The sequence below is a fragment of the Musa acuminata genome, chromosome BXJ3-2 (genome assembly GCF_036884655.1).
Source record: "Musa acuminata AAA Group cultivar baxijiao chromosome BXJ3-2, Cavendish_Baxijiao_AAA, whole genome shotgun sequence".
Classification (NCBI taxonomy): Eukaryota; Viridiplantae; Streptophyta; class Magnoliopsida; order Zingiberales; family Musaceae; genus Musa; species Musa acuminata.
In genome coordinates, this window is record NC_088350.1 from 30,915,092 (window position 1) to 31,023,613 (window position 108,522).

General features: G+C 39.1%; 17 protein-coding genes, 1 long non-coding RNA gene and 2 other non-coding genes across 29 annotated transcripts; 11 read left to right on the forward strand and 9 right to left on the reverse strand.

Annotated features, from left to right (window-relative positions):
• Positions 1-562: 562 nt before the first annotated feature.
• On the reverse strand, positions 563-2,011 carry LOC135631598 (UDP-glycosyltransferase 73E1-like). The gene has a single exon (XM_065139337.1). The coding sequence runs from the start codon at positions 2,009-2,011 to the stop codon at positions 563-565; it is 1,449 nt and encodes a 482-aa protein (XP_064995409.1).
• Positions 2,012-4,080: 2,069 nt separating this feature from the next.
• Positions 4,081-5,556, reverse strand: LOC135631599 (UDP-glycosyltransferase 73C6-like). Its single transcript, XM_065139339.1, has one exon. The coding sequence runs from the start codon at positions 5,554-5,556 to the stop codon at positions 4,081-4,083; it is 1,476 nt and encodes a 491-aa protein (XP_064995411.1).
• Positions 5,557-6,810: 1,254 nt separating this feature from the next.
• Positions 6,811-18,420, reverse strand: LOC135631821 (uncharacterized). 2 transcript variants are annotated; one of them, XM_065139781.1, is made up of 13 exons: positions 18,167-18,420; positions 17,453-17,532; positions 16,786-17,054; positions 15,808-15,929; positions 15,622-15,735; positions 13,940-15,535; positions 12,133-12,291; positions 11,979-12,045; positions 11,828-11,908; positions 11,586-11,704; positions 7,897-7,973; positions 7,441-7,584; positions 6,811-7,350 (listed from the first exon to the last, which is right to left on the reverse strand). In XM_065139781.1, the coding sequence occupies exons 6-13, from the start codon at positions 14,266-14,268 to the stop codon at positions 7,109-7,111; spliced, it is 1,218 nt and encodes a 405-aa protein (XP_064995853.1). In that variant the 5' UTR covers positions 14,269-15,535; positions 15,622-15,735; positions 15,808-15,929; positions 16,786-17,054; positions 17,453-17,532; positions 18,167-18,420; the 3' UTR covers positions 6,811-7,108. The 2 variants fall into 2 exon arrangements, with proteins under 2 accessions (XP_064995853.1, XP_064995852.1); XM_065139780.1 differs by having other exon boundaries at positions 6,811-7,584.
• On the reverse strand, positions 15,446-18,373 carry LOC135631600 (eukaryotic translation initiation factor 3 subunit F-like). Its single transcript, XM_065139340.1, has 7 exons — positions 18,167-18,373; positions 17,453-17,532; positions 17,000-17,054; positions 16,786-16,954; positions 15,808-15,929; positions 15,622-15,735; positions 15,446-15,535 (listed from the first exon to the last, which is right to left on the reverse strand). Exons 1-7 carry the CDS (start codon positions 18,371-18,373, stop codon positions 15,446-15,448), a joined length of 837 nt encoding a protein of 278 aa, XP_064995412.1.
• Positions 18,421-18,937: 517 nt separating the features above from the next.
• LOC135583796 (14-3-3-like protein) lies at positions 18,938-22,659 on the forward strand. Of its 6 annotated transcripts, none has more exons than XM_065139785.1 (7): positions 19,019-19,096; positions 19,186-19,229; positions 19,493-19,928; positions 20,031-20,109; positions 20,642-20,764; positions 22,246-22,362; positions 22,447-22,659. In XM_065139785.1, the coding sequence occupies exons 3-7, from the start codon at positions 19,522-19,524 to the stop codon at positions 22,504-22,506; spliced, it is 786 nt and encodes a 261-aa protein (XP_064995857.1). In that variant the 5' UTR covers positions 19,019-19,096; positions 19,186-19,229; positions 19,493-19,521; the 3' UTR covers positions 22,507-22,659. The 6 variants fall into 6 exon arrangements, with proteins under 6 accessions (XP_064995854.1, XP_064995859.1, XP_064995857.1 ...); XM_065139784.1 differs by having other exon boundaries at positions 19,020-19,096; positions 19,186-19,237; XM_065139783.1 differs by having other exon boundaries at positions 19,021-19,096; positions 19,186-19,259.
• Positions 22,660-27,342: 4,683 nt separating this feature from the next.
• LOC103975409 (WUSCHEL-related homeobox 3-like) lies at positions 27,343-28,659 on the forward strand. Its single transcript, XM_009390366.3, has 2 exons — positions 27,343-27,687; positions 28,240-28,659. The coding sequence occupies exons 1-2, from the start codon at positions 27,376-27,378 to the stop codon at positions 28,513-28,515; spliced, it is 588 nt and encodes a 195-aa protein (XP_009388641.2). The 5' UTR covers positions 27,343-27,375; the 3' UTR covers positions 28,516-28,659.
• A 7,770-nt stretch (positions 28,660-36,429) lies between these two features.
• LOC103976234 (uncharacterized) lies at positions 36,430-38,020 on the reverse strand. The gene is made up of 3 exons (XM_009391446.3): positions 37,304-38,020; positions 37,046-37,192; positions 36,430-36,959 (listed from the first exon to the last, which is right to left on the reverse strand). Exons 1-3 carry the CDS (start codon positions 38,018-38,020, stop codon positions 36,645-36,647), a joined length of 1,179 nt encoding a protein of 392 aa, XP_009389721.3. The 3' UTR covers positions 36,430-36,644.
• On the forward strand, positions 37,899-39,545 carry LOC108952174 (uncharacterized). Its single transcript, XR_001976763.2, has 2 exons — positions 37,899-38,030; positions 39,452-39,545. It is a non-coding gene; the product is annotated as an uncharacterized LOC108952174 (long non-coding RNA).
• A 6,299-nt stretch (positions 39,546-45,844) lies between these two features.
• LOC103975408 (calcium-transporting ATPase 1, endoplasmic reticulum-type) lies at positions 45,845-52,136 on the forward strand. The gene is made up of 8 exons (XM_009390365.3): positions 45,845-47,436; positions 47,911-47,980; positions 48,085-48,206; positions 48,876-49,154; positions 49,254-49,631; positions 49,768-49,877; positions 50,544-50,772; positions 51,090-52,136. The coding sequence occupies exons 1-8, from the start codon at positions 46,009-46,011 to the stop codon at positions 51,666-51,668; spliced, it is 3,195 nt and encodes a 1,064-aa protein (XP_009388640.2). The 5' UTR covers positions 45,845-46,008; the 3' UTR covers positions 51,669-52,136.
• Positions 52,137-53,487: 1,351 nt separating this feature from the next.
• Positions 53,488-54,964, forward strand: LOC103975407 (probable membrane-associated kinase regulator 4). The gene has a single exon (XM_009390364.3). It carries the CDS (start codon positions 53,843-53,845, stop codon positions 54,800-54,802), a length of 960 nt encoding a protein of 319 aa, XP_009388639.2. The 5' UTR covers positions 53,488-53,842; the 3' UTR covers positions 54,803-54,964.
• A 1,666-nt stretch (positions 54,965-56,630) lies between these two features.
• Positions 56,631-59,405, forward strand: LOC135631246 (large ribosomal subunit protein uL29-like). The gene is made up of 4 exons (XM_065138757.1): positions 56,631-56,753; positions 56,844-56,979; positions 57,074-57,230; positions 59,185-59,405. The coding sequence occupies exons 1-4, from the start codon at positions 56,750-56,752 to the stop codon at positions 59,257-59,259; spliced, it is 372 nt and encodes a 123-aa protein (XP_064994829.1). The 5' UTR covers positions 56,631-56,749; the 3' UTR covers positions 59,260-59,405.
• A 989-nt stretch (positions 59,406-60,394) lies between these two features.
• Positions 60,395-61,551, reverse strand: LOC135631501 (protein SODIUM POTASSIUM ROOT DEFECTIVE 3-like). Its single transcript, XM_065139236.1, has 3 exons — positions 61,040-61,551; positions 60,850-60,925; positions 60,395-60,785 (listed from the first exon to the last, which is right to left on the reverse strand). The coding sequence occupies exons 1-3, from the start codon at positions 61,448-61,450 to the stop codon at positions 60,655-60,657; spliced, it is 618 nt and encodes a 205-aa protein (XP_064995308.1). The 5' UTR covers positions 61,451-61,551; the 3' UTR covers positions 60,395-60,654.
• Positions 61,552-64,846: 3,295 nt separating this feature from the next.
• LOC103975404 (ruvB-like protein 1) lies at positions 64,847-72,147 on the forward strand. 3 transcript variants are annotated; one of them, XM_009390361.3, is made up of 12 exons: positions 64,852-65,056; positions 65,309-65,497; positions 65,917-66,048; positions 66,207-66,356; positions 66,779-66,934; positions 68,745-68,879; positions 69,027-69,092; positions 69,172-69,278; positions 70,246-70,345; positions 70,445-70,536; positions 71,505-71,574; positions 71,678-72,147. In XM_009390361.3, exons 1-12 carry the CDS (start codon positions 64,976-64,978, stop codon positions 71,765-71,767), a joined length of 1,368 nt encoding a protein of 455 aa, XP_009388636.2. In that variant the 5' UTR covers positions 64,852-64,975; the 3' UTR covers positions 71,768-72,147. The 3 variants fall into 3 exon arrangements, with proteins under 3 accessions (XP_018676962.2, XP_009388636.2, XP_018676959.2); XM_018821417.2 differs by lacking the exons at positions 71,505-71,574; positions 71,678-72,147 and adding an exon at positions 70,804-71,150 and having other exon boundaries at positions 64,847-65,056; XM_018821414.2 differs by lacking the exons at positions 71,505-71,574; positions 71,678-72,147 and adding an exon at positions 70,804-71,155 and having other exon boundaries at positions 64,995-65,129.
• A 567-nt stretch (positions 72,148-72,714) lies between these two features.
• Positions 72,715-72,833, forward strand: LOC135632161 (U5 spliceosomal RNA). The gene has a single exon (XR_010494620.1). It is a non-coding gene; the product is annotated as a U5 spliceosomal RNA (small nuclear RNA).
• A 319-nt stretch (positions 72,834-73,152) lies between these two features.
• On the reverse strand, positions 73,153-79,177 carry LOC103975403 (uncharacterized). Its single transcript, XM_065138838.1, has 5 exons — positions 74,853-79,177; positions 74,476-74,774; positions 73,869-74,124; positions 73,695-73,800; positions 73,153-73,624 (listed from the first exon to the last, which is right to left on the reverse strand). Exons 3-5 carry the CDS (start codon positions 73,902-73,904, stop codon positions 73,476-73,478), a joined length of 291 nt encoding a protein of 96 aa, XP_064994910.1. The 5' UTR covers positions 73,905-74,124; positions 74,476-74,774; positions 74,853-79,177; the 3' UTR covers positions 73,153-73,475.
• Positions 79,178-79,297: 120 nt separating this feature from the next.
• LOC135632187 (U12 minor spliceosomal RNA) lies at positions 79,298-79,452 on the forward strand. Its single transcript, XR_010494641.1, has one exon. It is a non-coding gene; the product is annotated as a U12 minor spliceosomal RNA (small nuclear RNA).
• Positions 79,453-80,504: 1,052 nt separating this feature from the next.
• LOC135631741 (actin-101) lies at positions 80,505-85,008 on the forward strand. 2 transcript variants are annotated; one of them, XM_065139571.1, is made up of 5 exons: positions 80,505-80,629; positions 83,314-83,384; positions 83,464-83,857; positions 83,941-84,554; positions 84,638-85,008. In XM_065139571.1, the coding sequence occupies exons 2-5, from the start codon at positions 83,325-83,327 to the stop codon at positions 84,701-84,703; spliced, it is 1,134 nt and encodes a 377-aa protein (XP_064995643.1). In that variant the 5' UTR covers positions 80,505-80,629; positions 83,314-83,324; the 3' UTR covers positions 84,704-85,008. The 2 variants fall into 2 exon arrangements, with proteins under 2 accessions (XP_064995643.1, XP_064995644.1); XM_065139572.1 differs by having other exon boundaries at positions 83,941-84,559; positions 84,638-84,905.
• Positions 85,009-88,142: 3,134 nt separating this feature from the next.
• Positions 88,143-98,719, forward strand: LOC103975401 (sulfate transporter 4.1, chloroplastic). Its single transcript, XM_009390357.3, has 17 exons — positions 88,143-88,549; positions 88,803-88,851; positions 88,960-89,161; positions 89,419-89,587; positions 91,461-91,526; positions 91,633-91,740; positions 92,599-92,706; positions 92,801-92,866; positions 93,628-93,688; positions 93,818-93,945; positions 94,683-94,724; positions 95,771-95,887; positions 96,615-96,666; positions 97,231-97,369; positions 97,520-97,608; positions 98,038-98,114; positions 98,204-98,719. The coding sequence occupies exons 1-17, from the start codon at positions 88,241-88,243 to the stop codon at positions 98,474-98,476; spliced, it is 2,055 nt and encodes a 684-aa protein (XP_009388632.2). The 5' UTR covers positions 88,143-88,240; the 3' UTR covers positions 98,477-98,719.
• A 2,274-nt stretch (positions 98,720-100,993) lies between these two features.
• On the reverse strand, positions 100,994-102,764 carry LOC103976233 (pentatricopeptide repeat-containing protein At5g42450, mitochondrial). Its single transcript, XM_009391445.3, has one exon. The coding sequence runs from the start codon at positions 102,661-102,663 to the stop codon at positions 101,137-101,139; it is 1,527 nt and encodes a 508-aa protein (XP_009389720.2). The 5' UTR covers positions 102,664-102,764; the 3' UTR covers positions 100,994-101,136.
• Positions 102,765-103,146: 382 nt separating this feature from the next.
• Positions 103,147-106,937, reverse strand: LOC103975400 (uncharacterized). The gene is made up of 9 exons (XM_009390356.2): positions 106,808-106,937; positions 106,639-106,724; positions 106,483-106,530; positions 106,324-106,412; positions 106,035-106,088; positions 105,821-105,888; positions 103,781-103,830; positions 103,615-103,712; positions 103,147-103,542 (listed from the first exon to the last, which is right to left on the reverse strand). Exons 1-9 carry the CDS (start codon positions 106,864-106,866, stop codon positions 103,438-103,440), a joined length of 657 nt encoding a protein of 218 aa, XP_009388631.2. The 5' UTR covers positions 106,867-106,937; the 3' UTR covers positions 103,147-103,437.
• Between the last annotated feature and the right edge of the window lie 1,585 nt (positions 106,938-108,522).

The following is a 108,522-nucleotide window of genomic DNA, read 5'->3' on the forward strand; positions in this document are numbered from 1 at the left end:
CCCGTTCCTCCGAGCGACTCCTTTTCCCTACATCTTCATACCTGTTTTTCCTCGAACGATCGTGCGTGTGCTAACTGCCCTCAACGCAACCCCGCTAGGTCCCCCACATTTGAAATGAATAATGAGATAATTACTCGTTGAGCTCGTCATCCAATGTTGAAGATGAATAACATTATATGTGAGAAATATTTCAATAAATTGTAAACCTCATGCAGGTCAAAAACAAAGACTTTATCTGGTAATAGTGTTGATAAGATCGAGTTTTAGATAGTTTAGTTACATTAAGTGGTAGAGTTCTAATAATACTAAACTGAAGCTTAGATAGATGTGTGATAGAGAGTCGTGTATATAACTGGGATTAATAATATTAAATCAAATATATTTGATTGATTGGTGCATTTTTACATAAATGATAGATCTTATATTCGATTCCAAGGATAAATGTCAATGAAAATATCAGGTAAAATTTTTATTAATTTATTACAAATAAAATGTAGAAAATTATTACTCGGATAAAGAAAGTATCACATAATTTCTGGTTTCAGGAAGTTTACTGGAGCTCCTATGCATCGGAAGCCTCGTCTGCAAGCTCCAGAGCATGTCGGATCATGAACCTCAAGTCTTCGCACGACGAACCTCCTTCCATTGACTCCTTGGCCTTCGCCGCCAGCTCCTTGGCCCGCTTCCTCCTCTCTTCTGCTTCCGCTCCTTCCAGCAGCTCCGTGACCGCCTTCTCCACATCCTCCCGGGTGATCAGACCTTCCGCATCATCGGCCATATAAACGATGGACGTGTTGGCCTTGAGCGCCACCCCGATCCGTAAAATTTCTACCACCAGCTTCTCGTTGAGAAACTGGTCGAAGAAGTGCGCCCATGTTAACATCGGCACTCCCACCGACACCGCCTCCAGCGTCGAGTTCCACCCGCAGTGCGTCATGAATCCTCCCACGGAGGGGTGTGACAGGATCAGCACCTGCGGCGCCCACCCCCTCAGTATCAGGCCCTTCGTTCTCTCTTCGAACCCCTCGGACAGAAATCTGGCCACCTCCGGCCTCATCTCTTTCTCCCTGATCACCCAGACGAATGGCCTCTTCGACGCCTCCAGGCCGAGGCCTATCTCGATCAGATGAGAAGCGCTGTGGCTCGCGATGCTTCCGAAGTTAACGTAGATGACGGACGCCGTCTCCTTGGCGTCGAGCCAGTTCCTAATGTAGTTCTCGTCCACGTTCATCTTGTTCCCCCTCGTGAACTTGTCGCCGGTCTCCTTGTTGGAGAGGCAGACTGGTCCTATAGCCCAAACCTTCTTCCCGAGGTCCTTCTGGTAGCTATCGATGAAGGCGACCTCCAGTTCGCGAAAGCTGTTCATCACCAACCCATCGGCCGTGGATTCAGCCTCCGCCACCTCGTCGCGAAGCTTCTCAATTCCTGGATAGTCGAACAAACCCAAAGCTTGGCCTCTCACCACCTCCACCTCGTGAGGCAAGTCGGGCACGAGGAGGCGTTCGAATGCATCGGCTCCGGGCTTATGTTTTCCCACGTTACGAGTGCACAAGAGGAAGAAGCAGGAGGGCGCGTGGTACACATACCGAGGCACGCGGAGCTCGCGAGCGATCTCCCTTGTCCACGGGGTGCTTGCGTCGGAGATGATGCAGCTCGGCTTCGGGCACTGCTGACGGAGGTAGAGCAACAATGGTTCTCGCAGCAAGCTCAACCCCTCGTAGAAGTTTTTGTAGAGCTCCAACGACGGGACGTGGTCGTAGCACTCGCAGCCCTCCGGCAACCCAGCTTCGGCACAGGGGAACCGGAGCTCGATAAATCGAATCAGCAGGCCGGCCGCGTTTGCACGATCAATTACGGCCTTGAACCGGGCGGTGTTTTGGGGGGTGGTCATGACGCTGACGGCCACCCCTTGGAGCGCCAGAAGACGAGCCAGGTCGATCATGGGGATCATGTGGCCTTGGGCGAAGAGAGGAACCAAGACGAAGTGGGGTTTCCGGTTGCCGTAGCTCATGGCCGTTAGGTCGGTCATTTCGAGCAGGGAAGAGGAGGAGGCTCAGCTTGTGGTAGCCGCTACTCCAAGCTTGGAACTCGCACAGTCGATTCTGTAGTCGATCGACGGTGGGAGACAGCGCGAATAATCCTCCTCCTCATGAAGACCATGATTTATGCACGGACGAAGAGGTGAGATTGACTTGGAATCTGCCCTAAATAAAACCAAAGTTGCAAGGTCTTTATGATACGCTTACAAGCATTGCTAATCTTGTCCCGACGAGATTCTGCGACATGGATGCAATGCATCTGGAAATTCTGCGAGCAGCAATGACGAATACAATGTCCTGCTTGCTTCATGTATTGGACACAACAAGGTTGAAATGTTACCAGTCTGATTGCGTCAATCTATAATCTCGAAAGCAACGATGGAACGGTTCCTTACCAAGATGAGTTATCCTTATCATTTGCTGATCTAATAAAAGAATGAACATCTCAATACGAAATTGAGGATGTCAAGATTAACTCTTAATACGTAATAAATGATTTTGCTCGGGAGAAGAGCTTTGTTTTTTTTTTTTTTTCATAATCTTAAATTGAGGATGTTAAGAAAGAATTTATAGGCGGTAGATAGAGTCCAATCCTTTAAACTCATCTATTTTTTATTTTGATGAATGGGGGTGTTTCCTCCTCCACAGACTTTGACTTGAGTCTCATTCGAGAGTGGGATACTCTCGTGTTCTTAGAATTGGGCAACACCCCCCCCCCCCCCCCCCGCCCCCCCCAATGGGTGAGCGTCTCAAGAGCACCAAATGCATCCCTACGAAGATAAATGTTTGAAAATACTCAACACATCACCCCCCCCCCCCAATGGGTGAGTGTCTCAAAAGTACCTGATGTGCCCTTCTTGAGTGAGTATCTCAATGATAATCAACATGCCCCCTACGGGGGTGAACATCTAAAGGCGCTCACTTAAGGTGTGTAGATCAAGTGTCCATGACCCCTTGATGCTTGCTAGAGATATGTAGGTTGGGTGTCCCTAACCCCCTGGAGGCTTGCTCGAGGCATGGACCCCCTTTGGTGCTCACCTGAGGAGCATAAGTTAGGCATTCCCGTCTCCCTCAGAGAAACAATCAAAGGAATATAAGTTTGATATGTCAGATAGGCCTATTATCATACTTTGAAACTCTCTCAATGGATTTTCTAAAGCAAACCTTAGGAGGAGGGACAAATAATAGAAAAAATATTATGACCAAACAACCATCCAACATGTGGCTAGTGTGATAGCCTAGTCAATCACATAAATAAAGTTCGCCCCTTTTTCTGTTTTATTTGTATAAACAAAAGTCTAAGACAATAGTTGCATACTATCTCTTCTCACGTCAACATGGATAAGAAGAGATTCTATCCACATAGAATGTTCTAGGAAATATTCTCTCCTCTCCTACCCAATATAAAATGTTATTTTGTACTCGAAGAGAGAAGGAGCTATCGGATGTGCAAGAATATAAGAGCGAAGGTTGTGAGGACTAATCCTAATGGATCTCATGTCTTTCTACTCACACCTTCGAGATCACGATCTTTGTGGCCTACCATAGTTCTTCTCTATGGATACATGTGTCAATATGCTACCAAATATTTCCTCATATTTGATTAGTTAAGCATCAAATTTGAGTATCTATCACACACTAGATTATCAAATGCTCCAAGATTTTATGTTTCCATGATTTGTTGGAGCTAGCTGCTAGGTTTGAGCTTAGTGAAATGTTTTATGGTGGTGTCAAAGAAGGGCTCTTGGCGGAGAAAATTGCATGTTATGTTCTCCTGAGATTCAAAAGATGGCATGGCATGGCTATGGCTCCCTATGCCGGAATGATCACAACATAAAGATTCGTTGATGCACCGCCAAGGGATGGATGGATAGGAAAGATAGACTATTCATAGTAAGAAAAGATAAGTGATAGATTTCATATTCAAATTCAAATATAAATATCAATGAAGATACTAATGAAGTAAAGATTTAGTCCGTATGTTAGAGTCGACAGTGGCTGTATTCTAAGTATCACATAACTGCCGGTTTCAGGACGTTAATTAGGGCTCCTGTGCATCCGAAGCCTCGCCTGCACGCTCCAGAGCATGTCGGATCATGAGCGTCAAGTCTTCGCACGACGAACCTCCATTCATTGCCTTCTTGGCCTTCTCCGCTAGCTCCTTGGCCCTCTTCCGCCTCTCTTCTCCTTCCGCTCCTCCATCAAGCAGCTCCGTGACCGCCTTCTCTACATCCTCCCGGGTGATCAGACCTTCCGCATCATCGGCAACACGACGAATAAACATGTTGAACTTGAGCGCCACCCCGACACGTAGAACTTCGACCACTAGCCTCTCGTTGAGGAACTGATCGAAGAAGTGCGGCCATGTTATCATCGGCACTCCCACCGACACCGCCTCCAGCGTCGAGTTCCACCCGCAGTGCGTCATGAATCCTCCCACGGAGGGGTGTGACAGGATCAGCACCTGCGGCGCCCAACCCCTCAGTATCAAGCCCCTCGAGCTTGTTCTCTCTTCGAATCCCTCGGACAGTAACCTCGCCACCTCGGGCCACATCTCTTTCTCCTTGATCACCCAGATGAATGGCCTCTTCGACGCCTCCAGGCCGAGTCCTATCTCGATCAGATGAGAAGCGCTGTGGCTCACCATGGTTCCGAAGCTAACGTAGATGACGGATCCCGTCTCCTTGGCGTCGAGCCAGTTCCTAATGTAGTTCTCGTCCACGTTCATCTTGTTCCCTCTCGTGACCTTGTCGCCGGTCTCCTTGATGGAGAGGCAGACTGGTCCTATAGCCCAAACCTTCCTCCCGAGCGCCTTCTGGTAGCCATCGATGTAGGCGGCCTCAAGTTCGCGAAAGCTGTTTATCACAAACCCATCGGCCATGGATTCAGCCTCCGCCACCTCGGCGAAAAGTTTCTCCCATCCTGGCAATTCGAAGAACTTCAAACATTGGGCTCTCACCACCTCCAGCTTGTGAGGGAAGCCGGGCACGAGGAAGGGCTCGAATTCATCAGCTAAATGGCCACCGGACTTGTGCTTGCTCACGTTATGAGTGCACAAGAGGAAGAAGCAGGAGGGCCCGTGGAATACCAAGCGAGGCACGCGCAGCTCACGAGCGACCTCACTCGTCCACGGACAACATGCGTCGGAGATGATGCAGCTTGGCTTCGAGCACTGCTGACGGAGGTGGAGCAACAACGGTTCTCGCAGCATGCTCAACCCCGCAATGAAGGTTTTGGCGAGATCCCCAGACGGGAGGAGGTCGACGTTCTCGCAGCCCTCCGACAAACCAACTTCGGTACAGGGGAACTGGAACTCGATAAATCGAATCAGCAGGCCAGCCGCGTTTGCACGATCGATCATGGCCTTGAACCGGGCGGTGTTGCGGGGAGTGGTCACGACGCTGACGGCCACCCCTTGGAGCGCGAGAAGACGAGCCAGGTCGATCATGGGGATCATGTGGCCTTGGGCAAAGAGAGGAACCAAGACGAAGTGAGGTTTCCGGTTGCCGTAGCTCATGGCCGTTAGGTCGGTCATTTCGAGCAGGGAAGAGGAGGAGGCTCAGCTTGTGGCAGCCGCTGCGCCAAGCTTGGAACTCGCACTGTGGATTCTGGAGTCGATCAACGGTGGGAGACAGCGCGAACACTCCTCCTCCTCATGAAGACCATGATTTATGCACGGAAGAAGAGGTGAGATTGAATTGGAATCTGCCCAAAGTAAAACCAAAATTGCAAGGCATTTATGGTATGTACTCACAAGCACTGCTAGCCTTCTCCTAACAAGATTCAACAACGTGGATACAATGCATCCGAAAATTCGTCTCTCATCAATGACGAAAACAATGTGCGGCTTCATACGTTGGACACCACAAGGTTGGAAAGTCTTGAAAGATGCGATGGAACGGCTCCGAATAATGCTTGTATTCTCATCTTGTGCTCAAGAAACTGTAAATGATCTCGACGATGATATCACATTTAAGACCAGCGAGCAGGTGAGCAAAGAAGTAACATCGCCCCCAGACGATTTCGGTAATATTACGAGTTAATATTACGAATCTTTATTACGAGTTAATATTACTGAAATCGTTTGGGGTGATGTTCCTTCTCGTAATAAAGACATGAAGGCAAAATAGAACTTCATAAGTTTGTCTCTGGCTGCCTTTTGCCTATATTTTGGGTACATGCATCGGTAAATTTAGTGCCAAGGATGGTAATAAGATATGACGATGATGTAAATTGGATGCATGAAATGAGATATGGTCATATTAAAATTTAAGATCGTTTGAAGGAAATCATATTATCTTGATTTCAAACATATTTATCTTGACGAATAATTATTCTAAAATCGTCCTAAATTAGAAAGGAAAAAAAAACATTACAATTGATGTTAGAATCATATTCTCTTTTGGTTACGTGGAAGTAAAACCACATAGGAAGAAGGTATAATTTCCTGCTGCCCAGAGATCTTACTGCCTGTATTTGTTTGGCTAAGTTACTTGGGATGCTTACTAAGAGAATGAATCTTGACATCATAGTCTTTCGGCTGGCAAGCTTAAGGTTTCCCCATACTAATCAATCCTCTCCAGATTCTATATATTACAGGAGCCTTGTGAGCCTCGTGCACAGCTTAAAATGAGCGGGGACGTGAGCAATAGCCGAGTCTATTAGTGTGTTTGCTTGCAAGCATATGTACTGTGTTTCCCAGTGAAAATAGATGCAGATGGAAGAAGACGCCACAAATTAGGAGGAAATTTTTGCCACTAGCCATCTGAGATATCCACAATAACCAGTGATTTCGAAGGAGTCATCATACATCTTAACATCCATATATCCAGTTACACTGCATTCTGGGAGCACATCATCAGCCGGTTGGGAAGGGAACCAATCTCATCTTTGGATGCAGCTTTCATGGTATGCCAGTCTTTAGCATGTATTTCAAGGCTTCCTGTCAGATGATTGTTGCTCAAAATCAGATGTCTCTCTTGCTCATCTATAGCATGTTTATCTCTGTCATCTCTGCTGCAACCCATCTGAAAGGAGGTGGCATGATAGATAACCTCAGTTTGCGCATTTCAATCCTTAATACCACTCAGTAGCTTTTGCTTCTTCCTCCTCTCTGACCTTTTATTTACCAGAGGTTCTGAGTCATCTTCAGCTTCCTCATCTTCGAATAAGCCCAACCATTCAATTACAACTGTGCATTTGTTGTCACATCTTGTCAGCTTTCTTCTTTTTGGGCGAGTAGAAACATGCTTCTTGGAAACACATTTTTTTCTTCGTTTACGGCCTCCTGCTGCCACAGCGCACTGCATTTCTGGGTCGCGTTTCAACTGTTCAAAATTAATTTCCTTGCAAGAATCATCTCTAGAGGAAGAAGTATTCGCTGAACTTTGAGTTGCATCACCTGAAGGCAGCAAATACTTGGCTAAATTATTTTTTTGGCCATTGTGCTTATCCTTCTTTTGTCCTGTTTTATGTAATCTTTGTTTGGTCTGTCCAGCTAGATGGGGCAATTTTTCAGTCCTGTTCTCATGACACTCTTGTTTGCCTGAAAAGAATAATAGAAAATGTTCATTAGAAGTGATTTGTTTTAAAAATTGATTGTAATAAGCATTAATAAAAGTGAATACTGGTTTAAATAAATGATAATCACATTTTTGAAACAGAAATAATCTATGATTGGCACTATTAAATCCATCAAAATTTGTATTCAAGTTGCCTCAGAAAAAATCAAAGGCAGGATTTTATTTATATAAATAACTTTTGGGGAACAAATATTTATTTTCTATTTTCTTTGTCCCAATGTCAGAAAAATTAAGGGAAAATAGAACTGATACATATGGCTTGATTAATGTCTGACCTCTTGAACTAGTTTTGTCACCGTAACATTCAGGTGGCCCACATATAGAGTATCTACCACTGCACTGCTTGTTATGGCTGCAAAATCCAGAGCAAGAACCTCATGAGCTATTCAAGGCAGAAACCTAAAGTAACTGTTAAGAAAAAAAGGTTGCTGAAATGATGAGCAATATCAGCACCTATAAAAGAGCAACCTAGCAGAAGGTATTATTGTCACATTTTCCTGTAAGGTATCAATCCATTGACTACAAAATTTGAAGATAATATTAAGCTGGTAACTGGGCCGCTGGCTGTTAACTGCAAACATAAGGTAGACAGCATATGCCAAAGTTATAATAAGTAGTCCAGATTCCTGATCCTGCTTCTATCTTCAACTTTTTGCCTAAAACTACAATCATTAAGACATAATAAGTAATTCTAGCCACGTCATAATTGTGTCTTTAAAAATTTGAAAGGCACATGCTGGTGATTGCTTCTGAATTTCTGTCTCCTTTCACCGAAAGGGATGTTTCCATAAATTATATATATATATATATATATATATATATATATATATATATATATATATATATATTATATATGCTGAAAGTGTAGATTATCCAAAAATTCATAATAAAAAATCCAATAACTTCAATATCATCAAATCAACAAATAGCACAGGAAAACATATGCAAAAAATTACAAGCAAAAGGACAGATGTATCATTTTGTCAACACCAGCAGTATAAACAAAGCTAAAAAGGTACCATAAACTGTTTAGCAGTAATACATCAATAATGGAAATAAGTGGTGATGGGAGCTATTTCCTTTTACATATATCTACAAAAAAGTTTCCGTTATCGACATCAGATAGAGATCCTAATGTCTTACCCTTGTCTAATTATCCATTTGCATTTAAGATTTCCAATCCTAGCAAATATTTCATATTGAACTAAAAAGAAATGGCTTGGGGCTTGATTACATTTATTTAATATCTACTCAGTTTTTGGTGCCATCACCAGTGCCAAAATCTTGGGTATTGCAAAACTGCAGGTATGACCATAATTGACATTTATTAGGCAACGATACATATTGAATCTGCATGGGTCTAACTTCAGATATGTTCCATCAATATCCAAAATTGGAAAATGAAGAGAAAAAATCATTGATACACAACGGACAAGTGAGATATGCACATTGAACATTTTTTGCCTAATTGAGTATCAGGTCAGGAGAGTGCAAGTCTATATACAACTAATTATATGGTTTCTTTGATGTTGTTGAGCCATATACCCTATAATATACTATAAAGTATAAAGCAAGCTTATCAGAATTGACCCAGGCTTGGGTTTTAATAAAATATTTTATAACAATGCCAAGTTAAGAGTGTACAAGTTTCTTCTTGTCATTTCCAATAAACTTTTATCAGGTCTTAAGATCTAACCAAGTTTATGTTGGCTGTTGGCTGTATAATGCAACTCTCCTACCTACACTTGGTACAAATTAGGGTTCGCTGTATCAACCCATACCGCTCGGTATGGGCAATACGTACCGGTTCGACAAGGGACTGGTATTCGAACCGCCCTCTACTGGGTGGTACCATAACCTGACATCGTATCGGGCGATATGAGGTCTGTACTAGGCGTTAACGTTCAAATTACAACCGTTACCGATCAAGAGCTGAGATCGCCCTATTTTAAACGGTCAAATTGACTGTTTGAACCATAGGAAAAGGTTTTAAAACCCTTTCCTCTCCCCCTTTTAAACTCATATCACTCTCTTAAACTCATTCTTACTCATATCTCTCTCTCATTCTCACATTTTCACTCTCCTAAACTCAACAAAGCTATTATTTATGAATTGGATCAAATTTGGAAGGATTAAAAGGAAGATCCCCTTTGATCAGAAAGTGACGGAAGGAGCCGAACAACATTGAGTCAAATTGCTCGAGGAACTAGAGATACCCAACCGTCACAGTTGTCCGCTCAACATGCAAAGGCAAACGCAAACGCAAAGGGGAAGGCAGTAGCCATTGGAAAGAATCGAGTCAGGCGACAAAACACCTTCTCAATCACATTCAACAACCCGCTCAATCCAGAGACATGACAGCGACATGGACAACAGTGTCTCAACTGATGATGATGGCAATGTCGGGGAGTCAATGGTCCCGTCTACATAATTTGAGGGTGGTGTATGGACCGAGAAGTAGTATTTTACACATGCCACCCAAGAATCATATCATGAAACTCGACGAGGCACTAGTCAAGTTTATACACAGAAGAAGGGGAAGACAGTGGATGATTTTGAGCAGATGCAATAAAGCCTACTTGACGTAGCCATAGAGCGAAGCTCATCGTATTCACAACCATCATATCATGAAGAATCTTATGGCAATAACAGTACGGTGATAGTTGGTCATACTTCTCTGAGCAGTAGTACGGTGATTGATCTTATGATACAGAACAATAGATTAATGGGTAAAGTAGAAGTTCTGACAGTCTCCATGATTCGCACCAATACATGCCATAATCATACTTGCCTCAGGAGTCGCCTCGGACACGTGTGATTCATGATGATCAGACTATGATCATCACTACATTGATGCATCAATGACATACGATGTATCAGTATACTATGTCGTGGGATCAATTTCAAGATTGGGTTCAGCAAACGTATCAAATTGATATACGGACACATAAGATCGAGGACCCCGATCCACTACCCGTGGAGTCCCATCGTTTGTTTTGACGGTAGAACCAGGTATATTCATCGATTAATTACTTGATTCATTTGAATCTTAAAGTTTAAGTTGTTTATAAAAAAATATAACAATTCAAATCATTTCTTTGTAGATAATTCAATATTAATGACAGGATAGTCCGAAACGTACCACAAAGCTACTCAAAGCCAAAAAAAAATGTGTCACTATTCTTTCCTAATTTAGATTATTTTCACTAGAATTACACTAAATTTAAATTTATTTCGAACTTAAAAACACTAATATATTTTTTTTACTTTTCAAGTATTTTTGGAGCTAATTTCAATGTTTTTTGGGTGTACCGTCGATACGCCTCAGTACGTACCGTACTAATCATTGGTCGATACACCGGTATGCATCAATATTGCGAACCTTCGTACAACTGGTGAAAATTTCGATGATAAATGTGTACAACAGAGTTGACTATATTACTGAAATCGATTACAGGATTATACTTTGATCGTGCCAAAATATTCTATTTGTCCTATCTCATTAGTTCTAAACACAAACTGGCTTTTATTAAATTGTATTAAGATATTTAAGACTTTTATAATTTTTTATATTAAAATAAATGATTGTTTCCCTATCGTATGCCTAAAAATATCATTAATATTTCTTTTTATAACTCAGTTGCATGCATGTAAGCTTCAGAGCATCAGTATCATACTTGACAACAGGTGTTCAAAGAAAACATCACTAAAAAGAGAAATAAAGCAAGAGTAAATCAATATTAATATTGTACTGACAGATAATATGGGAGTAAAAAATCAGTCCATAAATTAATAACATTAGACCAATAGATTCTGTAGAAGGTTAAACATCAATCTTTAAATTTCTGCTTCAGCATCTAATCTGCCACTTTTCATTATTAAAATAGCAGCTATTGAAGTCATAAGATATACATCATCATTGTTTTTTAATATGTAGTAAAGAAACCCATAACTATAGCAGTACCTATGCCAGTGACATAATGGGTTGTCACAAAATGCATCAGGCCCCACATTTTCGATGCAGTCATCGGCTGAAGGTCCTCTATTTGTGGTTGACAAGATTACCTCACCACACAGTTCACACTGCAGGAGGAAATGATAACAGCCATCCAAGACACATGAATGCCATCAAATTTCCGTAAATCATATATGGATCAAATTTCAACTAAGTTTGTTTCAATGAAAAGTAAAGAGAATTAGTGTTACAATCCATTGGTGAACTCCATCATCATTATGGTCCTTCTGAAACCCATGATCGATCGTGATGTTGTATCCTCCTATCGGTCTCTGTAGTAGGTAAAGAAATTAACTGTGGTCCAAAACCACTAGGTACTACCAAACCATAATGATCACAAACCTGAGGATCTATAACCGAGTTGGAGTTTATTGAATTCATCATATCCTGGAAACTTGGACCATGGTCACTGCTCAATCAAAGTATGCGATTTAGGCATATGATATGATAAAAGCTGTAAAAGCAGCATTTGCATTATAAACAATCCAATTTATACCTGTGATCCTTGTTATTGTACTCAATCAAGAGGTAAGCATGAATCATCTCATGTAGTAAAACATTTTTAAGATCAGAAGCAGTGCAGGTCTTCAACAAGGGCTTAGACAGGTGTATCTCACAACCGCCACCATCATAATAGTGACAGTAGGCAGCATAGCTGCATTAAGCAAGAACAGAAACTTGGTCATTGATCTTGTAATGTTATGAACCAAAAATAAATATTTCGAGTAATTTCATGTACTATAAAATCCATTAACTGGAATTCACCTGCATATGATCTGGGACTTCCTTTTATAGTCTAAAAATGTCGCAACTTTAATTGAAGGCACACTCTTATCATCACATGAGCATTTTATTATATACGGTTAAGCAAAGCTTCAAGGCCAACTTGAGCAGAAAACCATACAACACCACCAACAATAATAACAGCAATAACCCATAATGTCCCTTCTATTTATGGTTAATGCCCTAAATCTTGTACGATCGTTGAGCATCGTTTATGGCAATATCATTAGTGAAGCCAAAAGCAGTCAGATCTCTTTTTATTGTATCTAATAAAGCTTTTGTGTGTGTCCACTTATCTCTTGTCAGTGGCAAGGAAACTATCAAAACATCAAGCAGGATACCATCTAGTCCAAAAATAATTACTAGAGGATGCATCTATATGAAAACTTTATGCCAAAAGTTAATGAGGTTCTTCTTTAGAACTTACATGTCGAAGCTATATATGTAACCATAGCACAATGAGAGTCAACCATCTTTCTGAAAGAGATGCACCACAATTGTGCCATATGAGGAAATAAAAATAGTTACAAACAAACTTAGCCATCGTATCCCAATTATTGGGGTGGGTATACAGATGTTTTCTAGTCATTAAGCTTTGTGTAATAAAAAATATCTGGTTATACTGCCCTCTACCCCTCCCTCACATCAGTAATCTCAATCGACCCACTATTTGCAAATCTACTTTGAAAATGTTCATATCATTTCAGACGATCATCTTAGACGAACTCTCATTTATCTTTTATTGGGGCAACACCTAATTGTTATTGAATGAAGATATTTTTCAAGTCTATCTTTTTCTAGTAACTCCATACAGCCGCCTCAACACTGAGAGATGAAGGATCTGCTGCTACTACTTGAACCTAAGCATCATTTAGGCCACATGGTTAAAGTTCCATTCCATAGAAAAGTCAAGGTTATCTTTTGTGCACAACGGTGAGTACTTACTCATCTTAATTGCATTGTTTTCGTATGTAGATGGCTTGATTAAAGTTGTTACAGACCATATCACTAAAAAACAATAGTAAACAAGCAGAGAAGCGAATTCCAAGTGTTAATTATAAATAAACATACACACACAGCCATAAACACAAAACAAAAGGAAAAGGAATAAAGGAGCAAGACCATCAAAACAAAATGAATAGAAAGAAAAAGTAAACAACCAAAGTGCTAATCAAACAGAAATTGGCGCTGACAAGGTTTTAAAGGAAAACCGGAGGCCAAAACAAACAATGAATCCAATCATATGTCACCATCATCATTTCAATATCCACGATGAATGTACTTGTATATCTTGGTATATCACAATCATATGCATTGCAAATCGCCTTAATCTTCCAAACCCTAACGTTCTAGTGTTGCCATGCTTCCAAAACCTCATTACAGCAGAGCACAGGGCAACGTTAGTGTGAGTCCAGTGAAGAGGGGAAGCAACTAAGGCCGTGTCCGAGGATTCGGGCCCCGGGGTGTTGGGGGCGGGAGAGAGAGAGAGAGAGAGAGAGAGAGAGAGCATTGTCCGTCACCTGGGGTAAGGCGAGGAGGAGGCCCAGGAGAGGGCACAGGCGCCGAGGGCGTCGCGGAAGTAGAGGGCGTTGTAATGGCAGAAGAGCTCGTAGATGTCCGGGCGTGTCCCGTCCGGCGGATTCACGCCGGCCTCCTCTCCCCTTGAATCCATTGAGGCGGAGAATGGGCTGCGAGGTGGAAGGGGTCGGCGTGGCCTTTCGAGGAACCGCTCCACCTTCAAGAACTCGCTTCCACTCGTGTGCTTTCCGTCCGGCGGATTCACGCCGGGTCGCGGAAAGCAGCTAAACCAAAAATACCAACGCAACTGAAGAGTGCAATGCGTAGGCATATATAGAGAGAGCCCTCTTAAGACGATTAGTCTCGTATTGATCACTAATGTATGTATATCCCGTAAACTTCTGAAACTTGGCGTACATTTTCCTTTAGGTCATTTCATGGTAGTTGACAGGTACGCAATTATTTTGAATCATGCTATTACATTAATCTCTTTAAAATCACATGATCATCAATCACGATTAATCGAAACTCAACATGTGGAGCCTAATTAGTCAAAAAAATCTACTAACTTCATAGTTAATCTATATATTATCACACCGAGATGATGCTAAAGATAAACTTGTGCCTGTGCAAGAATCAAGGTCATAAAAATCTACCAGAGTTAAGTCCAACAATGTTTGATAATCAAGACAAAACACAATAGATCAGACAACTTGAGTATTATTAAAATTCTACCATCTGGTACTCTGGTTAAGAACAAGCAACACTTTGGTAGGACAAAAGTGCTCAACTTACAATCAAAAAAATCTAACCCATTCTTGTCGGATCAAAAAAATACTTGATATACAAAAAATGTTTAATCCTCTTTGATCAAATAATAATTGTTTAATCTACCTAAGCAAAAAAAAGTTTGAGCTACTCTTGTCAGGCAAAAAAAAAAAATTCCGATCTACCTCTTGTTGAGTTAAAAATGTCAAATACTACGACAAAAAATGTTTGACGCACATTGATCGAACAAAGATACCCCCGGTCACAATCCAAACGTTTAGAGCATCCGATATGAACTAATTGATTAAATCACTTCCCTAAAGTATATACGTACATCATGAGCATATGAAGTGTTAGATCCATCAGACAAAGCATCTCCCCTGGACCTAATGAAATATATACTAACACTACAACAATTTTACCTTAAACATGAAAATTACAGAAAAAATAGACATGCCGAACGTCAGAGCAACCATGGCTTGCTAGTTATGACTTATGATAGGCATGAAACCAGCACATTCGGTACAATCTTAAAATGATCCATTACAAAAGTGGTGGCAGAGAGGTAACCGATCTTGAAAATGTTGAAAACAAAATACAAAATTATCACTAATAACTCATATGTTGACTGTAAGGCTATTGATAGCGACCACACTGAAAAAAAAAAATCCAAGAGCAGTCAATATCAGCTGAAACAGCACAAAAGAACTAGCAGCCTCTTTGCAAAATTGGAGGACAGGTTACAATATCTGAGCAGCCGTGTTCAGCTTCTCTACTATGCTTAGTTGTGTCCTAATGAGGCTTGACAGGTAAAACAATGCAAAATTATCCTGTACCGAAGAGAAAAGGTTTAAATAAGCAATGAAGAAAGCAAGTGCAAAAGAAATATTTTAAAATTGCAATAGAAATCCTTCACCTGAATTATTTTGTTGAAAACATTGTCAAAAATCATTTGCAGAAATTTCAGAACGGAAGCCAATTCATTGGCAAGAAATCTACCAATATCATTATCTGGGGCCGCTCGTCCCTCCTGAAAGGTACAACAACACATTTAGGTCCTAAACCAAACAAGGAAGAGTAAAGAGATCATAGAGACCCTTACCACAACATCATCTACATATTTGTAGATATCATCAATCAGAGAATACAATCTCTTTGTTGAAGCTTCCATTCCCTCCAAGTCATTGGGGAGCTTGTCAGTAACAGTAGTCTTTAAGACGTCAGCTGTCAAGTCAAAAAGCAAAGCAGTCAATTTTTAGCTCATTGACTGTGATGCATAAGTTATAAGCTCTTAAAATACATTTGATAAAGAAACCATAAGAATCAAATTGAGACAAATTAAAAAAATACATGTATCTTAAACATTAAAAGTACAAAATAAAGGTCAGCTTAATTTGTTCAATAAGTCTAGATAGAGAAAAAACATCATGTTGATTAAAGACAGCTTGAAATGGATATCATGTGAATGAAAGAAAAAATATCATGTGAGTGAAACCCGCTGGTTGAGCTTCACGCAAATTTTTGTCTACCAAATTCCTGACAAAACATCCATGGATGCCATGGCAGGTTATTTCCAATCAAATGAAAGCAAAGACAGTTCATATATGTGCAAGCATATATAAAAGCTTGTTTATGCAGGATGTATTTGATCAAGGACTTTATTTGGTCAAATAGAGTCAATATTTCTCCAACTTTTTCTTTTATGGAACAAGCGCCAAGTTGATGCAGTTCAATGTACCATCTTGAAAGATAAATCCTGAAACATAAAAAATAAACCTATAACCCTTCATTTCTTCTAAACATGTTTACATGAAGATCACAGCAGCCAAGATTTAATATGTTCCCTCCACAGATTGTCATGAATAAAGGTCATTTTGCAACAAAGACTTTAACAAAGAGGACCTGCTAGAAAAAGAAGAGTTGGCAGGAAAAAGGTTTATCATATTAGTTCTGCAATATAAGCATGTATGAAGAACAAAGCATATCCAGCAACCAAGTTATATCAAGACATCCCTTTCTAACATTGACAAAGAAAGACATATGATATATATATATAAAGCAATCCATAGAAAACCCATACATCCAACTCTTTCTGCTTCAATCATCTTCAAATCAAGATGAATTTCTTGAAATTGCGCTGCAAGAGGCCCATCTCCAAGAGACAAATTGACAAGTATATAAGCTTTTATGGAAGCTTGTCCATTTCTTAATCCAGTATCAACTGTAAGATGAATGGGTGGAAGAATATTCTGTGTATCTTTAAATTATTTAACAGCTTCTTTAAGTTCTTTTACATAGAAGTCATGTATCAATGCACTCCCACCAGAAACACCAAAGCCAGTTGAAAACCTGCACAAGGTACATTATCATTTGTCTCAGCCAGCAAGTACCTCAGGCCAAAATTTAAAACATTACTATGAAACAATTCCAATAAGATATTAGTTGTTACTAAATCTAACCAGCTAAAGTGATTGTAAAAGAAAAAATAATCGATACTAAGAGATATGATGTTTTAACCTAATAAGCAAAAAGAAAGTTAATAACACACAAAAACAAGGTTTTTAAAGTTAAAGAGAACCTACTCGACTAAAGAAAATAGTTGTAGCTAAACAAAACTATTAAATATTGCTAGATGAAAATAAACTATGGCCACATAAAAAAACATGGTCAGTGTCACAAGAGTACAAGTAAAGAAATAGATCGGTGCAGAATTGGAAGGCAGTTCAAAAAGATAAGAGTTATTTTACCATCCAACTGTAACTTCCTTGGGATTCACCTTTAGGTGGCACATGTACATGTTATTGTGGTAATCAACATCTAATGCAACCTGAGCCAAGCATGTCGAAGACAAATTAAGACAAATTAAGATGTAGGAAAAATGAAAGTTTACCAACATATGAAAATCATTAGAATAACATTGAGTGATAGACTATTGGGAACTAGATTAAAATAACATGAAGCAAGATTGAGGTGTGTATTTTATCTCACTTTAAATTTTAAAATCCAAACAAATAATAGATAATCGATTGCTATCATAAATTAGATGTAAAAATGAAGATCACTTAGAGCAGCTCTAATACAACATGTTGCGCATTTGATTATTACAATCAAGCTAAAGTAAATTTGTTTTATGCAGAATAATTAGACTGATTCAGAGTTTCCACTGTAGATTTGGAAGTGAAACTAATCTTAGATTGCCTTGTAAATTCTACAATGAAATGCTGAGGTGCCCAACTACGAAATCAGTAAATCTTCAGCAAAATATACTTGAAAATGTTTGTGCAACATAAGGTTTTAAAAAATAGATGATCGTAACACAATTGAGAACTCAAGATATTATATTTGGCACGCAATGGAACACTGCCAGTACATCAACTTTAAGTTGATGCTTGACCATGAAGGTGTAGAAACAATCGTTGGATCGTTTTTTGCAGCGAGATTCGACATTGGAAGAGGCACACCTGGTCGGCGGGCTCGTTGTGGGGGACGGCGTAGGAGTTCTTGATCTCAAGGACGCCGTCGGAGACGGAGCCAAGGAGGGTCCCGATTACGCGTTCGGCCTGGTCGGGGCGCCGGACGTAGCAGTCACAGATGTTGAAGCGGACAACGGGGTGCAGCGTCGCCGACGGCATCGGCGACGGCGGCGGGAAGAACTCTACTACCGCCATGAGATCGGTGCGCGGCAGCGCTTCGGGTTTTGGGGGACAGGACAGGAGAGAGAACGTCTTATTGTTGCGTTAATAGCCCGTGCTGGCTGTAATTTTGTTTATGGGCTGGGCTGGACTGATTTCGGGAATCCAAATGATCATCATATCGGATCATCCACAACCCGCGATCATCAGATTCGCTTCGGTTTCCAACACTTGCGGAGATCCACGTGGAGCTTTATGACGTTGTCTTGAGCCATGGGGGCCAAGACCCGCGCTAGGGATACTGGTCTTCCGTGGTTAGGGCAGAACGGGGGATCCTCTCTCTCTGCCACTGCCCGGTTGACGCGGGGTGCCGGTCAATTGGGGAGCACCGCATCGGGCGGCTCGACCAGACCGTGGTGCGCGTGGTCCAGGCGATGGGCGGTCGTCGTAGCTCGGGACTCGTGAGCGGGCCACCCGATGCCCCTTTTCTGCTCCGACCACGTATTAGATCCTCCGTCCCGAAATGAACCAGCAGAAAACTAACACCCCTCTTTTTATTGGACAACCCTCTGGCCCCACACTGAGTTTTAATCACGAGAGGGCTGGAGTCTCTGCGTGTAACAAACAAACGGGTAGAAGAAGTATTTTTCTGATCCCCACACCCTTCGCCAACCCGAACAACAGATGGAGATCGATCGATCGGCTTAGCTCCATCGCGGACAACAAAGCAGAGCCCTAAGCGTCTCGCTTCGGTGAAGGGTATTCCACTTATCGCCCGCTCGTTTCTTTCGATTCCATACCCTCTTCTATGCCAGATTTGTTTACAAGTTTCTGTTCCTGATTGTTAGATCCGAGTAGTCCATTTTCTGGGGGAGACTATGGGGACGTATTGGTGAATCGGTTTGACGCCTGATTTCTTTTTGTAGGGTTAAAGTTCTTCTTGAAAATTAAATCGAATAGATGAAATGGATCCATAGGGCATCTGATTTGTTTCCGTTTCCAGATTGGAATCAACTGTTTTATGATACCTTTTTTGCTTTTGTTTTGATTTGTTTGTTGCTTTTTGATTGGGAACTACATAAATGCTGAAATTTTGGCTGGATCTGATGATGGGCAAACATTTTGATGTCGATCTGGTCTTGTAATTCACCACAGAAGAGGTTCTTTCGTAGAGATCTACCGAAATGTCTCCGGTTGAGTCGCCGCGCGAGGAGAATGTGTACCTGGCCAAGCTTGCGGAGCAGGCGGAACGGTACGAGGAGATGGTTGAGTTCATGGAGAAGGTGGTGAAGACGATCAACAAGGAGGAGCTTACCGTGGAGGAGCGCAACCTCCTCTCGGTGGCCTACAAGAACGTGATCGGAGCTCGCCGTGCGTCCTGGCGCATTATCTCCTCTATCGAGCAGAAGGAGGAGAGCCGTGGGAACGAGGATCACGTCGCGTTGATCAAGGAGTACCGTGGCAAGGTTGAGGCCGAACTCAGCAAGATCTGTGACGGGATCCTGAAGTTGCTTGATTCCCACCTTGTCCCCTCTGCAACTTCTGCGGAGTCCAAGGTGTTTTACCTTAAGATGAAGGGTGACTACCACAGGTTAGGGGAAACGTCTTTCTTTGATATGAAGAATAAATTTGTACCAAACATGAAGATTTGTTTTGTTTGGTAGTTATGATCTTGTTACGTTATCGTACTTAGGTACCTGGCAGAGTTTAAGACTGGAGCTGAGAGGAAAGAAGCCGCTGAGAGCACACTTGTGGCTTACAAATCTGCACAGGTACACAACATTATTGTTTTAACCTACTGATGATTCTTCAATCATTGCCATCTTTGTTCTGGAATTACAAAGATATGATTTTTTTTTTAGGATTAGATTATTAGCGAAGACAGATATTAAAGGTAACTTTTTCTGAGGTAGATTAATGAAATGAAAAGAACCAATGTACTTTGGATTCACAATAAGGGCTTAGAGGATTTAACTTCACTCAATAATATTATATTAAAATTCATCTATGGATAAACTATCATGGGGCCTGTGTTGCAGATGAAGGGTTGTTTAACACTCTCCAGTTACTATTTATTCTTTTTTTTAAATTCTAGATGTTGCATTGAGCCACTTCATATTTTTTGAACTTTGTTGGCATAAATCTTTTTTATGTTCCTTCATATACCATATATGTATATAGTTATAAAATTTGTAATTATTCGCATCATTATTTTTTTCTTTTAGCGCATATTTTTCTTTTGTAAAATTTTCAGTATGTTTTGGTATGTTTTCATTTAAATTTGACAATTGGCAAACTCAACAGGATATTGCTTTAGCTGAATTGGCTCCGACTCATCCAATAAGGCTTGGGTTGGCACTTAATTTCTCTGTGTTCTACTATGAGATTCTTAACTCACCAGATCGAGCTTGCAGCCTTGCAAAGCAGGTTTGTTTTAAATATCCCTGCTGAATTATATAATCTCCAATGGTTACTTACATATCTGACTTGATATGATCCTTAGTTTTGCATATATATTTTAACCTTGAAACACATGGTATTGTAGAATAAATAATCATAAGAGAGATTATCACACTTCGTCACTTCATTTTGAAGATCAAGCTGTGGATCCATAATTTTCAATGAAAAATAGCCATGTTGATATGATTGTTTGAAGCATAAATAACAATTTAAGCTTCATTCTCGGTCAAGTATTAATCTAAATAGTGTTCATATTATTCTAGTTATAATCTGAGTTTTGAGTTTTATCATCTTTCTGAAATTTTGACTGATTGACGTCACTGTTTTAGATTATTTATAATGCATTCTTATTTTTAAATTATGCATATGAGCCTTATTTCATGTTTATGTCTTTGTTATCAGTGCATTTTGGAATCATTCTTTTGAAGATCCAGATGACTTGTCATAGCATTTTGTAGAAGTATAATATATTTAAATAGAGGGCCTTTTCACTTAGATTTCATTATATTTTTTTCCTCGATAGATTTCATTATTGAGAGCCCTACTGGGTGCAGGATCTATCCTATAGAAGGTGTTGCTGTAACCTTGTAAGGAGCTATTTAGTATGAACTTCTGTTTTGTGGTTGGCTAACCCTTACTCTACTGTCTTCTCGACTGTCGGCCTTATGACCTATCTTCTGATCCATTCTTCTTGAGGCATCTTTACAAGTCCTTGTTATAAATTGCTCTATTTACTGCTTCCATGCAAAATTATATTATTATATACAAGGTTGGGTCTACATGAAAACCCATTACCGTGTCTTTGAGTCAATTGGCTTTTAATTCATTGACCAAATGAAGATTTTAGTTGTTCCAATTTCTTATCCTTGTTAGTTTTCATTTATTTTGCCTGAATATAAATGTAATTTACTATAAATGTTTATGCAAGTGCGAGTATATGCATGCTTGATGCGCTCAGTCATTTGGGAGTTTGTGGTTTGCTTCCTTTCTTGTGAAGATGCATAATATGTGCATAGAGTTTCTTGTTATTTCATTTGGTAAATATCTGTCACATATTACTTCGTAGTAGTAATTAAATACTTTTTTATGTATTTTTACTCATGAACATGTAAACTTGTACCTGCATATTTTACATATGAACATGAATCGGTATATGTTTATTTTGAGTTCTGTTCACTTCTGCCAAATAAATGCTACTTCCCCAAACCTGATAACCTAATAAAGTTAGTCCACAAAGCCAGTTTGTCAATTGGTCATATTCATTCTGTCGAGTCTCAAAGTTCCTAGGTTTCTTTGGGACATGTTTGATGATGGTCTTTAAAACATTCGTAGTTTCATTTGATTCCTGACTTACCAACTCAGTGGGTTGATCTGGTAATTTGGTTGACTCAGTTGAAACATTTCTTGGATAATTTTTCTTGGAAATTTTACTTTGGTGTCAATTGCAGGCTTTTGATGAGGCCATTTCTGAACTGGATACCTTGGGAGAAGAATCATACAAGGACAGCACCTTGATTATGCAGCTTCTCCGAGACAACTTGACATTATGGACCTCTGATATCACGGTCAGTTTTACTTCCTCTGATTTGTTGATGCTGAACTCTGTTGATGCTGTATCGTGTCTCATCCAACAAGTTATTGCCTGACAGGAGGATGGAGCTGATGAAATCAAGGAAACTCCAAAGAAGGAATCTGGAGAGGGCCAGTGATCTCCAATTAGTTGCTTTCTCGTGCTGATAAGAATGTATCATTTAACTAGATGCTGTCAGGATCTTGTGCTTTTTTATTGTCCTCTTTATGTGTAGAGGACGACAAACTATTCGACAATTATTTTCTAGTCATTGGATTCTCCTTTGTCTTCAGTAATTTTTCATCATGATTCTTGATGGATAATTATCTACCTCTCGCTATTGGTAGCAGGGAAAATGCTGGGTGTGACTGGTTGACTTCATGGGGACCTCGACATTTGCAAATTTTATTATTATCATTCTTCCTGTAGATCTATTTATATCATCAATATGTATTTTAACATATTGAAATGGGACAACGTGTGATCCACCACTCTGTGCCTTACTTTGTGCATCTTGAAGGACGACATAATCTATGCTGTTCATCTTTAATCATACTTCATCTTTTATACAGAATGGCACCGATTAAAAATATAAGTTTCTAGACTTTTTTCCTGTCATATGTGGGGGTTGTGTTGCTTTGGCTTTTATCATTATCTACGCCTGCCTGTCAGATATATATATATTGCTCCGTGGATTTCTTATTTGCGAGGTTTTCTTTGATTATGTATGTACACAACTCTCAATGCCTTCAAAGACATCCAAGGTTTATCGTGGCAGCTATTCTGAGCTAAGCAGGCTTGCAGCATAAATCTGGTTAGTAGTTTCGCCTGATAGGCGATTCTTAGATTTGTATGGGACTTCTTTTTTGGTTTAGATCTTTCACCTATTTAAAGAGCTTCGGCAAAGTCTTTTTGTCCCCTCTTTTGAAGCAGCCAAGAATCAACTTTTTTTGTTTCCCCCACTTGAGCAACTCTAGTCGCAGTAAACCTAACTTGTTTGATGTTTTATTACCGGCTATGTTCTGGGCTTTGTACATGCTGTCTTGGGGCATTCACGTGCTGTAAGAAAACTAATATATCATGAACATGCTTCTGTATGCTTTGTATTGCTCCAAGGCTTAGGAATCGCCCTATCTGCGCATTACACAATCTCGTGTGTTATAGATCTTTGGTTGTTCCAAGACATGCATGTAGAGGTTAATGTTGCCATGCTCCCTCCGTGCTTTGAGATTTTGATTCATGGAAGTGCCAGCAAAAGAGAATATGATAGAGGTTAAGGTTATAATTTTTTTTCTTTTTATTTATATATTTGCTTTCGTTCTCATTTTTAAAATCTTATTAGTCAGTCATCATTTTTGGATTCTCACATTCATTTTTCTTTTCTTTTCTGAATGAACTGCTTACACTTTTACTTCCCATCCCAAAATATATATATATGATGTCGTTACCACCATGCCGCTCTTTGATAGATTTCATTCTCCTTTTTTAAAATATGACTTGTAGGCCCTGTGGCTGTGGCTACGACATAAAGTTGTTTCCTTGTTCAAAAATACATATTTCAGCATTCATAAATTATTCCTGAAAAAATACTTATAGGAGCAAATACTATCGTAATCATAGTTTATATTATTACACTATATGGACTAAAACCAGTCCATAATTTTGTTTCCCTTTCAGATGATATCCAAATGATGCATATTGTTATACCACCCCAACTCAGCAGACTATAGTAATCGATGTCAGATTGTGATTTAAATCCTCCTCTGTGATTTCTAGTGTTTATGTACTCCCTGGGCTTTGGAGATCTTATGATTCTTGCTGCACCATACTCTCAGGATGGGGCTCTTGCAGCCTCTTACATTCTAATTATAATCCGTCGGCACAACTCGATCTCGATCCAAGATGACGAGCAGGAACTCTCATGGGAGCTATAGTTGATCTCGTTTGGTGTACATGGGCGTGTGTCAGTGTGCATGAGACAGTTCAAGAGACATGTAGAGAAAGCAGAGTACGATCCAAGGAACGGTTCCCAACACAAACGAAGAAGATCTCGGTCAAACCCACATAGAACCCGATGGGATCTCCGAACAAGAGACAACGCTGCATTCTGGTCAACACCCAGCAGAACCCTCTCCGGCCTCTCTGACAATTTTTGGTTGCCGTGATGTATCTTTCCTGATCAGTACAATAAATTTGACTTCAGCCCAGTCATATGGCTGATAACATAACGAGAACAGTTGCAGCGGCTAACACTGATCTCATCAGTTGCTGAACCGTGTTGAAGGTGTTTGGATCTCTTGGGGGTCTCGAGGACTTGCCACCGACTGTTTCCCTTTAAATGGGGATGGAGAGACTTCGCTTGGATTGTTGTCGGTAGAGACAAAAGGTTTAGAGATGCAGCAGTAGTGGCAGCGGCAGCAGCGGCAGTGTTGTGGGAGAGAGAGGGGTGGCGTATGAGAGTAGAGAATGAGATGATTTAAGAGATGATGAGGGACAGGTCACATCACCTTCGATCCCCTACTGCACACAACTCTTTCTTTTCCTCCCTCCCTACTGAACACCTTCATTGCTGCTGGTACTTACTGCATATTGACTTCCCTGCCACCTCTTATATGTCCATCAATCGCATTTCCTCCACCCACAATCCAAAATTTGGATAGATCAAACATTAATGCATGCACATATGTATCTCTTTCCTCTTTCACATCAATGCTTATTTACTACAAGTTGCAAGGTGAGTAAATATTTGTCCTAGAGGCAGATTTTTAGAGAGATTTGGAGCTGGATTGGATTAATATAGACAAGTGAAATCTAGCATCTGAATCAGATATGACTGATAAGATTAGATTAATCAAAGAAATTGATGTGTACATATACCGACAAGAAAGAAGATCTCTAGAAAGCAATTTGATCCAGCTTCTTGACACCAGTTGACTACCTTTGTTGTCAGTGCATCAAATAAAAAGGAAGGTAGAAAGAGAATAATAGATAACAACTTGAATTCGTTTCTTCAGACATGATGTAGACTTCTCATACTTTTTTAACATTCTGCTTCCCATGCCCAGACTCATTTATTTGCTAGTTAGTTCTTTGCAATCAAATTAGTTTATATTCCATGAAAGCTTGGTCAACTTTTTCCTACCATTCATGGAGAATTGTGCAAGGAGAATATGCTTTTAATACTGAGTTTTATGTGATTGCTATAACATAAGATATCAGGTGAAGAAATTGCTGCACACCCCAACATCAACTTCTTCTTCCAAGGACCTGAAAAGTTAAACTACAGAATGAATCTTTTGTGGCTTTGTTTTGGTTAGGGTTGCAGATATTGTCTCTTTTGCAACAAAAGTGTGCCTGACAATTTTGATCGATGGAAAAGGAAGAAGAGTATATTCTGAAGAACTTAATTATCTCAGCATGCAAACACTTGATGTGTACGGAATACGCAAAACGTATGTAAAGAAGCTATCATCCTGAATTCATGCAAAGAAGATAAACAGGTAGCTTTTCGATATCTTAACTAAGTATCCATTAGCTTCTTACCAGATTTTACCAGCTTAGAAGAACAGTACGTCCTCCGAAGAGATCCTTTCGGCACTACAGTTACAAGGTGGAGTACTGAAGCTGCGTGCTGAACTTAGCTATATGAGATGCCACAAAGTTCTGCATTAGCTTTACGAAGGTACACCAACTTTAATAGGAGTTTGAGAACAACTATCGTAGCTATTTCTAGCCAATGAACTCATCGCGATCGCCATCATCTCCTGCAAGCATTCATGTTCGCAAGAAGAAGATGACCTGTTGAGGAGCTCCTCCATTATGACAGCAAAATTGACTTGTCCTTGCACAGCACTGCAACTTCGTATGCAGTGAAATCCCTTTCAATTCACTACAGTTGCTCCGAGACGAGCAATGCAGGACCGGAATGTTGATATCTTGCCAGTTTCTGTATGTCTCCATGAGGACAACATTATGCAGCATCTGATCCATGACATGCAGATTCGTACTTACAGAAAAAAATCACAGTAAATACGGTTCTCAAATTAAAGTTCTCGGAAGAAAGACAATGATGAACGTCTTTGTTACGGAAGTTTGAGATCCAGAGATGAGAAGCTGGAAGAGTAGGGATCTCTCTGTACACCTCGCGAAGAACCGTAAGGTGTGTGTGTGTGTGTGTGTAGGTGGTGGATTAACACCCCACTTTTATGGGAGCATTATTGACATGGTTATCCAGGCTAGAAAGTGGTGGGGGGTGAGGGAAGGTTTCCAACCATGTTGGTGCCACTTGTTCCATTCAGTAGGCCATTAAGTGCCGGGAAAAAGATCCCTTCTTTTGCGTAGGAGATGGCAATGATCGAGATGAGACACATTGGATGGTTGGATTGGATGGAATTCTTTTGCTGTCTACTTGAAAATGATGGTTGCTTGTCACTAGTCACCTGCTTGTGTCCATTTATATGCAGAGATGATTGCTGTATCCCTATAGGGGAAGTTTCCTTAAGGGAGTCGAGTGATGTATGTCATCATCACATTCTGATTAACATCCAATCAGAATGTTAGACTAACAGGCATGTAACACCAGCTCCGTGTCATTCCCTCTCATTAATGGCACCTGCCACCTCTCTCTCATTCACCCTCTCTCTCTCTCTCTCTCTCTCTCTCTCTCTCTCTCCGTCTTTCTGATTCCTTACATGCACAGAAAAGGACCTAAAAGAAGTAAAAATGAAGACAAGAAAAGAGAAAGCATTCAACTCGTCAATGAATGCGTCTGTGAAGAACTGAGAACATCAGCATGACAGAATTCCCCTCTCTTTTTTCCCCTTGCTCACTGTTGCACCTCCAATGTCTCCTTACCAAATCCCTTTTGTCTCTTCCTCCTCGCTACCTCTCTTGCACATACACCCACAAACCTACAGCCCTATCTCTATATAACTTAAAACCTAAAGGTAGCTGAGGAAGCCAGAAAAAGAGGCAGTGGGGGATAGGAGAGAGGAGTGGGTATAGAGAGATGCCTCAGACTCCTTCGACGAGGTGGTGTCCGACGCCGGAGCAGCTGATGATACTGGAGGAGATGTACAGGAGCGGGGTGAGAACCCCGAATGCCTCTCAAATACAACAGATCACGGCGCACCTCTCCCTTTATGGCAGGATCGAGGGAAAAAATGTGTTCTACTGGTTCCAAAATCACAAGGCCAGGGAGCGGCAGAAGCTCCGCCGGAGACTTGGCCGGCAACACCAACTGCTCCACCAGTCGGAGGGCCCCTCGTCTCCCACTCCTCCACTTCACAATCAAACCCCACCGCCTAACTTGCTCTACCAGGTCTCTCTCTCTCTCTCTTCTTCTTCTTCTTCTTCTTCTTCTTCCTATTTCTAAGTTTTTTTCCTGGATATAAATATCTATTAAAAGAAGAATAATATATCCTGACCCAACTCTTTGTACAGTCAAGATTTCTTTTTCCTGACAATATAAACTTCCTTTGTTACATATGTTCTCCTGATGATCTACTCTCTGTAAGGTTTTGCATGGATATCTTGTTGATTATAACTTGCTGTTTTCATACCCAAATAAAAAGACTTTGTTCACACTTTATCCTCAACATTTGCTCGAATATGTGACGCAATTAATCTTCGGGATGCTGTTGTCGTTCCCCTGCTCATGATCCATATGTTTAAGTTTGGTTTCACCCTGGATAATGATCACCTCTCTAATCACCATGGTATGGTGATGTCTCTTTTATCTGATGCTGTTTTTCTCTAATATTATATTTGATTTCAGTTCATATAACCAGGCATATATATACACACATAGAAAAGGATGTCATGATCATGCCAATCTAAATCGTCATCATATCAATCTTATATTTGTGGGTAGGGCTGTCTCCAAGAGGTGCTAACCCAAGGGATGAATCTGGTCGGCAAGCTGGAGGCTGGAGAAGGCCAAGAAGAAGAGCCGGCGGCTAGCGATGCAGTGTACACTCAACCATGGATGACTATGATGGATGGCAGCGCCGCCGCCGCCGCCGCCGCCGTTCCTCCTCCTTGTTGCAGGCCTCTCAAGACCCTGGACCTCTTCCCCACCAAAAGCACAGGCATGAAAGATGAGTGCAGCTCCTCCAAGTCTTCCTCATGCTCCACGTCCACCAACTAAGTGCAGCAGCAGCCCCTTTGTGCTCATCTAACTATCTGTAACTCAATCATCTGCCAAGGCTTACTTAGTCTTCTTCTACGTGTTTGCTACTTCCATTAGTATAACTGTTTGCTTTAGTCAGTGGATATGTTTCTGTCATGTAGCTTTTAGGTCTACTATCTACGTGCACTGCTTTCTCTTTCTCTCTTTCTTTCTCTCTTTCTTTTCCTCTTGAGTCTTCCTTTTCTCTTCTCTTGTAGGTGTATATGCATGCGAATTATTAATCGAACTAATAGTTTGTGGTGTGAATACTTAATAGCCATAAAATATTACGTTTGATTTGGACTTTCGTATGATCTGTAGCATCTATTCAGATAACTTCAAAGTTGCAACCGAACTTCTAACATTGTTTACATGATGAACACGAAAGATGAAGATTAACTTTTGAGTAATAAAAGGAATATGTTTGATTGCGTTTCAAATAGAAAACCATGCATCATCTGTTTCAGTTTGGATCGACAGTTTAATACATGTTGATTGGTATTTTATGTGAAACAATTAAAAACAATCAAAAGAAAGGGATATATAAGTTGGAAAAATAATGATATTATAGCTTCTTCCTTTGTTCCATGTGGTGTGTATCTCCAGAGAAGGTTAATGTAGAACAAGCAAAATAATCTTTGGGAAAATGAGCATATGCTGGCCTTACTTCTATAATTTTAGCTTTTTAAATCCCTCGAAAGTATGGATTGGATAATTTTATCACATGCTTTTGCTATAGAGCTTAAATCACTCAAACTCCATAATAATTTTCTACTCCTGTTTAATCTTTATGAATATATTTTGGTGATTGACAAATTATGTCTGCTGAGGGGAAAAAAAAGAAGTTATTGGAAGTCTGACAAGATGAAATAAGGTAAGACATGAACATATTAAGATTATATAAATAGTGTCTTTTTCCCAAATGCAATACGATGTTTTAAGATATTAGTGTTAGGGAGTAATTACATATTACACTTTTAGTTAATTATGATTAGCACCTTATATTTTAAAAAGTAGTATTGGGATTCTTAAACTTACGAAAGTGAAATATTTAAACTAAATTCTCCTTATGTTGTTAATTTCGTCAACGAAAAAAATCACATGGATTGTCATGTGCAAAAAGGGCATGAATAAAAATGATAAAAATATAATTTTATTATCTTTTAAATTATTAATTTTATATAAACTTCTCACTTGTTGCACTTGTTACCCATTGCACCCGCTCACTTGCCACACCTGCTTGCCCGACGCACTTGCTTATCTGAAGCAAACCCTTTGGCATTAGTATATGACAAGTGAGCATTGGGCGAGTTGGTACACTTGGCGAGCGACAAGTGTCGTGGGCAAATTGTGAGAGATGAATGAATTGGTTGGAAAGAGGAGACGAGGAGGAAATCAATTATGATGAGAATTTTTTTTTCATCGGTAAAATTAATGATGTAAGGATAATTGAGATTAATGTTTCACTTTCGTAGTAGAAATTTCAATATTACTTTTTAAAGTATATGGACCGGGATACTAATTATAATTAACTACAAGAGGTAATATATAATTACCCCTAGGAGTTAACAAATAAATTAATAAAAAATACTAATTAAATGCAAAATCCTATGATTTCAGTTGTTAATGTTCAAATCCTTGCAAAATATGAAAGAAATATATTTTTATTATGATATGCCTATCTTAGGTTATATATATATATATATATATATATATATATATATATATATATATATATATATATATATATATATATATATAATGTTCCCTAAAGTACAAAATTTTTGGATAATATTTCCTGTTCCGATTGTGGTTGACATGACGGATCTATCTGTAGAGCCTTTTATCTTTTTCGATAACGAGATTGAGGTCGAGTGAAAATGAATATTCTCACTGCCCAAAGTTGATTCAAATCCGAAACTTCTTAATCGAACCCAAATGTAGTCGTACTAAGCATTTCAATTAGCTTAATTATTTTGGCGGATCGAAAACGTCGTCCGCGGTCCCGGTCCAATTAAACCGTCAAAGCTCTCATAAGCTAGTTGTAGTGGGCCAAAGCCGGCCCAAGCTTTCAGGTGAATGCTTTGAGATGCGTAATCCTATCCTGACTATACTTGTTGGGCCGGACTCGGGCCTGTTCGGTGGATCATTTGTTGAGATTTGGAAGGTGAATGCTTTGAGATGGGTGCTCTCATGAGGACCCCGCCACCTGTGCCGATTCGTATGTTTGGGGGTTTCTGCAGTAGCAGCAGATGAAACTCGTTTGCCACGACTCGAGTCCCGACAGAGGATGTTCGCGGCTCGGCGCGCATCAAGAAGTGAGCTTGACGTTGCCACGTTAGCATGTCGGACCTTTAGCCGTAACATAAGTCGGTCCGCGAAGCAGCTCTTGGTAAATAAAGGTCGGACAAAAGTGAAAGCAAGGGCAACCTTTCCGTCTACTTCGCATGCTCGGTAGAACGCTTGCTTGATCACGGCCGCGAGTCCCCCCCTTCCCGGTCGTATCTCGCTCGCCCGTTGCCTTCCACGGCCTGTGAACTCTCTCTCTCTCTCTCTCTCTCTCTCTCTCTCTCTGTATGTTGTACCGTCCTCTGATGATCGTACCTAGTCTTGCATTAGTTCTGAGATTTTCTACTCGTCATCAATTCAAAAATTTTTGAGTGAGAAGTAGCACAATCTAGGGTTCACAAGACTTTGTTATACGCCAAGCTATCGATAGACTTCATAAAGTGGGTTTTGTCATTGTTATTTCTTGTCCAATGTTGATGACTTGATGCATCTTTTTCTCTTCAAGAATCTATTGCTTGTGTGATTTCTATATGAGGGTCACTCTTTGGTACAAGACTATTATAGGGGTTAACAAAATTTAAAAAAAAATCTGAAAATGTGTTTACAGTATTGATCAAAATTACCATAGGATCCTTGAATTGGTTTTTATCAGAATTTTTAACACCGTCAACGATTTTACTGTCACTGTTATGATCTTTAAGATTGTCTATAGTTCTAAAATTTACTGTTGTGTTGCATTAAATTTTTGTGAGGCATGTCTTGCATGTGTCAAGTTTCTCTACCTATATATCAGTATACACACATATATAAGCTAGTGAGCCAGAGTGACATGGTTATTTTTGGTTTTGAGTCACCCTGTGTTGTCTAGTGTAATTGGTGTGTGACTTTAGATGTCACTTTTCCTGCCTCTTTTTATGGTACAAGTTCCTCATCTTATTTATTAACGATAGAGAAGCCTAAACTGAGAGCAAAAATGCTGGTTAAAACTGGAAGCTGATCTTGGTGAGGGCACAAGTATATAGTTCTTAGAGAGCTGAACTCAGTATAACATATGCTTAATACCTGATATCTTTAAAAGTTTACCCACCCACTCGTTTAAATTGTGTGATTGTGGACAGCTTCTTGGAGAGAAAGTACCTTATTTCTGAAATTGATCACATCACTAAGATTGCAGGTCTTATATCATGATTGTTAATATAAGTATCATCATTCCGTTGTCATGATCACTTGATGGTTGTGTCACCTTAACCGATATGATGGTCTCAAACTTAGCTGATTTTTGCTACGTTATCTATTGTGTTCTTAAGCATTCTATCATCCAACACGCTCATACAGAGTACATGTCTGTTTGGAGGTCAAGCTAATGTTCTCAGCAATGTTGGGGTTAATGATTTCAGGCATCTATGGTGTTGTCAGCAATGTTGACGTGCATGTTCGACTTGCAGGCAACTTCGCATCACTGAAAGGGAGTTCCTGTGATATATTCTTTTTACTGGATTTTAATCTAGTTTTCCTGTGAAGCTGGTGATTTTCTTTATAACTATATGTACATCCAATGCTTTTATCAAGAAGTGTTGTTGTTGCCTTCTCTCAATTACTTCAGTGCTTTCTTACTAGCTGATTGTGGGCTTCAGGCATAATTTTGTTTCTTGGCAACTATGACTATTGATAAAAGAGATCATATGCTTTACATGGTTGTCTTTCAGAACTCTTCCCCCTTTAAGGTTTATATAGAAAACATTGAATAAACTCTTAACCCATTAGATAGTGGCTTTTAATTATATGAGATTTCAGTGTCAGTAGCTAATAACTATTTGTTCAGTTCTTAGAGGTTGGGAGTGTACCAATTCCCAGATCTTAACTGTTGGTTAGCTCTCTTCTCACATTTTAACCATCCATTGTTATGATCCTCATCCACAGTGGATCTATATCAATGGATGATTGACATGAAAAGAGAGGATTAATGGGATTCTTAGATTTGAGAATCATAACTCTCAATTTTGAGAGATGGAACACTCAGTCAATAACGGTAGCCTTGTTGAAGATCCCAGGCTTCAGAAATCTACATAAAATGGAAGCCTTTTAGCATGATCGTTAACAGTTTGAGTAAAATGCAACTAAGAAGAAATCAGGATGCTAAATGGCAAGCATTTGTGAGTACAAAAATTCAAGAATTTGGATTGCAGCATTAGGATATTAGGTTAGAATGTGAGAATCTATATGCTCATACATTCTTCCTCTGTTTAGTGACCTACAATTTGACACAATTCCTTTTGTTTTTGGACCACCCTTAGAGGCAAAATTGGATTACATGGTAACCAATTCTTAATCAAGACAGTTTTTTGGTACAGACTAAAGCCAACTAAAAAGATCTGATGGTTGATTTCTTCTGCAATTATTTCTACAAATGTGCTTTGTGTTTCTATGACATTACATAAGTTCCTGTGGATCGATTCCATTCTTAAACAAAAGAACCTACTATTACTGCTCATTTGTAATATCCATAGCTTTACCATACCTTTCACAAGTTAAAATTACTTCTTAAACCAATAGCTTTAAGTCATGATAAGACTTTAGTCCAATCGTTCTTCATAGTAAGATCCTTTAGTGCATAGAGAATAGAATATTGCACTAATTGCAGATTTGAATAATCACATTTTGGTCAAGTAATTACTGAGTGTTGGTAGAGTTCCTTATCTCTAGTCAACTTGATCATCCAAGTGTTTTTTTTTCCCAGCTCTTAGCATGTTATGTATATATATATATATATATGTGTGTGTGTGTGTGTGTGTACATATATATATATGTATGTGTATATATATATATATATATATATATATATATATATATATATATATATATATATATATACATATATATATATATATATATATATTCTCATGAATGGACTGAAGAAAGATCCACTGCATGATTAGAGGTTCCATGGTCTTTTGCAAGGTGATATAACTATACCACTTGAGGACCTCAATACTAGTTGGGCACAAACTTAAAAATAATCTTCCTCATCATTGTGTCGCTTCATGATACTTAAACTGTTCAAAACTAGTAAAAGAATCATCATAGTCATCAACAGAATGCAGAATTTCCTAAGTCTGAGCCTGTATGAGGCTTCACTTACTATAATATGTGAAGAATGCCATTAGAAAAAGCAATTAAATATGCCAAATAACCACTTTTAGATAAAACTAAGAGTACATGCACACCTCTCACATTATAGATATAATTATGGTATCAAGGGCAATCTAGCTTAGTGGAGGGATTACCTAGATTAAAGGCCGACAAGGAATCACATGCAGTGCTCAACTATAGGTTCCTCCTTGGCCTTCTCCAAGGCCATGTAGCCTTTGTATAAAGATTATATTCCCAAGTTAGTGAGATTAATTTAATCTGCATTTCATCCCCTACTCTAAAGGTGGCTGCCTTGTGATTGGTTATTAGTTGCAACTTTTTTTGTTGTTCTTGTACACAATAAGATGCAACCAAGCCAGTCAAAGGTAAGGTTGCAAGTATCATTTTTCTCAAACCATGCTGAACATATCAACCTGGCTATTTACCATTAGGAAATCAAGCCGATCTAATCGATTGATTGGTTGGTTAATTGGTTAACTAGTTTAATTCATTGGAATATACAGTTTTTCAGTTAATCAAAATATTTAGTTTATAATGATTACCATTCATCATAATATTGTTTTCTTGAGTTTTAGGGTTTGTTATGAACATCTCTAAAGGAAGGTACATATGTTAGTCTATAATTGGGAAACAGAAGAGTATGGACCGCATCTGAAAAGAGCTCTTGTCCTTGTAGATGGAATAACATCTTCATCAGATTCATCAGGACGGTAGTGAACAACAAAGAGCTTTTATTTAAACCTAGTAATGCAGCAAGCATAATGACCCTGTCATGCTAATTGGAATATGGAAGCTTCAACATTGCTCCTTTGGTCTATGAGTTTCTTGCTTTGTTCTAGGCTTGACTGATCATAATGTTTATGATAGCTTTGTCATCTTCATCTTTGTATGCTATAACCATTTTATGCAACATGTTTATCTACAAATTGCTATTGTTATCGAAGAATGTAAAGCAGAAGGGATTGGGCTGCAGGAAAAGGGGGACTGCAAGAAAATTCAGGAGTTTTGGCATTTGGAATCCCATTCAATTATGTTTGCAAATGCATTTGAATTAAGAGAACTCTTAATTGCTGATAAGCATTTTTGTTATGAGAAACATTAGTAAGTACATCTTTAACTAATATGAACTGGTCCTCTGTGAAACTTTGGATGAAAGTAAAGATCTAGTGTTACTGGTGGATGATTGAACTGGGACTCAAGCAAGAGTGGCTACCTAAGACAAGTGAATCTGAAGAAAGCTTGTGTTAATGGGATGTAAAACAGGGAACAATCCTCCTTGATAAAATAAATTTTACTTGGACTAATATAAAAGTATAAGATCCACTGCGGTATCAAAATTTTGTCAAATTGGTGGAAAATTATGCTATTGCAGTCATTTTATAGTTGGCCTATATGTAATGCAGGCCATCCTATTCAAGTTTCCAATCTTCAACAAGATGAGAACTTTTGTAGCTCACTTTTGTTGAACATGAGTAATGCTTGTGTTTTCCTACTCAAATGTATATATATCAGTTTGGTACCACAAAATTCCCCATGCTAATGCACTATTATTTAGCCACTAACCAATGTTGTACACATCTTAAGGATCACTTGGCTCTTCTCTGTAAACTACAAAAGTTAGTTTGAAGTAACTTCTGTGAAGGTTATAAGAAAACATTAAATAATTCCATGAGATGGGCTATGATTATTGAGGAGATTATTCCAAATTCCTAAAGCCACTCTCCACATTCCCTCACTCCTTTGACCAAAAAGGTTTTGCTTCTCCATGACTCTCTCTCTCTCTCTCTCTCTCTCTTTTATGTACCAAGAGAGAGGGAGAGAGTCTGTGTGGAACTTACTTTATGTCACCAAAGCAAATGTCTTTGGAAATTTTGCTAACTTCAGTCACTTCCACTCCAACCTCAAATTCTGTCGAACTGATCATTAGCCACTAAGAAATTAGCCTATGATTTGATTAATGCCTTTTCTTTTTCCCAAGTTACAATCCTTGGTTGCAAGCAACTTCTATAAAGAAAGATGTCAACCATCATGAGCTGATGAATGGATTGGGTCATCATGAAGGCCCCAAAATATGCATCAAACACTTTTATCATCAAAAAAATCTTGTCCTCTTTCTCCCATTCCTTTTGACAAATCAACCTCCCTTTCCCCTTGTGTTATTTTTTTGACAGCTAACAAAGCTACAATTTCTTGGTAGAATAGCCTAATATTGATATATTCTCTTACTGATCAAAGAGCAGTACAATACTTTCCAAGTGCCAAAGACAACACACTAACATCTTGGAAGTGGTCATGCAGCTCAATGGGCCCACTCAGCATAGACTGGCGTTGTGGCAGATTGGAGCCGACTCCCATTCTATGTTAGCTGTGAATCTTTGGTGTGTTTGCACAAAACCAAAGCAAAGCGACTCAGAATCTCATGTAGAAGATTTAAGACTGTGGCATCGAGACGAGTGGAAAAGCTGCGACATTTATAGAAGTATCTGACGAGAACAGGGAGGAAGGGAAGTGACGACACCCTGACTCAAACTGCCGGCTGCTGCCTGAGGTCGCGCTTAATGGCGACAGAAAACCACAAGAAGTATTCACTACTACAGCTGCTGCTGCTGCTGCTGCACCTGCGGCCGACCTTGCAGTCCTTCACATGTCTCTTTGTTCTTTTGTAGGGCTCAGGATAGATTGTTCATGGAGAAGACGTCGGTGAAGCTGGCTAAGAGGTCCTCGTCGTAGGAGCTCTCGCCTTCGTCGTCCGTCGCCAGCGCCGCCTGCAGCTGGCTCCACCAGTCGCCTCCAGTATCGCCGCCAACGCTGCAGCCGTGATTTGCCTCGTAGTTGTCGTAGCCGCAGCAGTCGAAGCTCTTGACCGCCGTCGTATCTGGTTTCATCTCTATCTCGGTCTCCGTCTCCGTCTCCGGCTCGCCGTTCCTCGCAAACCGGCCCTTCACTCGCGGCCGGCTGTCCGCCAACGTCTTCCTGCATGCATACTGGAACGCGACATGAACAACACATTTGTCGACGAAAATGGTGAAGAGTGCAACGATCGAGGAGGAACAATTTGATGGATACACACAGTGATCTTCCTGTGGAAGTTCCTTTGGTGGCGCTTGCTGCGATACCTCTCGATCCTTTCCTTCCTCTCCTCGGCACTGTATGGCCGTACTCTCCCGGCAACGGCCCCTTCTTCCTGGATATAATTCTCGTGCGGAGCATTCATCCCCTGCCATGAAAATTAATCGAACAAGAGCAAAGATCCGAGCTTGAACGTTAGAAACGGATAAAACCTAGATTTTGCGAGACAGGAACTGAGAAAGGCGGAGACTTTGGTGACCTGGAGGTCGCCGGTGCTGAGGACCCGCCGTGCTGGATCGACGTTGAAGTCGGAGTAATCGCAGGCGGAGGAAGAAGGAGACGATGAGAGTGGCAGCAGCGGCGGAGGAGGTGGGGGGCTGAGGGAGTCGGGAAAGTGGTGGTGAATGGGCAGAGAGTGGATGCTGCTGTTCCGGTGCAGGAAATAAGCGGACTGAGAGGAGGTACAGGGAGGAGAGGAGGAGGGGAAAGGCGGGAGGCAGCCATTGCCGTCGGAGAGGAGGGCGTGAGGAACGGCGGCGGAGCAGAAGACCGAGGGGAGGAAGGTGGAGTCGCCGTACGTGGAGGAGCTGCAGTAGAAGGAATGGAACATGGTGGTGGATGGGTTTGAGGAGAGAGAAGGGGAGGCACGGCTTCCTTTTAAAGGAGCTCTTGGGAGGGAGAGGAGGTGGCCAGGGGTCCACGAGCCATGACCAAGGTGGGCTGACCATAGTGGGCCACGCAAAGGTGCAACAGTGGGCCCGAAACCAGTGCCTAGCTGCTGACCACTGTCCCGTCTCTGTTGCAAGACAATATTAGGTAGCCACTGAGCCCTGTTCTTTTGTCTTATGGAAGCCACAGAGGGGCACCGAGCGGCGCACAAGACTGGTAAGCTTGGAGTTGGAATCCCGCTCTGCTGCTGCCCCACTGTCCTCCATTGCTGCCCACAAGGCAACCTGTTCCAAAGGCAGCATGTCATGTAGCTCAAGGTAGGTGTTTCTGCACATTGCCTTGCTTTGTTTTGTGGACAAACATTGGTATTACCTGAAGGCAGGAGGAATCATATCATGCCTAGGAATATGTTGACCCCTTGTGTGTTTCTTTTGTCTCTGACTTGTTTATTTTGATTGTTTGAGAGATAATCACCATTGAATATTAGATTACAAAATTAATGATTCTGTTACAAGTAAGTTTGCTACTGTTTCTTTTGTGTCTGACTCGTTTACTTTGATTGTTTGAGAAGTAACCATTCTCCTTTGTTGATAGATGATCACCATTTAATATTAGATTAAAAAATTAATGATTTTGTTACAAGTAAGTTTGCTAATGATTTCCAAGTGCTAACAATTATTCATACTGCATACCATTTTCTTTTTGCAAGTGATAAACTGTTTTTAGACCCATTCAGAATAACAAGGTCCTCAATTGCCAAAACTCAAGATATGGCATGCATCTGTTTCTTTGGCTTCTTTCAAGAACTACTCTGCTTTAATCTTTCTCCTATCTTCTTGTTGTTAAGATGCTCCAGTGGTGGCTAAGCAACTGAAAATTTTCAAGTATAGCTGAATTAGTAATCTGTTTAGCACTCGGGACTAATACCTGAGTATTAAAATTTGCTTTGAAAGTGTTTAATCATCAATTCCATGAACTCATGGGCAATTGGCAAAGTGGAGAACTAATTGGTTGAGAGGTCCAAATCTATCTTATGATCTCTTAATCTCACAAGGATGTATGTTTTACCCTTATCATATGATTGTTCTTCAAATTGATGACCAGGCTTCAAGATGAATAGTTCCAACTTCTAAGCATGTTAAGTAAGAAGTTTAGCATGTGTTAACCTTTTCGTCGCAAAGACAGCTTTATGCTAATTTTTGAGGGATGATGCCATGATGCTGTGGACGAAATCTGGAGAAGATCTTTGCTTAGTAAGAATCTATCAGCAAATGCTTAAGCTTTACAGACGTTCCAAAGCAAGGGGGTTGAGACACAGAAAAAAGAGGATGCTGGTTACAGGTTCACACAACTTGTTTAGAAGGAAAAGCTTTGTAATTTTCACATAATTACTTAAGAGTTAAGGATCATGAATTGTGGAGTATCTTTTTTATTCCCCTTCACTTTGAAGGGGAAAAAAAGACGGGTGCACTTCATGCACTTCTTTTCTTTGAAGACACACCATCCTCTTTTTACATGCAGAAAGAGAAGAATAATAAGAGGTCTAGGAAACCTTTGATATAGATTCTTAGAAATTTAAGATGTATTTGGAATTACTTCTCTTTTTCTCTAATAATAAAACAAAAATTGGGTTATGGGATGCATATTAGTTAACCTTTTAAAAAAAGTATGAGATGTTTTATCCATTTATTTCAGAAATGTGTTTTCTCTACTTACTAACTTGTGGTATTAATTACAGGTCATTCGAGGATTAAATGGAGTCCTTAAGAAGCCTGCAATTTGTGGTGTTGAAAAGATATTCAGCATAGCTGACAAACTTGATGCTTCAAAAAGTAATTAAATCCTACTCGGTAATTATATAATTGAACTTGACCATGTTATATATGTTCTACCATCAGATGTTCGATCTTTACAATAGAGAAAACATACATTTTTTTTCCATTTTAATTATAAAACCATGCATGATTGTAGATATTTACTATATTAAGGTATCTTTGGTTGGTAGGAAAAAAAGTTTATGCTCAATAGTTCTTAACTAAAGCTGCTTTTAATTTTAAATTGTTTTATTTCATTTATTGCGATTCCTTTTTCCAAATGGTTGTCTTCAGAATTGAGAACCTAAGGAGCTTGGCGCATTCTACATTACAAAGATCAAAGACATATATTTAAGCATCATTTGTGAAATAATCAGCTGAAAGAAACCAATAAATGTCTTCTGAATATGTTTATCCTGGTCAATAGTATCTGGAAAGTGAATTGGCAAACTTTTCCTGCTAGCATAATCCATTTCATTAATTTCTGATCCATAACCTTTCCCAAGAAACAGAGAGTAAGCGATTCAAACAATATGGAATAGCTAAACTGGCAGACTGAATTGAGAAGGAGATCATCATTAAATTTGCAGATGTAGATTCTGCTGCAGATACAAATAACATTAGACAAAAACCTGAGGATTGCAATTTACCAATTACATTTGTAATGTAGTTACCTTATGATCTAAAAGTAGTTTATGGACTGATTCAGGCTGTGGTTATCAAGCATCTATAAAGATTATAGTTGTATGCTCTCACTCAAAAGTAGTAAAAATAATTTGTTTCTTACCTATCAGACAAAAAAGAGAATAGTTTCAACAGAAACATCACTGTTGATCAAGGCTCTGATCTAGGAGGGGATGGATTTGCCATGTGTCAGAAAACACAAACATGGAAGAAAGATACAAGCTATGGTCAATTTTCTGAGAAAACAAACTCTCACCACTTTGTAGAATGTAACATATTGATTGGAGAGAGAGAGAGAGAGAGAGAGAGAGAGAGAGACTGCTCCCATAGTGTAAGGTATGAGAGGCCCACCAGGCAAAATGGTGGCAAAAGCAAATGTAGCCTCCTTGAGACCTGATCTGCAAGAAAGTCAACTCCTTGATTTGACAAGAATGTTTGACAACTATTTAGTCAACTCAGTTGAAAACTTGAGGGGTCCATAAACTAGCACATGGTCTTCCACCCTCAGATCTCTCACCTGCCAATTAATTCCTACTCTAAGACTCTGGCTTCCCTTGCCACTTGCATCAGAACTCCAGACCTGTGACACTTTGCTTTCCTTTCTAGTCATTTACTAGAGAGAGGGAGGCAGATGCTACTGTTTAGATTGAGAAGGTTACTACTGAAAATGTCTGAATTCTATATCCTACTACAGCAGCCAATGATGCGACAAAGAACTTTCACCAATTTGATACTGAAAGAAATTGTCTGAATTCTCATGAAACACCACACTTTAGTACATGTTTTTTTTAGTGAATATCCAAGATTAAAAGAAAATGAAAAATTGCAGGCTTTTGACTGTAGAGCACTACTGAGTGGTCCAGTCAATCTTGTGCCTCAATGATGTGTGATTCCTGCTCTGCAAGAAGGTAATGGATTCTGATGATACACATTTCTTTTCTTTTACTCTCTCTAGCGTCATTTCACATGCAAAAGAGGAGAGAAAACACAAGTGCAGGAAGTCAATTTTGCCTCTTCAGCTGCTTCACTCCTAGTAAGAACTTTCCATATTAAACAAAATGGTCATGTACAAGTAAGGTTAGTCAACTTGCATCTGACCAAATTAAGATTGACCTATCACAAGAAAGAGAACCTCATGGAACAAACAAGTGTGTTTAGTGGCAACTTTGGATGCCCATAATCAAATCATTGATTGCATCTTCTACAGGGTGATCATTTCAGAACATTTGAAATCCACACAAACAACCTTGATGCCTGAAAGAAAAGAAAGATGGGCAAATCAGCATAGCATCTTTCATGGATTACACACTGCAAGAATTCTTTGACCCCAAAAAATGTCCAACAGAATCCTCCAAGTATGAGAATGATTTCCCTTTGAACAAGGGTGAATGCAGAGGTTTGAAGAGCATGGAATTTATGTTCTCACACACTCATGGTAGGACTAGTGGGAGGATTAGGCTATGGTGGAATCCTGGGAGCTCAAAGCTTTTGTCGGGCTAAGGTCAACAGGCAAAATGGTCGCACCACTACACCTTTGAGTGGGCATGCAATTATTGTTGGGTGATGCTCGCAGAACACAACATAACATTGTCACAAATGTGTGAGCACAACTAGTATCCTGCTTTGTGCTCAGGTTTCCTCCATTTTCTCTCCTCATTGCGAATGCGTACTTGATAGATCTCTCTCTCTCTCTCTCTCTACTTTTAGGCAAACCTATAGGTGTCATGATGAGAGAGTGGATTGATTTGTTTTATTGCTAAAAAAAATTCTAAAAAATTTTGCTCTATATAATGAAAAGAGAAATTAATGCTCTTGATTTAATCAATGTTATCTTGTATATTGTTCAATAATATAAAATATATATATTCCATTACAAGTGGTTGAAATATTATGGGTTGTTATAATTATTTTCACCGTAAACTCTTATGGTAAGAATGATGTGGTTGGCCTATCAGTGTCGTGTATGTGTATGGATGTACCTTGGTTCCAGGACCTAACGATCCTATATACTTAGCATTATGTGGTTGCGTCTAATAGACTCAATTGGAGAGTGGTTATGATCGACCTTCGCGCTATCATAACTATGCAAAGAGTGTAATAGGCAAGTGTAACAGTTCTAGTGGGCAAGTGTAACGGCTCGACATTACTTGATAACAATTATTATGTTAGGTTTTTACACTTCAATTATTGTATGAACTATATAATGGGCGAGTGTAACGATCATCAACACCTACTATAAAAAGGGGAGGTATGGGTATGTTTATAAGCATAAGACAATCTTGGCTAACTTGTCTGACTAAATTTCTGATTTAAGCATCAAAGGGGCCTTGTTGAGAATACCCTCAATGTTATTTTGTAGGATTCAGATGTTCGAATCAGAGAGTTTTACTTTAAGACCGACTTGAAGAAGAATCCAATTGAACTCGAATTGACTTCTAGTTCGGACAATCAAAATCTACTTTAACATGAATTGCATAATGAGTGGGCATAACAATCTCAAACGCCCACTATAAAAAGAGGACGCATATGTATGTTTATAAACACAAGACAATCTTGTCCGACTAAATTACTGACTTAAGCATTATATGTGTCTTGTCAGGAACAATCCCGACATTAATTTGAAGGATTCAAATGTTCGACTCAAGAGTTTTACTTTGAGACCGATTGAAGAATAAGATTGGACAACCAAAGAGTTGATTTTCAATTCAGACAACCAAAATATACATGAACCAGCAATACATAAATTCTTAAAAGATGTGCAAATATATAAAGCTTTGCATATAATCCAATCAGAATAATAGTAAAACACACTAACAAAAGATTAAAAATATATAAATATACAAATTATTAAAACCAATCAGAAATTACATTTACATGTGTATACTTGGACCCAAACGAAAGTGGGCTTGTGGGTTCTAAAGGGTTGTGTTGATTGGCCCAAGGTGGTCAAAATTGGTCAAAATTGTGTTGATTAGCCATCTCATTAAATGTAGCCTCATCATCAAATTCCTTGTTAATGAAAAGAATGATACTACTTTGTTCTAACATGCATGCACCTCATCACATTCAAGTATGCATTAGGAAGTCGTCCACCACAACAAGGGAAAAGAAGAAGAAAACAAGAACTATATTGCTCTAAATGATCATTTTGTCCATGAATATGCTGTAATTAACTAAGCTTTTTGTTTTTGCTAAGTCATTAGCATGACCAACCATGTTTAGAAACAAATGTTGTAATTCTTTTGATTCATAAAGAACCAAAAGAAAACAAAAACAAATACAACAATATCACCAACACTCTTCAGAGACACAATGAAACCTTTTAAGAAAAGGAAGCTGTTGACTCTGTATTATATTTCAGAAATAAAAATAGGTTGACTTTCCATGTTTAGGTCAGAGAGGAGAGGAGGATTAGCTGTCCATTAGGCATTTGTAGGCCATTTTGGGATGTTGCATCCCTTCAATCATTTTTATTTTAGATTTCCTCTGCCACATCCTGAGCTGTCTTAACAGGCTTGCAAAACATATTTTTTGTTCTATTAGTCATCATTCGCATTCATGATGCATGTCTCTTGTTAATCTTATTGAAATATGCTTAGAAAAATAGACTAAAAAAACACATTCAAGCAAAGTAGAAGAAAGAAGTACGCATTCAACATCTCTCTAATTGAGTGCCAATGAAAGCCAGCAATATAAGAGCCATCATGCATCCACCCCTATTAATTTCTCATGCATCAACAGGTGGCCTTAGTGATATGTTTAGCATCATCATTGTTATTATATTTTACTGGAAGAAAGATCATCTTTTGTTATTTTCAAAAAGAAAAAAAAATCCCCTAATTTGATGAGCCTAAACTAATGATATATCAAGTTAATTCAAATGATTAAATCTTTTTTGAGAAAAAATTGGGTAATACCACACAATTCCTTTCAATGTGCAGTAAGAGTAGGACTCCTTTAAGGTTGTGGTGTCCTTTTCAAAGATGATTCACTTTGGTGCTTTGCAAAGTATATTGTGGAGGTCCATACAGAACTCACCATCTCTTCAAAAGCTAGAAGGGGTCCAAGGAAGCTTCCCTTACACTTCTTCACATCAAGGTGGCTGCAATATACCGACTCTTTGATTTAGACTAAGAAAGTGTTTAGGTGTATCAGTTACCTGAGGAAGAGAGAGATTTTAATGGAGAGTAGCTCTTCAATCGTGAGAGAGGGTGAGCTAAAATAATTCTCACTCCACTAAACTAAAATGAAAAAGGATGAGCTGATTGGATTAGCTTATCTTTGTGCATTGATTAGAATAAGTTAACCCAATTAAATTACTTGTACTCACATCACAGACATGATGTTTGAGAATGGGAAAAGGCAACCTTCACCCAACTCTCATCATGAGGCCAACCAACTCTTTGGTGTCCATTTGAAGTCAAAGGGGGAGGAAGGATCCATGAAGCTTCCTCAAATCATTCTTCCACCTTGAAATCCTTGTTTAAGTCCTTATTGCACCACATAGATTCTTACTTGCATATGCATTTTTGCCTTTTGTTCTTCCCTTTTTCCTTTTTTAAGTGTATGATGTGTTGTCTTGTGCATTGAGCATTGGAGTAGTACCTCTTTTGTACCTTTTCTTTTCTTTTTTTATCTTTTACTTTTTCTTCCTTACCACGACCAATCAATCTCCAATTATGGTCAAAGATTGGATTCTTATTGATGGTGCTCTTGATTCCCAATTATATGTCATATATTTTTTGACTAATATATGTTAAATGAAGGAGATTACACACACATATATATATGTATGAGTATTTATGTGAGGAGGATCAAGCAAATTCATCTTCTATCAATGCCTACTAGTTTGGATGGGTAAGAAGTCTGAGACCTACAATGATAGATGATTACTGTATGTAAAAAAAAGGAAAATAAAAAAAAAAATCAACTTCAATTGGGGATATATCAACCCTTTTCATGAAAAAGATGAGAATTTTACTCTTTATTTGGGAAAACTATTACTAAAGTGTGCATGACTTGGCTGATGTCTTATTCATGTGTATTATCTTCATGAAGAATAATTCTTCTGTCTTCTTGTTGTGTTCAAAGTACATTTTGGTCAACTCTTGTCATTTCTTATTGCAGAAGCTACAGAAGGATCAACAATCATATATTTATATGTTTATATACATTGAACTTTTTCTAACAAGCAAACATATATATATTTATATGCATTTATACACTTTGTTAACCAAAAAATATGAGAGTGAGTGATATGCTATTTTTTCCTGAGCAAATAAGAAAGGCAAATAAAATATTATTAATCATATTTAGTAGCAGGTTGATTACACTGCATTAAGACACAATTAATACAGACCATTCCAATTTATGCAAGCAACTGTGGAGAACCACAACAAACCACCTCTTTTTATGAGTACATCAAAGTGACGTACCATTGTTTCTACCTGCACTTCTAGTTGCTAAAGACTGCCGCATCGGTGGCTCCCGCATATATTCTCCAATCATAGGACAGGTAGATGTAGGGTATGTTTCGGGGTATAACCCAAAGAAGCTCGTATACGGTCTCCGTAAAGACGTAGCGTATCCCACAACCATATTTATCCCGTTCCATTTTGAACTCCCCAAAGCGCCCTTCCCTTGGTCGCTTCTTCCAAAGGGGGAGAGTCGGAGAGAGAGCGTCGGTGGTCGTTCCCCAGCCCGGCGACCGAGACAACCCTAGCCAGATCTTGTCTTTCTCCCAAAGTTTCGATCTTTTTGTCAACTCATCCGTCTTCTTGCGAGAATTGAGTTTGGTATGGGGCAGAGTGGGCAGGATCAGGAGCACCGGAACGGCGTCGGGCCCCAACCCCCGCCTCCCCCTCCTCAGTCATTCCCCGCTTGGGCCCGCAGCACAGCCGAGTGCCAGGCCGAGTTCGCGGTGTCGGCGGTGACCGGCCTTCGGTCCGAGGAGGTTGCGTGGCGGCGCGAAATATACGGGTGGAACGAACTGGAGAAGCACTCTGGGCCGTCGATCTGGCGTCTCGTCCTCGGTCAGTTCGAAGACACCCTCGTCCGGATCCTCCTCGCCGCCGCCGTTGTGTCCTTCCTCCTTGCTTGGTACGATGGCGATCGTGGCGGTGGCGGCGAGGCTGGGTTGACAGCCTTCGTCGAGCCGTTGGTGATCTTTCTCATCCTCGTCGTGAATGCTGTGGTCGGCGTGTGGCAGGAGAACAACGCAGAGAAGGCCCTGGAGGCGCTGAAGGAGATCCAATCGGAGCATGCTGCCGTCAGGAGGGACGGCAAGTTGATACCCACTTTGCCTGCTAGGGAACTCGTACCAGGAGATATCGTAGAGCTCAGGGTCGGTGATAAGGTGCCTGCTGATATGAGAGTTCTGCAACTGATAAGCTCCACCTTCAGAGTAGATCAGGGGTCTTTGACAGGGGAGAGCGCTGCAGTCAACAAGACCAATCGGGCGGCCAATTCAGAGGACACCGATATCCAGGGGAAAGAATGCATGGTGTTTGCGGGCACGACGGTCGTGAACGGGAGCTGTGTTTGCTTGGTCACCCAGACCGGAATGAACACGGAGATTGGTCAGATACACTTGCAGATTCATGAAGCTTGTCAGAGTGACGACGAAACTCCATTGAAGAAGAAACTGAATGAGTTTGGGGAGGTCCTGACAGCTATAATAGGCGTAATCTGTGCTTTCGTTTGGCTTATCAACGTGAAGTACTTCCTCACTTGGGAGTACGCTGATGGCTGGCCGAGAAATTTCAGGTTTTCGTTTGAGAAATGCACCTATTACTTTGAGATAGCAGTGGCCTTGGCAGTCGCTGCTATCCCAGAGGGTCTTCCAGCAGTGATTACAACTAGCCTGGCATTGGGTACGCGAAAGATGGCGCAGAAGAATGCGCTGGTGCGAAGGTTGCCGAGCGTTGAGACTCTGGGATGCACGACGGTCATTTGTTCTGATAAGACTGGCACGCTAACTACAAATCAGATGTCGGCAGTGAGAATTGTAGCTATGGGCCGGCAGACCAATGATCTCAGAAAATTCAAAGTTGTTGGTGCTACATATGACCCGTGTGATGGAGAGATACATGATTGGCCGGCTGAGAATATGGATGACAACCTTCAGATGATCGCAAAGATCGCTGCTGTTTGTAATGATGCGAGCATCTCAAACTCAGGTCATCAGTATGTTGCGAGTGGAATGCCCACTGAAGCTGCTCTGAAGGTATAAATTAGTTTAGTTTTGCATGTTTTTGTTGTACTATTTGCTCCAGTTTATTATGTTTGTTCATCGATTGTTTATTGTCTGATCAGGTAATGGGTGTTCTAAAAAGTTACAAATCCATTGTGAACATGGAGAATAGTCCTGATAAGTGATTATCTTCTGTTCTAAGTCTTTTGGGTTCAGCAAGTTCTCATAAAAAAGAAAAGAAAAAATCTCTGACCAGTCTAACATTTTTTTAATATTTACATATTGAACTCTCCATCTCTTCCTGTGCCACTTTTAAGAGTGAAATAAATTATTTAAGGGAGCAGAATGTTCTCACTATGCTACCACACTTCTTTTTTATAGTTGTAAAAAATAGTTACCTTGTCATATGTGTAGCCTGTGCTCCGGTGTAAAACCATACACTTCTATGTGTTTTATATAGTTGTTGTCATTTTAATTGCTAACAGAGTGTTCTTCAATCTTTGTCAGGTTCTAGTTGAGAAAATGGGAATTCCTGGAGGCTTTGATCCTTCGTCCTTGGAATCTTCTGAGATATTACGTAGATATCTTCTCTGTTCTCCTTAATCTCTCCTCGAGTATGTTTCAGTACCTGCTGATGAAAAGTGATATACTTATATGTCATTTTTTGCTGATTACCAATAGGTTGCTGTGAATGGTGGAATGGGTGTGCACGTAGGGTTGCGACCCTTGAATTTGATCGAGTTCGAAAATCAATGGGAGTTATTGTGAAATCAGACTCAGGAAGCAATTCATTACTCGTGAAGGTATGTAATGCACCTAAGATGATGGTTTATGCTTGGGAGGAATCACATTGTTTTCCTTTCATGCTTAAACCTATAGAACGTAGAGCAAGTTTTATAATGGGCTATAATTTAACAAGAACAGTGAGATCTTTGATGTCTTTGCTGAATCATTTGCAGTTGAGATGATGCGTGTCATTGTACATTATTGGGCATTCTTGTTTTGGACAAGTTGTTTGCTCAGGTTGTGATCTTGAGTCCTTAGTCATTTGCTGTCAAAATTAACCAAATCTTGCCCTACCTTGACTTCAAAACCTTTATATTTCTTTATGAGCATCAACAAAGAAGTTGACATGTTGAAGACTTGCAGTTACAGTTTATCAGTTTTCTAGTCTCCTTTAGAGAAATAATCTGTTGTGGAGTCAGAAGTAAAATTGAGATATTTGTTTTTAATCAATCCCAGGTAGACGTTCAACTTTTGGATTTTGAGTTTTTGGATGAATATTATAGCATTATACCTGACAAGAATTCTTCATTTCTGAAATCATATTCTCTAGTGAATGTTTATGCTTTCACTTCTTTTAATAGTTTTTAAGAAATATATCAAATTTGAATTATTCAATAGCAGCCTCTTATATTTCTTTTATTGAAAATCCTTCCTGATGGGGACCTGTTGAACCTTCAATGTGTCAGGGAGCTGTCGAAAGTTTGTTAGAGAGATGTTCCTACATTCAGTTGCTTGATGGTTCCGTTATGCAGTTGGATGAGAGTACAAAAAATCTTGTCCTAGAAGCGCTTCATGAGATGTCGACCAATGCGTTGCGTTGTTTAGGTTTTGCATATAAAGATGATATATCAGAATTTGCTACATATGATGGTGAAGATCATCCTGCTCATAAGCTTTTACTTGATCCATCTAATTACTCATCTGTCGAGAGCGAACTCATCTTTGTCGGCTTGGTTGGACTGAGGGTAAAATGAAATGTGCTTTGTTTATAATTATCCTATACTATTGGCTGTTTACCATTGATGTATCATCCAACTTTTTTTTTGTAAATGCAATTATCACAGGATCCTCCTCGGCAAGAAGTTCACAATGCAATCAAGGATTGCAAAGCAGCTGGAATTAGAGTCATTGTAATAACTGGTGATAACAAAGAAACAGCTGAAGCAATTTGCCATGAAATTGGTGTCTTTAGCCCTAATGAGGACATTAGCTCTGCAAGCTTCACAGGGAAAGAGTTTATGTCTCTCTCTGATAAAAAAAATAGATTAAGGCAAAAAGGTGGACTTCTGTTCTCAAGGGCAGAACCAAAGCATAAGCAAGAAATTGTGAGACTGCTTAAAGAAGACGGTGAGGTGGTTGCAATGACAGGTGATGGGGTAAATGATGCCCCTGCCCTGAAATTGGCTGATATTGGTATTGCCATGGGCATATCTGGGACAGAGGTATGTTGCAATTGCATTAATTAATTGTTTATTGATCTACTTATGACATTATCAAACTATATTTGAGACAGAAAACTCTCAACAACTTTTCTATTTTTCATAAAACCAACCAAAATCTGAGGCCTTCTCTTTTCAGGTTGCCAAGGAAGCTTCTGATATGGTGTTAGCAGATGACAATTTCAGTACAATTGTTGCTGCAGTTGGTGAAGGAAGATCTATTTATAACAACATGAAATCCTTTATAAGGTTTCTTATAGTTTCTCCAATCTAGTTATTGCAGCACCTGTTCTTTCTCGGATTATATATTTTCAATCAGAATTTTGTAATTTAAATCGGGAAACAGTTTTACGAAGAAACTCAGGCACCTAATGGCGTATCCTGATTTAGATCATATATACATAATTGCAACATATCTTGATTGTGGTGTCACTATATCCTTGGTCATTGACAGAATGTTATCTGAACATTGTGGACCCGATAATTCACTTTTTGGACTTTAAAATGCATGGTTCTTCTTATCAGCACATCTATAAAATTAGTCTTGGCTTGGCATCTAATGGAAAATATTATTTGCATCTTTCGATGCTTAAAAGTATGAGGTATTTTGAGGATTGTGCTCTATGCCTCTCATACTTGAGAGATTTCATTGCTAAAACTGTGTTACTATAGGTATTAAGTTAATAAAATCTAATTGTTTTAAAATAAACAGGACAGAGATTGAATTTTAAGTCAAACAATTGAAGGCACTGAAGATCTGGGAATAGCTACAGAAATAATCATAAATGAGAACTGACAAATCTAACATGCATTGCCTTTTATCTAATTGACTGATTCAATGTTTTGATTCATAGACCTTAGAGAGTTCTTTAGCGTATATCAACAACTCTATAATTTATCTGTTACTGATTGCAGGTACATGATATCCTCCAACATTGGTGAAGTTGCTTCTATTTTTCTGACAGCAGCTTTAGGCATTCCTGAAGGGCTGATTCCTGTTCAGCTTTTGTGGGTCAATCTAGTCACAGATGGTCCCCCAGCAACAGCTTTGGGTTTTAACCCACCAGATAGAGATATAATGAAGAAACCCCCTCGACGAACTGATGAATCATTGATCAGTGCATGGATCCTATTTCGTTATTTGGTAGGTTGTCAATTTGCAGTGGCTCGATCAATCAAAGAAAGTATTAATCTTTCATTTTATCAATGATACATGAAATATAAACAATTCACAACAAAATGAATAGAATAAAATTAATAAATTTTATGCATTAAACTCATACAGTTTTTGTCTAATAGCATAGTTACAACTTCAAATTATAAAATTTTGTATTTGGGTACCCTCATTATGAAAGTATTAGCTTGATTATGGAGATCTTCAATGTACTGATATTTTACAAGCATGCCAGTATATACCTACAGAGGGCTCAAATAATGTCTCTACTTTCACTCTACATGCAGGTCATTGGCCTTTATGTTGGAATTGCTACTGTAGGTGTTTTCATCATATGGTACACACATGGATCTTTTCTGGGAATTGACTTAAGTGGAGATGGTCACACACTCCTAACCTATTCACAGCTCACCAACTGGGCCCAGTGCTCAGCTTGGGAGGGCTTCAGTGTAGCACCATTTACGGCTGGAAATCATCTTTTCTCCTTTGATACAAACCCATGTGAATATTTTCAATCAGGAAAAGTGAAGGCAACGACTCTTTCCCTCTCTGTCTTGGTGGCAATTGAGATGTTAAATTCATTCAATGCCCTGTCTGAAGATGGTAGTCTTCTAACGGTGCATCCGTGGGCCAACCCGTGGCTTCTATTGGCGATGTGTATCTCATTCGGGCTTCACTTCTTGATCATATATGTGCCTTTCCTTGCTCAGGTGTTTGGAATTGTGCCCCTCAGCTTCAACGAATGGCTTCTTGTGCTGGTGGTTGCTTTCCCGGTCATCCTTATTGATGAGTTGCTCAAGTTTGTAGGAAGGTACAGGAGCTCATTTGGTATTCAGAGACTATCTAAGAGAAACAAGGTTGATTGAAGCCAGCCATTTGGTGTTGGTTCCCCTGATAATTTACACATCAAGTTTTTCTATAACTTCATTCTTTGCCAGACCAAGAGCTGGTTTCAAGACCTTAACAAAGAGAAAGGGAGGGAAAGTTCTAGTCGAAAGGCCAAAACTTGCTTCCAGTTCTTATTCAGGAGACCTGAGGCTGCATTTTTCTTCAATTGTCAGTAATTCAATTCAAGCTTGCACTGATATACACGAGGCCATGTCAAGTTGAAACTTACTATGATACAGTAAATTATACAAGGTTCTTTTTGGTTTGCTTGTGAAATTGGAAGAAGGTGCATGGTGCCTGAAATCCTCCGGAATAATGTGAATAAGAATCTACAACTGTCGTCATGTTTACCCTGATTTATCATCATTATATTTTTAGAACCTTCAAGAGGGGCTGTTTCAGTCAAATTAATACTATTTTTAAACATCGCGTTGGATTTCATTTCACTCCCTTCCCTTTTTCTATGCTATTGTCAAAATAAAAAACAAATTTTCCTGCAGTTTTCATCTGATGTGGTGTGGGTTGTGCCATAACTTCCTGATGCCTGATTTGTCCAAGTTTGATTTGTCCTTTTGAGTCCTACAGGCCACCTCCGCCAAACCCAAAACACAAGGCAAGATCAACATCCATCTCTTGCATCTGTTCTGTTGTGGTTAGTCTATACATGACCAAAACTGCATGGATATTGGATTGTCCTGCTTGTTTGCCATTCTGATACAAGAGATTATTCAATTGCCATTCTATCCAATATCTGAATCTTGATAAAAGGAAAGTGGTTCTAAATTTTCCTGTTGTAGTTAGCCATGTAAGGTCAATTTTCCATGGTGGGTTTAGCCTTGCCTGTTTGCCACAGTTGATGCAGTGCATTGGAGCACAAAGTGATAGCAGCAGCAACAGAAGCCATACCTTTAACTTGACATGATGGATTCAACTTTGATTTGTGGAGGAAACAGAAGATTAATTGGTCATATAACTCAAATCCCTTTGTTCTTGTTATTGACACTTCAATTATTTGGTTGGTTGTCTCTGTTCCAGACAGAAACTACTGCAATCTGTGACAAACGTAATACTGCATATTAGTTCTTTGATCATATCCTTCTTATCAAACTGTTCTTGTAGTTGAAAGAGACTCTGCCTTCTTTTTGTAGAAAGATGAACTCAACAGAAATATCAAATGATAAGGTACCTACCCTGGAGTACTAGAACACGGACATGGATTTCTCCTCTAAAAGCATATGATTCTGTGGATTACATGCACAAAAGTTTTAATGAGGGAGAAGAAAACTCTTCTTTTCGCTGCAAGAGACTAAAAGCTGGAGTTGGGGAGCGTGAAAGATGGGGCAAATGGAGCTTTCATCTGTCAACTCTTCTCAAGACAAAAGGAGATGCCTCGAGCTTCGGATGTCACTCTTTCGCCATGCTATTTGCCTCCCACCAATAAATGTCGGGTAGGCCTGAAGAGCTAATTCTGATCGACGCAGAAGACCTCAATAACAATGCAGTGATGGCATACCAAAGATCCAGTGAAGACCTACCTGCTTCTTTATTAGATTCTCCGTACACCTCAATAAAAGAAACAAGGAGAAGATTTGAGGCCAACAGATCAGTGGCCAATTTTGATTACAAGCTCCAATCATTAGTTGTTTTACGTGCATGAGATGATTACTACCAGCATGGCTGACCAAATTGCTTACCGAGTCAAGATTACCGTCCTCGTGCCAAGAACAGCTTGTGTGCTGAAACACAATGTTCTTGAAGCACACTTCGATTCTATAATCACAAGTACCATCACTAACAATGTTCTTGAAGCACACTTGCCCAGGTTTTGGGGGGTACCATCACTTTTCTCATTCAATTATCTTCAATGTGGTTAGTGTTGTACTGAATGTGCAATATTATCACGCAGAGAAGGCCAAGAAAGCTAAAATAAATGCATTTCTTTATAGGATGAGGGGAATCCCTCACACTTTGCATTTCTTGTTCTGGTTGTTTGCACTGTTTCCACATTGATGGCAGTATTCTTTCCCCTCAACCCCTTTTGTTGGATATATCCTTGCTTTAAGGGATGCCCACTCCCCCATTTCTAAGTTGAGGAGAGTAGAGGCATAGAGAGAAGAGGTGAAGAATAATAGGAGACCACTGTTCTTCCTCTATGGCAAGAAGCCTTCCTCCGAATGATCAGTTGGCAGAAGAAGACTACATTGACATGGACTTCAGCTCCGCCAACTTCTTCTGCTCTTCCCCTCCTCATCCTTTAATAGAATTCGAATTCCAGATGAGTGCCAATCCACAGCAGAGCCTGCCGATGTCCTCCCCTGCAGATGAGCTCTTCTACAAGGGAAAGCTACTGCCGCTCCACCTTCCGCCGCGCCTGCAAATGGTGGAAGAGCTCATCCAAAGTGCAGTCACAAGAACGCCGAGTACCGCCGCCGCAACTCCATACGAGTCATGCAACGCCTCGCCGGCCGCCTCTCGGTACGTGAGCGGAGAGCTCAACCCGGAGGACTACTTCCATGAGTGCTCGGAAGAGCTCATCGAATCGCACCCGAGGAAGTCATGGACCAGGAAGCTCAAGTTCATCAAGGAAGCCAAAGCTTATTTCAAATCTCTTTTCGGCAAGTCCCGGTGTCCGGATGAGAAATGTGCGGCCTCTGCAGACCGCTCACCTGTCTACCAAAAGGCAGCAAAGAAGAGCCCATTTGGGAGAATCCAAATTGGAAGTCACACAGCTTTGCACGCCATGAAGTGCAAAGAAGAAGAGAAGATGATGGAAGAAGCGAACTTAGATCACAGGAGGTCTTTTTCGAGAGCAAATTACTCGCAATCATCAACTAAATCTTTCTCTGTTTCTTCATCATGCACGTCTTCTAAATCTTCTTCCTTCTCGAGTGTCAACTCCAAGGAATCTCAAGGACAACCGATGCTGAAAAGGAGTAGCAGTGTGAATTCAGATATAGAGAGCTCCATCCAAGGAGCAATCGCTTACTGTAAGAAGTCCCAACAGAAGGACTCTGCCAGAAAGAGTGCAAGTGATGCAGGATTCTGTCTTCTTTCTGTCTCTAAAATTGCTCCTGACAGTGAACATGAGAAGCCAGGACTCTGCTGGGAGTGATGTGAATGGTACCCACTGCATTAAAAAGAATGAAGATGATGGAATTGCACTGTGATCTTCCATGTTTCAACAACTGTTTTGAGCACAAATTTTCTCAAGAAAATCCATTATTGATTTGCTCCTGACTCTCATTTTCTGGACTGGGAAATTCATCAATTTACTCTTTCTTCTTGGCTAGACAAATACTTGTAGTATGTATCATTGGTTCTAACTTGATGGTTCATAATTTTATGATAGGCAGAAGATGAAGACATTAATTATAGTATAAACATTAAAATAATCTCAGTCGAAATAGCATCTATGTGATCTTGGTTCAGTCAACAACTGGCTTAAACTAATGCAGAGACCTGTTCATGGTAGCTTGTATGATTGTGTGAGATGGCTGGAGTTAAGTACCCTGAGACATCTTGAATATATAATGTTATCTTTCCTCAATTATATGAAAGATCATTCTCTCTCTCTCTATATATATAATTGATTACCTTAGTTGGAGATGTCTTGTTGCATAGGTTATCATAAATGGATGGAGAGGTGCAGGGTGTTATGGAAATAAGACAGCTCAACTTCATTGAGTTGGAACCCTTAGAAATTTATGTGCAGAGAAAGTGACATATGAACTGATAAAAGAGTTTGAAGCTTAATGTTCATTCTTCAAGGCCTTCAAATAGCTTCACAGTTTTCTGTCTCCACAAATAGTATCCTCTCCCTTAAGCTCTTTGTTTTATGTTGTCTTATTGCACAGATAAGCTGAAAGAAGTCTATGCTGAATGTATCTTTTCATACTGTCTCTAATCATTTTTCTTCATCACCATCAGACTTCAAATGTAGGACTACAAAGATTGGGATACACAGAATTATGACCTACAAGACAAACTATCTAAACAGACACACTGAAGTCCTGCATGTCCTTGTAACCTGAGAATATAAACTTAATACAAATCCATGATTATAGCAGCTGTAGTCATTGCAGCATTACACTTTTCCACAAGCTGCAAAAGTGAGATTATGCTTTCAGAAAACATATTGCAGAAACTCACTTAAGGACAAGTTGATTCCTTGGTTATAAAGTAGCAGATGATAAGATATCTAAGGTGGAGACAAATAAACCTTAAAATAAGCAAACATGTCACCAAAAAGATTGACATGATTTAAAGTCAAAGGAAGCAGGGGAATCCCACCAAACTCATGTTGTGGAGCACTTGCAGCAAAGGTTGATGGACAAAGAAGATGAACTCCTCACCTTTACTCCATGGGAAACTTAGGTATCAATAACATATATGGGTGTCTTTTGTGTTTTTAGGTGCAAACACCACCATTATCTTTTGGAGTATTTTATATCAAACATTAAATATGGTGGCACTGAAGGCAAACATGAGATGTAGATATGTGTCAACAATGCTTAAGATATGAGACATCGAGTGATGACTTGTTCAAATTGCACATCGATATTAAGAATCATCATGGCTTTAGGAGTCACAACCTCAAGGATGATCTCATGCACTATTTTAGATCTCAAATGACATGATCATTTCAGGAGTTAGAGAATCCATATCTGAGTATTGGCAACTTCAGGATGCTTGTTCTTTACTTACAATCTCCTATGTAACATGAAGCTAAATCTATGAGAGAAGAACTTCACATTGGAGGTCCAATCAAGGTAGATGATCTCATTATGTTGCTATCAAACTGCATAATAGGATAAAATATGATGATGAATAAATTTCTCCTGACACGAATAATGGACCACTGCAGCCCACGGCCCACGGCCCACGGACCACGGCTCAATCAAGCCTTTTGGTAAGCTGGCTTATGTGAGCCGAGTTCTTTTGGCGGCTAGGGTTCTGAAACTCCTCTCTGTATATAATTCTCGCCTCCGACTAGGATTGGGGGTTTGCTCGCGGCGGAAGCGGGAGAACGCGACGAGGGCGGCGAATCGATCCGATCCTAATGGGTAAGAATTCGATCCCCAAAAATTAGATCACTCGTTTCGATTGCTTTGGGGGAGGGTTCGATGGATCTCTTTGGTACTTTTTGGTTGCAGCGAGGATTAAGGTCCACGAGCTTCGCGGGAAGACGAAGGGGGAGCTTCAGAACCAGCTGAAGGACCTCAAGAATGAGCTCTCCCTCCTCCGCGTCGCCAAGGTCACGGGCGGCGCCCCCAACAAGCTCTCCAAGATGTGAGCGATCCGCCTTTTGGTCTTTTGTTCGTGCGCCTGTCATTCAGTTGTTCGGCGGGTCTCCAAAGTTTGGTTCTTTTGATTTGTTTTGCAGAAAGGTGGTGAGGCTGTCGATCGCGCGGGTGCTGACAGTGATCTCGCAGACGCAGAAGGCGAAGCTGAGGGAGGTCTACAAGAAGAAGAAGCACATTCCGCTCGATCTCCGCCCCAAGAAGACTCGAGCCATCCGCCGCCGGCTAACCAAGCATCAGGTGACGCATCTTGCTGGGTCTTTTCTTCTCGTATCTTATGAATCGTAAGATAATATACTACTTTAATTGATGTTAAGAATCTGAGTAAAAAACGAACTCTTCAAATGCTATTGTTCTATAAGTTGCTCCTAGCTATATATGCTGTTCACTTGGTGTTGTTATTAGCATTTAGTGTCACTTTCTTCCAAGATGTGTTTTTTATGCTGTATGTCTTGGTCATCCTACTGTTGTTCTTTCTTGATTAAAATTAATGGTCTATTTAAAATAACATTGTTTGCCATAATAGAACCCTCATATACTTTTTTTTTTCTTTTGAAAAAAGGAAAGATAATTTCATTAGATCTCAAACCATTCTGAAACAATGATAAGGGCATCAAATGCTTATCAAAATTTTCTTCCCAGGAGGCTACATAGTTAGTCACCCTTCTACATTAGCTAGTTTATGTGCCACTGCATCAAGGACTCGGTGTATGTGTTGGAAGTTAACAATGTTGATCTCCTTGGCCAATCCTACTATTTCCCTATGTAGATTCCAAATGTGCCAATCCACCCTTCTGTGATCATAGACAAAATTGATTCATTCCAGAGAGTCTGCACAAACAACGGTGTTCCTCCATCCACAGTTGTGCCCTTTGCAAGGCCTCCAAGATGGCCCTGCCCTCAGCCTGGTTTGGGGTTTGCACCGTGTAGCCTGCACAACCTGCCACAAGAAGCCAACCTTGGTTCGTTTTGACTATCACACACAAAATGACAAAATCATGCATCCCCTCTTACTGCAAAACTTCTCTTCTAAATATCTGGATATTCTCCTCAGGATGCTGGATGTTTCTCAGGAAATCAATAGTGGCAGAACCCTCAGCTACTTGTTTTTATTGGATTAAGTGTCTGTCTGGGGAAGACAAAAATGAAAAGGGATTAGTATCACATTAAAGTTCATGACCTTGGTTTTCTCCACAATCATGTATTATCTGGAGTAGCTCACTGTATATTTAAGTTGTATGGTTCTGTGGATTAGTCTGTCTTTCTTTGTTTGCTTTACGCGAAGGTGCAGTTGGTAATGTTGGGTTTAGAATCTAACTGTTGTAGGAGAATGTAATTCATAAAATTGGATCTCTTAATATGCCAAATAGCTTGAAGGCTTACATGGCTTGTCTATTTCAACGAGTCCAAATCCTCTGATGATGTTATTTATAACTTCAGCTTGGCAGGATTCAATTTCTTGTGAAGATTGAATTAGTTGTCTGATTATATCATAAAGTATCTCTCTAGTTGCAGAAAGAGTATATGCTCAGTATTGTATGCTGTCTTTGGAGCATTAAAAAAATCTTTACTAATTAACATCTTAGCTATATACGGTTGAAAAGATGATTAGGAAAAGAAACCCGTTTTGTGCTTTAGATTTTGATCCTCCTTGAGAAGAAAAGGGTTTATGTGCAAAGTAAATGCAATTTCAGAAATCTTTTTGTAGTGTTACTTATCCATACCTGAAGAAGTTTATTGAACTATAAAACTTTGGTTCATGTTTGTTTCTGTTTTCTGACAGACCCTTAATATAACTCTCTCTTGTACAAGCTTCAGAGTCTATTCTCAAAACCTTAAATGAAGGTGTTGTGTGCTGACTTTATTTATATGATATCGATCTTTTAGATTCTAATTGCATGCTATGTATATGATGTTGTCTTTTAACAAGTCAGAAACTTTCCTTATGGATGATAGATTCAACAAGCATGATATCTGTTCTTAAGTTTACTTATTCAGGTTATACAGCACATGATATAGCTAATATGTATGAAGCTGATTGAATTTGCTTTTTCATACGAAGACAATTCCATGATTTATCAGAGTAGAAGCCTTCTAGAATTAAGAACAATGACAAACCAATAATCTCTTTGTTCTTGTGTTTGCCTTTTATGCGACTATTGATAAAGAGACGCTTCATTTCTTTCGTATGCAGGAGTCACTGAAGACTGAGCGTGAGAAGAAAAAGGAGATGTACTTCCCAATGAGAAAGTATGCCATCAAAGCTTAGATTGGAATGTTAGACGAGTCCAATCATGCTTTCTATTGATTACTATATGGTTTCATAATTCGACTTCTGCTGTATGGATTAGTGTACAACACTATGGTTGGGTTTTGCACTTGAAAATGGCTGAGCAACACTTGCTTATTCTAACATTCAATTGGTCATTACATGGCATCATTGGTTTAACAAGACGATTTCTTTTGTGGAATCATGATTTATGTTACGAAGCTCCTCTCTGCATGATCAAATCTGCACATCTCCTTCATGAGAAAAGGATTTTGTCACACATCAACAAGCTAATTGGTTCGATATATTGTATGGCAAATCTTAACATCACATTTGGTCAATGGTTTGCGATCAACACAAAATTAAGGCACACAACCATCAGGAAAGGCCAAATTTTACCTCAAAATATGTAAATGGAATAAATAAAGTTGAAAAGAATGATGATTAAACGTCGAAATCTTTAAACTCCAGAAGACATTAGCTGAGTTATAATGTTACTCACCCAATTTTGGATTTCATAATGAACCATCCTGGTATAGTTGGAAAGGTGATGCTTCATCATCAAATAATTGTTATACACACTTGGAGTGCAAGTTCAGAGTCTGTCCCTTTAGATAGAAGGAACACTCATGAAACCATACTGATGCAATCATGGCCATGTAATTAGCAAGAAGGCCAAAAAGTTCTAAAGCTCTACCAATTTTTGGATCCTACTCTCATGATTAATCCTATTAATTCGATCAATAATTCCCTGGTTGTCATTGTTTCCAGTCTTTTCCTAGCTTATCATGCTAAGCTCATGATCAAATCACCTGCTTAATCTTCACCTTTTTACAAGAGCAGAAAATATCAACAGCAGCTGTGATTGTTACAATCCACATATTTTTACCTCTGCTCACACAGTTCATAAAAGTTAAAACCTGAGTGAAATCATCGAAGAGAGTTCTTAAGGTAATTGCCAGCAGGTTGTTTGATGGTATGTTCTATCATGATAAGAGCAGGTAAAAGACGTCTCTGAATTGGGCTGGTTTTACTGCAGGTCTTTATAGTCATGGATAAGCAGCCGAGAGCTTGTCAAGCTCAAGCAATGGGTGAGCGGATTTCTGTCGCTTGCTTCCTTGTTTGCACAGTTCTCTCAATTGCAACCCTCATTTCTAGAAAAGTGCACAGGCTAAAGAACAAATTTGACTGAGCAGCATAGGTTTCAGGGAAAAGAACAGAGAGGACAGGAAAATTAGGTCACATTACAAGCATAATGATGATGAGAAGAAGAAGCAACAACGTTCTCCCTCTAATTCTTCTATCGGTCGGCACAAGGAACTGTCCGAAAGACCAGAGTTGCAGGCGCCTGAGAGATGCAAATTTGGATCAAGAGGAGGCTGGCGGAGGCGGCGGCTACGATGAAGGCGAAGGCCAGAACTGAGCATTCTTGACCTTGGAGATGCTGTTCAGGACTCCCAACGGGGTCACGTCTCCGACCACCGTCACCTTCTTCGTCTCGAAATCTATGTCGAACGATGTCACGCCTGCTCATCTACATCAATCAGCTGACGAAGCATCAGAAGAACACATCAGTGTGAAGTCTCTCACCTTCCATCTTGGAGATGTGCTTCCTGACCTTCCCTTCACAGCCTTTGCAATGCAAGGAAACCCTCAGATGCACCACCTTCCAAGATTAGACAACCTTAATATTTTGATCCCAGTCAAGCCCTAAGAACATTAAGAGAGAGAGAGAGAGAGAGAGAGAGAGAGAAGGAGAGAGAATGCTTTAGTGTCAAACCTGGTTCTGTGGCACAGCAGAGGATGGAGTTGAGACAGCAGCAGGTACGTCTTTCTTGATAACCTCAAGCTGTGACCGCTCGACGGAGAAAAGAGGAGGAGGCGCAGCATCCACGATGGGGAACACATCGAAGAAGGCATCATCGTTCAACAAATACCGAGAAGAGCCGGGTGGACTGATGAGATCGGTTGGTTTGTCCAAGCTCTTCCTCCTTTGGCTGGGAGACTTCTTCTCCGTTGCAGTGCGAGTTACCGAGCTGAAAGCAGACTTTGCTCTCCGTGGATCTCTCAGGTGAGGCGTGTGGCGCTCGATGGCTCTTCTGGTGCTCGCTCGAACCATCGACCGCCGATCTATACTCGTGCATATTGCCGCTGATGCTGGTGATACACAGGAGAAGTTAACTCTTCTCATCTCCTTGAAGCCGAGCAAAGGAGTCAGAGTGGAGTGAGTACTATCCTGAACTAGAGAGAGAGAGAGAGAGAGAGAGAGAGAGAGAGAGAAGCAAAAGGTGGCCAAAGGAGAAGGGTGAAGACTGAACCTTTATAATGACCAGTTGGTGACATATTCTCCAAGATTTTATTCTTATAAACAAATAAGGATTTAGAATCTTAAATCTAAATTTTAATCAACCTTTACAATGACCTCAGAGCTCTACTACTTGCATCAAATGGCTTGCTTTCACCATCACAAATGATACCGCTAATCTCATTGTATGCTAATCATGATGTTACCATCATTAGTCTCAGGTTTTAAACAGGACTTTGATCACCCTATCAAGGTGTTTTGGATCACATTACTGCTTCCTTTGCTTCCACCAGTGCCAGTTTCTGTCAGTAGTAGTATTACCTTCGAATCATGCTATCTATCACCTAAGAGAACATCTACAATGATTTGCATATATAGCGCGACCGATCATATTCTTTACAGCAATTTGTCTAATGCTTGGAATGTTTGTCTTAATCTCTCTTTCTTTTTCAAGTTGATCATCTTGTCGGCTTCCATTATTGAAATCCTTATGGCTGTTGTACTTTGTTTCTTTTTTATGGATTTATCGTCGTTTATAAGCAATCTTCTAATTGTTCCATATGCTTATTCTCATCGATTCGAGTATAATAGCATTGTGGAGACCACTGAACAGCTAACCAAACAACACATCTCTTGGTCAAGCTGGCAAGATCTAACTTTTTCTTGCGATGACACCAGAAATAATCTTTGGTTATTTCACATGCAGAAACCCTAGTTTCACGTGATTTCGACCTATAGCGGAGCAAAAATCCAGATTAGAAATTAAAATATAAATGAGATTGAAGCTTGCACGCTTTAGATCATGTCAGTGCGTCCCCCCTAAGGTGCAGGTCCCTCACATTTAGCGAGGGTAAGGCATGCTTGTTCTCTTGTTTGAGGCAGCAAGTTGCAGCTCAGACAATTCCTGCAGCCTCTGTATTTAGTATTTGATGAGCACTTTGGGCTTCAAGATGGCATGACACCAGAGTTTAAGGTGGACTGCCACCTTTTTTAAATGTAAAGTCATAATGATTCGACACCATGTTCATCAGTTAATCATCACTTTGTTCGTATTTCTGCAATCGTTTTTGCACTGTAGAGTTAAAGAACTCTACATGGGTAATGTTCATGTACTTTAGAGCTAATAATTTCCACAGCATCAGGAAAACTAAAAGTTGGAGTTGGGTTTTTACATGCTTTATGGTATAGCTTCTGCATCAAAATTCCTTCTCATCGATCTCATATTCCTCTGACAACATCATAATGCTCTATATCCTCCGTAGTATGCTCAATTATTGAAACAGGATGCAAGCCTACAAAAACCACCGGCTATGATCACTCATTATGTAGATTCAAGATCAATATCAAGACTAGGGGAGATGAGATCATGTTTGCAGCTGAGTGCTGAACTGCCGGTTTGTGTCCAATGTGGCTAATAAGGCTATAATTGCTGGATTTCAGAGCTCTTTTTTGAAGAAGGAAACTTATAATATGCCACAGTTTTACTGTTCACCTATTTTAGTCACTTGTATGAAGTCTGAGATACTTAAGAAAACAAAGAGAAATTAGAATATATGCTAATAGCAAGTGCTGTGCACCAGTGGAACAACAGTGAGGACAATCAGGCACAGATCTCTAGCTCTAACGTTTAACAAGTTCACTTTCTTCCTGACATTTCTGTCATCTTTAAAGGCACAGCAACTTCATGCTTTCTGAGAAAAGTCACCACTGATTCTATTTGTTAAATACAATCTTTTGCTACAAGTACTTACAACAGCAAAAGGACAGGTTATGCACTTCCCTTGTTACTTGCTCCTGGTGTCAGGTTTGATCCCCATACAACACACCACAAAGAGCAGTGTGACAAGGAAGCACATAGTTAGGTTATTGTATTGCTGTTAAAAGAGGAAGAAAGAAGCAGGGCTACACATATTAAACTCTCTTTGATTTGGAGCATATGATGGAACCATTTGATTGCTGCATCAATGGAAGTTACTGTGCGTAGTTAATATGACATCAATTGTTTCTGAATGATATTTGAGAGCCTCTACATCGGATGGTTAAAATGTTTAGAGCACTGAGTCAGATAATGATTGCAAAACCAAAATTATGCATACCATGATGTCTTAAATCCTCCTTCATTAAGGACATTAAATGTTGACTAATGTGTCTATTGATCCTTTGTCGGAGTCTCTTTTGTATGACTCTTCCTTTTGATGAGTCCTGAGCTATTCAAAAGCCTTGTTTGATGTGGTATCAGTGTTAGATAAGTCCTTGTTGGTTAATGATCATTCATTGACTCTGCCATTATCTCAAGTTGTCGTCTCTAAGAACTGGAATCAGATGCTTCCCTGCCTTTCCTTCTGTACCACAGTGGTATGACAAGTTTCTACCATAAATTTCTGGACACAAATGAATCTTACAGGCAATAAAACAAGTTTCACCACGTAGACTGAACACTGCCATAGAGGAGAAAGAGAAACATCGATTGAGCACTTCACATAAGTCAAACTAGTTAGGCTAGTCTAACGATTTATTTTTCTTCTGTGTTTAGGGTGGTTGCACATGTTGATTGTAATTACTCATAATATATATTAGACTATTTGTTAATTAGTTATGCTATTCATAGAAATCCGATCTTGGCATATATCAATCGATGTATTTCTATGAATATAAGATTATTATTGGATATCTCATGACAATGGTGATCAAAATGGTAACACATCAATTATATATGATGTCATGGTGATCAAAATGGTGACACATTAATTATATATGATCAGTCGTATCATATCCACTGTAACATATGTTTACTTAAGGTGATCCTTTGATCTATTGTCGATCTTTTTTACAAGAAGGTGCATCCAATAAACATATGCCTCCCTGAATAGCATCATGAATTTGGGTTGAGAAGCAATGTTTACTTAAGGTGATCCTTTGATCTATTGTCGATCTTTTTTATAAGAAGGTGCATCGAATAAACAATCATACATCATCAAAGATCCTAATAAATCATGCGATATCTTGTTTTATCCGAGTGAATTAATAATAATAATAATATTATTATTATTTTTAATTCACTTCTGCAGTATTATTTTGCTTGACGAGCTTAGGGCAAGCTGCAGGAAACTTGGACCCGTCCTGGGTCCCATTGTTGGTACAAAATAGTATATCAGGTATATGGTGTCGGTGCGAGGCACTGTTGCTTTTGTACGCAAAGAATCCTCATCTTGAGCCGTCCAGCTGGATTTTGACGGCTCGCTGACGATCTTTCCGTGAAGTAGGGATGTTCACCGAGGCGTCGGAGGGTGGGCCATCGTAAGGCAGTGACCAGACCGCGCCGTCACAGGCCTCGATCCGCCGTTGACACACCCACCAGCCCAAAGCAGAAAGAGCGAGCGAGTACGTGCAGAAAGGTGGACGCGAGAAGAGATGAGGATCGAGGAGGTTCAATCCGCCTCCAAGAAGCAGCGCATCGCCACCCATACACACATCAAAGGCCTCGGCCTCGACGTATTCCTCTGTCTCTCTGAATTCCTTCGAGCTCTCGCTCTAGGCTCTTCGTGTCCGGTTTCTACGGTTTAAGGTTCTATTTGTTTTATGCGAACTCCATCATATCATTCTTTCGCTGATGAAATTTTGCGGAAAGAACAATCTTGGTTGGCGGTTTTTGTTTCTTTTTTTCTCTTTCTTGAATAAAGATTGTGACTTCAATGGAAAAGTCGAAACTTGGGATGGCTTTTTGATGTCTGTATTGCTTGTTAGGTTAATGGGAATGCGATTTCTCTGTCTGCGGGGTTCGTCGGGCAGATGGCTGCAAGAGAGGCAGCGGGCATTGTGGTGGATATGATACGGCAGAAGAAGATGGCCGGACGGGCACTTCTACTTGCTGGGCCTCCCAGCACTGGCAAGACTGCTCTGGCTCTCGGTATTTCTCAGGAGCTTGGGAGCAAGGTATATCTCTCCGCTGATCTTTTTTTTTTTTGTTTCTCTTCTTCTCTTCAAACATCATGGGAGTATTGTGTGGCACAATTACTACTTGAAGGTTGCAGCACAATTACTACTTGAAGGCTCAGAATATGGTACTTGCCCATTGTATTGTGTTTTGATTGTTATGATTTGCATACATCCATAGAGTCAAATTTTTAAATGTTTATTTCACACTTTAAAACCTTTGGCTGCTACTCTATTTTCATGCCCTTATTGAATGCAATTAGACAGAGTTCCAGTGCATTAATGTCAGTGAATGGTATTGGAAGTGCAGCATGAATTCTCTTATTTTGCATCGAAGGAACATTCATATCGGATATACTTGAAATTTTTTAGTTCATTTTTTACTATTGTAAAGATACTGATTTCAAAATGATGTTTAGGTTCCTTTCTGTCCGATGGTTGGATCAGAAGTGTACTCATCGGAAGTCAAGAAAACTGAGGTTCTTATGGAAAATTTTCGAAGGGCCATTGGTCTGCGTATTAAGGAAACCAAGGAAGTCTACGAAGGAGAGGTGTTGGTTACTGAATTATGAAATTTAATCTTGTTATGTGGTTCATTTTGTTATAGTATCCCCTATTCTATTTATTTTTATTCTCTTGCATTGTGATTGCTCTTTTGTCCTTTTTTTTCTTGTTAATTGCACAACGATGAGCTTGATCTCTATTTCAGGTGACTGAGCTTTCTCCAGAAGAGAGCGAGAATACATCTGGTGGATATGGGAAAAGCATAAGTCATGTAATTATTGGGTTAAAGACTGTCAAGGGGACTAAGCAGTTGAAGTTGGATCCAACTATTTATGATGCTTTGATCAAAGAAAAGGTAGTATTGGCTTTGTTATGATATAAATTGGTGTCTTCTTTTGGGGAACCTTTATTAAAAGGGAAAAACTCTTGTCTCTACATACTTCTTGTCTCATGGCATTGTTTATGCATACAAGTATTTTACCTTTCCTCAAAAAGGCAAGCTACTTTAGAATTAACTTCCCTTGTTGAGCAAGGGCTAGTGCTCCACAAAGAAATAGCTGTTGTTAACTTCCTTCTTATGAGGGATATGTCTTCATTTTTTTGTTGAGAATCTTAGTAAACTTCTAGCCCTGTGGGTATCTTAAGCTAATTGATGAGTAGGAGGTGCCATTATGTCAGATCTCTTATGATGTTGGCTTGGTCATCATACAGATTAATAATATCCAGAACTGATGTCTGCTACTCCCTTGTCATTTGTTTGTTTGTTTCTCTCTGCAGATTGCTGTAGGTGATGTTATTTACATTGAAGCAAATAGTGGTGCAGTGAAAAGAGTAGGTCGGTGTGATGCTTTTGCTACAGAATTTGATCTTGAAGCAGAAGAGTATGTTCCAATTCCCAAAGGGGAAGTTCATAAGAAAAAAGAGATAGTGCAGGTACTTTATTACTTTTTACTCTTCCTTTATTGGACATCAGATTGTTCTAACTAATGCATCTTGAGGCATATAAATCATCACATGTTTCTTCTCACTCTCTTTTCTTAGTCTTGCCCCAGGAAAATAAATGTCTTTTTTGTGGCAAACATGTACATACACTAACGATCCAAGAGGTTTCTTGAGAGCATGAACATATGCACATTTCATGTCCCTAACCTTGCTGTTTACCTTTGTACCTTGGCATGCTAGTGATTTCTATAAATCTCTGTCGAATTATTAGCAAGCAACACTTTATCGTCTGGTACTATTCTCTTTTTACTTGAATTGCAATGCCAATCACATGGATAAGACGATCATGATCTGACAGCAGACCTTTCTTCTAGAATACTAGTCCAGACATCCAAACAATTGAAATGTTGTTCAGAAGATAATAAAGGTAAATTTACATAATGATAGTAAATAGCAGTGGCAATGTGGTTCAAAATGGAAAACATTAAAATTTCTAACTCCATTGCAGCCTATTGTTGTTTGATGTTAACTTCGTTCTGTGTGTGTGATTTGTATTTGTACAAGAGTTAACCTAACATGTAAGAGTAGGTTGTTACTTCAATCAGTTAAATATCCCTTTCAGTTATGATTCTGTGTACAGTTTTTTCTATCTTTATGTTGGTTATAGCATGTTTGCCACCAGCTTGATTGTCCATGTGTAGAAAAAACATACTGTTACAAAGTACTCAGAGAAACATGATTTCAAGGGGAAAAGAATTAAAAGGAAATAAAAGCCTTGGAGGTCTACAATTGATAATAGGACAGCACTTCTGTAGATGGTTTTCTTGTCATTAGTTACATCGTTGTTTGAGTTCAGAAAATTTAGAAGGATAATACATTAATAGAACTATTATTTAAAACTTCCTATTCTTCACGTCCACAACTATGTTAAGAGAAAATTCACATCGTCGTGTAAGATACAACCAATAAGGAAGACTGGTTGTGTGATACCAAACATCATGTTACAGTAATTAAGCAGTGCTTTTTGATCCTGTTAGAAGTTAGAATGGGCATGTTTTTTAGTTTTCTTGTTCTTGAGCCAGTGTATCTTTAGTTGGCATATATGACAAATATATACTGCCCTATGGTCAGCATGTGGAGTTATAGGCAGTCTGTTTTCTTTATGTTGATTTGAGTTTCAGTCTTGTCTGAGAAGAAACCATTATCTACTAGAGCAATATTTCATGGTTTATTTAAATAGTTTTCTCCTATATTCACTTAGATACTTTCTCTCTGTGTTGTATTGTTTCACCAAACATTTGTGTTAAGAGGAATTCTGATGGAATGAATATGTAAATACATGTACTCATGTACACTGTGGTGGTGAATTGGGTCGAAAGACTCTAGTGAACCACTTGGTACCAAAAAAGAATTAATTATATTTTTCAGTGTGTGGCATGTTTTGAGACTCTGGACATGTTTTCATACACACTTAAACCAAATAGTACACTGTGTAAAAGAAGCTGACTAGAAATTTGATTTACTTTTACCAAACCATATACATTTGCTTGGATGATATATTTTAGTCATGTTTGGAAGGTCTTGGAAAGTATGATGTCCAACTCTTTCATTTGCTTTCTTCAGGTTGCATCTTTTTGTTGGAGTTAAATGTATCTCATAGTTTTCTCCTTTACTCTGAGGTTAATGACAAAGTTATTCACAATGAACAACTGCTTTATGTCACTGCATGTTTTTTAATTTTGGAGAGGGATTGGTAAGCATGATGATCCACAAGAAATAACTCTTTCTAATTGAATGCTAGGATGTTACACTGCATGATCTTGATGCTGCAAATGCTCGTCCACAAGGAGGACAGGATATATTATCTCTTATGGGCCAGATGATGAAACCTCGGAAAACTGAAATCACTGACAAACTGCGACAGGAAATTAATAAGGTTCAGTTGTTGATAGTTGTGCCTCTCACTTTTCATTCTTGGACACTTGTACAATTGTCCTGCACATAAGTGTTGTCCCTTGATACGGTTGTATACTTAAATTAACAGGACATGCTTAATATTGACTAAACTTTGCATGTGTTACAGGTTGTTAATAGGTATATAGATGAAGGCGTTGCGGAGCTTGTACCTGGTGTCCTTTTCATTGACGAGGTAGCTTTTCCTCTAATTTCAAACATTTGGTATCTGAATACTTGGGCTTATTTTTTAAAATATTGTAAATATTGTGCAGGTTCACATGCTAGACATTGAATGCTTTTCTTACTTAAATCGCACATTGGAGAGTTCATTATCACCAATTGTGATTTTCGCTACCAATAGAGGAATATGTACTGTCAGGTATGAGAATAAAGACTGCAAAGTATGGGATTAAGCAAGGTTCGTAATTTCGTACCATACCGGAGTATTGAGCTTAGCGTAGTACGGTACGATACAAGTATATCGAGCAGTATGCTCAGGCGTATCGCTCGGTGTGTGTGTGTATATATATATATATAATAAAAAAAAATAAAAAATAATAAAAAAAGGCGACGTCGCCTCGTTTCTTCTCTCCACGCGGATGAGGAGAAGTTGCTGTCGACACCGAGGCCTTGTCGCCTCAGACAAGGAGGAGAAGACATCTCATCTGCGGCGTCCGGCGAGGGAGGGCGGCAACGGATCGGGATCGTCGAGGGAGAGCGACGTTTGATCTCCAGATTCTCCCTTTTCTTTTCCCTCTTCTTCCTTCTCCCTTGGCTAATACCGCCCAGTAGCCGGCGGCAACGGTCAAAATCGATCGTTACTGACCGATTTTGGGTGATAACAAGACGAAAACAGCCCCAATCGATAGTACCGCCCGGTATGGGTGGTATCATTCGAAATTAAAATTCTTGAGATTAAGAACAGTATATTAAAAATAAAGTTAAAGAATAACATACTTTTTTCTGACTATTCCGGTAAAACGAAATAACTACATGACATACCGGGCAGTATCATTCTCAATTAAAATCCTTGGGATTAAGAACAGTATACTAAAAATAAAGTTAAACAATAATGTACTTTTTTCTGACTATTCTGGTAAAACGAAATAACTACATGACAACCAGCTAATTTGATGGTGGGATCTGATAAAGTGAAATTTTGTTCCAACTTTGCAGACTGATTTTCTGAATTTTGTGGATTTCTATCATTGTTCTTAAAATGGACACTCTGTCACTTGTTTGCTAGAAATTTATCTACCAATCCAAACATGCTACCAGAATGCCATTACATCACTTTAATGCTCTATTCTATTTTTTTATGGCATCACTTCGATGTTTATACTCAGGGGAACTGATATGAATAGTCCGCATGGGATACCAGTAGATCTGCTTGATCGTCTTGTTATCATCAGGACAGAAACATATGGTCCCACAGAAATGATTCAGGTTCTTATTATTGGCCCTCCATAATTTGAAGTCCTCAATGGCCACACTGTCAGATTTATATTCTTCTTTTATATTTCTATATCTCGTGTTTTGAACCAGATACTGGCTATTCGAGCTCAAGTTGAAGAGATTGATATCGATGAAGACAGTTTAGCTTACTTAGGGGAGATTGGACAACAAGCATCTTTAAGGTTTATAATTGCTATTTCCTTTTTTATTTTGTATATTGTACTATTCTGCTTATTGGAATACCAGACAGCATTCACATTTATTTTCTGCCATAAATTATGATAGATTTCTTTAAGACTTAAAAACTGCAATGTTTGACATGCTAATGAGCCATGGATCTCTGCCTTATATTTTTTCCATAAACATTAACTTTGGGGAGCATGCTGAAATTTTTTTTTGCCCTTTAACTTCTTGGTTATAAATCTTATATATGGCTCATTTTTTCTAAGGTTAAACATCAGGCAGCAAACAGCTCTTGGACTATCATATGCATGGTTATCCTCGAATGTGCTTGTACCCGTAAACGTATGTTGTTGTAAAACAGAAGTCATGGATGTTTTCAGACACATGCTCAATGTACTGTTGTTATCTGTTAATAGTTGTGATCAAATGGGCATTCATCGGATTTGTTGTATCTGTAGCCTTTGGCATGAAATGTATCTTGGTGCAGAGTAGTTGGCTCATTTTTAAATGGAGAGAACATGGTATTTGAACCAAACTTATTCCATTTTTTTCAGTATTTATAGTGGAACTAGACTGATTATAGGAGCAAACTTAATTAAGGTTATTTTGGTAATTATACTATGTTTTTTGAAGATAAGCTTTTTTCACATATTTGTCCTGCTAAAATATTAAATTCCACATTAATTGTAATATACTTTGAAAATATGTATATGTTACTGAAAATTAATATTTAAATTCTCATTAAATTTATTTTTTGGTTCGGTTTATGGGTTTGATCTCTTCATTTGTAAACCCTTGTCACTTGTTTTTTGCCCATTGAAAGTCACTTGTGAGTCTGTGACCTTGTTTACCTAACCCTGCTTTATTAAGTTGGTTCGCCTTATCCCCCCCCCCCCCCTCCTTTTTTTTTCTTTTCATATCATAGTTTATGAAACTGAGCTTACAGAAATTATATATGCTCCTCCAGGCATGCAATTCAGCTGCTATCACCTGCTAGTATTGTGGCAAAAACAAATGGAAGAGATAAGATTTGCAAGGCATGTTTACTTTCTCTCTCTCTTTAAACACTGTATCGGTATCTCTTATGTGACATCTGTTTGGAGAAATCAAATATCACTGATTCACGTGTGACTTTCGCAGGCTGATCTTGATGAAGTAACTTCTCTGTATTTAGATGCTAAGTCTTCTGCAAGGCTTCTTCAGGAGCAGCAAGAAAGATACATAACCTGATCAGATGTTATCTCCCCTGAACACTATCCCTACCAGAAAGGATAGCAGCAGCCATTCAACATCTGATTGGGAATGCAGATATCATCTTCCTTGATCATTATCCCTTCCAGATAGGAAGAGATAGCAGCAGCAGCCATTCAACGTTTGATTGGGGATGCAGAGTGAGATTGACAGAAACTGCTTTTAGCTGATCAGCATCCAGATGTAGGGTGATGGTATAGGCAGCAGCAATTTTTGCAAGGATGGTAATTAGGGAGGTGTAAGAACAGAAATAGATTTTGTGTTACTTTATCTACGTTGTATTATTACACTGAGAAATAACATCTCCGGTGTGTTCTTCATCTTCTATTATTATCATATTTATGAGGTTATAGTGGACACTCGATGTGCGATCAATTGAATTTATGATAGAATGATGCTGAGAATTATAGCAATGTTAGCCCTAAATGATTGATTCGAATTATCTGCACAACTCAGTGGCAATCGTTGCATTAATGAGTCTGACTTTGACGTGAAACCCTTGAGAACCAATATGAGTGCTACAATGTTAAGTGGATGAGATGATACACGTTAGATCTCAGTGTACCGGAGGTAGAAGGAAGTACGTAAGTAACATCTAGCAATTGATGTCATGGTTGCAGTTTTGCATCTGAGATTTGACCGCAACTCAACCCGAGTCTGACCCCAATCTAAAATATCTGCCCATAATTATAGATAACCACAAGTTCTAATTCCTAATAAGACTGCTGCGGGCGTGAAGTTGACCTCCAATTTGGACGGAGCCTCCACACGCCCCTAACACATTGAATCAACTCAAGTCTGTAACGAGATGCCCCCAGTAGCAAATAAAACACGTTTGGTTTTAGTCCCACATCGCGGAAGCGGCGTTCCTACCCCCCCATCGCGCGTGCTTTTAACACGGTTGAGGTAGCAGTTAATTCCCAAGCAGCTGCGTGGTGGGCGCAAAGCGAACTATTCTTTCGCCTTTTACTAAAGAATACCGTGTGCCCGTCACCTCAAAGCAGCATACTCCAATTTTTGTAGGGCTTCCTCCTTTATAGGAAGTGGCCCTTTCAAATCAATCTAAGTTGTAGTTTAACGGGCGAATCACCACCAACCTGGGGGTGCCCCTCTTGTTTACCTGCTTATCACCAACCTTTGAAGAACGCAAGAAAGAAAAGAAGAGCCACCGTTGACGTCTTATTCATCTGAAAGCTGCCCCCAGAAAAGCGTGACAGGTCTGATGACGATGGCTTACCGGCGTACGAATTAGGTTTAGCGAATCCTATACATCTAGAGGGATCAGCCATCCCCATGCTTACACATGTACGTACCACTCGACACCCCAGATTCCATGCACACCACCACATGAAGAACGCAAGAAAGAAAAGAAGAGAAGAGCCACCGTTGACGTCTTATTCATCTGAAAGCTGCCCCCAGAAAAGCGTGACAGGTCTGATGACGATGGCTTACCGGCGTACGAATTAGGTTTAGCGAATCCTATACATCTAGAGGGATCAGCCATCCCCATGCTTACACATGTACGTACCACTCGACACCCCAGATTCCATGCACACCACCACAGACTTCTTCCTCACCATTCCACGGCCCATACATTAGACTCGATCTTCTTGCCGCGATCGCGACAGACGTGATACTAAGAATTCATGGAGGTAACTGATGGCGACGGCATTGGAGGGTTCTGATCTTAGTCTTCCTTTTCCGAATCTTTGGCGGCCGACTCGGCGAGCATCTTCTGTATCCTCTGCGCGGCCTCCATCTCCATGGCCTTCTCCGCTTGATCTTTCATGTACGCCTCGAAGAACTCCTTGTTCTCCTTCTCTAACTCCTTCCAGACTGCGACACATGACACGACACCATATAATCTCATGCTCCATGAAACGAAAGATGATGGATGATGGGATACCGGTGGAAGTGATGACGGGCTTTATGTCGGCGTGCTTGGCGAGCGCCTCCATGCACTCGTCCTTGCTCATGTGGAAGACGAGGCATTGCTCGATCAGATGTTGCACCTGCAAACCACACCATCAAACGACTGCAGTGCAAATCAAAGTCCGACATGCTTCGTCGCTCGACGTACCATGCGGATGTAGGAGGCTGATGATGATTCGCCCATGACTCACTTGCTATCACGATCACTGCAAGCTTCAGCGTTGCATAGTATGAAGAACTAAGAGGAAGCCGATAAGTAGAGTGCGGGCAGGAGGGCATTCGAGGACGTGGGCCAGGGATCACGTGGGAGACGAGAGGCCATTGGCGGAGAGGAGATGAGGGAGATCTCACGAACCACGTAGCCTTCTCGACAGCGGCGACGGAGTAACTGTGTTAGATTCGCTCTGTCTCAGGAACAAGCCAATAAGAGCACGGCACATCAGAATCTTCGTGGACTCGGGAACCGGAAACAAGCTGGCGAAGATTCAGTATATCTAGCCAAAAAAGAGAGTGGACGAGCAAACGTGCGCGATCGCTATATAAACATTCAAACGCAAATCGAACAAGCAACAGAAAGACAGCGGAACAATAAGATTAGACAAATAAGGACACTCACAAACTTGGAACAAAGCATTTAAACAAAGATAAAAAAGCACAATAAATGCTTAATATCCAATAAAGTTTTCTCCTTCAACATAGAGTATAGAATGGTGGCGTTCTGTAACGTAGACGGTTTTATACTTGAGGAAGGGTACCTGTGACGTAGCTGCATATAGGTGCGGTTCCTTATGAAGCGATGCATCCGCGTCAGACGAGCCAATTCGTTGCCAGGCTCGTCTTCTTCTCCGCGTCCCCATCACTGTGGCTTCCTGTTTCGTTGCAGTAAGGTTGCTGTTGATGCCCTCGGCTCCAAGGTTGAGACAATGGGCAAGGTCCAAGAGCAGCCACATGGCATGGGCCCCATGGCACCTACCGGCCACTGAGTAGAATTGTCACGCACACACATCTGACGCTCTGAAATGTATCACACTTGCTGCAATAGCTCGTAGCCATCCTGCATTGCATGATCAAACATGCAGATGTCATTACTGTCATACGATTGTAACAGTGGATAGACTGACAAGTAAGATACCTGATGAAGAGAAGGAGCATCAGACACGATTACATGGCTTCAAATCTTCCTTCTCCTTCAAAATTTCTGCCACTCTTACGGATCTCTTGCTCTCCACCTGTTTGTTGTGGTATGCGTGCAGGACTCGGTTCAATTATGGGTTACGGAAGAACATAGCATAAGATTCCACTTTATCCGGACTTCAGGTAAAAATCGAATCTTTTCTCGGTACTGACATCTTCTTCCATCTACATCACAACGACTACTCATTCGGGGGGCCCTTCACCTGTACAAAAGGACAAAAAAAAAAAAAGCAAAAGGACTGCGCTTGCTAACGAAAGGAGAGGAATCAGCTCATACCCATTCATTGAGATATTCCCATTATCATTCTGGAGTTGGAAGAAGCCCTGCTTGAGCTTCCAATCCCTTCTCTTCATCTCTTCTCGTCCTCTCATCATATCCAAAGTTGCTCCTGGCCACCCTCAATTGTGGATCACAAATTTTGCTGTACTACCAAGGAAGATGGATTTCAAACAAGAAGTTGCTCCTGGCCACCTTCAATTGTGGATCACAAATTTTGCTGTACTACCAAGGAAGATGGATTTCAAACAAGAAGTTGATCCTGGCCACCTTCAATTGTGGATCACAAATTTTGCTGTACTACCAAGGAAGATGGATTTCAAACAAGAAGTTGCTCCTGGCCACCTTCAATTGTGGATCACAAATTTTGCTGTACTACCAAGGAAGATGGATTTCAAAAAGATTGAGGAAGACAGATAAGTACAACTTACCAAAGGTCTTGAATTTTAGATAAGCCTAAAGTGCCAATTTTTATGGTTCGATTACGTATGGGCTTGCGTACCATTAGACTAATGATTAATCCAACAGCTGAAAGAAAAATATCAGGTGCACGGAGAGAGATGATATGTGGAGTAGCAAATATTGCTGCTCCCATGTCCATCATTGATATAATCAGTGGTGGAACAAAGATCAGATATTCTGTAAGACCTACCCATCAGGCTTCATTAGTTCTCCTAATGTATCAGAGTGAGGAACACTGAAGCTAACTAACCTGTAAATTGAATAAGAATGGTGGAATGGAATTCATACGATTTAGGGATTGGATACATCTAAAGCAGAATGCTTATAGAAGTAGCGAATACATGAATTTTTACATCTGCCTGATTTATGTTCAATACTAGCTGAAATCAAGTCAATAGACAAAAGATAGGCGCCTGTAACTCTAGTGCTTTAATCAAAATTACAAAGTATAAATGACTCGATCAAGTAACTAAGTAGTTTCACAACAGAGAGTAAATTTAAAATGGTCATGTGTAGGTCACCAAAATGAATATTTTTCTTATGTTCTACAAGGAAATGCAACATAATCACAATAAAATTATCATAGTATTTTGACAGTAGTAGTAGAATAATCAAGAAAATATGTCTGCTGATATGCCTCTATAGTCCATTATGAAAGAATTTTGTGAACCATCAAATATGGAGAAAATAGTGTGCAGAGAGACATGTTTCAGGTGTCATTACTGAAAGGCAAATAGAAAAGAGATATTTACTATGATGGTGTGATTTAGTGTAGAAACATTAAAATGGCTCTCCCATAATCAGGAGAAAGCAAGAGTCACACGTGAAATACTCTTCCAATTCTTACCCATAGCTGGCTTCAGACTTCCTTCCCCTGGATCATATGATTGACGTCAATTAGCAAATAGTTGTGATCATTCTTGCTAGTGCACGGCTGTCCCAAAGGTACAAACTGCAAGAGACGTTTACATTCTAACAGTAAATAATAACATTTTTTTTCCTATGTCAATCAGGGGGCTACTTTCAGTAGCTAAAGGGAGAAAACCAAATTCCTTCTTAATGTGTTCAGTTTAGTCACCAGAAATCATTTGAAGCAGCTTCCCTTGGCTGACTTATTTTGCTTCAGCCGAAATTAACTTTGTCATGCTCAAGAATGGAAAATCATCATAGACAGTTCACAGTTAAAAATTCAGCAATCTTCCTTAAAATCATAAATAAAGGTGTCAACTGGTGAAATGAAATCACTACCTATACCGCAATCGGCTTAGCATGCATCTCACTATAGAAAAGTCGAGAAAAAAGTTATATAGCTAAGCAATATGCAACATCTGACATTATTGTATTTACTTAAAGAACTGATAGATTGTGTTCATTGGCTATTTTCTTTGAACGAATTGCAGTTGAAATCATCAACAACCATCCTGCGTTTTAATCTAATAAGCTTGAAGAACTCACAGCAATATGACTTATGTAATTAGTTCAGAAAAATGAATTATTTACATGCATACAAATTTATAACTATTTGACCTAAACAAATATTCCTATTGGGGTTATCCGCCACAGAAAGAAACGTTGGTTTTCTTCTGAGTCCTATATCAGCTGACACATATTGTTAGATGAAGAATCAGGATGTGATCCATGTGCAAAATTTAGGCCAACTTAGGTATCGACTTATTTTTCCACTTTCCACCAAACTGAGAGGAATTGATATGAACCAGCACACACCAATGACATGATTTTATACTTTTCTCTTGCACTGATAACCTTCGGGATTTGCAAGAATAGCATCTTAGATCTAACATTCTAGAACAGTAGACTTGACCACTACATATGATATCATATAAAGGTACTTGAGCACAGATTAATAACTAGTTTCATAAGAATAGAACTTATGCCAAATTAATCAGAAGGCATGTGAGAAAACACAAATTAAGGTTGCCTCCCAATTAGATGACAATACCATCTACACTAACTAGATTGCAGTTGATGCAGCACATAAGTTTTTAGTTAAGACCATCATATGTTGACATTAAATGCATATGAGAAATTCCATACGGCGATACCAATCAGCTCCATGAAAATAGATCTGATTCAGTTGGGAAGCAATGTCACCATGGTAGTAGGTGTATACCGTGTGAATTTTGTCTTCAAGGACAAGTTTTATTAGTGATGATAATGAATCAAAGATTAGAAAGTGTCTCCTGCTGCCACCACTTTCTAGATGAACCATTGTTAAAAATGTTCAATGCATTTGAAGACCAGCTACCAAACTCCATTTGTAATTATTGTGCAGTAAAAGAACTTGATGTTTCAGTATGCATTCAGCTTGACACAGAACAACCAACAACTCAAAGATGTCAAATAATTACTGGCATAGTACGTAGCTCATAGTCTTCTTAAGCCTACTTTCTTCAGCCTACAATGGGAAAATAGCAATCAATATCAACCATGAAAAGATATGAAATTTCAAATTTGCACAATACAAGTATGTCCCAGATTATCATTTACATAATTCATACTTGAATGACTGCTATAGATAATCAATGTTCATATAAAGAATACAGATCAAATCTAAAGCAGAAACAAGAAGGTATAGGATTTGATCTCTCCAACCAAAGTGTCATACCTCATACTTTAGATTACCCATATCCGTGACAGTTTAGGGAAAAAGAGTTGTGGAGTATCCAAGATCAAAATAACACCCAAATGCATGTCTGCAACACCCAATGCAGAGTGAAAACAAATCTGGATAGCATGATTGGTGAATCAAATGACAAAAAGCTTATGACTGCATTGAAGATTCCAATAGTTTAACAAGAAAGTGAACACTGGAGACCCCATTAGTAGAATACTCACCTGTAATAGGTAGATCATACAAGGGAGAATTTCCTACAGATTGATTCTGAATGCTAGAAATTTTAGGTGGGGGTAAAACCACTAACATTCTTACTTGCGTTTTTGCCTGAAGAGGATGATCCCACTATTTCAATTAACCGACCATCTCACAGACCTCCTCCAAAGAGGAGGTCAATCCTGACCACTCATGAAGCAACAAAAATCATCATATTGTTCAAGAGAGAACATTCAGTGGAACGTTATGAACTCTACTAGAGGCTAGGGATTAAATTCAAGATACCCTTCACATCCACTGAGAAGAACTAGCCTCTTCCACTCAGCATCATCTAACCATGGTGGTCATTAACACCTCTTCGATCCCCTGTTTTATTATGTTAGATTAACATATTTTGTTAGGTTAGTGCTTACGGTTAATGGGAAAAAAAGATATCAATTTACGCCAATTCACAAATCTAAATAAACAGAATGAAAATCTTAAGAAAAAGGATATGCAATCTTTTAAAATTATATATGAAATAGTTATCAATATCTAGATATCACTCACAAAGACATCAACAAAATAACAGAACATTCAACCTGGACTAGTTGAGGAAAAGACGAAGTTTCTCTGATCTATGGAGAAGCGCATTGGTCGAAGAACCCTACCACATCCTCGCTTGGAACCGATCCTGAGCCAGGGTTTCGAGGTCGACACATAGCTAGATGGGTTTTTAGTCCCACATCGCAAGAGACAGAACTTTGGCGCTGCAACACGTCTTTATAATAGAAAGCACGTCAACCGCAACAATTTGCCTTAAACTAATGAGTAAGGAAAACAAAGCGGGCGGTGAGAGCTGCCCGCCGCGCTGTTACAAATTGTATGCGCACGAATTTATGGAGGGGTGAAAGGCTGGCCGATCGTTGACGCTGCTTACTTTGCAGAACTCGTTCGTGCGGGCCTCCCAACCCACCACCAATACCCTTACATAATCTTATTAATATATCATTTCTAATGTTATAGTTTAAACATTGAAAAAATTGATATGAATAATCATTGGGTAAATTATAAGTTCGAAACAGTTTATATTCCTAGAAAATCATTTACATCATCTTCCATATAAATCTTCATTAAGATTATCCAGATTTATTGGCATGCAAGCATGAATTATCGTTGATTACTATTATTAAATAATCAAGAAATATATATACGTATCCGATAAATTTGAGAATATTATGTGATAATTAAGGGGATTATTCACAGAACTTCTTGCTGAGCTGTGTGGGTGCAACATAAAATAAATAAATAAATTTATATCTCTGAGATGTAATATTTTAAACTATGAAAAATCTCCTGTCCCTTCATGATTCAAATGCAATCATTATTTTACATAATTAACATAAATAAAGTTGGAAAATGGGTTCCACTCACATGCCTTGAACATGCAGAAGTTGGAAGCAAGTTTTCATGTTGAAGTCCATATTCATCAATGGCGTTTGTTCTTCTACTAATAATCAAATAATATTCAATTACATGTTTATAAAATTTGTTCTTGTCATATTTTCATGTAGTGGCTGTATCAGTCAAACAAAAAAAAAGTATTCAAATATACACATATTAACAAAGTCTTCAATCTTTTTATGTTTGTGGATAGCAAGTAAAATAACAAATCTTTTAGGGTTTCAGCAATTATTTTTGTGCTTGATTCGTTAACATATGATATTATTTGGTACAGTATAGAAGTAATTAGATAAAAATATAGAAGTAATTATCGAAGTTAACCATTAAAATTTCTATATGAATCTAAATAATAAGAAATAAAACGGAGAAATAAGTAATTTCATTATTCTCTTAATTTGAACATTTTATTTTATTTTATTAATTTTCTTGATTTTTTTAAACCGGAGTTCGACTTTAATTGACTGGTCCAGATAAGACTTAGCCCGAAGTTTTGAACCGGGAGGAACCGGATCGGCCGGACCCCACACCCGGCTCACTCCGTCATATAAAGTGCGCGACCGACCTCAACTCCACTGCCATTTCTTTGTTCTGGCGAGGAGTGTCTCTCTCTTCTCGATCTCGAGAGCCTCCTCTCGATCTCCTCGAAGGATCAGATCTCGCTTCGATCGCCGTCTTCGGCAAGGTTTGCTCTCCATATTTAGGTCGTTTTGTTGTAGATCGGCTCGTTTCTGTGTTTTTCTAGTGTATCTTGGTGTTTGACAGTTTCGTTGTTCAGATCCGATAACACTCTCGGTATCTGAGTGAATCTGGAGATCTGTGCTGTTTGAATGCCATTTCTCAGCTTGATCGTTCCAGATCTTGGCTTTTCGGTTCCGATCGGTGAATCCAAAGTGGTCCGATAGGTTTTGCCCATCAAAAGAATTTGGTTATCTTTTTCTTTGCTCGATTATGAGTTAGGTCGTCGGATCTATATTCTTAACTAAGCGCTGATTCGATCTTCAAATAGGGCACTCTATATGTACATTTCGGTGGTCAGCTATCTGTAGATTCTGTGAATTATGTTCTGTGAAGAATGCCTTGGTTTTTCTTGGAATGACTTTTCTTATCCTACACGAGGATTTTAACTGCTTGAATCATCATCCAGTGTCGTGTTATTATTGATTTTGTTCGATCTAACCTTGCGTAGTTCAACTTTTATGGATGTATGGAACTATGTTGGTTGTCTTGAGAATAGCTGAACTTGTATGCAGCCGGCACATCTGACATCACCTTCAGAGAACTGATTTTTTCTAGAGTGGAATTTTGTTACATGTGGACACTCTTGTCAAAGTAATTGACATTTATTTTGACTTTCTCCTGATTTATGTACGAGTATAGAGTTACAAGTTATTTGTTAAACCTGTGTTACCAACAATCAATTTTGATGTTGCTTGATAGTTATTGCCACCTGTTATGCTCACTTATAATGACAGCTTTCTTGCCCAATGATGGGGCTAGAAAATTCTCGTGTTTGTTTTCATTTTCGAAAAGACATCAAGTTTCTTTGTCTACTTAAATTTTTGTATCTTCTATTTCTCATTTGGATGTATCTTCTATTTCTCATTTGAACATGTAAAATGAGTTAATATTTTGTAGTTTCTTTAGTAGGTGCTGTAGATATTGTTTCAGTGACTAGACTATTATTATGTGAGATGGTAGAAACATGATCTAGTTCTGAAATCAGGTATTCTTTTTCTTTTTTCTTTTCTGTTTGAATCTCTTGGAAATACAGAACTCTGGTAATGTCTCAAAGAGGTTTTTAAGCATGATGGGAATTCGCTTGGAATAATCCACATTATTGTCATTAACTAAACTCAAACTCTCAAAGGACTAATCTGTACAATAATTTGGATATTTTGGATTTTAGGAATTAATAAGTGAATGTATATGATTAAAAGGATTAATATAAATCTTAAATATTTTATAGATATCATTCAAAGACCCTGATTGGAGATGTCAAAACTCAGGTTTCTGTTGCCCATAATTTTAAATCCCAAACAATAAAAAAAAGTACGGACATTATATTAGGTGGTGTTTACATAAAAAGTTTGAAAATAACAAAGGAAAATACAGCCAATCTGTCCCTAACATTCAGCATTCATGTAACAATCACCCCTGTTTACCACTCCACTGCTTTCAACCCAGTCACGTCTTAGTTTGATAACAAATATGATGTTTTCATTTGTGACACTTCATTTCTGCTTTTTCTCCTTTATCATCTTCACTTTTCACCATATTCTTTTTGCTTCTCTCCATTCGTTTCACCATGTGGTTGTCCTTACTATTTTGATTAGCCAAATATTCTATTTGGTGGCAGTGTCTAATCTATATGCCCTATGTGTTACATTGCCTTTGGAAATGATTAGTATGCTATCTTCTGGTGATGACCTGTTTCATGATATCTTATGTATTTAGCTAGAATTTTTTGGCACGGTTTTCGTTCTCCATATTGCTGTGGGCTTGTACCAGCATCTCTGGATCTCTTCCCACATCTGGTCTGGGCCAAGTGTGATAAAATGAGGAATTAAAAAAAAGAGCAGTTTGTATTACATGCTTGTATTGAAGATGTTTTAAAGGCTTATAAACAAAGAAGCATGGTGGATTAAGCTGGGCATGGATGTCCCTGCTGCTTGGGGTCCAGAATAATTCCAAGTTTATTTGGTGCTTGTTTGACCTTTATTAATGTCCCGTGATTGCATGACCGATGCCCATAATTTTGATTTCACTAGGGTGTCTATAGAAATGGACATTTCAGAGGGGCAAATATGCAATTCCATGAATACATGGTGGTATATATGCCTAAAAAGACCTTTAGTTGTTTTTTCATGTGTTGCCCTTTTCACTATTATTTAGTCTTTTTATCCTACCTCTCTCATGACTTATCCGATAATGTACTTTTTATGCACTTACTCTTATTTTAATTAGATTGTGTTTATAATCTCATTTGATTTCTTTAATATGATGAACATACCACAGATGCTAACTTTGTTCATCAGATGAACTTGGATAGGTAGAACACAAAAAGAATTCATCTATTCCTAGTGACAATGCAACCTCGTTGTATATGTTTCTGTAGTTTTGTAGGAAATGTCTGTTGCTGAGGATTTGTGATTACATAAGACACTGTGGATGAACTTCAGCAGCTATATTTCATAAGATATCTTGTTTATAATTTTTCCTTTGTGGTTATTTTGTTTTATATGATGAGCACGACTAGAAACATTGTATTAGTTTGAAGTTATATTTTATGAAAAGTAGTACATTTGAACTCTGGAAAGTCATATATTCCAAATTAAGAAGCATCTTTTTTCATATATGTCTGCACAGAATTATAAGAAATGGCCGATGCTGAGGATATTCAACCTCTTGTGTGCGACAATGGAACCGGAATGGTCAAGGTCAGTCTATAGCTGTTGCATATGAATCTGTGTTTGCCTCATAGACTACAAAAATTCATGCTTTTGTTTTGTGAAAAAGGCTGGATTTGCTGGCGATGATGCACCTAGGGCAGTGTTTCCCAGTATTGTAGGCCGACCTCGCCACACAGGTGTTATGGTTGGGATGGGCCAGAAAGATGCTTATGTTGGTGACGAAGCACAGTCCAAGAGAGGTATCCTCACCTTGAAATATCCAATTGAGCATGGAATTGTTAGCAACTGGGATGACATGGAAAAGATCTGGCACCATACGTTCTACAATGAACTCCGTGTTGCTCCTGAGGAGCACCCTATACTACTCACTGAAGCCCCTCTCAACCCAAAGGCAAACAGAGAGAAGATGACCCAGATTATGTTTGAGACTTTTAATGTGCCAGCTATGTATGTTGCCATTCAGGCAGTCCTTTCTCTCTATGCCAGTGGCCGAACAACTGGTTTGTATATTCTCGTTGCTAGCTTGATGTTGTTATTTGTTTTTAATCTTTTCATCTAAGATGCCTGTGACAAAAACTTGCAGGTATCGTGCTTGATTCTGGTGATGGTGTGAGCCATACTGTCCCTATTTATGAAGGATATGCTTTACCTCATGCCATTCTTCGTTTGGATCTTGCTGGTCGTGATCTTACTGATTGCCTGATGAAGATCCTTACAGAGAGAGGTTATTCTTTCACCACCACTGCAGAACGGGAAATTGTAAGGGACATCAAGGAGAAACTTGCCTATGTTGCTCTTGATTACGAACAGGAGTTGGAGACTGCCAAGACTAGCTCAGCTGTCGAGAAAAGTTATGAACTTCCTGATGGGCAGGTCATCACAATTGGGGCCGAAAGGTTCAGGTGCCCAGAGGTCCTCTTCCAGCCATCCTTGATCGGCATGGAAGCTGCTGGAATTCATGAGACGACATACAACTCCATTATGAAGTGTGATGTGGATATTAGGAAAGATCTGTATGGCAACATTGTGCTTAGTGGTGGGTCAACGATGTTCCCTGGTATCGCAGATCGTATGAGCAAGGAGATTACAGCACTTGCACCAAGCAGCATGAAGATAAAGGTGGTTGCCCCACCTGAGCGGAAATACAGTGTCTGGATAGGAGGCTCCATCCTTGCCTCTCTCAGTACTTTCCAGCAGGTCCAGTTTATTTTTTCTTTATGTGATGGATCTTATTTATATATGTATTAAATATTTGACCATTGCATGTTTTAATTTTTCAGATGTGGATTACCAAGGGAGAGTACGAGGAATCTGGTCCAGCAATTGTCCACCGGAAGTGCTTCTAAGCTTGTTACCTGCTTCTTTGAGGGAGTGTTTCACGCATGTTCTTGTGGTCTTTGGTTTGGTTCAAATCATGATTTTGCTGAGTAGTGTCACAACTGATTTGAGACACCTATGTACTCTTGAGTTGGGCTGATAGAAAGCTCTCTTGTCAGGTGTTGGTTCAACAGGGAGGCCGCGTTTGTATTTGCAGTGGTTGAAGCAGTATGTATCAAATGTTTGTTTCTTTGTATCCATATGAATCTAGTAAGGTTGTAATCCGGTTGCAGTTTTCAAGTGTTCTATGCCCTTGTTTGGGGACTTATCCTAAGGTTCACCTTGTAGCTAAATTCTTGTACGAGGATGTTTCTTGGTTTTTCTGCCATTATTTGTTTTGTTTATCGCCTTGAAAAGGGTGCTTAAGTTTTTTTTTTTTTACATGTGTCAGTATTTGCAATCCTTAGCAGCTTTAAATATTCGCTTTGCTGTTATGTTATGTTGAAAACCTTCAGTAGTGATCAAGATTTTAGTTGAAGTTGCGCAGCATGGCTTACAATCTTTCTGTTTTGTGGATAAGATGGTTTTAACATTTCCACAGGACTGTGTCCAAATTAATTTGTATAAATCTTTGACATGGCATGTTTATTATTCATTGTAGCAGCTCCTGGTAAACAGGCCATCTTGATTCAGTTATTTGGTCTAAGTTTCACTCTGGCCTTGCTGACAGAACTATAACCATCAGATCCCATTCCAGTGTTTCCGAGCCCAACACATACCAGTTCTCATGAATGCAAATAATGGATTGTAATGTGTGCTAGCTCTCTCAGCCAGAGCAGGGTGGCGTGTATGTGCTCACTAAGCACTTGTAATTAAACCCCATTCTCATTTCATTCCTATGCCTGCCTGGCCTTGGATGAATTATAACGTTTAAATCATTTTATTTCTAATATCAGTCTCTGAACAAGTCCACGTGATATTCTACAAATCTCTCTACACTGGTAAGCAAAATAATATATATATATGTATATGTATATATATATATATATATATATATATATATATATATATATATATATATATATATATATATATATATTATAAAACCATCCGAAACAACCGTTTTTCTTTATTTAAAGAATTCACGTATTCTATATTTTTCTATTTATCCAAATAAAAAATCATATTGAAAGTCATGCTATATATAAAATAAGCAGGCGTCAACAGATGCATGCATGCGAGTTCAAAGGAAAAAGTTGACGACGTCAGAAGCTGCTGATGCCAAAGGAGGCCCGAATAGTTTGCCCATATCATTTTCTTCGCATAGATGGAGTGTCTCCCCGTCTCTCCTGCGTTTTTCACCATCATGTTGACGCGTGAAACATAAAAAGAGTTTGACGTATTCGGATAATAAGCGCCAGACCGAGGCGTATATTTTAAACTATTAAAATATTAAATGAACAAATCCTTTATTTTGAAGGCTGCAAATTTCTACATTACTTCATCCGTTTTAATCTCAACCGCTCAGCTTTTTGATTGGAAAATACATGTCAAATTATAATTATGAATGGTTGAGATAAAAAGAGAAATTAAAATTGGAAGCTTTCGAGGGACCTCCCATAGCTTTTGGGGCCTATAGAAATGCATCAAGTTTGTTCGGTGGACTTGGGTCAAAATAATTTGCGATCATGTGATCCTTTGAATGGTAGATGTTGAAAGGGAGTTTGTGGTGATTGCCTGCCACATAAATCCCTATATCTTTGATACATGACATTCATTGTATTGGATCATCCATGAACTCTTTCGAACTCCAATGTAATAATCTTAGATTGTACTATAGAAAAGACTCTCAAATATAGTTAGATCTAAATATTTTTATATTTCATTCTCTCCAATACAATCTTATAAGGTTCAACTTCAAAAATAATTGTTCAACACCATTTCATCTTAAGATAAACATGAAATAAAATCTAGATAGGCTTCGGATCAACATCCAAGTTAGGACAATGAAAATCTGAATTAATATTTTTAAATTAAAAAATATATATATAAAATTTATTGAACTGGAAAGGTAAATATTCAATTCTATCTCGTTATAATTGACGAGTCCGATCAAAATGGATCGATTAAATTATTAAGCTGACACCGCATCCGCCTGAGTTCCCATCCACATACATTCCACAAACGTAACTCGCCGGGTTCCCTATCGAAGTACGTCCCCAACCTGCACGTTGCCACCAGCGTCATGTGACCACACATCTCGTCAAAGACTGGCCACCGTACGATCAAATCATGCGCATTCCATCTTTCATTTCATTTCTCCGGTAGACGCCACGTGCGACACGTATTGTAGAGTCCGTTCACGTTACGAAACCTCACTGCATCCTTTTTTACAGATAAAAACCTTAAAGATATATATTTTTTTTTCAGATTCCTCCTTATAATCCTTTCCTTTTATGGGGAAAGAGAATGACGCCTCCTCCAAAGAGAGGAAGAGGAGGAGGAGGAGGAGGAAGCTATATCAATCAACTTGACACCCTCGATGGCAGCAACAGCATCAGCAGAAAGAGGATAACGGGACTTCCTCCATCCTTGCAGCCTCAGCAGAAGAACTGTGTATGCCATCCATGGCTTCTGACAGAAGGATTTGTGTTGGGACTCATCCTCTTCCCAAGAAATCTCCGTCATCCGTTTCTTTCTGCAACAAAACTGGACGATGGTTTGAACAAAAGCTTCCTTCGATCCTCCCGTTTCAAGAAGCAATCTTTGAGCTTTCTCAGTCACAACTAATGAACCTCAAGTCTTCTTCCGTGTTACTGACACCATGGCATAACAGGCATTTTCTTCGCAGGCTGTTTCCCAACTGGCCAACATTGGTTGCAAGTCGAGAAAATGCCTACTCTGCTTGGTTTAAGAAAAGTTAATACGTGCTTCAAATGTTTCTCGATAATTAGATCTATATATCATCCAACTGGTAATCTGCCACACACTGTTTCGGATTTAGCATAAAATGAAAATATGATGTATTAGGACATACATATGGAACATTTTTATTGCAAAATACATGAATATGTATTATGCAAATAACGTTAATGCGTACAGATTATTTGTCACTGCCAGGCTTTTATTTACGAGAATAATTATCTTGTCTGAGCATTCATGTTCAGATAAGGTATTGTGCATAGTATCCATCAAACCCCATCTCACCATTACAAACATATAATTTGAGACACTAAACTAAATTAATCCTGAGGTAAAAAATAATAATAATAATTATCTAAAAAGTTGATGCATTGTTGCTTTTTCTTTTTGCTTTGTTGGGACCCAACGAGAAATCCATAAGAAACAAATTTGAGGGGCACAAGCAATCAGGCTTGTACGCTGCAATGGGGGGCGTTTTTGCAAAAAGGAACAACAAGAGTTTGGATTTAAAGAGAGGCCCACGACAATTGGACGGTATAAGTGGCTCGCACCCCTTATGATTGGCTGAAGGGAAAAGAGGAACCGCGGCGTAGGTACTTCGCCCGGTCGAGAGAGAGAGAGGGAGAGGGAGAGCGATCCAGTCAATGGAGACCCACTCCTCCTCTGCCTCCGGTGGCGGAGTGGCACGGGTGGCCAGCAGCAGCAGCCTCGGCGGGGGTGGGGGCCGCGCCGTGAAGGTGATCCCGCTGCAGAACCCGGCGCCGCCCTCCCCCTACCTGCAGTCGGCGGCGCTCGCCTCACGGTGGGCGGAAAAGGTCCGGGGCATGTCGGCCCTCGCGTGGCTGGAACTCCTCCTCCCCTGCTCCCGGTGGATACGGACGTACCGGTGGCGGGAGTCGCTCCAGGCCGACCTGATGGCTGGCATCACCGTCGGCGTCATGCTCGTCCCTCAGGTTTTTCCCTCCCCCCACTTCTCTTTCCTTCTCTTGGTCCGATCCCATACAACCTGGTCCAACGTCGCCGATGCTGTTCCCTTCTACTTCCGTCCGTAAAGCAATAGAGGAAGTAGCTATCTCGATACGTTTCCTTCTCTTCGCATATGCCTTAAGATCCAAGAATTGGATAGTAATTTCGATGAGAATATGTTGATTTCATTTGATTTGGCACGTCGTAATTTGGATTGATGGAATTGGTTCGAATTGATAGGCCATGTCGTACGCCAAGTTAGCAGGCCTTCAGCCAATCTACGGGCTCTGTAAGTATCACCACAACCGCATCTCTATCTGTTGTAACTGTCACATTTGTTCTTTCACTCATTGAAGTGATCATGTGCTGTGGTTCTGAAGGCCAATGCTTCGTGCAGATGGAGGCTTCGTCCCGGTACTCGTGTACGCCGTTTTCGGGTCTTCGCGGCAGCTCGCGGTCGGCCCCGTGGCTTTGACCTCTCTCCTGGTGTCCAATGTTCTCAGCCCCATCGTCGACTCTTCCGACGAGCTGTACACGGAGCTAGCAATTCTGCTGGCTCTCATGGTTGGCATATTGGAATGCCTAATGGGCTTGTTCCGGTAATCGAACTTCTCCTCTTTGCCCTAACTTGAGTAGTTTCATCTGCTCTTCCAAATGCAGGGATCAAGCGAATCTGTTAGAACATTGGCAATTTATAAAAACTTGTTGGCATTAGCACATTGCCATTGTTAATTACGTCTTATTCCTCTTTGTTCATATTGCTCTGGCTTCTTCAGTGTTCTTAAAGTAGTATCTGTTCCATGCTACTATGAGACCACGTTAACTTTGATTGACCAATGTTTGTAATTTGCTACAGGCTTGGGTGGATTATTCGTTTTGTTAGTCACTCTGTGATATCAGGCTTCACCACTGCTTCGGCCATTGTAATTGCATTATCTCAGTCCAAATACTTCCTGGGATACAGCATAGTTCGCAGCAGCAAAATAATACCACTAGTCAAGAGCATAATTGCTGGAGCTGATGATGTGAGGTTCTCATGTTGTTATTGTTTGCTTTCTCTTCTGGTATTTCACTTGTTTTATTGCTTTGTGTTCTCATTTTATGTTGGTTGTTTTTGAGAACTAGGACCAACTTGCCAAACCTCTGTGCTGATCGTCTATGCAGCAAAGCTGTTGGCATTGTTGATGGTCCATATTTGACCAATAAAGATTAAACTAGAAAAGATAATCCATGTTTCTTATTCCACTTATTCCAGTGAAGCTGTTCTCTCTCTCTCTCTCTCTCTCTCTCTATATATATATATATATATATATAAACATATCATTGAAGGCCTTGTTTAATCATATATTACTTTCGCTCCTTGGTCTTGTTTTATCTTCTTAATTTTCTTTCACCTATAAAATCCAATAAATAGATCACCAGACATTATAGTAGTGATGCAAATGAGAAACAATTATGTGCCACACTAGTTCACAAATCTTGATATGTATATTTGGCCAAGCATGATTTAAAACTGATTGTGTTAACTAACACTGATTGTCTCTTGACTATCTTAACTGCAAGAACTAAATTCACTAGATAACCAATGATAACTCTGATGATAATTTAACTGAATCATCCACACAACTTCCTGAACCTAAGCCTCTAGTTGTTCAATGATGTTAACTCCTCAAATTTCACCTTCAACACAACACTTAATAATTTAACTTGACATGAATAGATCCCTTGGGATCCATGTTACTTCTGCATGCATTTGTTGTTATTCATGTTTATTTGTTCATCTATAGTGTTTCTTTTTCTTTTGTTCATCACAAAATTGGACCTAAAGCGCTTTTGAAATATTAAAATAAAGGCAATGATCACTTGATATATAGTCCTGTGTTTTGGATTGATAAGGTGAAAAATGGCTTGTGCATAATGAACAAATAACTAAATTTTATAGGTAAGTTTCTTTTTCTTTGAATTTGAGCACTTCTTTAAATGTGAAGGATTGTACTTGTGGTCAGTGTTTTTTGTTCAGTTGGCTGTTAGAAGGTATGCAATTATTTGCAGTGAGCATACTAGGAATTGCCAATTTTGAACCCTATGTTTCTTGGTTGTACTTTATTAGCTCATGAAAACATGACATGATGGCATGGCTATCCAAGTTCCTTGTTTTGTTTGGTAGTGTCTACAAGAAGAAGGTAGTGACTCTGTTTGGGACATTGACATTATCCTTAGGCATAAACTTGGAAGAGGAAGCTCTAAGTTGAGTTATAACTAAGAATAAAGGGCGAACCTGATATCCAAGATTCCCATCAAAACGGGGTCTAAAGAGGGTTAATGTACATAGCCTTACCTCTATACTATTAATAGAGACATTGTTTCCGAGATCTGAACTCTAATCTCCATGTACACAAAGGTGCAACATTATCATTGTACCAAAGTCTGCTCTCAGTCATGATCAAGAGTAAGAACTATTAAAAAATATATGCATGATTTCTCATGCAACAAGTGTAGCTTCATTAGAGGTAGTAAATAATCATCTTCTTTTATAATGAAATCTCCTTCAGTCCCATCTATAGGCAGCAGGAAAATATCAGAATTTTGGTTGTAAAATGCTGCACAAAGTCCAATTTTAGTAAGCATTCTTCTATCTGGGTAAGAAATATTTCCAGTCATAAATTATTTCTTTCTAAAGATATTTTTCTCTTAAATTTTAATGAATATTGCAGGAATATTTTTGTCACATCATACTGAAGTTTTGACTTCTTTGTTAATAGTCATTGATTGCTTGTTTCCGATGCTATATGCTTCTCTTTTGAGATGCATATGGTTGTTTTAAGCATTTTTGAGTGGGGTTTCTTGAAGCCTTTATATTTTATTCCCCTTACATGAAAATATTCTTTTTTTCATCAGTTCTCATGGCCCCCCTTTGTGATGGGATCTATTTTTCTCACTGTTCTTCTTACAATGAAGCACCTGGTAGGACATTTTCGCCACCTATTAATGAATTTTAGTCCCATCATATGCGTCTTAAAGATATTATGTTCAGTAACATTCTACTATTATTTTGCTTAATATGGTACAGGGAAAATCAAATAAGAATTTAAGGGGTGTCAGAGCAGCTGGACCCCTTACAGCAGTTGTTCTTGGCACAATTTTTGTCAAAATATTTCATCCATCTTCAATTTCAGTGGTGAGTTATGCTCAATTAAAGCATTATTCTGAATTTTAAGCTTGCATTTGTAAAAGTATATCTGTATTTTTCGTGAATCTATTAAGGTCATATTCAGACAACATTGTGGCATTTGTGTGATGATCTGTTCCTTGCAATTGTACCCCACAAATCTAAACAATGAGGTGGAATACAGGTGAATATAATCATTGTCAAAAGCAAGGGCTGTCAAAGTGCCTGCTTAATTGACATCAGGTCCCGCCACTAGCCTTGATATGAATGGAAAAATAAGAATAGTATTTGACAAAACATTGCATTGTACCAGGACAAATAAAGAGCTGAAGAAATTGATAACTAAATAAGAAGTCAATTAGATAAATTTGAGGTGGAAAAGTACTTATAAATTAAATGAAATCTTGATTTATTCCTTCATGCATATGTTTGCAGCTTCTCTTCAGAAGCTTTATAAATGGGTAAATATACATGCTACATACAAGCTTTAAGATAATGCTGCAGAGTCATTTTTTGGCGATTTGAGAGGTTGAGGTGCCTAGGCAGACAACCACGTACACACTTTTGAGCTAATAGAGCAAAATTCTGTTGAAATGATTGTAGACTTTTTCCCTTGTTAACTTTTATTTGACACTGTGCATCGCAGTTGACAATAATTTGAAAATTTTTCTAGCTCATATCAGTTGAAATTCTTTTGATTAGCTTGTGAGATACACTGATATTCAATGAGATCAAATCACTCTTAGAACTGAGTTATTAATACATATTGTACATCACTATGAGTTATGTGAATGATATAATGCAAAGTTATTTAATATGTTTGATGTTAAACCATGTAATGAGATCTGAATAGTTATTTTTATTTAGGTAGGTGAAATACCTCAAGGCCTTCCAAAGTTCTCCATCCCTAGAGGATTTGAGCATGTGAAATCTCTAATTTCAACAGCATTTCTCATTACTGGTGTGGCCATTTTGGTAAAAACTCTGCAATGATTAATTCTTGTTCATCTTGGCAACAATATATTTTGTGTAATGCCAACATCATTATTTTACTTCACATTAATATCAGGAATCTGTGGGTATTGCCAAAGCTTTGGCTGCAAAAAATGGATATGAATTGGACTCGAATCAAGAGGTAATAGTTGGAAAATTTTACAATGCAGTATTGTCTACTTTTTTAAAAAAATTACTGGTTGACTTTCACAATATTGTATCTTCTGATAATCTCACTTATTCATATATGTTATAATTGTTAGTATTTCACATTGCTATCATTCATTACCCTGAATCGGGGTCATGATCTATATAAGAAACAGTGTTTGGGTTTTAACTGAAGTGGATAGCATGTATTGCGATTGCAATGCAAATGATTCAGTTTAAGATGCAAATTGCATTCTGGCTGTAAGTCCACCACTTATGTGGTTGAATATGGATAATAATGGTTCAGAAGCTCTAGGGCTATGGGTGCAGTATATGCGATTGCAATAGTGGTTCAGAAGCTCTGGGGCTCCATCTGAAAAATGTCTTTAACTGTGTGTCATCAGCCTCATGGTTGGGAACTGCTCATTCCAAAATTAGTTGACTGGTCTAGAGTGATGTAGACAATCTGACACCATATTGTTATTATTTTAACTTTTGGAGCCACCACTTAGAATTGTATTGGCAGAATTTTTTTTTTCTGATTCATTGCTGTTGCTTTTGTGGCACATTTGAAGTTGAACTTCAAATCCAAACCTTGTCGTAAGTACTATTTGCATGCTTAAAATCAAGTTGGTCATGCTGTTGGCAAATTTATTGTCCAACAACTCAAATTCACACTCATCAACTATGTGGATGCAAAATTTGTATGCTTGAATTTTTCTTGCATATAAAAATCTCAAGCTTATTTTTTTACAGTTATTTGGTCTTGGTGTGGCGAATATTTGTGGTTCATTCTTCTCATCATATCCTTCAACTGGTAAGATATATTGTTTGTCTAGAAACAAATTCCCAGAACTGAAGTTCTCCCATTCTGTATGTACAATATACATGAAAAACTCAACGTTGACTTGTTTCTATTGGTTGACATTTTAGCAAATTTATGCAGGTTCTTTTTCAAGGTCAGCTGTAAATAATGAGAGTGGAGCTCGAACTGGGCTATCTGGAATTATAATGGGAATTATAATGGCATGTGCTCTTTTGTTTCTGACACCACTTTTCACTGAAATACCTCAGGTATGTCTGTAGCCTTAGATCTACATCGCATGTTATAGTGTCATTACAGGTGATTTTGATTTGAATATTTTATTTCTGTTTGGCTCTAACGAAATGTTTACCATGAAAAACCACTTCTGACTAATAGGATACAACAACCCTGCAAAAGGGGGTGATCCTAGAATAAGTCTGATTTCTAGCCTTGGCTGAAAATCAAATATTTATGTCCGAGATATGAAATATCTCTGCTAGACTAACAGAACCTTTTCAATTATTTAAAGTTTGAATCAAATATGCTTTCTCTATTTGCTTATATTCTTTATTGTTATTGTTATGGAGTCAAATATTATGTGAGAGACCTTCTTTTTTCTATCTGTCATTCAGAACTGATTGCATTTATGGCAACACAGTTTTTTATCATATATTGTATCAAATCTTTAAGGACAAGGATGATTGCATCTCTGACCTGTCTAGTTATGGTTGTATTAAAATTTCCATTTATTCTTCTAGCGCAAGTTCCATCTGAATGGATGATGTCCTGATCAATTAGTGACAACAGTGTCTCACTTAATCAGATGACTATTTCTGTGTTTCTTTCATTATTTGAACAATTGGCAATTTTTTAGAACTATGATGTTAAATAAATTTATGGGATGTCTGTGGCATATAAATTATAATTGCTTCTTGTAGTTGTTAGATATGTATTTGTCATCACTGAATTTCCCTGCTTACCTTCGTTTTTGTTGCACCCATTTCAGTGTGCTCTGGCTGCCATCGTGATATCTGCTGTCATGGGCTTGGTAAGAATAGTCAATGCTTGTATGTGTTCTTTAACTTCTTTTTCTTCACTCTTGGGCCTGCTTATCATTGTTACTTATTTGAAGGAACCAATTCCGTATAAATTGCTGAATGACTGGAACTGATGCCACTAGTGGCTGTTGGATATAACGCCTCATTCAATAACTTGCTGTTATCTTGCACCTATTTCTACTACTACATTGTTCATTTGGACAGCTTCATATTCCATTATTTACCAACATTTAAGATATTGGATGCAAGAGTGACACACCTCCAGAGGGAAATATTTTCAGAAAAACTATTGTTCACCAGCATCACTTCTTGGGAATAAGAACCTTTTTTTATTCTTCTACAATCCAATACTTCTATTTGTCAGTGTACAACCTTATGTAGCTTCTTGCAAAAAGAACCGGACCCTTACCATTACAATAATTTCTGTTGCATTAAATTTCAAGGTAGCAATTGGTTGGTATATACTTTGGGCTGCTGAAAGCAGGGGCATAATGTCTCTGGAATTGCAGCAACTAAAAATCATCTTCTCTTTCTGAGTGCCTCTCTTGTTTCCTTCTCTACTCTGAAAAACTTACCAAAAATTAGATGCTTCCATGTTTCAACCAGCTATTGAATGTTGATGGAGTCCATGTATGGAGTCCATTTCATGTTTTTATCCAGAGCATAAGCGTCAATGCAGATGAAAATTGATTTTGGTGCTACTTCATAACCTGTTGATACCCCCTTTTCCCCCTTTATTAATAATCCCCTTCTCTGCTTTGGCTGGTATTTATAAGACCTGGTACTGCCTCTCTATATATATATCAATATCAACAATGTTTTACTATAAAAACACAACTAAGTGGATTCTCAGACGTGATTGTTTATGCCTTCATATGGCATTGTTGTAGATGTATCTTGGAATTGTGATCTTCTAGATATATTAGCAACGAGTTAGTGAAGGAAACATAAATCTTATCAGTCTATCTCTACACCAAAGCATGCATCATGCAGAAGTTTTAAACTGTTTCTGACTTTAGTTTGAATACTTTTTTAGGTGGATTATGAAGAAGCTATTTTCTTGTGGTGTCTAGATAAGAAGGATTTCCTTCTATGGACCATTACTTTCATTACAACATTATTCTTTGGCATTGAGATAGGTGTTCTTATTGGGGTAAGTTCTAATACTTCTGCTTTCAATGCTTATATCCAGCCATATACAATTTATTAACCACTCTTTTAGATGCTACACACATCTATTTACTTTTGTATGTTATAAATTCTGATAGGATTCTTATATGTGAGACCAGTGCATGGGGCTTATTCTAATATGTTGATGAGTATTGGATCTAATGTAATGGTCACTTGTCCAATATAAATTTCAGCTCTCCCCTGTGCTGACAAAAATGTGGAAGAAATAATATAAGGAAGCACTTCCAGTTCTTATTAAAGAACTAGTTCCTAGTTGAATGTCTGGTACTGCTACATTTCTCACTTCATTTTCTGTTTGTAAAAACTTCAAATATTTAGTCAGTTCACCCTGATTACATTAGACAATAATGCAGTCCTTCACCAGTTCATGTAATCAGCATTCACTAAAATCATGAAATCAAAGGAAAGGAAAGTTTGTCAAAATTCATTGTCACAACATACATGTAATATTGTCTTGCATTAATTGGTCTAAAGCAAGAAGCATGCCAGTCCTGCTATTTTGTGATAAGAATGATTTATCTATCACTCCTGACCTCTAGAATGAGGCTGTCCTAAGACCAAACATACCAAGTTCTTATCATTTCTCTTATGAATATGCTTCTGAGGGCTTAAATGTACTATCGCCATATCAGTACATTCTGCATTAAAATTTTTAGATAGTTTCACTATGGGACATCTTTTTTTTGCAGGTCGGCGTCTCACTTGCATTTGTCATCCATGAATCAGCAAATCCTCACATAGGTGAGTTTTATCTTTGAGTTTGTTAGCTATGCTCATGTGCTAAGATCATTCTGGACTTAGTTGTGATTGCAATTTCCTGTGTGTTCTTCTACTTAAACCAGCTTTATCCAAAGGAATAGTTGTCTGGTAGTGAATGGAAAAAGAATCTCATGTTTCTCAAGTTGCAGATCAAGAATTAAGCAGTTATTATGCAAATAGTTTAGCATCTATAGATGTTTCAAATATTATCTGCAGCATATAGCAATAACTTCTCATGCATGTTTGTTCAATTTAGATGTTAACAATAAACTTATTTTTAAAAATTTCATATTGTTTTTTAGCTGGCCCCAAAAGATCCATGGTTAGGCATTCTTTGGAATTTAGCATATACCAGGTAATCTGGCCTGATCATGTTTACAATTCAACATATTATGCATGTTACATGTGCTTTGTTCTTTCAAATTCGGGTAGTTCTTCCAAGTATAATACTAACCACTTTGTCTCAGAATAAAGGATAAACACAATCACTACATTGCTATCAGCCAGTAGTACTTATAGCTAATATGTGCATGGTTCTTATTGCAGCTGTACTGGGACGTCTTCCTGGAACCACTGTATATAGAAACATTCTGCAGTATCCTGAAGCATACACATACAATGGAATAGTTATTATCCGAATCGATTCACCAATCTATTTTGCAAACATAAGTTACATTAAAGACAGGTGAGCATCAATCTCTTTCAGAATGCATGATTTTGGGAAAAATTACATGTCATCAGGACTTAGCCATCAAGACTTGATCATCCTTTTAAATTTACTGACCTTCTAAGGTTCGTAGTGTGTTGTTTGATGATCATTGCAACCTGTTGCCAGATTACGTGAATATGAACTCGATCTTGATGGTAGCGCAAAACGTGGGCCAGATGTTGGAAGAATATACTTTGTTATCATTGAAATGTCACGTAAGTTTTCTATCTGCTATTTCAAATTGAAATCTAAGAAATTTATTGTACTTTCTTAGATTTTCATTTAGAGAATTATATTTTATGATGAGAGTTTTCAGCCATCTCTATTAACAATGCAGTCAGGAGGTCTTGTTGTATCATGCTGAATTAATGTCTTTGATGACCTTGGAACATGAAAGCTTGAAAATACAAATCCAATGATAACAGGCAGTGTAGTATATCGATAGCATAATGATATGGTAGATTACTAAAACTGGTATCCAATCAAAACTTTAAGTCACTTGATTTAGATAGCAATTTGAGATAAAACAATGCTTGAATTCGTGAAGCATGAATCTATTTGCCTGTCTTTTGGACAGAATTGGATGTAAAAATGCTTATACAAGCCAAAACCATCTCTTGATCTTTGTCATTAAATCTTTGCAGCTGTTACATACATCGACTCTAGTGCAGTTCAAGCTCTAAAGGACTTGAATCAAGAGTACAGATCACGAGGCATACAGGTTACTGAAAACATACATCAAAAAGATCATTCAAGAACATCATTTTGCATGACCACCAAATCTCATTCAAAATTGTGGGTGCTTTTCAGATCGCCATTGCCAACCCTAATCGGGAGGTCCACCTACTGCTCTCAAGGTCCAATCTCATAGAGATGATTGGCAAAGAATATTTCTTTGTGAGGGTGCATGATGCGTTACAGGTCTGCCTTCAACATGTGCAAAGCCTGAATCCATCATCACCTAAGGTATCATCAGGCCACACTCCGCCGAGGACGCGTAGCTTTCTGCAGAGTATATGGAAACAAGGTTCAGATGGTTCCACCCCTGAAGCGGAACCACTGTTGCCCCGTAATGAAGTTTAAATTGCTTTTCCAGGTATTTGTTGCGAATCCAAATGCTTGATTTGGATTCGCATTTGAGTTTATTGTGTGGATGATTTATCTCTGTATCATGGCTGTCTCCCTCCGATTCAAACCCATATATTTTTCTTGTATACGGAGTAGGTAACAGCATAGTCCATTCCATTGATCATTGTTATGTCTATTCGTTATTGTTGTATCTGAACAGTCTCCAGAAAAATGAATTATGGCTTTTGAGATCTTCAACTGATGGACCAGTATGGTACTGTGGCATCCGAAAACATCAGGTACACACACAGACCAAAGGAGTTATACTTTACTAAGGACTCTCGTTGCAAGTAATTTAATCGTTCATATGTTTTCAAGGAGTTGCAAACTACTACAAACTCTTAGGATGCCACAAGTACAAGTCTAAGTTGCAGCTCCGAAAATTTCGACATCTCAGGGATAAGGGACTCAGAAGGGATCATGAATCTCTCCGACCATTGCTGTAGTATGTAAGCCGTATGACCCTAATCATTTGAAATCATATGAGAGATTGGTTTAGCCATGAAAAAACAGTTTATTTTATTCTTTAATTAATAAATTTGATTAATTTAGAGAGATTTTACACATGTCCGAAACAAATTAATAAATTTCAATCTCACCTATATCATAAAGTATTCTCTTAGTTAAACCCAACATAAAAAATCCATAATCAAGGTCAGTTATTATTTACTTAAATTCTCACTTTTTATTATGAAACTAACTAGAGCATCAAATGGATCACATCGGGAATCCCACCTAACCTCAATCTTTATGTAGGTCGACATATAATTGAATTTTCATGCCCCCTTCAACTCCACCTAGGCTTCTTGTGCACATGAGCTTGAATTAAATTAGGTTGATCTAGATATCACCGACATTCTCTGTATCATTTTGGCATTAGAATAAGGGCCCATGCCGTAAGAATGTCATCCTACCAACCTGCTCAATGGGTGCTCTAGTGAAGACACTCTGCCCTCAATCCAAAGCACGGTCAGAATGGCCCAAAGCATTCTAACATCCAATACATCTTTCATGGACATAAGCATCTCTAACATGTGATGCATCCGAAGAAAAGCATCCAAAGTATCTAATGTGTCCTTTACGAACAAAAGAATTTTGACATTTGATGCGCCTTTCGTGAACATAAGCATCTACGATGCATTATGCATCCTTCGCAGACCAAAGCATTCGAAGCGTCTGATATATCTTTTGTTGACAAAAGCATCTCGACTTTCGCGTGTCCTTCATGAACATAAGCTTCTCTGTCATAAATAAAAACATCCAAAGCATTTGATGCACCCTTCATAGATAAAAACATCCCAACGTTATTGTGAGTCATTCATGGACATAAGCATCTCCAACGTATAATACGTCCTTCGCGAACAAAAACATCTTAAGCGTCTAATGAGTCCTTTGTGAATGAAAGCATCCCTACTTTTGACGCATCATTCAAAGATATAAACATCTCCAACACACGATGCATCCTTTACGAACAAAAGCATCCAAAGCATTCGATGCGCCCTTCATGCACAAAAAAACCATCCTGACATCCGATGCGTCCTTCGTGGACACAAGCATCTACAACGCCAAATTCATAGACAAGTGGGCAAATCGACCCAACAAACTAAGTTGCCCGATATTAGCAAATCAAAAGTCTTTATAGTTAATCGGCCAAGCAAAGTAATTTACCCAATGTGAGCAGGTCGGGAACACTTATAACTAGTCAGCCACGTAAAGACCTTGACTTATCAACTACTCATCTGACATATCTTCGAGGCTTTTGACACGTCAACTTTTCTAGCATGTCATCCGATCTTCCGACACTTCGTTTGAACCTTTGACACATCGCTTTATGCGTCAGCACATTGCCAAATCCTTAAACATATCAATGTTTCCATGACATCCGATCTTTCGATGTGATATATGATCCTTCCGACACGATGCCCAAACCTTAAACACAAAATCCGTTCTCCAACACATCAACCAATCCTCCGATACGACATCCAATTTCCAGTATGACAATCTTCCGATAGGAAATCAGCTCCCAAGACCCAAGTACTTCTCATCTTCCCTCAAGCACCATTCTGGCACATCAGAATTTTAAGCATCTGTTTGGACGGTCCAAAGTTCAGATTATGCATAACAATCAAGCAGTGGCAGCTGATAAAGAATCTTGTAAAAAATCACATCGCACTAGAAAATATTAGGTTTCCGTTCTCTCATTCATCAATTATGAATAATCCATATTGAATATAACTGTGCCATAAGCTGCTTCTGCATCCAGTGTTTGGAAGACCAGATGCACATGGAAAACAATTATGTTCGGTAGTCTTGTAGAATCTTTACCAGAAGAGAGTGCCTGAATGCTCCAATAAGGACATATGAAAACTTAATCCAATTTGAGTATAACAGGGGTTGGGGCTCGATACTTTCTCTCTCTAAATATCTGCTACAGAAATGGAAGAAGATAGAAGAACAGCATGCTTCCGATTACTGAAAGTATAGTTAGAAGAGCCAAGACTCAGCGATAACACCTGAGAGTTCCATGTCATGTACACAGCTTAAACATGCATGAACTCACGAAATTTAGCTCACTCTTGAGCTTCAAGGCCAAAGCATGTAGGGTACTGAACTTTTTAAGTATCCAAGAATGTTGCTAAAACCATATAAATTTCATCAGTTTGAGCATGCCTCCTATCTCCATTAAAGAATACATGAACCTTGTTCTTAATCTCAATCCAGCTGCATCCAGGAGTTCTCTTCATTCCTTTCTCCTTCATCTCTCTCCTGATCACCGATACGCTCTGCCAATTACCTGCAGCAGAGTACAAATTGGATAGCAACACATAGGACGAAATGTCCTTTGGATCTAGCGCAAGAATTCGATTAGCAACAGTCTTGGCCAGATCCTTGTTCGAATGTATCCGACCCCCTCCAAGCAATGCCTTCCAAAACCCAATTCCTGGCTCAAAAGGCAGCTCCTGAAGAAACCTCTCTGCCTCACCAAATCTCCTTGACCGAGCGAGCAAATCAACCACACAAGCATAATGTTCAGCTCTCAGTATGTCTGGCTGTTCAACCTTGGCTATACTGAAACAAGCATATCCATCATCAACCAAACCTGCATGGCTGCAGCCAAACAACACTACGAGAAGGGTGACACTGTTTGGCTTTAACCCCGACCTCTGCATTCTCTTATAGAACTCCAAGGCTTCCTCCCCTCTTCCGTTTTGTGCACAACTGCAAATCATGGCATTCCAAGAAACAATATTTCTGCCCTCAATCCTCTCAAATGCTAAAATACTGTCATGTAAACACCCACACTTGGCATAGAAGCTTATCAGCGAATTAACCACAAAAACATCAAGCTGACCCAAGTATTTGATAGCGGAAGCATGAAAGCTTCTGCCCATACCAAGAGCTGCTATATTGGCAGCTGCACTAATAACACAGGGGAAGGTGGACTGGTTGGGCCTGAAACCTTCTCGACACATTGCATTGAAAAGATTGACAGACTCCTCACTGAGACCAACCTGACTACAGCCCCCGATTATAGCGTTCCATGAGATAACGTTTCTCATCGGCATTTCGTAGAATAGTTGAATTGCTTCATGGAACCTGTCGATCTTCAAGTATCCACTCATCAACGCAGTGTACGAGACAACATTAGGCTCATGAGTGTCCTCAAATGCGAATTGTGATTCTTTAATCGTACCCAATTTGGCGTAGTGATCCACAAGAGAGCTCCCGACAAAGACATCGGAATGGAGACCCAACTTAGTTGAAAAAGCATGAAGCTGCTTACCGATGTTGAGATCGCCGACAGCGGTGGAGGAATGCAGCGTGGCACCGAAGGTGAATTGGTTGGGCCTGATCCCAAGGAAAAGCAAGCGAGAGAGAATCGAAAAGGAATCACGATGTCGACCGCGGCGAGCGAAGGCGCCGATGATGGCCGTAGCCGAGACCACATCCCATTCGAACCTCTCGTCGAACAGCTTGCGCGCGTCCTGAAACGCGGAGCAATTGCAGTAGCGATGGACGACATCAGATCCTTCTATCGGGATGCCGGATTTGAGGAGAACAGCATGAGCTTTCTGGGTGTCGAGGAGCGTTGGACGTAATGAAGTGAAGGTGTTCGATAGATTGCATGGCGCAGACCTCATTTATATAGCGGAGAGAGCACCGCCGCGGCTGCTAGAGGTAGAGGAGCGAAAGGGCGATTGGAAGCGTCGAATGTCAACTGGTTCAACAGAACAAACGGGTTGAGTTGGGTACGGGCTCAAGCCTAAAGAAACCGAGTCGAAGTAGTCGATCTATGTTTGCACACAGGGTCAAGTTGAGTCGGGCTGCTCAACGAATCGACTCGCCAACTCAATCTAATCCGACATTGCATGTCCCCAAATGCATGTTTTGGATCCGAGTCAAGAAATCTCAACTCATTAATTTTATATCACCAGTGATTGCAAGCTTAACTCAGTAATATAAACAAACAAGTAAAGCATTTAATATTAACTGCAATTATCCAAACAGAAACCTCCAGCCAGTTAACCAGGTGTAAAGATCTGACAGTTAAATTAACAAGGAAGACAACCTGATATTAGGTTATATATGCAAACAACCCTGCACTAAAACCATTATAAATGCAATTGAGCAAGAGACTTGTTTCATAAAAATGGATAGAGGTCATATATGTATTAAGAAAAATCCACTGGTCTTTAGTTTATGTTTCTTCATCACCAAGAAAAAGACTAAAATTGAAGCAACTAAACAGACATCAGATCTTTAGATCTTAGCATTTTAAGATGATGCTTGAAATAGATAACCTGGAGTCATTGGTAACCTAAACAGTAAAACCAGTTGGTAATATGCCAACCCATTCGAGGCATTGAATTTCTTATCTCCAGCAAATATTGATGGTGATTGAACACATGATCAGTTCAAACTTTTTTCTTAGTTTGATGCTTCCCCAACTTGGATCGTCGTTGTTTAAATAAGTGCAGATATAGCTTCAGCCACAAAACTGGATAACATATCAGCACAGCCTGCACAAATATTGAATAAATATCAAATCTAGTAAAACAATACAGGGTATCAATTAAGAACTTCTAACATACCAAAACAAAATGGTAGTAGCTGATTGAGAGCCTGTCAAAGAAGTCTGCATAAAGGTTCCTCTCCTTTATGAATGGAAGTGCTTGGTACATGAGCCACACTGTATGCAACTACGTCAGAAGAAACCCTAGATTCAATCATATTTAGATTTGTAGTTCTCAGACTCACTTTCGCCTGGAGCTATCCCAATGGGGTACAGAATGATAAAAGCAGTGTACCTGAAGAGTAAACTCTGCTATGAGTACATACAGGCATCCAGCGATGCAAATTAACCATGCATTTCATACAAACAATTATTGGCACCCCCTAAAGTATGTAATTCATCCTTCTGATGTAAAGTTATGTACCAAAGTTTGCACTGTTGCATGAGGAGGGATGTACAAATGAACCATTGTTTCAACAGAACTGCTATAGTAAGAACAAGATAATCCAGAAGCTCCAGAAAATTTGGAGGTATGAATAGGATGCTCATATAGCCAGAAGCTGATTTTAGCTAAAGGCTAAACTCATGTCAAATGTTTGTCTAAAGACCAATTTCATGTCTTCTAAATCGGTACGTCAATCAAATGAATAAATATTCATTTATGTCAATTTTGCTACAACAACTTGCATGGGACCATAATCCTTAAAATCACAAAATTCCATCCTTTTAGATGCCAAAGAATTTCTAGATTCCGAACTGATACTGACGCTACTTGCTATACAGAGTTCACATTGGGAATTTAAAGTAGAAACATGTAGTAGTTTACATGATTTTATAGAACTGACTTCTAGAAGTTCTCATTTCTTCATGAGGAGTTTATTCTTTTTAGATGGATCCAGAATTATCTGTTCTTGCAGGACATACCCATATATAATCAAACAATGGTACATTGCAACATAGCTTCACAAATTTCTTGAAAGAATATATGATTTTCCCTGGTTGGAAACAGGATTTCTGGACTACTCATTTCATTAAACATTTGGATAAGCATGTGACAGTTCATAGATGATGCCCATGGCATATAAGTATCTGACATTAATTTTTTTTCTATTCTAAAGACCAAGGCCATATAATCTATGAGATTTGCAACTAGAGGTCATAGTAGTTATTGATTAATCAACTGTTTATATGTAAAATAGCACTAGGCACTAAGACAGTAACAAGAAGATGAATTATCAATACCCAGACCTGCAATGAATATTATGCTGGAAAATTTTTATTTAAGGGATAGGATGTTGAGAATGCAAAAAACAATGAGGAATGAGCAGACTTCTAGAACAAAAGAGACACTACAAGTTGCAAGAAAGTGCAAGGTGGACTACTCCTTGTCATTGCACTCATGTTTGATGAATACTGATTTTAGTAGCTAATCTAGTGCATGCTATAGAATAGTTTTCTCTTTTGGCCGTGTAATGTCCCCAACAAAAACTGTGCGGGAAAAAAAATGAGTTGAACTCCTTATTGGATTTGTATAACTTCACCTTATTAATACAAAGTATGAGTTGCTCTTAGTGGCCATACATATCTGCTCTTCCACAATCTTACAGCCATTTCCGTCACTTCATAGAATGAGTCCGAGAAAAATCATGACCATTGCAAAATATCCGATCTAATAAATAAGATTGATTGCTTTGTAAAGGAATTCTGTAAAAATTTAGAAAAATTTCTACTGAAGATTGAAATAATTTGTTTTCCTTGCTGTACTACAAGGAAAATTTGGGCTGCACTCTTGGAGTTTTGTAAAATCAGGAGGAGCTATATGACTTAGAGCGAGAAATTCAATGTTTCACCAATCATTGTAGCGATAATTCAGTGGTACATAGTGTATGGAAAATTTTGTTAGAAGCTGCAGTATAACTACATCTGGATTTGAAGTAATACATTAATTTTTCCAACAGCAGCAAACTCTAGTAGAGGGTTATTGTAACTTGTAAGAAATGTCAAAGAAGCTATAGGATCATTATGTTCAATTGAAATGGACAGAGGATATTTCAGTAATAGGGAACTCTAAGTATTATTGTAAAGCTACTAGTATCTGCTCCATAGTGAGTAGTGGTTAGAATAATGTATGTATGTATGTAGCTATAGACTATAGTTTTGGTTGAGTAACAACTTATTTGCCTACCAAAACATATGAACATACACCACTGCATAAGTCATCCAAGCTCGGCCATCAAACATGAACACTAGAAAGCTAAACAAAGCCTTAAGTTAATATAACAAACCTGAGGTAAGTTAGCCATGATAGAGAAATCCCAATGCAACTCAAAGCATAATGTGGGTATCTTATCACCTGAAAATAACAGTAATTGATAGCATTGGCAAACTCAAGCACGTCCAATCATTAAGCAAAAGAATTCCTTGAGGTCTGATTTTTCTTGCCGAGTCAAATAAAAGCATAAAAATAAGAGGTCAACAAGATATACCATCATGACATACCTCAGTCATGCTCCAAGACATAAAGGTTATGAAAACTGATGGTAGGCCTTGAACCTGATGCAAAAAATATATAATTAAAAGCCTGGTTTTACAAAAATTAGATATTCAAATACTGAATTTTAATGTCATATGGAATATTAAGGCCAAAGTGTGACAAGTGTTCTATACACAATTGGCTCAGACTCAAAAGTAATCAAAGCCTCAAACAAATGCTCCACCATAGAATAGGAATAGTTCTTTTAAAAAAATTGGTGAATTATTACGATCATCTTCGGAAGAGAAAGATTACCTCCGGAATTTGGCGAAGAATGGCCAATAGGAAATGGGTCCTCCCTCCCCACTGCATCAGCGCAAGCATAACCCCACTAGGAACCAAGCCTGATCAACCCAAGAACACAACTAAGATCTAAGAGACAAAAAAAGATCGGAATCAATTTAATGAACTCACCGGCAGCCGCATGGACGACTTCGACGAACGAAATCGTCTGCAGAAAACCTTCCAGGAGTCCGAAAAGAGAGAACAAGACCCAACAACAACAAATGTGAGTGATTAGCGTTTGATGAACGGACTACAGGAGATGAGAAAGGGATGTGAGCTGCCAACAGATGAGGTCTCCGGCGAAGGCGTAGGCTCCATCGACAGATTTGGTGGAGAAGTAGCTGCTGAGGACCCTGGCGAGGGCGAGCGCCCTGTGAGATAAGAACACGATGAGATTACGAGATAGAGATGCGAGCAGGAAAGGAGAGAGGAGGAAGACGAGGGGGCCGAGGACCATCCGAGGGACTGGAGGGAGTTGTAGGAGAGGAGATAGAGCGCACCAGTGCGAGCCATCGGAACTCTTGACGGCCCCCTTCGTTTCGTCCGCGGATAGAAAAGGTTTGTTGGATCGTATCCGTGCCTTTTCTCGCAAGGGTGAGGATGGAAATACAATGCAATTGTGGTGGTGATATGATCTCGTGGCGAGGGAGATTAGTCTTTTCAACACCGTTTTTTTATTTACCATTTAAGAATTTTAAATATTTCTAAGTTATCTTTTGTAAATAAATGTACAAGAATCCAATTTATAACTTAATTTTAATAAAATAATTTCACTCCACATCTAAAATATTTCTTTCTTCTCATTATCTTTTTTTTTTCTCTCCTCCTTCATCGCGTGGAGAACGCCAACGACATGAAGCATATGCTAGGGGTGACAAGCGATAAAGAGAGTCTATAAAGTGCATAGGCTAATAAGCTAAGGACAATGATCAATGCTAGAGAATAGTTAAGATAGAATGGATGCAATGATTAGTGACACCAGAAGTAGTTAGAGTCAATAACAATATTGTGTAAATGCAATAAAAAGCATTAGGGGATAGGTTGGGAGTGATGTTCGATAACATTAAGTAGTGGGGGGACAGGCCACTACTTATTGTTATATGATCGATGGTAACGAGCAATATAGAGAATCTACAATAGTAATATGCACGATGATAAAAAGTAACTAAGAGATAGATTAGAATAATGGTCAGTGATAATGGGCGATAAGAAGAGTCATCAGTAACTATATATGTAGGCGATAGGGGTGATAAGAGAAAAGTCAAAGGTAACAATGGGAAGAGTTGATGATAGTAAATACATACGCGAAAGTTATAGGCAAAAGAAAAAAAAGATAAAGATAAAGATAAAATTAGAATTAAAAGAGTTGTAAAAATAAAAAAAAGTTAATATTTTAGAGGATTATGAATAGTAAGATTGTAAATAGTAAAACGAGATTTTTTAAATGTGATTTATGGATTTATTTCTATAAAATTACAAAATGACGTTTTCTCTGTCAAGTTTAATATAATTACTCAAAAATATTAAGATATACCCTTTAATCTTTCCAATGTGAATTATGTAGTAATCATTGAAGATGATGATAAATACATAAAATTTGAAGATATTTTCAAGGGGTATCAAAATTAAAATTTCAGCATCACCATTTTTTGATAAATTAAGGAGATTTACTGGGACACCTAACGTAATATTTGGAGATATAAAAAGATCAAATTTAGAGAGATTATATATATATATATATATATATATATATATATATATATATATATATATATATATATATATGTGAGAGAGAGAGAGAGAGATTTTACTGATCTTTTATCGCTCAATGATCAGATGGTGTATTATTTATTAGCAGGGTCTGAAGTGGTGGCACGTGGCACTTAACACGTAGCCCGTTCTTGATACTTATTGGGCCCTCGATTGAGCCCATGGACTGACACATGTCTCGAGCATGTGCCATCATGGACCCTTTCTTCTTCATCTTGCTCTCAGTTGGTGGCCGGCCGTCCCCGGCCACTCTCCACCGTTGCTCCCTCCTTGCGCTGACATTTTTCTTGTTTTCTGCTGGTGATGGAGATCAAAGAGAGGGAGGAGAACGTGGAGGGCTTGATCAATGATTGAGAGGAGGAAAGAGATGCTGTTGCGAGAGAAAGAGAGAGAAAAGGA

What these genes read in the sequence shown, in the direction of transcription:
- LOC135631598 (XM_065139337.1), bottom strand. Translation starts at nt 2,011, where the DNA reads ATGAGCTACGGCAACCGGAAACCCCACTTCGTCTTGGTTCCTCTCTTC.
- LOC135631599 (XM_065139339.1), bottom strand. Translation starts at nt 5,556, where the DNA reads ATGAGCTACGGCAACCGGAAACCTCACTTCGTCTTGGTTCCTCTCTTT.
- LOC135631821 (XM_065139780.1), bottom strand. Translation starts at nt 14,268, where the DNA reads ATGCCTACGCATTGCACTCTTCAGTTGCGTTGGTATTTTTGGTTTAGC. An exon ending in ACTCGGTTATAGATCCTCAG is followed by an intron (nt 11,909 to 11,978) that starts GTTTGTGATCAT and finishes TACCTACTACAG; the next exon opens with AGACCGATAGGAGGATACAA. An exon ending in ATGGAGTTCACCAATGGATT is followed by an intron (nt 11,705 to 11,827) that starts GTAACACTAATT and finishes TTCCTCCTGCAG; the next exon opens with TGTGAACTGTGTGGTGAGGT.
- LOC135631600 (XM_065139340.1), bottom strand. Translation starts at nt 18,373, where the DNA reads ATGGCGGTAGTAGAGTTCTTCCCGCCGCCGTCGCCGATGCCGTCGGCG. An exon ending in CATTGATACATGACTTCTAT is followed by an intron (nt 16,955 to 16,999) that starts GTAAAAGAACTT and finishes AAAGATACACAG; the next exon opens with AATATTCTTCCACCCATTCA. An exon ending in TGAAGCAGAAAGAGTTGGAT is followed by an intron (nt 15,930 to 16,785) that starts GTATGGGTTTTC and finishes TTGACTTGACAG; the next exon opens with CTGACGTCTTAAAGACTACT.
- LOC135583796 (XM_065139782.1), top strand. Translation starts at nt 19,522, where the DNA reads ATGTCTCCGGTTGAGTCGCCGCGCGAGGAGAATGTGTACCTGGCCAAG. An exon ending in CTTGCAGCCTTGCAAAGCAG is followed by an intron (nt 20,765 to 22,245) that starts GTTTGTTTTAAA and finishes TGTCAATTGCAG; the next exon opens with GCTTTTGATGAGGCCATTTC. An exon ending in TATGGACCTCTGATATCACG is followed by an intron (nt 22,363 to 22,446) that starts GTCAGTTTTACT and finishes ATTGCCTGACAG; the next exon opens with GAGGATGGAGCTGATGAAAT.
- LOC103975409 (XM_009390366.3), top strand. Translation starts at nt 27,376, where the DNA reads ATGCCTCAGACTCCTTCGACGAGGTGGTGTCCGACGCCGGAGCAGCTG. An exon ending in CGCCTAACTTGCTCTACCAG is followed by an intron (nt 27,688 to 28,239) that starts GTCTCTCTCTCT and finishes ATTTGTGGGTAG; the next exon opens with GGCTGTCTCCAAGAGGTGCT.
- LOC103976234 (XM_009391446.3), bottom strand. Translation starts at nt 38,020, where the DNA reads ATGACATGCTGCCTTTGGAACAGGTTGCCTTGTGGGCAGCAATGGAGG. An exon ending in TCAGCACCGGCGACCTCCAG is followed by an intron (nt 37,193 to 37,303) that starts GTCACCAAAGTC and finishes TTTTCATGGCAG; the next exon opens with GGGATGAATGCTCCGCACGA. An exon ending in ACTTCCACAGGAAGATCACT is followed by an intron (nt 36,960 to 37,045) that starts GTGTGTATCCAT and finishes GTCGCGTTCCAG; the next exon opens with TATGCATGCAGGAAGACGTT.
- LOC103975408 (XM_009390365.3), top strand. Translation starts at nt 46,009, where the DNA reads ATGGGGCAGAGTGGGCAGGATCAGGAGCACCGGAACGGCGTCGGGCCC. An exon ending in CCACTGAAGCTGCTCTGAAG is followed by an intron (nt 47,437 to 47,910) that starts GTATAAATTAGT and finishes AATCTTTGTCAG; the next exon opens with GTTCTAGTTGAGAAAATGGG. An exon ending in GGATCCTATTTCGTTATTTG is followed by an intron (nt 50,773 to 51,089) that starts GTAGGTTGTCAA and finishes CTCTACATGCAG; the next exon opens with GTCATTGGCCTTTATGTTGG.
- LOC103975407 (XM_009390364.3), top strand. Translation starts at nt 53,843, where the DNA reads ATGGCAAGAAGCCTTCCTCCGAATGATCAGTTGGCAGAAGAAGACTAC.
- LOC135631246 (XM_065138757.1), top strand. An exon ending in CCCAACAAGCTCTCCAAGAT is followed by an intron (nt 56,980 to 57,073) that starts GTGAGCGATCCG and finishes TTTGTTTTGCAG; the next exon opens with AAAGGTGGTGAGGCTGTCGA. An exon ending in GCCGGCTAACCAAGCATCAG is followed by an intron (nt 57,231 to 59,184) that starts GTGACGCATCTT and finishes TTTCGTATGCAG; the next exon opens with GAGTCACTGAAGACTGAGCG.
- LOC135631501 (XM_065139236.1), bottom strand. Translation starts at nt 61,450, where the DNA reads ATGAGAAGAGTTAACTTCTCCTGTGTATCACCAGCATCAGCGGCAATA. An exon ending in CTGCTGTGCCACAGAACCAG is followed by an intron (nt 60,926 to 61,039) that starts GTTTGACACTAA and finishes TAATCTTGGAAG; the next exon opens with GTGGTGCATCTGAGGGTTTC. An exon ending in GCACATCTCCAAGATGGAAG is followed by an intron (nt 60,786 to 60,849) that starts GTGAGAGACTTC and finishes GTAGATGAGCAG; the next exon opens with GCGTGACATCGTTCGACATA.
- LOC103975404 (XM_018821417.2), top strand. Translation starts at nt 64,976, where the DNA reads ATGAGGATCGAGGAGGTTCAATCCGCCTCCAAGAAGCAGCGCATCGCC. An exon ending in CTCAGGAGCTTGGGAGCAAG is followed by an intron (nt 65,498 to 65,916) that starts GTATATCTCTCC and finishes AATGATGTTTAG; the next exon opens with GTTCCTTTCTGTCCGATGGT. An exon ending in AGAAAAAAGAGATAGTGCAG is followed by an intron (nt 66,935 to 68,744) that starts GTACTTTATTAC and finishes ATTGAATGCTAG; the next exon opens with GATGTTACACTGCATGATCT.
- LOC103975403 (XM_065138838.1), bottom strand. Translation starts at nt 73,904, where the DNA reads ATGGGCGAATCATCATCAGCCTCCTACATCCGCATG. An exon ending in CAGCCTCCTACATCCGCATG is followed by an intron (nt 73,801 to 73,868) that starts GTACGTCGAGCG and finishes TGTGGTTTGCAG; the next exon opens with GTGCAACATCTGATCGAGCA. An exon ending in GCCCGTCATCACTTCCACCG is followed by an intron (nt 73,625 to 73,694) that starts GTATCCCATCAT and finishes CATGTGTCGCAG; the next exon opens with TCTGGAAGGAGTTAGAGAAG.
- LOC135631741 (XM_065139572.1), top strand. Translation starts at nt 83,325, where the DNA reads ATGGCCGATGCTGAGGATATTCAACCTCTTGTGTGCGACAATGGAACC. An exon ending in ATGGAACCGGAATGGTCAAG is followed by an intron (nt 83,385 to 83,463) that starts GTCAGTCTATAG and finishes TTTGTGAAAAAG; the next exon opens with GCTGGATTTGCTGGCGATGA. An exon ending in TGCCAGTGGCCGAACAACTG is followed by an intron (nt 83,858 to 83,940) that starts GTTTGTATATTC and finishes AAAAACTTGCAG; the next exon opens with GTATCGTGCTTGATTCTGGT.
- LOC103975401 (XM_009390357.3), top strand. Translation starts at nt 88,241, where the DNA reads ATGGAGACCCACTCCTCCTCTGCCTCCGGTGGCGGAGTGGCACGGGTG. An exon ending in ATAAGTTACATTAAAGACAG is followed by an intron (nt 97,370 to 97,519) that starts GTGAGCATCAAT and finishes ACCTGTTGCCAG; the next exon opens with ATTACGTGAATATGAACTCG. An exon ending in TGTTATCATTGAAATGTCAC is followed by an intron (nt 97,609 to 98,037) that starts GTAAGTTTTCTA and finishes AAATCTTTGCAG; the next exon opens with CTGTTACATACATCGACTCT.
- LOC103976233 (XM_009391445.3), bottom strand. Translation starts at nt 102,663, where the DNA reads ATGAGGTCTGCGCCATGCAATCTATCGAACACCTTCACTTCATTACGT.
- LOC103975400 (XM_009390356.2), bottom strand. Translation starts at nt 106,866, where the DNA reads ATGGCTCGCACTGGTGCGCTCTATCTCCTCTCCTACAACTCCCTCCAG. An exon ending in TGTCTTGGAGCATGACTGAG is followed by an intron (nt 105,889 to 106,034) that starts GTATGTCATGAT and finishes TGTTATTTTCAG; the next exon opens with GTGATAAGATACCCACATTA. An exon ending in TGGGATAGCTCCAGGCGAAA is followed by an intron (nt 103,713 to 103,780) that starts GTGAGTCTGAGA and finishes AGTTGCATACAG; the next exon opens with TGTGGCTCATGTACCAAGCA.